Consider the following 125,307-nt stretch of genomic DNA (forward strand, 5'->3'; position numbering starts at 1 on the left):
TTGTTGGGTTTTGGGTATAATTGTCAGCTCTAGCTGATCCTGGAGGTTGGAAATTGGAACCGAGTATGCACTTGGTTGTTAAAGTAAAGGTACTAACTGGGACGAGGCTAAAGCATTGAAATCCAAAAAAAAAAACCACACACACACACACACTTTTTTTCCCTATGTTATATGTATCTCACTTTGCTAGTTATTAATCACAGGTACCAGCTTTTCATTGAGACTAAAAAAGAATGAATAAGAATAAATTAATTGATTCTCAATTGGTAAAATTCATAAAGTTGACTAGACCAAATAGGTTGAGTATAGCATTCGAACACTATTGGCACCCTACTTGACTCGAACTCGAGCTTGATCGAGTTCGGGAATAGAGGATCGAACTCAAGTCACCGAAATAGTAAAAATACTCGAACTCAACTCGATATGACTCGAATCAAGATCGAGCCATATCGAGCTTGATTACTCGATGCTGCTTTCAAGCATAGATGCTTCATCAGATCTCATTTTTGAGCATTTAAGCCCGAAACCTGGCGAATGAAATTGAATTTTGTCTACTTCAAATTCTATTACCTTTTTGCCATTAAAGAACTTAAATTAAGTATGCAAATCAGCTTGTAAATTATCTAAAAACATAAACCTTTAGTGGAAATTTTGTATTTAAAAAAATATATTATTTAAATTAATAAGTGCTCAATGAGTAGGTCGTTGAGTTTGAGTAGCATATATCTGGGCTTGAAACTCGAGTTGCTTTCTGGTTGAATAACTCGAACTCGGCCTCGGACTCGATCAACCTGAGCTTGAGCTGAGTGGTTGACCGAGTTGTTCGGCTCAGCACTCGGCTCACAATCAAACCTAGACGTGAGGCTGAATTTTCTTGTTTATTAATTTTTGTTTTGCTGAATCAGTATTCTTTTCCTTAACCAACTAAAAAATTTGACCCAATTAAGGAATCAGGCATGCATATATATAGTCCAGACATTATCTGAGAAACTCTTCTCCTGTGCATACTGCAAAATATAAATACTAATGGCTCTGACCAGAATCAAGGCAATATTCCCACATTCCCTCTACTTTTAGCTGCAATTGGTAACAATAACCAGAAAAAGACAATCTCAAAATGGATGCAGGGGTTATAAAAATGAACACCATAAGACAAGTGGGTAGTATGCTTGAAGTGTGTAGAATCTACTCTTTATCACATATCCACTATACTTTCTTTATGTGAATTATTCTTCCAGTTCTCAAGTCTGTGGATTAGGTGAGCTCATACAATCTATCTTTTTATAGCACATCCTACCATTTGCTTTAAACTTATCCTAATCATGCTAGGACAAATCATATTAAGGCTAAAAGCATGTATATTCCTTAACAAATCTAAGTAGTAAGTATCATGTGTATTATGATCTCCAAAGTGGGGGACATGAATCAATCAGTTCAAAATGGTGATCCAAACATGACAATTGACAAATTAGGCCCAAAATAGAAAAAATAAAATAAAATAAAAGTGATTTTTTGTGGAGTGTACATTTAAGTGGAGCTTGAACTTGATACGTCATTGACCTGGAGACGACTTCATCCTATTGAGCTAAAGCTGATTGGTAAGTGAAAACTCATATATCGATTTTGATGTTATTAGTGGTCATTTTTACCTAGAGGTGACGATTTCAATCAATTTCTTCCTTTACATGGAGGGAAAACTAGTATTGGATTCTCTAAATAATAAGTGTAGGGTGGAGAGACTTCAAGAATTAAACTTAGGATGCATTTGATAACATTAAAATTTAAAATCTAAAATCTAAAATTTGAATCTGAAATATGAATCAGTTAAGTGGTTAAATTGTTAATTATTGGAATCTTAACCTTTGAGCATATTTTGTATTAACTAATAAGTGAACGGTTTATTACTTATTTGTTGGAGTAAGTTTTGCTTAAACAATTAAGAGCCACTTGATTAATTAAAATGTTTTATATTTGTTATCAACCATTTCTGAACATTCTAAGATTTTGACCCATTAAATTTAAGTAAACAATTGGATTAGTAAATAAGACCTTAATTTGACATGCAATTTTATTCAAGTTTAAACTAATTCACCTTCATTTAAAAACAAAGTCAAGATTACTGGAAAATCCCGACTCAATTGCACGAAGGAAAGTCACCATCTCTGCCCATCATCGAGTTCGTAAGACAAGGACAAATCTGAAAAATCAGTCGATTAAGTTAGCTTTGAGAAACATTGGCTTCTGCTTTTTGGGCTTTTCAAGTGGGGATGGAATGGCCGAGATGAACGGTTTTGTGATTTTCCATTTTAAGCCCACGGAATAATAGCTGATTGATAAGTCTAACTACAGGATTTTGTTCAGTTCAACTGTCCATACAAATTAACGACAAAAGCCCATTTGTGCAATCTATTAAGCCCACAAAAATCGCCACTAAATACTAAATAGGCTGCTTCCCTTCTGTATTGAAAAGAAAAAAAACACTTGATTTCGGAGCTGTTTTATTTGCTTTGTGTTTTTCAAAATGTTTGATTAATCAAAATCAGCTAAATTTACTTTTGTGTTGATCTTTTTCTTTGTTATTGAAAAAATTTAAATCCTAAATACAAAATTCAACAAGAACATCTAAAAAATTATTTTTCAAAATCAAAATCTAAAATTAGCTCAAATAATCAAATGAAAAGAACCCCTTTTTCTTTATTGTACCTTTGTATCATTTGATCAGCGGTTGGAGTTCACAGCTTAAAACAACCCTTTTTCTTCCATTCATCTAGCTACTCATTTGATCTACTCTTCATTCATTTGACAACTTATTATTGTAGATTTTTTAATAAGAGATTTATGCATTAGCTCAAATTTTTTAAAGGACTATTTATCCAAAAGATCTCTCTATCCAAAATGTGCTACTTGGATTTAAACATGTGTTGTGTCACAACAACCCGAAAACCTTGATAACTCCCACTTGTCAACTTCTAAAACTCCTCTATTTGGACGTTTTCCTTCTCTTCAAATTATCAACCAACCTTGTCAAATGCCCCCTCATTGTAAGTTCACAATTTCTATACATAACCAGAGTACAAAAGGCGTACATGCTACAATTTAACAAAACTTAACTCTAAGAATATAGCATGATCAAAACTAGTTTTCAAGCCTTCTTAGATTTGATTCTTATCTGCTGGGGAGGAAATTAAGTGGAGTGAGCATCCACTTGCTCAGTAAGTAGCCAACAGTATCGCTATTGAATCAAGCATATTAATAATATATATAACATTATTAAAATTATTTCACAAAATTAAATCACAATTAGCACACTACATGTGTATTACATATATAATGCATAATTATACATGGATTCATATTTAATTATTCTTTAATTATAATTCGTGGATCTTTTCGTCTTTACACTTTGCCTTTCAATTAAAGAATATGTTACGGCTACGTTATACAGGTGACAGGCCATACCCACAATTCAATCACTCGAAACGCCTAAAAGTATCAAGAGTCCTTCGTGGCTTGGAAAAAAGACAACAGCCTTTCCGGGTAGATTGGGTCACCTTTGAACTAGAGCTGACAATTTGTCCCAAGTCCCAATGGGCTATCCATGCCCAAAGGAACTTTGGGCGGGATGGGTATTATAATTTTATATTGGGTTTAAGTTGGGACACATCCCAACTATACCCATTAATGAATGGGAAAGGGTGGGAAATACTTGGGTACCCATTGGGCTCAAATAGCAAGGGCTCCGTTTGGATTAGCTGTTTTTGGAGGGGTGTTTTTAAAATATTTTATTGTAACAGTATATATGAAAAATTTTTACTATAAAATTTTTTTGAAATATTTGATATACTAATATGGATGGGATGTTTCTTGAGTTATTGTATATTACTATAACATTGTATTTGAAAAACTTATTTTTTGGAAAAATAATCAATCCAAACGGAGTCTTAGATTCAAAAATTATCTTTAACAATTTTTATAGTCATACCAGCGAATATAATCTAGTAGTCTTCCTAGTCATTATCCACAAGAATTTCTAGCATTTCAGTCAGTTTAGACCTGTCATCCTTGGACAATGATGAGGATAAATATTCAACATCCTAAGGATCTTGGCCATCTTGATATATATTAGAATATGGCTGTATATCTATCTTTTCATTTATTTGTTAATCCAATTTTTGGTGGGAATCTTGAGTATAAAGCACTTGCACGTTTATTTAATAAAACTAAAAGAAATTTAATAAATCAAAAATATTAAAATTATATAAAAAATAAAAAATGAATTAAAGGAAAAAAATATGTAGGAAATGGATTTGGGTATTGGGCGGGATCAATCTAAACCCATCCCAAAGTGATCCCGTCCAAGTTAGTCCCAAAACACATAGGTTGTTATCCCACATCGGGGTTGGGGGTGATTTTGGGTAGGTTTATTAGTCTCCTCAGGAACCATAAGAGTTGCCGGCGGAAAAAAGAAACGCCTAAAAGTACAAGTGCTTACTTAAGAAATTCAACACCGGCAGTATTCAATTGAATAGACATAGCTAAAGCTATATGTGCCAAAAAATTGTAAAATTTGGGCTGCTGCAAAGTAGACTTGAAGTGCTAACAATCATTAGAAGACACATCTCAAAGATTTGGATCATACACTAGTTTAAATTCAATAAAAAAATTAGTACACTTTCCAGCTCCCATGCTGTGTAGGTTAGGAATTTCAGCAACTGCAGTACTTATTTAAACACACATAACTCAAGTTATATTAGAGGTGGCAAAATGGGCGGGATGAACTTGGGTTCAAAATGGAATCGAATCATATGGGTTTGGGTTTAATCTTACTCATATGTGTTTTGGGACTAACTTGGGCGGGATCACTTTGGAATGGATTTAGATTGATACCCAAATCTATTTTCTATATTTTTTCCTTTAATACTTTTTTATTTTTTTTATATAACTTTAATATTTTTATTTGTTAAATTTCTTTTGATCTTATTGTGAATTTATATTTTCCTGAATTCAATTACACTTTAAAACGATCAACAGTTACTTTAAAAGGACATAACATTTTTGGTAAGAATGAACATATCTTCTACTTGGATTAAACCAAAAATTGGATTAACAAATAAAGGAAAAGATAGATATACAGCCATATTCCAACCTTACCCATAATGTTGTCTAACACAAGGATTAGAAACAAGATTTTTTAACACCAAATTCAATCTTACTGACATTCTTAAAATTTTCAAAATTTGATACAAAAGAAATTCACATTAAATGCTGAATAAAGCTAGCACAGAAACGAAGAATTTGATTAAAAATTGATAACAGGGTTGCATATAGAAATCTATGTAGATAGTTCAACAATTAGTATAAAATCAACATAATGGGTGCCAACAGTTGTTAGTAAAGCATTGATTCTTGTAGACACCAAAATTTTATCAATTCATTTTATTTTTATTGTTATCATTATTTTTTTTAAGTTGTTTAAATGAAATCATTTTTACTTAATTGGTTTTCTTTTGTAGGAAAATGAAGAAAGGAAAAGAAAGAAAATGGAAGTGAAAAAAAAAATCAGATTTTTGGGAAAAAAAATCAGAGATGAATTTTTGGATAAATGAAATTTTTTGGGACGATATTTGGGCCCAATGGGTACCCAAGAATTTCCTAACATTTCCCATCAAATAATGGGTATAATTGGATGCATCGCATTTTAAACCCAATATCAAATTACAATTCCCATCCCGCCCAAAGTCCTTTTGAGCATGGGTAACCTATTAGAATTTGAGACAAATTGCCACCTCGAAGTTATATATACCGAATCACTACAAAATTGGTAGCATTAGAAACTAAACTCAGACTACTAAATATCTTCAGAGGAATCATTTAGCGATTCCATCAATAGGGGGCCTTAAGTTGGACCATAATTTAGTGCAGTTTTTAGTTCTTAACTATGCAGCTTCTGATTTTTTTTGCCAATTATCTGGTATTAATAGGCAACAAACCGAAGATGAAATTTTATACCATTAGAAAGGTTTTTGAATTTAGTTTTAAACGCAATTAATGGAACTCAATTTTGACTTTTCTATACCAAGTGATGCCTAATTTTCCAAAGGTGACTGTTAGTAGCAAAACTGATTTAGAACTCCCAGTGTTCTTGGTTATTAACACAAAATTCTTCCAATTTCTTGTATATATCCATATCAATTTGCACTTTGGCACTCAAATTTATATCAGACTTATAAAATAACCCCTTACTTATACATAATATTCAATTGGCTAGAAAACTTTTGGATAATTGGGGTTTGGGCATTACAGAGGCGGTGATGGTGTTGCTGCTGACTATTCTGAGCGCGGATCACCTTACATGGCCGTCTAACATCCATAACAAGGAGCCACCTAGAGTCATTTCTGACGATGGTCTCGTTTGTTTGTTCTTGCTGTTGGATATCTACTGAAAGTATGAAGCTCGTCCGTGTTGTAAATCGCTCGAGTCGTGCACCTCGGCCGAACTCATGTGGCACCAGAAATCCATTATAAAGAGGCAGCGCAGTGCATTGCTGATTGCCTCAGCGCTCATGTTATACTGGCTACTTTTTGCTGTAACATGCTGATTTTTTTTTTTTTTGTTATTTCCAATGTTAAAGGAATGTATGGAATGAGTTGTTCCCAAATCACCAAGAATCCAGTGCAGAGCTTCGTCAGAGGAATTTCTCAAAATTGAGATATTTAACAAATGTTCCCACCATTTTCTAGCTTGAGGAAATAGTACATAATTAATTTTAACAACCTCCAACTATCCTCAACAATAATTACAAATATAAGATTCAATTTTACCCTGAAACTGTGCTATTAATTTCTATTAAGTAGTAATTGTTGCACATAAAACTACTTTACCATCGCTGTTCTTTGCACCTTTAAAATGTGTAATTTGTAATAAAACAAATGCATGAATCTGCATGGCATATGTACAAATACATATGCTTATGCGTACCTCTACATGGTGATATATACTGATGATCAAAAGAGGAAGGTTGAAAAGAGGAAAGTCGTATCAGTAATTAAAAGTAGATTACCAACCTAATTGCCATATATATATATGTCAAACAAAAACACCAAGTAAAATGCTTGGCGTTTCATGACATATAAGCTGGGATCATGAACTTGAGGTCTTTATGTCTGTAAACAAATTATTGGTAATACATTAACATATCTGATAGGGTGCATTTTAGTGGGTATTTTGGGCATTATTGCACAATTAATTGACTAAATATTTTCATTTATTTGGGTGGATTCTACTGATATTTTGTTTTGATGCTAATTGCAGGAATGGATGCTGAAAAGTGCTTAAATTCAACTTTTAAAAGATTCATCGGACGTGAGGCCCGCTTGAGAAGCTGAAGAAATCTAATTGTAATAGATTTTATTTTAATATATTTTTTGGTGAGTCTGGCTGCAATTTTAAACAAGTAACAATTTTCGGCTATTGGGGATTACATTGAGTTTGTTTGGATAGAGAGAATTTAGTTTGCTTAATTTATTCTCACAAATCCCAATCACCTTTTTATTTTCCCAATCATCTTTTTATCTCACATACATCACATCACAAAAAGTGCTACAGTAAATATCTCAAATAAATCATTCAAATAAACTCTTATCCAAACAAACTCAATATCTCTCGCGCGGCTTAGGTAGCTTGCTTTTGAATTAGAGGGGAGAGCCGCATCTTTGTAGAGAGAAAGGCAGCAGACAATAGCCACTCTTGTTGACTTTGGGATGCCTGCTAGTTTTTCATTGGTTTTTGACCGAATTGAGAAATAAAACAATTTTCCAATCTCTCGTATGTTTCTTGTGTGGGAGAAGAAAGAAAGCTTAAAGGAGCCGCCATTGTTGACTTTGCTTTTGGCTGCCCGACCTTGTGTGAATTGAATTGGAAAACAAAAGCAATCTCTCGTATGTTTCCACTTAACAATTGGGAGAAGAAAACAAGAGCCACAACGGTTGACTTTGGTGATAGCTTTTCACTGGGCTTTGACCGGGATTGAAATAGGGCGTCAGACCCTCTCTTGCGTTTGCCTTGAGAGAGACAATCGGGTGCAGTACAGTCTCGTGTTTTTTTCCTCCTGTGGTGGACCGAAGCGGGAGAATCGAGTTGCAAACCTTTCCCAATTCTCCACGCGCGGCCTACTCTCCATTAATGGGGAACTAAACCCCTATTTCTAGTCAAGGGACGACTGACGAACTGGTTCACAATTACTGTGAGATCTAAATCATTATTAATTATTTTCTTCATTTATCGATATTTACATGTTCCTTGCTTTTAATCACTATAGCCTTGTGTATGATTGGTTAATGCGCAATAATTAATTATTCATATAGGCTATTTTACTAATTAGAGGTAATTGAATTTGTAATTGTTCGTTATCTCTGTCTTAGTAGCAACTGGCATAATTGGATTTGTGTCAGGGAAATATTTGATCTAACTTAAACAAACCCTCGTAGCGTGTTTGTTAGTTAGGATTGGGCCTTTCTAATTGTTAATGCAATCTAGAAATTAAATCCTACGGTCGTACCTAGGGTTGTTTTTGGGTTAGAGAAATAGCTAACGATTGTACCTTGGCTATCGAGAAATTAAGAAAAGGTTGGTTGTTTATCGCGTGTATGACAACTATAACTAATCTATTAATGAATGTTGGAATTACCTTTGAATCGACGATCAGTTGCATGAACCATTTCTGAAGTATACCCTTGGCTAGAGTTTCTCTTAGTTATTTCTTTTAATTAATTATTTTCTACATTTAATTTGTTTAGTTGGCACTTGATACCAAAACCCCCCCCCAATTAATCTTGATTTGAAAAGAAACAAAATATCTTGCTAATCCCTGAGGAGACGACCCTGCTTACCACTGTCTACTAGTTAGGGAATTCAGTTAAATAATTAATTCAGGTATATTGGATTAAGCAAACTCTTCGGGAACAGGGTGAATCAAGTAACCCATTGCACACCTAGAGTCCCTGCTCCAGTACTCGAATTGATTACTGACTGTTTTAGGTGGTAGTTAGGATTTATTTAGTATTATTATTGCACAGGTTCGGCACCTGTCAATATCTCATTCCTTCCTTGAACTTTAAGCATTTCGGTGGTGCACCAAGTCAGGACAAAGAATTCCCCAAATACATTTGCACCTCAGGGCTCTGCCATGTATTGAGTGGAATGGGGTTTGTTTGGATTGAGCATTATTTGTCAAATTATATCTGCTTACATCATCATTACAATTTCCAACGCACCTTTTTATCTTTCCAATTACCTTTTTATCTCACATACATCACATCACAAAAAGTGCTACAGTAAAAATATCCCCAATAACTTACAATCCAAACAAACCCATAAGTACTACTTGAATGAATAATAATCCTTGGAATAAGCTTTAGATATCCCATATGATTGAAGAAAAAAAAGTTGCTATTGGATTATTGGTTTTATACCTGCTTCAAGGTGTGATGTCTTTGATAAACTGGAGTTTGATCTTCTGTAGCGCTCTTAGAACTTCTTTCATGTATATTCTCTCCTTAGGGGCATCTGTTGTACAACTTAAACCAAGTTGCAAGACAGATGATATGCAGTTAATCTTCTTTTGCACCAGTCCGTCTTCAGGATGAAGTAAATCTACATCTATAACCTGAATCACAGAATCTGGTAAGCAATCTTGTACCCAACGCCTGAGGCTTAATTCTTCTGTGAACAGCTCATCCTTAGGCTTTCTTTTTGTAAATGTCTCCATCAATGTAATTCCAAAGCTGTAGACATCACAACTTGTTGAAACCAATCCTTCCAGTCCATACTCTAGCATCAAAATTTGAAACTCGTTGTTAAAGTCAAGTATTGGTATCGGTTCAGCAAATTTATGTTTTTTCTTAAAAGGTTCAGCAAATTTATGTTGAAAGTTGAAACATTAATTTGAATGATATAAAAATTTCGAAATTTGAGTCAAGAAAAGTCACCTGGGGCAATATATCCAAATGTAGCAAGAGTCTTTGTTTGTACCACAGATTCTCCATCTCCTAACAACTTTGCAATTCCAAAATCGCAAACATGCCCAACCATGTCTTGATCTAAGAGAATATTGCTAGGTTTCAAATCACAATGAACTATAGGAGTTGAATAACCATAGTGGAGATATTCCAAACCAGAAGCCACATCTATCATGATATCCAACCTTTGCATGATACTTAGGACATGATGGTTTACATGAAGCCATTTCTCAAGGCTTCCATTGGGCATGTATTCGAGCACCAAAGCCTTAAAGTCAAGGCTAGAGCAAGCACTAATTACTCTAGTTAAATTTCGATGACGAAGGCAGCTTAAGACTTCACATTCTCTATCAAAGCTTTTAAATGCACCTTCTAGCTGCAAATCGAATACCTTTATGGCCCAAACCATCCCATTTTCACGAATTCCCTTGTAAACTGAACCAAAGCTCCCCGAGCCAAGTAAGTTACTCTCGCTGAATCCATTTGTTATTTGTCTAAGTTCATGGCAGGACGCCCTTTCAAATGTCGCCATGGGAAGCAAGTTCTGAGTCGGAGCTAGAATTTTCTTTCTCAACTTTAACCTCATCAAAAAAATTGAAATCACCAAGGCTAATATGACAGATCCTGATGCCAACAGAACAATCATGACTATCCTTTTTGTCCTTGATTCATGCTCAAATGTACTTGTACAAGGTTGGAGCCAAGGAGCGCCGCACAATGCTTCATTTGAGAGAAAAGATAGGTTCGTGAAATTTGCGAATGGCCCTCCATGAGGAATCGGTCCTTTCAATCTGTTGTAAGACACATTAAAGTATTGGAGATCTGATAGTGTCTGTAATGAGTTGGGAATTTCACCTTCCAGATTGTTAAAAGATAGATCCAAATGCCGTAACTGCAACATATTCTTGATGGAATCCGGTATCAATCCTTGTAGCTTGTTACGTTCCAAGGACAGGTTTTGTAAACTCTGTAGTGCTCCAATGGTGCTAGGCATTTCACCCGAATATTGATTATTTGAAAGGTTCAAATAGACTAATACCTTCAAGTTTCCAATTTCAGCAGGCAAAGAACCTGTCAAATAATTTCCTGACATGTCTAGCTCCAAAATATCTCTGAGGCTCCAAAAGCTTGTTGGTATCATAGAACCTAAATTGTTAGAATTGAGATCAACATATCTGAGTGCTGTAACGTTTCCTAAACAAGAAGGCACCATACCAGAAAGCTTATTTTTTGCCAGATATAATCCTCCTAAGTTCAACAAATAACAAAGCTCACTTGGAATAGCTCCTTGCATCTGATTGTCGCTTAGATGTATCCTCTGAAGCTTCAAGAACCATTTGATTGTAGTTGGAATTAACCCTGTCAAACTATTGTTGTCAAAGTACAGTTCTATTAAGTTGCTCAAATTACCAATCGAACTTGGAATTTCACTTATGATTCCACAACCAGTGGCAGAAATGGATTCGAGTGAGCTAGAAAGATTTCCAATAGACTTTGGGAGGAAGCCATTGAGAGGATTCTCATGTATCCACAACCATGTTAAATGTTCGCAGTTTGACAGGGATATGATGAAGCTCAACTCTTTGGATAGCGAGTCCTCAGAAAAATTATTTTGCCATATACCCAAGTATTCCAATAATCTCATGTTTCCAAGAGAATGAGGAATTGCACCAGTAAAATGATTCATACCAATGCTTAGGATTCTGAGCCTAGAAGCATTTGAGATAGATGCTAGTATAGTTCCACTGAATTCATTTTCATCAAGGTAGAGTTCCTCAAGATTGGGTAAGAAAGCACCTATAGTTGATGGAAGCTCGCCTGATAAATCGTTGTCCGTGAGAGAAATAAATCGTACAGTTGAACTATTGAAAAGTTTCAGCGGGATAGGGCCTGTTAACCTATTCAAGTCCAACATGAGTGCTTCCAACTTGCTAAGATTACCAACCTCTTGAGGTATTATACCTGACAAATGAAATTGGTAAGAAAAAAATGAGTCATTTGACTTGAAACAATTTGGTGAGAAAGGGAAGTAATGAGAAGACAGACACATAGTGGATGCAAGTATTGATCATTATGATTTACAAGCCAGCAAGTTTTTGATACAGAATGATAAAGACGAGTTCAAGTAAATCCATGCTTTTTTTTTTTGGTAAAGTTAATCCATGTTACTAGTATTCATGAACTTAGCATATGATAATAAATATTTTCTTGTAATTTGAATTATGTGTTGGCTTGTTGTATTTATGTACTTTCTTTTTTCCTGTTTTTTGAACTTCAAGGATTGTAATATTCGATGCTAATGAAATAATTGGTGGGACGTACAAATATTTCCACTGGCACAAGTACTTTGAATATGATGATGTCTTCCATCTAAGGACGTAAGGTAAGATGAAATAATAAAATAAATAAATCTTAGAGAAAACTCTTCTGATAATGTAATAATAAAATAGATCTCATGGCAAAATGTATCAAGATTTTTACCTGTCACATTAGCACTCTGTATGGATAGTATCTCCAAATTATAGAGATTGTCAATGACTTTTGGAATTTCACCTGCCAATAAATCATGACATGACAAGAAAATTAATTAAAGGAAGTATTCCCCAATATTTCTAAAGTAATTAGCCTCTGCCAACAGCATTCTTTTATATGTAAATGTTTCATATGAAATATAAATTTAGTCTCAAAATCCTTCAAAACCTAATGAAAATTTATTATTGGGTTATGAGGATTTTGAACCACTTTCATAGGCTTAAGATGGAATTTCAGTCTAAATTCGTAATTCATGCAATAAACTTACATCAATTAGTCATGGATGACAATTGCCGATTATAGCTACAAAATTTAGAAATTTTTATTGAGTAAAGAAGATTATTTTTCCTTTTTGACAAAATAAGGAAGCAAGTTAAGAAATAAGAAAAATCAAACAATTCAGTTTGAAATGAATAAAGATGAATTTCAAGTATGCGGCCAAGTACAGGATGCGGCCAAAACTAAACATACTTTCAAGTATGAAATAAAACAAGAAAGAAGGATGAATTGACATTATGTGCGTTAGGGTAGAGTTGTCTTTTTGCAAAAAAAAATGATTAGTTTGAATGAATTTCATCCATATTACCTTTCCTACATCCTTGTTTTTTTTTTTTATTTTTTTCTAATTAATAGAAGGGTTAAGATTTAAGAAGCGGACAGGGAATTATTGCTTAAATCCAGTTCGGTTAAACATTAAGTGTTCCCCCAGGGAATTATGTGCATCTAAACTCATAACTATTCAAACAGTTAAATTATGATCAATTGATGGCTCGAAACATACACAAGAAGTTGGTAGCTTACCTGTCAGGTCACTTGAATCCAAATATATTTCTGTAAGCGTGGTAAGATTCCAAATTCCCTTTGGTATATACCCTCTGAATCTGTTGTATGACAAACCTAAAACTTGGAGTTTTGAACATTCTCCAATGCCTGATGGAATTTCACCTTCGAAGTGATTATATGATAAATAAAGCCCTTGGAGTTGTGGGAGATGATCGCAGATGCGTGCTGGAAGGTAACCCGATAAGCTATTATTCTCAAAACCAACAATTTGCAATGAGGAGAGGTTAAACAGAGCCTGTGGCAGAGGGCCTGCGAGTTGGTTAGATTGGATTTCCAAAGTAGAAAGAAGTTAAATGTAATATTTGAAGCCGCATGAGGGTCTTGAGTGATTTTCCCAAAAGTATCTCTACCAAAAATATTTCAAACATTCCTACATCCTTGTTTTTTTTTCAAAATTTTTTTTCTAATTAATAGAAGTGTTAAGATTTAAGAAGCGGACAGGGAATTATTGCTTAAATCCAGTTCGGTTAAACATTAAGCGTTTCTCCACACATACGCTACAAGCATTTAAATCTGTGATCTATTGGTGCTCGAATTTTTCAAAACAAAGTGAAATTGGCAGCTTACCTGTCAGGTCGTTCCCACCCAAAGCTATTCGTGTTAGCGTGGTTAGATTCCAAAATTCTCTTGGTATATATCCTCGGAATTTGTTGAGTGACAAGGATAAAACTTGGAGTTTTGAACATTCTCCGATGCCTGATGGAATTTCACCTTCAAAGTAATTCCATGATAAATAAAGTCCTTGGAGTTGTGGGAGATAATCGCAGATATGTGCTGGAAGGTAACCCGATAAGCTATTATTCGTAAAAGCAATAATTTGCAATGAGGAGAGGTTAAACAAATCCCATGGTAGAGGGCCAACAAGTTGGTTATGTTGAATGTCCAAAACTGTCAATTTCGGTAAAGCGCTCAATTCTTCTGAAAGATTTCCAGTAAAAAAGTTGAAACCCAACCTGATGGTCTCTAACTTTGTGAAATTAGAGAGCCTGCCTGATAATGAACCTGAAAATCCGTTATCTCGGAAGGATAAGTATTGGAGTGTAGTTAAACCTCCCAACCATGACGGTAGTTCTCCTTCAAAGGCATTATCTTCCAAGTTGATGTACTTCAATCGGCGTAGACGAGATAGCTCAGTTGGAAGATGTCCATGAAAGCTGTTATTCATAACATTCAACCTGACGAGAAATGAAAGATTACCCAATTGTGGAGGTATAGTTCCTGCAATTCCCATGTAAGAAAGGTCAATGGCTGCGACTCTGTGATGACGAGCATTACAAGTGATTCCAATCCAGTTGCAAACAGAGGTAGAAGTGGACCAGTTGGTTGGGATGATCCTTTGGGGATCGAAAATGGCGGCTTTGAAGGCAAGAAGAGCATTCAGATCACTAGCACTGTTGTTATGGTTATTGGCAATACTTATGCTGTCTGAGCTAGTTGCGATAAAGTGCAACAGTACCAAGGCTCCAGCGAAAAAAAAATAAGTTCTCTGCATTGCTTATAGAGGCAAATAAAACTTGAGGAATGCCAAACAAAAGGTAAATAAAACATTGTGACATTGGGCAGGACTTATATAGGCATATACTTGGGGTTGAGTTAAAATGTTTCCACGAGGAAGTGACAAGGTTTTGACAAATTGAAGATCCTCATTTGTTCAACTAGGCTCAATTTTGATATGTTTGTTAGTTTAAATTCTTTTCTTCTTTTAGATTTCTCTATATTACGCTGGCAAAACTGGAAGTAATTTATGGAAAATCTGTTTCTCAATTTGGTGAATTAATATATAGCTTGATTCTATCTCTGAGACTTGTGTTTTTAATTTGTCACAATTTGAAACTAGCTTTTTTTTTTTTTTTTTTTTTTTGTATTCTTCAACTTTTGAGCAATTGATATGACAAGCAATCCGGTGCTTTAGCATTCTATGTGGCAAAATTGAATTTTGAGTATAACAATTTTCCAGGAATGACGAAAGGGAAACTACTCCAAGCCAAGGTAAAATTATTGTGTGTTTGAAAATCTCTATACAAAAATAAATTGAAGGATAAAAGAAGAGAAGATGCAGAGCAAGTGTCCTAAGCCTCCATGTCCCTAGACTTGTACATGAAAGGAAGGCAGTTGACTGGAAACTCTTGTATGAACCAACAGTATCCAACCAAACACCATCCAATCAATTGGTAACTGAAAATACGGCTGAGAATCTTTCGATGTGGGATGGAAATCGTGTATGAATCTAGTCTACGGTATAAGTGGAAACTTTTGGTTAAATGACCAAATGAGCCCTGCGGTTGACCAATTATATTTACCCCTATATGTGATTGTGCTCAAAGGGAAAAATGCACTATTAATCATCAAGGTTCGGTTCGCGTACCAAATTGGTCCTAATATTTCAACTAAAACAAATTTGATTCTCAATGTTTCTGATTTTACCAATAGTAATAATCAAATTACCATTAGTCATCAGTTTTGACTTTTCAATTTTGGTCTATAATAATTCGAATTTGGATCATTATAGTACCTCAAGTTATAAATACTAAAACTAAGAGTTTTAAAATGAAATGATTTGCAAATTAGATTGAAATTGTGTAGTAGGAATTCTGTAATTGAAAACATACAAAAACTGATTAAACTTATTTTTCTTCTTTTTCTCTAGCTTTTTATTTCATTTATTCATCCCGTTAGTTTGTTACAGGCTTCTTATATTTTTTTATAGCTGTTCTCAAATTTCGCATAATATTCAAATTTATTGTTTTACACCATGAATAATTAATGGCTAAAATGTTCTATTTATTTATTTATTACTTGTATTAATAATTAAACACTTTAAAATAAAAGAAATATGTACCATAAATGACGAGTATTACAAGTGATTCCGGTCCAGTTGCAAACAGAGGCAGAAGTGCGGGACATCAATATATAGGATAGAAGAAGATGCATTTTTTTGTGACTAAACATGCAATATATAAATCCAATGTAGCACTCCATGCTTTAGGATGTAAAAAAAATCTAATCAAGCCGAATAATCTAATGTTTAAACTTACTTAGTGATTTAATGAGTCAAAATTATGTTCAACTTTGACTTACTTATACATTGAGTCGAATTGAAACAAACTTTTATCATGGTAAACTTGAGTCAAGATTGAATAGATTGAATTTTTTGCATATATTTCAAGATTCATACTAATCAAATCAAATTCAAGCTGAGTTGTAAACTTTATTGAATGCAAAATGCTATTCATATTTGTCTTGATTAATTGACGAACCAAAGTCAAATGATTTCTTATTGAGTTAAACTTGATTCGAATATTAAGTAATTTTGTTTATCTTTCAACAATACGTGCTATTGATAAACTTTTCTCAGTTTTAAAAATTTCCTCAAACAAACTTTTCTCAATTTTTAAAATTTCCTTTTACCCTGACTACTAAGGATAAAATACAATATATTTAGGGCGGGGAAAAACCAATCTCAATCAGATATGGTTAATTATTCTACAATTGGGAGTAAATATATATTTCTCCATGTTTACTAACTTTATGTGAAACATTTGACAACTTACTATCCTCGTATAAAAAATTTGAAAATAAATAAACAAATAAAAAAGAGCCCGGATGAAAAATTTTAATGATACTGCCCTACTTTCAATACTAGAGTAAATTTTACTTTGTCAAGATAAAAGGATCCTTTAGACTTCGAAGTCTAAAGCGTTATTCCTGCGGTTGTGCCGCACAGCCAACATGTCTTTTTCCCCTCGGATTGGAGCCCAAATGAGACTTGGCACCTTAGTACTTTCTTAGTACCTTCTGCCCATTTTGTCTTAAAAGGAATTTAACCCAAGTAACCAACTAATAAGAAAACTTGGTTTAACTCGTACAGGGTATTCGTCAGCTTAGATCACTATCAATTGAAATGCAACAATTCTTGGATTAAATAATTAATTATCTTTGTAAATGAATTACACTTTTCTTTAAACAAATTCTGCTGGTATTGTTTTTTTTTTTTTCTTTTTAGTCAATGCAGTCTTTTTACATGAAAGGAAGGCAGTTGACTGGAAACCCTTGTATGAATCTAGTCTATGGTATAAGTGGGCTAATGACGTTTGTACACGGATATATCATATTCCTTCTATTCACAAATCCTTTAAAGAAACCATCATTTTCACTTAATATATGAGGAAATTCTTTAAACAAATTCTGCTGGTATTGTTTTATATCTTTAATAGTCAATGTGAAAAAAAAATGTGCTGGCTATCAATCTGTAACTTATCTCTAATATAAGGGTTGCAATGTTTTTTTTTGACAAACCAATAATTTAGGTTAAAAAATTATATTTCAGATACCAAAATGGAATAGAAATATGTGGGAGCCTATGCAACAAAAAAAAAGAAAAGAAAAATCCAGAGTACTATTTTTATTTGACTAAAAAATATTTCACTTCATTAGGGACGATTAGCATTCATTGTTGGTTTCGAAAGTGGCGCGTAAAATAAATCAACATTTAAAATTTATTTAGATGATCTTTCCTAGATTATGTAAGTTTTATATTTTTTCCATTGAAAATTATATTATTTGATTAGTTTACACTGAAGAAAAAATGATGCTCTGAAAAATTTATGATTACACTTCAAGGCTTAAATGGAGAATAAAAGTTGATATTGGAGATAAGGTCCAATTCATATGACATCAAATTGACGATTTTGTAATGAGTCTTCACTTCAGAGCTCAAAATGAAATACTAGATAAATAGATAGACTGTCTATAATATTGGAACATCTCTAGTAATTCACTCACCATTGGAAGTTATGATGTCTCTTTTAAACTGGGGAAAGAATGATTAAATAAATCGAATAAGCAGATAAGACGTCAAGCAGCTTACCATCTTCTCTTTTACTTTTCTTCCATTGTTTGGAAGGAAAGCAGAGAAAGAGAAATGGATTTAACGCTTGAACCCTAAAGAATGGTGTATATCCATTCACTGTTCAAAGAATTTACAATTGGTCTTCTTCACGATATCATCCTTCAGTGCAGAACCAGTAGTCTTGCTTCAGACTCAAGATGGTTATTGTAACGTCAAATGACATTCACTCAAATGACTTGGGACAAATTGCTGTTTAGAATACTCCGTAACTTTATTATTACTTGGAAAAAGACCCCATTGGCGACCAAGTCCAAATGCAAGGCATAAATTTCCCCCTGCAAGTAAAAGAAAGGGACCGAAATACAATTAATTCAAGACCAGATATTAATTATTATATACGAAGACTCTTTTCTAATTTACTTTTTTTGTGTTAAATTAACTCTTCTATACTTTTTTTTTTAATCTTTTGTAGCTGATTGTTTTGTAAGGTAATCGGTATCACAAGCAAATCTATCTTTGGCCATAATCAATGTTTGAACATCCGAATCTTCCACCAATGATAGAATGGAATATGGACGTTACTCCATGCGAAGATAAATATCTTTATGATTTGGGCAACTTCCATATGAAAATAAAGCAGCTGTTTGGTAAATGGGTATGAGAGTGTGTGTGAGTCTATGTACACACACACACACACACACACACATATATATATATTGTTTGGTACACCACTATGGAAATGAAAGTGTTAGATTTTCTTCTTCATCATTTCTTACTTATAGCTTGAATTTCAAATAAATTAGCTCTTAAATAGAATGAATTTCATTCCACTCCTTAACAAGACGAGTAAGGGAAAATAACCAAGATGTATACTCGTAATGAGCTCTGCAATTCCATTCTCAATTTTGATTCCAGAATTTGAATCAAACACTTCCTAAATGGTAAAAGAAGAGAAGACTGAAGACTGAAGACTTGTTCAATTGTCTTAATCCTCTAACTATCTCGCCTCATGAGGGGCCCTAATTTGTCTAAACGTCTATTATGTGGAAAGAAAAAAGTTGCACCAAAAAACTTCTCACCCGGTCCCAAGTCAAGAATTGACGCGTTATTTTCTGCTATTCCCTTTCAAGAAGGACCACAAACTGAAAAGGGAAGCTATTAAAGTTTGCATTTTCCAATTGACTAAAAGGCGTTGGACCATAATACTCTCGTATGAATCCAGTCCACGCTTAACCTATTATCCCCATGGAGGGCCTGTATACTTCAAGCCTGACCCATTAACGTGGTCCAGCATAGAAGATGACAGATTCACCATGGACGGCCTGTATACTTCACGCTCGACCTATTAACGTGGTCCAGCATAGAAGATGACAGATTCACCATGGACGGCCTGTATCCTTCCGTTCATTGGTTAATGGTCAGAATCGTAAATGGCTCCATGCTACTAGAATTTCCCCAACTGGACTTTAAGTATCTTCCACCCCACAAATGCATAGAAAATCTAACATTCATCTAAAACAAAATTTGTGAGAACATCTTCTTGGTGTAACGGTAGATTCATGGGATCGTTTGCAATTTATACGGTTATGTGTAATGTCTTCAAAAACTTTAAGAACTCATAGATTTTTTTTTCGCACTATGTATAATTGTACTTCAATATTGAATTTTGTTTTTGTTAAAAACTAACTTGAAGTTTTGGATTTTATTTTCTGGGGTGAACCACTTAGGGAGCCCCTTAACCATTCCAGTGATCAAACTATTGGTCCTTTATCTATTTCAAATATTGAATTGGTCCCTCAACAATAAAAACGTTTCAAAATCTTATGATGCCATCATATTTATTTCTACCGTTATATCCATCATATTTCTACTTGGATGATGCCAAAATCTTTATTTTCGAGAAAAGACTTCAACAATAATGCCGAGGACTTAAATACGGGGAATTTAAAGTCTGTAACATGGCCTGAGTCAAGTGTGTGATAAGTGCATTTATGTTAATTAGACGGGATAATTTCAGAAACCTCCCTTGAGGTTTCTAATAACTTCACTTGGCTTCCCTAAAGTTTCAAAAATTACACCTACCTCTCTTGTCCATTTAAAATGACAATACTATGCTTAATATTGTTAATAAGACTCTTTTGTTGCCATGTTTATGCAAAGGATGGATTTTATTATTTTGTTTACCTTTTTCCTTACTATTCATTAGAAATATAAAAGAACTATCAATGTTGTCCCTAATATTTATCCAAGTTAAACTTTAAACTAGTAATATTTTTTTGATAACTTTTAATATCCTCCATTTTTTTTTTGTAGCTTAAAACAAAATGGCCCAAAATCACTACCAAATTATGATAGTTCCACCACTAAACTAGTCCATAAATTTTTATTAAAAAAATAGTCCATAAACTTTAAAAGAAACAAAATAGAGAAACAAAATAGCACTTTCTTCTCTATCATAAAAAGAATTTATATTCCTAGAAAAGCATTATGAAAAATACCATATTACAGCAAAAGATTTGTTGTTATAATTAATTATCAAATAACAAATATTGACATGAAAAACTTGGCACTCTTGTTGTTTAGAAAAATAAATTGAACTTTGTAAGATAAGAGTATTTTAAGGTATTTATTAAAATTTTTACTCTATTTTTTGCTCTGAGTCTACATGCATTTCAATCATTTACTTGCTAGATATTTCTAGCCTATCAAGGAAGACTTATACCTCACGTTGGACTTCTTGGCAAGCGGATTCTTCTTTCAAGATAGTGATACATAGTTATGGAGACTTTTAAACACCTTTTTCTTGTCATTTGAGTCTATTTTCCCCTAATCCAGGGTTGCTATTAAAGTCACCTAATATTGCCATCTTGACGAAGACCACAAGGTCGAAATCCATGTCTCTTCTTTTCATCCGACTTTTCTAAAGTGAAGTGTAGAGAAAGATAAGTAATTATCTGAGTTTTCTTGACTTAGACCTGCAGCAATTATTTTCTTTTTTCTTATATCCTTTCTGTTAATTGGATGGAAAGGAGCAAGAAATAGATTTGAGATTTTGACCCAAGACCTAGAGCTGCTAAATGTCTTCACCTTTCCCCCCCTGCCCGAAAAAAAAAAAAAATTCTTCCCCACTGTAGTTATTATCTTTTTTCTTACATGCCTCTACAATTTCAAGTTCGAATTGCACCGTGAACTCTATCATCACTTGTGTGTGTGTGTGTGTTTTTTTTCCTTTCCAATTGCACCATGCAGCACCCTTATTTCTTCCTCTTTGTAACCATAGTGGATATGTGGATGAAAAGCATACTTGGTTTTGATACCAATGCACACCTTAATTGTGTGTAGTGAATAACTATCATTTTCGTTGCATACGTTAATTGTGTTATTTCAGATTATTTGTAGCCTAAAATTTTTTCACATGTTTCAGTTTTGGCCAATAAGTTTACACAGTTGACAAGAATTTATTGTAAAACTATCAATTCCTTTGCCAAAATTAACAAAATAGAAGAATTACTAAACAACTCCAAAATCCACTGAGAGAATGCTTTACAAAATACTAAAGCACTGAATGGGCTCACTTGAATTCTATAGCCCAAACGGTTCTAAGCAACAAACAGGAAAACAACCATACATGGATCCATGGCCCATCCATCTATCACGCATCAAATATCAAGTGTCATGGCATCAAATATCAAGTGTCATGGACACTATACATTTAAGTCATGAGTCCCAAAACTGAAAATTAAACCTTTCAGAAATGCTAAGAATAAAAACTAATCCTATATTCCTCTGCATAAAATTTTTTTTTCTTTTTCTTTGATGGTCTGAAGAATATTTTACTGACTTGGCATGGAGAAATAAAGAGCATTTCAGAATCCAAATTTGATTCTATGAGCAATTAATCAGCCAATTTGGCGATTGGAAGCTTATACAAATGTCTGTGGAACTATAATTATTTTAAGTCATTTTTTAAATTTGGAGATTTATAATGTAATTTTTATTATTTTTCAGATCTGTTCTTTGGTATCCGTGTATATTTGATGACGTATTTTTTGTCATTAGTGCAGATTTTAAAGAAATTATGATATTTTTTCAAAAAAAAAACCCGGAGGGGATGGAAACGGCTGAATTCTTTTAATCTCCAATGTCAAAGGAATGCATGAATTAGATGGGGAATCTCCAACGTCAAAGAAAATGCATGAATGAAATGTTCCCAAATCACCTACAATCTAGTGAAGAGCTCCAACGAAAGCAATTTTTCAAAATAGAGCTATTTAACAAATGTTCCCACACAAGAAAAAATATATATTCCCACAGCTCATGGAAATGGTACATCGTTATTTTCACAATCTCCCACCATCGTCAACACCAATTACAAATTTGAGCTTCAGGTAACCCTTAAAAAGTGTTATTAATTTCTATTAGGTAGTAATTGTTGGACATGAAACTACTTTGCTCTCTCTGTTATGTGCACCTTTAAAAATGTAATTTGAAAAAAATAAGTTTTTTTTAACGCATGTCCAATCGACACTCGTTAACACATCCACATTCCACCCAATCTATCATGTATATATATATACTAACAATTACTACCATCCCTTACATTTATACATTTTTTCTAATTAATCCTTCTGCATTTTTGCACTTTTTTTAATTAATTTTATATTTCTATAAATCTAACATCTGAAAGACATCTTAACGAGAACACCCATTAGACAGACCGATAAAATAAATACATGAATCTATATGCCATATGCATGCTCTGTATTTACAAATACATATGCCTACGTGTATCTCTACATGGTGATATATATCGACGATCAATTTGTTTCTCATTTATTTGCAAAAATTGAAAAAGGGAAAGGTGGATCAATAACTGAAAGTAAATAATCAACTTAATTGCAATATATGTATGTCAAACAAAAACACAAAGTAAAATGCTTGGGCTTTCATAACATATAAAATGGGATTATGAACTTGAGGTCTCCATATCTGTAAACAAACTTATTGGTAAATACAACATATCCCATTCCTGTTTTGAACCATAAGCATTTCGGTGGTGCACAAAGTCAAGACTAAGAATTCCCCAAATACATTTGCACCTCAGAACTCTGCAACGTATTCAGGAGAAAAACGTAAGTACTACTTGAATGAATAGCAATCCTTGGAATAAGCTTTTGTTATACCATAAGATTGAAGAAAAAGTTGCTATTGGAATATCTCATAAATAATGGTTTATACCTGCTTCAAGGTGCTATATCTGTGATAAACTGAAGTTTGATCTTCTGGAGCGCTCTTAGAATTTCTTTCATGTTTATTCTCTCCTCAGGAGCATATGTTGTACAACTTAAACCAAGTTGCAAGATAGATGATATGCATTCAATCTTCCTTTGTACCAGTCCACCTTCATGATGAAGTAAATCTACATCTATAACCTGAATTATGGAATCCGGTAAGCAATCTTGCACCCAACGCCTGAGGCTTAACTCCTCCGTAAACATCTTGTCCTTCGGCTTTCTTTTCGTAAATGTTTCCATCATTGTAATCCCAAAGCTGTAAGCATCACTACTTGTTGAAACCAATCCTTCCAATCCATATTCTAGCATCAATGTTTGAAACTCATTGTTAAAGTCTTGTATTGAAAGTTGAAATATTAATTTGAATGGCAAAAAAAATTCGAAATTGTAATCAAGAAAAGTCACCTGGGGCAATATATCCAAATGTAGCAAGAGTCTTTGTTTGTACCACAGATTCTCCATCTCCCAACAACTTTGCAATTCCAAAATCACAAACATGCCCAACCATGTCTTGATCCAGTAGAATGTTGCTAGGCTTCAAATCACAGTGAACTATAGGAGTTGAATAACCATAATGGAGATATTCCAAACCACAAGCCACATCTATCATAATATCCAATCGTTGCTTGATATTTAAGAAATGATGGTTTGAATGAAGCCATTTCTCAAGGCATCCATTGGGCATATATTCAAGCACCAAAGCCTTAAAGTCAGGGCTCGAGCAAGCACTAATTACTCTAGTTAAATTTCGATGACGAAGGCACCTTAAGGCTTCACATTCTCTATCAAAGCTTTTAAATGCACCTTCTAGCTGCAAATTGAATACCTTTATGGCCCAAACCATCCCATTTTCGTGAATTCCCTTGTAAACTGAACCAAAGCTCCCCGAGCCAAGTAAGTTACCCTCGCTGAATCCATTTGTTATTTGTCTAAGTTCATGGAAGGATGCCCTTTCAAATGTCGCCATGGGAAGCAAGTTCTGAGTCGGAGCTAGAGTTTTCTTTCTCAAACTTAACCGCATCAAAAAAATTGAAATCAACAAGGCTAATATGACAGAACCTGATGCCAACAGAACAATCATGACTATCCTTTTTGACCTTGATTCATGCTCAAATGTACTTGTACAAGGTTGGAGCCAAGGAGCGCCACACAATGCTTCATTTGAGAGAAAAGATAGGTTCGTGAAATTTGCGAACGGCCCTCCATGAGGAATCGGTCCTCTTAATCTGTTGTAAGACACATTAAGGTATTGGAGATCTGATAGTACCTGTAATGAGTTGGGAATTTCACCTTCCAGATTGTTAAAAGATAGATCCAAATGCCGTAACTGCAACATATTCTTCATGGAGTCTGGTATCAATTCTTGTAGCTTGTTATGTTCCAAGGAGAGTTCTTGCAAATCCTGTAGTGCTCCAATAGTGCTAGGTATCCCACCCAAGTATTGATTATTTGAAAGGTTCAAATAGACTAATGACTTCAAGTTTCCAATTTCAGCAGGCAAAGAGCCTGTCAAATAATTTCCTGACATGTCCAGCTCCAAAATATCTCTAAGGTTCCAAAAGTTTGCTGGCATGATAGATCTTAAATTGTTGATATTAAGATAAACATACCTGAGCATGGTAACATTTCCTATGCAAGAAGGTACCACACCAGAAAGCTTATTTTTTGCCAGATGAAAACCTTCCAAGTTCAACAAATAACAAAGCTCACTTGGAATAGCTCCTTGTATCTGGTTGTCAGTTAGATCTATCATCTGAAGCTTCAACAACCATTTGATTGTTGTTGGAATTACTCCAGTCAAACTATTGATTGCAAAGTCCAGCCCTATCAAGTTGCTCAAATTACCAATCGAACTTGGAATTTCACTTATGATTCCACAACGAGCGGCATAAAGGGATTCGAGTGAGCTAGAAAGATTTCCAATAGTCTTTGGGAGGAAGCCATTCAGAGGATTCTCATCTACCCACAACCATGTTAAATGTTTGCAGTTTGACAGGGATATGATGAAGCTCAACTCTTTGGATAGCGAGTCCTCAGAAAAATTATTTTGCCATATACCCAAGTATTCCAATAATCTCAAGTTTCCAAGAGAATGAGGAATTGCACCAGTAAAATGGCTACCGCTAAGGTCTAGCATTCTAAGCCTAGAAGCATTTGAGATGGATGTTAGTATAGTTCCAGTGAATTCATTTCCCCCAAGGTAGAGTTCCTCAAGATTGGGTAAGAAAGCACCTATAGTTGATGGAAGCTCGCCTGATAAATCATTCTCCGTAAGAGAAATAACTCGTGCAGTTGTACTATTGAAAAGTTTCAGCGGGATGGGACCTCTCAACCTGTTCGACATCAAGTTTAGTAGTTCTAACTTGCTAAGATTACCAACCTCTACAGGTATTATACCTGACAAATCAAATTGGTAAGAAAAAAAATGAGTCATTTGACTTGAAACAATTTGTTGAGATAGGGAAGTAATGAGAAGATAGACACATAGTGGATGCAAGTATTGAGCATTATGATTTACAAGCCAGCAAGTTTTTGATACATATTGATAAAGACGAGTTCAAGTAAATCCACGTTACTAGTATTGATGAACTTAAGCATAAAGCCATAATGCATCTTTTCTCTTTTCATTTGAGTGCATGGATCACTGACCGAATGCATCTAGCTGTAGCAAGATTTGACATGGTCAGGCAATTGATGCTACGCTGGGTCTTGTAAATGGAAGTTTATCATACTAGGTAAGTAGTAACCAAAGCATGACAACATGGCAAAACTTTTGTATCTCACATCTCTGAAGTCAAGTAGCTAAATTTAATGAAAGAGGAAGCATCTCAACAAATTCAGGGGTAAAGATAGGAAGGCAAGTGGTATACTTCATTGACAATTTTGGAAATGACGAAACATTTTCAGACAATGTTTCAAACGAAATAACATGACATTGTCAAAAGTGGCATAGAATTATACACTTTCCCTTCTTCAAGCATTCAATCTTTCTATCTCTTTGTACCATCTCTCGAAGTGCTTCCTCATCTTCCTATTTCCCATTGTATCACCTATTAGCCCCCTATCAGTATCTCTATTTTTGAAGTGCAATCAATTGGAATTTGAAGTTGAGATGAAGCTGTAGCATATTGAGATCAAGCTGATCAAAATCGTTTTGGCTTATGCAGTGCACCAGTATGACTGACCAATTGACGTATGAGAAAGAGCATATTTGATTTGTATTTGAACTCGCTTGACTTAAAGCTCAAATTCAAGTTTGAGAAAAGTATTCTAATGATGGAATAATGAAATAGATCTCATGCCAAAATGTATCAAGATTTTTACCTGTCACATTAGCACGCTCCATGCCTAGTTTCTCCAAATTATAGAGATTGTCAATGAGTTTGTTTGGACAAAGAAAGTTTGCAAGATTTATTTCAGATTTTGTTTTGCTTACATCACACACACAATTCCCAATCACCTTTTTATCTCACATACATCACATCATAAAAAATGCTACAGTAACTGGATCAAATAAATCATCCAAATAAATTCTTATCCAAACAAACTCAATGACTTTTGGAATTTCACCTGTTCAAAAATCACGGCATGATGATAAATATAATTAATGGCATGGCATAATTATATGTATATAATATATATGCATTTAGAAATTCTAAGGATCTTCAGTTTAGTTTCAAACAATATCATCTAAATCTCTCATAAATATTGGCAAAATGACGGTTACATACACTCCCAAAAATTGGAGGTCATTTTGGTGGCAATCTATATGCGTATGTCAATGAATTTTTAAATGTATGCATAAATTAGAAATAAAATTAATATAAAATCTAAATATGCATATCGAAATTAATACATTTTACATTTTCTTTCATAGACGGCATGAAGTTTCAAATGTCCAAAAATTTTAATGGGAAATTACTCAAAACCACTCATGTGGCTTGAAAATATACTTTTAACATCCTTATGCTTTGGATTCAAAGGCAAGAGAGATGTAATCCATCAAAGCCAATGGTTTTGTACAAAAAGACAACTCTGCCCCATTAATATACATAGTGTTAATTCGTTCTTCTTTCACAAGTACATCAAACAAAAGTGTGTGTTTGGCATAGTCATTAATCCCGGCCTAGACATCAACCTGGCAAGGCCATTGGTGTAACAAGTTAGCGGCTTAACCATAGATTTACTGATCCAACTATTTCCTTCCTCATTCAGTCCAACTACTAATCCAAGATCACTAAGTTGACCAATTGAACCATTGGGTTAGGTTTAGTAACTCTGTGTTCGCCATGCTTTGAGTTTTTATTTCCTGACTTTTATCTTTATTTTGTTGAAAACAAAAACTTCTTTATTCACACGAAGTTTGCACCAATACTTAAGCAGTTAGCAATCATCAGAAATAGTGTATGTGATGTAAATTTTTCATGCAATTATGATTCTAGTCTCAAAATCCTTTAAACCCAATGAAAATTTCTCAATGGGTTAAAAAGGATTTTGAACAATTTTCATTGGGTTATGATGGATTTTCAGTCTTAATTTGTACTCCACACAATAAACTTACATAAATTAGTCTTGGATGACAATTGCCGGCTATAACTACTTTATAATGTACATTAATGAACATCCCCATATGATCATTGATAAACAAAGAATGCAAAAAGAAGGAATGATTGCTTATATCCAGTCTACTTAAACATTAAGTTTGAACTTAATCTACTCAAACATTAAGTGTTTCTGCACACATACTCATCTAAACTCACAACCCTACAAGCATTTCAATCTGCGATCAATTGGTGCTCGAAATACACAAGAATTTTGCAAAACAAAGTCAAGTTGGCAGCTTACCGGTCAAGTCGTTCCCACCCAAATATAAACCTGTAAGCGTGGTTAGATTCCAAATTTCTCTTGGTATATATCCTTGGAATTTGTTGTAAGACAAGGATAAAACTTGGAGTCCTGAGCATTCTCCGATGCCTGATGGAATTTCACCTTCAAAGTTATTAAGTGATAAGTAAAGCCCTTGAAGTTGTGGGAGATAATCGCAGATATGTGCTGGAAGGTAACCCGATAAGCTATTACTCGTAAAACCAAAAACTTGCAATGAGGAGAGGTTAAACAGAGCCTGTGGCAGAGGGCCTGCAAGTTGGTTATATTGAATTTCCAAAAGTTTCAATTTCGGTAGAGCGCTGAATTCTTCTGAAAGATTTCCAGTAAAAAAGTTGTAACCCAACCTGATGGTCTCTAACTTTGTGAAATTAGAGAGCCTGCCTGATAATGAACCTGAAAATCCGTTATCTCGGAAGGATAAGTATCGGAGTGCAGTTAAAGCTCCCAACCATGACGGAAGTTCTCCCTCAAAGTTATTACCTTCCAAATTGATGTACTTCAATCGGCGCAGACGAGATAGCTCGGTTGGAAGATGTCCATGAAAGCTGTTATTCATAACATTCAACCTGACGAGAAAAGAAAGATTTCCCAGTTCTGGAGGTATCGTTCCCGCAATTCCCATGTAAGAAAGGTCAATGGCTGCGACTCTGTGATGACGAGCATTACAAGTGATACCAATCCAGCTGCAAACAGAGGTAGAAGTGGACCAGTTGGTTGGGATGATCCTTTGGGGATCAAAAATGGCGGCTTTGAAGGCAAGAAGAGCATTCAGATCACTAGCACTGTTGTTATGGTTATTGGCAATACTTATGCTAGCTGAGCTAGTTGCGCTAAAGTGCAACAGTACCAAGGCTCCAACGAAGAGAAAATAAGTTCTCTGCATTGCTTATAGAGGTAAATAAGCTTGACGAATGCCAAATAAATATAGAACATGAGCATACATTGTGACTTTGGGCAGGTCTTATATAGGCATAATTGCGGTTGACTTGCTTTTTTTTCCACAACGTATTGTCGTTGTATTTCTTTTGTAAAACTGGATTATCAACTGAAGATGTAAATTGGTAAAAATGTTGAAAATTGGAGCTTTGGAATTGGTAAAGTCTTACACGTGTGAATTGGTAAATTGCTGTTATCATCGTCTATGACGAAGTGATGAGACTTCGTCAAATTGAAGTCCCTCGTCTGTTCACCAAGTTTCCATTTTGATATGTTCCCTACTTTATTGTTTTCTTCTTTCAGATTGCTACATATTACCCTGGCAAAACAGACACTAACTGATAGGAGATCTATTACTCAATTTGGTGAATTAATGGCAAACAGAAACTAACTGCATATTATCGCCTTGACTCTATCTTGAGACGTGCGGTTTTATTTTGTCACAGTTTGAAATTAGGCAAAAATGCCAACTATTGTACCCCAAAGCTGACAAGTGTGGAGCAGCTTTTTTTAAGTGTATTCTCTATCTCTTACATTTAGTATTGAAGGAATGTAACCCAACCCACCAATTAAGTAATAAACCTGGGATAAAAATGCTTTTATATATCTAAAGAGCTTATGACTACCATAAAACACAATGAATTTAGATTGAGCAAGGATTTTCCTCAGTCAATACTTGTCCTTAAACAGTAGTTTGTACTTGTATAGGAATTAGGATTTTGTTTTCTATCAATTTTGTTTCTGTGCTTATTGCACTGTAACTGTCAGGCAATAGGAAAGACCTTAAAACCTCTTTTCTGATCATTGGTCCAACTCCCATAGTTATATTTTTGTACTTGAATATGCTCTGATGCTTTATCAATTAATATATACACCAATTCACTTCTTTCAAATCTTTTTCACCCCCAACCTTAAGTATAAAATTCGAATCCTAATCCTGACAATGAAAATAATCCTAAAAAATCTTCTCTGATCACTAGGGCCAACTCCGATAGTTATATTTTTCTCCTTGAGCATGGTTTGATGCTTTATCAATTAAATCTGATTTTCACGTGTAAAAAAAAAAAAAAAAAAAAAAAAAAGCTACGCTTACCCCGGACATGCATTTCTATCCCTCAGTCGCCAGCAATCACCTGTCGACCCGGGGGAACTTTGTACCTCAACTTGGACTGGGTCGCAAGTGGGTTCTTTCCCAGTAGCTATGGACAATTTAAGCAGCTTGTCTTGATGAAGACCACTAGAGCTGGTAAAAAAGCCCAAAATCCAACAACCCGTCCAACTCGTTCATTAATTTTAAAAGATGGGTGGGGTCAAATGGGTTATGGATTTTGTTGGGTTGGGTAAGAACAACCCAACTTATTCATTGGACGGGTTGAATTTTTTATTTAGGTGCCCAATACCCAACTTGTTTAAAAGTAATTCAAAATAATAAATATAAAATTCAATACGCATATGCTCAACTATTTGTATTTGGACATGTGTTAATAATGCATTGATTAATTTTTATTCAAAATTCTCATATATATATTTTCAATCAATATTTTTAATTTTTCTTTAAAAAAAAGAAACTTGAAATAAAAACTCATGCTTATTTTACTTTTTTAACAGTAGTTAAACTTGCTCAACTTCTATAATAATTTATTATGCCTTTTAAAAGTATGTTGTTTTCCTCCCTTTTTTTCTTTTTTTTTTTTGTGGTTGTTCTCAAATAGCTACTTGCTTTTGTTTGTTAATATTTCATGTATGTATAATATTGTACAAATTTCTTTTTTAACCTTTTAGCATTATATAATTTCGGATTCTTCAAATTTACAAACAAAACTTACTTTGCATCAGCCTAATTTTTCACTAATTCAAAATAATGCGATCCCAATGTGGTAAAAATGTTAGAATAGTTCATGAATTCTCCTCTCATTTATTTCTTAAAAAGTTTGAGATTTTCTTTAATAATTTTTTGGGGACCAATACCTGTACATTTTACAAGCATATAATATTTTCTGCTTTATATCAAAGCTGTGGTAATTCTAAAAGATTAATATGACCATAGCATCAAGTATGATCCTAGATGATTCTAATTAATCAGGTGATGAATTATCTAACTCTATCAAATCAATAAAAAAATACCTTCTAATATATATTATATGTATATAGATCATGATATTAACTTCGAATCAATATAGTTGACTTGCAGATTCTAGTCCAATGATTTCATTTCGTTTGAAGCAAACACTTCCAATCGTCAACTTCATGAGAAGCTTACAATCAGCAAGACAATTAATTTTCCCTCTTAATTAGCGAGTCCAAGAACCAAAATGCCATAATGTCTCCAGTCATTTAATGGAAGAAAGCAATTTCCATATTATCCCCAGAGTGGAGTCCTGATGCATGGACCTTTCACAACAGTTTGCAAAATTTCTAAAGTCATGAATCATAAAATTTTTTAGAATATAAGGGCTAAAGTACAAACTTATTTTCTATAATTTCAATATTATTATACAACAAATTATATGTCTCTTACTTACATTTTCAAGTATAATATAATCTAGCATTCATTAATTTAAATACATAAAATACTACAATTTACAATAAAGCAGATATAAATAGTAAAAGTGTTAATAAGTTGTGACAAAAATAAGTTTCAATCAATTAGTAGTATTAAAAAGTATAAAGTAAACAATTTTTTTAGCTAATCTATTTAAATGTACAATTTATTATCTAAAATTCACATACAAGCAATATAAAATATTATTCTATTTATGATGTGTTTTCAAGTAATTTAAGAAGTGAGTGTGTGTTTTTTGCGTGAAAATACATTTATGTATGTGAAAATGTGTTTATATGTGTGAAACAAATCTTTTTTATGTGTTAAAATGTATGTGAAAAAGTTTATGTATTAAAATGTATTAATTAATATATTGGATCATGAGTTTGAGATAATCCAATATGATCCAATCCAAAATCAACCCAATCTAAATTGGACGAATTGAATTTTAAGTGAAAATCCAATATTAACCCACCCAAAACCCGTCCAACTTGCCCAATATAAAGACCACATTCATTGAAGGTGCTTTCTTGATGGAGACCGGCTGCCCAATTCTCTAACTTGATACTGTTGTTTTGTTGTCCTTTACTTCACTTGGTAGGAATAAATGCCAACAGGAGGAAGATTATTATCTCTCTTCGGACTTCATCGGAATAAATGCCACTGGGCCTTTAGTCCAGTGATCATCCCAAGCTTCCTTAAGCTTGGTAGTGCGGGAGATCAAGGGTTCGAACCTTGCTTTCCACAAAATTTGTCACAATATGTGACGGTCTTCATTGACCAATTTCGATGGAATCTTTACTCACATCGAGTCCCCTCCCCCTCCCCCTAGAATAGGCTAGTTTAGGTTATAAGAATTCTATCGTGTCGACAAAAAAAAAAAAGGATTAATTCAAAATAGTAGTAATAGTGTTTATGGAGAATTCTAAATTGCTTGTCTTGTCACTCTGACTTTAGCAGATACTTCCTAGTCTATTGGTGATAATCACATAACATTACAATCACTACCCTACCAAGACCTATTCAACCTTGAGGATGCTACCTTGACAAAGAACCATGGGGTCCCAGTCTCAAATCTACTAGGTGTGCGTATTAGAAAATATATTTGCTTATGGTTTATAAATGATCCACCTTGATGGGTTTAATACAATCTCGTTGGTAGGTTTTTAAGTCACTAATAACAATGAACTAGAAAAATAGAGGGGTAAAAAGTTGTGCGGTGTTGGCTAAATTCACCATTAGCAAAATACACAAGTATTTCAGATGGTTTACGTCTATACTCTCAAATTAAATTAATTACTTCTATACTCTCAAATTTCAGATGGTTAGAATTTACCATTTGATTGTAGATTATTACAGTATCCTTCTCCCAAGTATTAAAAACACACCTAATTACTTCCCAAAAATTACAAATCCTCATTTATCATCCTGTCCTATTTTTAGTTACATTCTCAAATTCAACCTTCTCGGGTCCCTGATTGGCCGTCGAGATTTCCTTAGACTAACTTTTTATGTATTTGCTTCAACTTTAGCTGTTGAGTGTTTTGCAGGGTAATTGACGTAACAAGCAATGTCAAGGTCATAATTATAAAATCTAGCCCGACCCAGCAGTTGAACCAATCAACCTAGTAAGTCCATCATAGTATCGGATCAGGTCACTAATTAGATTGTTTCAACAAAAAATCCATTGACTAGTTAATGACCTGGCAATTTAACCGGTGAATTGGAAAAAAATCAATGGTTGAACCGCCAATTGAACCACTAACTTAAAATTTTTATTATTTTTATAATTTAGGATATATTATTATATTATATAATATAATTAATCTGCAACCCACAATTGAACCATCAACCCGGTGACTCGGTCATTTCTCCGAGTCGAGTTTCAGGTCGGATTTATTAATTATGGTTCAAATTTCCTTAGACTAGCTTTTTATGTATTTGCTTTAGCTTTCGCTGTTGAGTGTTTTGTAGAGTAATTGACGTAACGAGCAATGTCAAGGTAATAGTTATAAAATCTAGCCCGATCCGAAACTCGATCCAAGGAGGTGGAACATGCTGAAATTTTTATAAAAAATATCTATCTACTGTTAAGAGAAGGTATAAAATGAGTTGCTCCCTGAATCACCAACAATCCAGTGAAGAACTCCATTAAGCGTAGTTTCTCAAAATTTAGCTATTTAACAAATGTTCCCACCATTTTCTAGCTTGAGGCAATGGTACAATATTAATTTTAACATTCTCCAACTATTGTCAACCACAATTACAAATATAACCTTCGATTTTGCCCTGAATAAGTGCTATTAATTTCTATAAATTAAGTAGTAATTGTAGCACAGAAAACTAATTTGCTAACTTTGTTCTTCGCACCTTTAAAATGTAATTTGTAATTAACTAAATGCATGAATCTACATGCCACATTCATGTTCTGTATGTATAAACACATATGCCTATGTGTTCCTCTATATGGTGATATATATTGATGATCAATTTATTTCTCATTTATATGCAAAAATTGAAAAGGGCAAAGATGTATGAATAACTAAATGTAAATTAACAGCTTAATTGCCATATATGTATGACAAGCATAAACACCAAGTCAACATATAAATTGGGATCATAAACTTAAGGTCTCCATGCCTGTAAACAAATTTTTGGCAATACAACATATCTCATTCCTGTCTTGAACTTTAAGCAAGACAAAGAATTCCCCCATATAAATTTGCACTCCAGGGCTCCGCCATATATTCAGTAGAAAAACATGAGTACTACTTGAATGAATGGTAAGCCTTGGAATGAGATTTTGATATACTATGCAATTGTAGAAAAAGTTGCTAATGGATTATCTCATATATAATGGTATTACGATCTACTTCAAGGCGTGATACCTTTGATAAACTGAAGTTTGATCTTCTGCAATGCTCCTAGAACTTCTTTCAAGTTTATTCTCTCCTCAGGAGCATCTGTCGTGCAACTGAAACTAAGTTGCAAGATAGACGATATGCATTCAATCTTCCTTTGTACCGTTTTATCTTCAAGCTGAAGCAAGTCTGCATCTATAACCTGAATCACAGAATCTGGTGAGCATTCTTGTATCCAACGCCTGAGGTTTAATTCTTATGTGAACATCTCATCCTTAGGCTTTCTTTTTGTAAATGTCTCCATCAATATAATCCCAAAGCTGTAAACATCACTACTTGTTGAAATCAATCCTTCCAAACCATACTCTAGCATCAAAAAATTTGAAACTAGTTGTTAAAGTCAAGTACCAGTACCAGTTCACCAATTTCAAATTTTTTAAATTTCACATACTGTACTAGTTGTTAAAAGTTGAAACATTAATTTGAATGACATAAAGAATTCGAAATTGTAATAAAAAAAAGTCACCTGGGACAATATATCAAAATGTACCAAGAGTCTTTGTTTGTACCACAGATTCTCAATCTCCCAACAACTTTGCAATTCCAAAATCACAAACATGCCCAACCATAGGAGTTGAATAACCATAATGGAGATATTCCAAACCACAAGCCACATCTATCATAACATCCAATCGTTGCTTGATGTTTAAGAAATGAGGGTTTGAATGAAGCCATTTCTCAAGGCTTCCATTGGACATGTATTCGAGCACCAAAGCCTTGAGGTCAAGGCTAGAGCAAGCAATAATTACTCTAGCTAAATTTCGATGACGAAGGCAGCTTAAGACTTCATATTCTCGATCAAAGCTTTTAAATGCACCTTCTAGCTGCAAATCGAATACCTTTATGGCCCAAACCATCCCATTTTCGCGAATTCCCTTGTAAACTGAACCAAAGCTCCCCGAGCCAAGCAAGTTACTCTTGCTGAATCCATTTGTTATTTGTCTAAGTTCATGGAAGGGTGCCCTTTCAAATGTCGCCATGTGAAGCAAGTTCTGAGTCGGAGCTGGAGTTTTCTTTCTCAACTTTAACCGTATCAAAAAAAATTGAAATCACCAAGGCTAATATGACAGATCCTGATGCCAACAGAACAATCATGACTATCCTTTTTTGATAGAGCGATTTTTAGGCATGTTTTACACCATTACTTTGTCCTAATTTTGGTCACTCATGGTGCTAAAAATTGGAATTTTACTCATATTTGATATTTGTTTGAATTGTAGAAGGTTGGTGCTAAAAGTGATCTCGTGAGGCGAATTTCCAAAATCCCTTTATTTCAGGGCGTGCCCACGCCAAACAAATGAGGAGACTCATCCAAAAGCAGGATCCGCAGGCTTGGTAGCATAAAAGCCAACTAGGAAGCCAGGTCCACGTGGACCAGATGCGTGGGATCGAAACCCTTGGACAAAAGCCTTGCTCCTAATGTGATTCCTACTGGCGGCGCTATAAAGAAGGGAAAAAACCGAGATTCACGAGGAGAAAATGACATTAGTTTTTAGTTTTTTTTTTTCGATCTGTCAGACGTCCTCTTCTTTTCTTTTTTCTTTTTGACTTTCCGCACTAGCCTTAGAGAATTGGGGGGGTGTAGCTTTCGTTTGCTTTCTCTGGAAGACGACTGGGGATTTTTCGCTTCTGTTTCCTTTGTTTCGTGTGCCCTTTGTGGGACCTGGGACCTGCGCTTTTACCTTTTGTTTTGGACAAAACAAAGTGAAGCGAGACTTTCCCCCCCTTTTGGTTTTCTTCGTTATTCCGTCTCTCCTGAATTCTTGGTAATTAATCGGATGGAATTAATCAAATCACGCGAAGTTGATACGATGAGGAGTGGCTAGTTTTCTCCTCTACCCAAAGGTCGATGCAAGGGCGCGGTCCATAATATCTGTGAGATCTAATCGAATTTTTACTATTTCGTCCAATTTGTTGCTATTCTTGCGTTCTCTGAATTAATTGTTCATGGTTATTTTATTAATTAAATATCAACGGCCGGGTATTTGATTTAATTTAATAGTCTACTGTCACATTAACTAAATTGAATCCGTAATTGTTCGTTTAGTTGATAGCTAGTGACAACCACCATAATTGACTTTGTGTTGGGGGAATGTAAGATCTAATTTAAACAAACCCTTTTAGCGTGTTTATTGGTTAGGGTTGGGTTCTTCTAGTTTTAATGCAACTGGATAATTAAATTCCTACGGGCGCACCTAGGGTTATTTTCTAGTTAGAGAAGCAGTCAACGGTCGTATCTTAACTGTCGAAAAGGTAAGGAAGAACTAGCTGTCAAAGCTTGTTGATAACTATAACCAACCTAGTAACGAACGAATGAAATATCTTTGCATCGATGATCATTTAATTATTATTTTTAGTAAATTGTATTTGTGGAGTTATCTTTTGAATTTTATTATTTTATTTTCATTTCCATCCCATTAATCATCCCCCAATTTTATTCTATTGATTTGGAAAGAAACAACTTCCTACCCGTTTCCTGTGGAATCGACCATACTTGTCATTGTACTCAAAATTAATATTTTTATAAACAAACCTCGTATATCGGATCAAGCAAACTTTTCAGGAACAGGGTGAATCAAGTAACCCATTGCACACCTAGGGTCCCTGCTCCAGTACTTGAATTTGTTCTATAATTAATTGTGGTGCCAATTAGGATTTTTTAGTAATTATTATTGCACAGGTTTGACACCTGTCAATTTTTTACGCCGTTGACGGGGAACGGTGTTTTGGTTAATTTTGTTTCTTTCTAAGTCATTTTCGTCGAATTTGTCTGGCACTTTTTTAGTTTATACATCGGTCTTCTCGTACAGATGAATTAATTTTCAATCCGGAGGTCGAGAAAACTGCGCGCCGAACTAGGAAAGAAACTAGACAACTCAGGGAGGAGCAATCTAGCATTGCTTCTCAGGAATTAGATCCAAAGATCGAATCAACAGATTCAAGTGGTGATAGTTCAAGTGACCAAGGCCAAGAGGACATCCCTATGGCGAATGCAAGAACACTAAGGGAGTTGACTGCTCCAAAATTGCCCCAGCAGCCTTTGTGCATCACATTTCCAACATTGGCTGAAAATACCTCATTCGAATTGAAGTCAGGGCTAATTCACCTATTACTCACGTTTCATGGCCTCTCAGGTGAGGAACTCCATAAACACATCCAAGAGTTCGATGTGGTATGCTCCAGTATGAAGCCTCTTGGAATTACTGAGGAGCAGATCAAACTCAGGGCCTTTCCTTTTTTCCTTAAAGATGCAGCAAAGGATTGGTTATACTATCTACCTGCAGGTAGTATTACAACATGGGCCCAACTTAAGAAGAAATTTTTGGAAACATTCTTCCCTGCATCCCGGGCTGCAAGTCTAAGAAAAGAGATATGCAGCATTAATCAGTATCTTGGAGAATCTCTATATGATTACTGGGAAAGGTTCAATAAGTTGTGCACTAGATGCCCACAGCATCAAATTAGTGAACAACTATTGATCTAATATTTTTATGAGGGACTCCAGTCGTCCGACAAGAGTATTATTGATGCTGCGAGTGGGGGAGTCCTGGCGAACAAGACACCACGAGAAGCATGGATACTCATTGAATCTATGGCGAAAAATTCTCAACAATTTGATTTCCGGGAGAGAAACCCTACCCGTAGGGTTAATGAGGTAGATGCGTCGTCCATTCAGCAGTCCATTCAGCAGCAGTTATCTAAGTTAACGTCTTTCGTGCGGCAATTAGCCGTGGGGAACATGCACCAAGTTAAGGCCTATTGAATCTGCACAAATGTAGGCCACCCCACTGACTCATGCCCTATGCTGCAAAAGGATGGGGCTGAACAAGTGAACATGGCTGGAGGCGTGCCCGCGCCTCGTAGACAGTATGATCCATACTCCAACACATACAATCCAGGTTGGCGAGACCACCCCAATTTTAGTTATGGTAATAAGCCACAGACTTCATTTTCTAATCGTCTACCAGGATTCCAACAACCGTGGCAACAAAAGTCTCAACCCTCGCCCCCCAATTCAGGAAGTTCTTTGGAGGAAATTGTCAAGAGTTTGGCCACGACCACCACTCAGCTCCAGCAAGAGCCTAGAACCTTAGTCGCGAGCACTGCTCAACTCCAGCAAGAGACCAGGTCCTTGGTCGCGAGCATTACTCAATTCCAGCAGAACACCAAAGCAGGCATGAAAGACATGAAGACTCGAATGAATCAAATGGCAACTGCCATTAATCGCCTGGAGTCCCACGTCTATGGAAAATTGCCTTCACAGCTTGAGGCAAACCCCAGAAATGTAAGTGCCAGGACATTAAGGAGTGGCAAATAGGTGGAGGGGTTTAAGGTCATGAACTTGAAAAGTAAGAATGAAAATGAGATCGAAAGGGAGATGGAAGAGGAAGGGCGCATCTGTGGCAACCCTGAGGTAACTCTTACTCCATCTGTGTCCATTAAATCAAATTTACCCCTTTTTCCATGCAGGTTAGAAAGGACGAAGAAGGCGGAAAAGGAGAAAGAGATCCTGGACGTATTCAAAAAGGTGAAGATCAACATCCCATTGTTGGAAGCGATTAAGCAAGTACCGAAGTACACGAAATTTTTCAAGAACTTGTGCACCCATAAGAGAAAGTTGAGAGGGGATGAAAGAGTAGCGGTAGGAGAAAACATATCAGCCATACTCTAACGAAAGCTCCCACCCAAATGTGGGGATCCAAGTATGTTCACGATCTCTTGTAAAATAGGAAATACACCGATCAGGAAGGCCATGTTGGATTTAGGGGCGTCAATTAATGTGATGCCAAAAACTATTTATATGTCTCTAAATGTAGGACCCTTAAAAGAAACGGCCATCATAATCCAACTAACTGACTGCATTAATGCCTACCCTGAGGGGCTAGTTGAGAATGTCTTGGTTCAGATAAATGAATTAGTCTTTCCCGCAGATTTTTATATTCTGGACATGGGAGATGAAAAGTCGTTAAATCCGTCGCATATCTTGTTAGGTATGCCGTTTCTTAGCACTACCAGGATTAAGATTGATGTGAATGAAAGTACTTTATCAATGGAATTTGATGGTGAAAGGGTGCATTTTAATATTTTTGAAGCGATGAAATATCGAGAGGGTTCTAACTCAGTCTTTGCTTTGAGTATTATTGAGCCTCTTGTACAGGAAACTTTCGAGTTGGATAGTAAAGACGCACAGGAAGTGGCCCTGGCAAAGCATCTCGAGTTGAGAGTGACCCCTGATGTGGACATGAGGGATGAGTTGCATCGAGCAATTGAAGCTTTACATTCACTTCTAACCATTCATCCAAGGTATGAGCTCGCCTCCCTTTTTTGTGCCAGAAACTCATACAAGACTACTGCCATCGGTGGTGCAGGCACTAGAGTTAGACCTTAAACCTCTCTCGAATCATCTGAAGTACGCGTTTCTGGGAGACTGAGAAGCATTACTGGTAATCATTTCTGCTCACCTGTCTCCAAGTCAAGAGGAGAGACTAGTGCAACTCCTTAGAGATCATAAAGAGGCAATCTGGTAGAGCATAACGGATATCAAAGGGATAAGCCCTTCGGTGTGCATGCACTGAATAAGATTCGAGAATGATGCAAAACTGGTGAGGCAGACACAACGGAGGTTGAACCTATTAACGATGGAGGTTGTGAAAAAAGAAATACTCAAACTCCTGGAGGTGGGGATCATCTCGCTATCTCGGACAGTTCTTGGGTGAGCCATGTCCAAGTAATCCCGAAAAAAGCGGGGGTGACTGTAGATGAAAACCAAGAGGGTGACATGGTCCTGGTTAGGAAAGCTACTGACTGGCATCAGTGCATTGACTACCGAAGGCTAAATTCTGTGACGAAGAAGGACCATTATTCTCTCCCTTTTATTGACCAAATGATAGAAAGATTGGCTAGTCGTGTTTACTATTGATTTTTGGATGATTTTTTAAGATATTTTCAGATTGCGATAGTACCAGAGGATCAGGAAAAAACCACGTTCACCTGCCCATTTGGTACGTTTGCTTACCATAGGATGCCTTTTGGTCTTTGCAATACCCCAACAACTTTTCAAAGGTGCATGATAAGTATTTTCTCAGAATACGTAGAAAGATAATCGAGATGTTCATGGATGATTTTAGCGTATACGGGGATAGTTTTGATGAATGTCTTGATAATCTAGTTTTAATTTTGAAAAGGTGCATAGAAACGAATTTGATTCTTAACTGGAGATGTGTCACTTTATGGTCGAGCATGGTATTGTCTTAGAGCACATTGTGTCAGCTAAGGGAATAGAGGTAGATAAAACTAAGATAGACCTTATTTCTGCTCTACCTTACCCCGTGTGTGTACGAGAAGTACGTTCCTTTTTTGGCCATGCAGGTTTTTACAGGAGGTTCATCAAAAATTTCTCGAAAATTGGAGCCCTCTGTTCAAGTTGCTACAAAAGGACGTGCCATTTAACTTCACTAGTAAATGCAAGGTAGCCTTCGATAAGTTAAAGGAGTCGTTAACGTCACCGCCCGTTATTCAATCCCCGGATTGGAGCTTGCCGTTTGAAATAATGTGTGACGCGAGCGATTATGCAGTAGGAGCCGTATTGAGACAGAGAATAGGCAAGATGGCGCACGCGATCTACTACGCATCGAGATCATTGAGTGGAGCCCAACTTAACTACTCCACGACGGAGAAAGAATTACTCGCTGTTGTTTTTGCACTAGAAAAATTTAGGTCATATTTATTGGATGTAAAAATAATTGTTTTCTCTGACCATGCAGCCTTGACGTACCTGTTGGCGAAGAAAGATGCAAAATCGAGGCTGATCAGGTGGATTTTACTCCTGCAGGAGTTCGACTTAGAGATCAAGGACAAGAACGGAGTCGAGAACTTGGTAGCTGATCATCTGAGCCGGTTGCTCACGAATAAGGAGGATCTGCCATTGAGAGAGTCATTTCCAGAGGAGCAATTGCTAACCATTGAGTCGTCCGTACCCATGGTATGCCGACATTATAAATTTTTTGGTAACGAATCAATTGCCTTCAGGTTGGCCGAAGGCGAGGAGCGATAAATTGAGAAATGACGCCAAACATTATATCTGGATGACCCTTACCTGTGGAAACAGTGCTCGGATCAAGTGATAAGAAAGTGTATAGGTGTCGGTGAGTTCCATTCTATTTTGACTTTTTGTCATTCATTTGCATGTGGGGGGCACTTTGGGCCAAAACGAACAGCTCGTAAGGTGTTAGATATCGGTTTTTATTGACCGACTCTTTTTACGGATGCATATTTGTTCTGCAAATCTTGTGATAAGTGTCAAAGGGTGGGGAATATTTCCCGTAGAGACTAAATGAATCAAACTCCCATATTGTTTGTTGAGATTTTCGATATTTGGGCCATAGATTTCATGGGTCCCTTTCCCTCGTCTTTTGATTTCTTATATATTCTCTTTGCTGTCGATTATGTTTCCAAATAGGTGGAGGCGAAGCCACCCGGACTAATGATTCAAGAGTGGTTGCAGATTTTATTAAATCTAATATTTTTGTTCGTTTTGGAATGCCGAGAGCTATAGTGAATGACAGGGGCACCCATTTCTGTAATAAGACAATCACTGCGTTGTTTCGTAAGTATGGTGTGCTCCACAAAGTATCCACCCTCTATCATTCGCAGATGAATGGTCAGGTCGAAGTGTCAAATAGGAAGGTCAAGTAAATCTTGGAGAAAATGGTGTGGTCTGATAGAAAGAACTGGAGTTTGAAGTTAGAAGATACTCTTTGGGCTTACCGCATTGCATATAAGACCCCGATTAAGATGTCCCCATACAAGTTAGTCTTTGGGAAGCCGTATCACCTCCCAGTGGAACTTGAACACTGAGCATTTTGGGCACTCAAGCGGTGTAACATGGACCTTATGAAGGCCGGAGGACATAGAAAGCTGTAATTACAAAAGTTGGAGGAGCTAAGGAATGAAGCCTATGAGAACGCCACAATTTATAAGGAGAAGAGCAAAATTTTTCATGACCAACAAGTCTCAAGGAAGTCATTTGTAGTAGGGCAAAAAGTCTTACTTTATCACTCGAGACTTAAGTTTTTTCTTGGTAAGTTGCGTTCGCGTTGGATTGGGCCATTTGTTATTTCTAATATTTTTCATTATGGTGCAGTGGAAATCCAAATCTTGAAAACGGAGAAGAAGTTCGTGGTCAATGGTCACCGTTTGAAACCCTATTATGAAGGGTTTAATAGTGAGCAAGTGAAGGTTATATTTCTTGATGATCTAAGTGGTGAGATCTAAACAACTGATGACCATGTCTAGCCAAAGACATTAAAGAAAGGCGCTTCTTGGGAGGCAACTCAAGGATTACAGTATTAGTTGTGATCATTTTTCATTATTTTGTGATTTTTCAGTTCTATTTTTCTATTCTGATTGTTTTTTTGGTGATGGACAGAAAACTGGCAGTTCCAAGGCGTGCCTACGCCTTGACAAAAACTCTCTTGAGCAGCATTAGGACGCGATGGTCAGAAGACCAAGTCCTCCAAAACGTGTCCACGCCTTTCAACCCTCCTGATAATGAAGTCGAAGAAAGAGTTTTTGACCAGGGCCCATCCAACCCCACTTTTCTACTTTCTCTTTTCTTCGTCTTTTCTAGTCTTGTCACTGTCCGTTGATTCAGCCTCTCCTTTTCCATTTCTTTTGCTCAGTCTTAGTTTCACTTTTCTCTTCTCCTTTTCTAGTTGCCGTCCGCCGCCATCTAACGCCGCCCATCGCTGCCCGCCGTAGTGCGCGACCGCCATAGTCCTCGCACGCCACCTTCCCTCCGTCGTGGCTGCCGACCACTCCCTCGCCAGATCTGACGAACGTCCATAAGCCTGCCGCCCTTCCGTCGCCAGTGAACGCCATCCGCCGCCGCCAGATCCACAGCGCGCAGCCGCGCGCGACCTCCAGGACAGCAGCAGGCGCGGCTCCAAGCCGCGCGTCTCGGTCCGTGCGCATTAGGTCAGCAAGCCGCGAGCCCAAGCTCGTGGCCTTTGCACGCAGCTCTGCGCGCCTTCAGTAGCTCATGCGCACCCCAGTAGGCGCAGCCGTTCTCCTGCGCGCCCAACAGGACACGATGCAGTAGAGCGCCTCAGTTCGCACCCGAGTGCGCGACTAGCCTCGAGCGCGCGACAGTGCGTGCGACTCCAGCGGGCGGCCCAGTGCACCTGCCCGACTCCAGTGTCAAACGCACGTCGCCTCGCGACCCTTTGTCTCGTCGTGCGTCACTGCCGCAGCCTCCTCCTGTGTGGACGACAACAAAACGAAAAAACAGTGGTACCCCTTCATTTCTCTCTTGTTGAACTAGTGCCTTCGATGTGGGATTTTTATTGCTGAATTCCTGCCTCCTGTCGGGATGACATAATTATTCATTTTATCGGGGGACCATTTGCCTATTGACTGGAAGTGTGAGATTTCATATCTGCCTTTACATGATTATCTATCTTGGGGACATCTATGGGCTCTAGTGGATCTGAAGTTCGATACACGTGGCTAGTGGTTCACCCTTTGTTGGACATAGTTGATTGATAATTTCTTTTGTGGGGGTGTGAATCAGTTTTCTTGATTGTTGTCGGGCACGTGACGCTAGGGGGGTATTTTTGGTGTTTGTTGGCTTGTAATTGCTTCGGTGGGGTACTTGTGTCTCTCTTTGCCTTTGGACTGTTGATTGTTGAAGCTTTATTTGTTGATTGCAGTCCCCTACCCCTTTGGTGGCTGCCTAACTGTTTTTGTGATCAATTACATTCATTTCTGTGGGTCCTAGATGCCTCCAAAGAAGACAACAACTGCTGGGCCATCCGGGTCCCAACCTCGTAAGAGGCGAGCCCCGGTTCAACCCTCCATTCGGTCCCGTTTGGGCCTGAATAAGAGTACTATGTCTCATGGGGAGTGGGGGGAACCAGTCACTAACCTTACAAGGGCACAACAAGACCGGTTCAATGGTTTGGTGCACCGTCCTTTAGCCCCATGCAAGTGCTTCCATGCCCCAACCCTGGATCATTTGCAGATTGCCCGAGAAGTTGAACAGCTGTTCTCGGCAATAGGTTGGGAAAAGTACCTAACCATTGATTATCCTAAGTTCGAGGAGCTATGTTGTGAATTCTACTCCACCTTCGAGTTTATCAAAAATGAATTCATCACTTTGAATGATGAGGGGAGTATTCAATTCAGATTAAGAGGCACCTAGTATAGTATGTCCATTAATGAGTTTAATCTGACTTTGGGGTTTGTTAGTGAGGATACCATTGCATCTGGAGCATATATAAACAGTGCGTGTGACTACACCAGACCGTTTTCTACTGATTACATTGACATTTGGAGGGAGTGGTCCACTGATCGTCAACTTTATAATCCGAGTCAGTCCAAGGCCTCTCATCTGAAGGATCCGGTCTTGAAGGTCATCCATCGGTTTTTGCTTCACAATTTCTCAGGCCGAAAGGATTTCTCCGGTACTCTCACCAAGGCAGAATTTTATTTTCTTTGGTGCATGCGCAACAAAGTTCAGGTTAACTTTGGATGTTGGGTGGCCACTCAAATGCAATCAGTCGTTCAAAAGCGCAATAAATCGGTGATTCTAGACTCACTCATTACTCACTTGGCCATTCGATTGGGGTTACTTGACCTCGACAAAGAGCACAGCTTCGCTATAGCTCGTGAGATAGAGCCACTAGATTTGCGCAGCTTAGAGCGAATGGGGGTTATTTTCAAAGTCAGAGATGTCTATCAGTTTACACCTCCTGGCGAGGGCGGGCCACAGCCCCGGGTTCCTCCGACTGCCCCTTCCACTGAGTCTCCACCCCATCTGGATCAGGCGGGCCCGTCCTCCTATCATGCTCCTCCTGCTTGGGAGTCCTAATATTGCTCCCTCCAGGATTCTATCCATGCGCTGGAGGAGCGCATTGAGGGGCTAGATGACCGCTTTCGGGTGTTACAACTTTCTATGCTCATATTGGATTCCAGCCCCCGTACCCTCCGTCTCCTTAGGATCTCGCTGCACCATCTCATAGTCAGGGAAGTTTCTCTCCATTTGTCCTTACACTTTATTTGTCTAGGTTACATTACGAACAATGTAGGTTTTAGGTGTGGGGGGTGATTCCGATTATTTCGTTGTGTTCCTTTTTGTTTCTATCATCTCTTTTTGCACATAAAAACAAAACAAAAAAAACAAAAAACAAAAAAAAACCCTGAAAAACAAAAAGGAAAAAGTATGTAGTTAGTTCACTTTTGCTGGAGCATTTTGTATGATGGATTATACAATTAGGGCAAGTGTATGTGGTCATATATGCTGGCTGTGCATCTGGTTTTTCCTTGGCAATATCGTTGAAAATTGAGTATGCTGGACTTGACCCACTTTTGCAACTTTTGGAAGCTTTTGAGCTTTGCCTGAGCATATTATTCTTGTTTGCTCTATTTTTGTTTGATTGAGTGGGTATCACACATGGTATTGACATTCTAGAACTTGCTATTTTGTATATGTCGAGGCCACATTTTGTTGAACTGGATGCATTTGAAATGATAAGGGCATTTAGGATTAAACCTCCTTTAACTTCCTAAAAATCATGCCTTCATCTTGTCTCCCAATAGTAAATCAATTTGAGCTGTTATCCGTCGAGTTTGTTTGATAGCCATGTTGATAACCCAGGACCTCTTTAGACTTTCTTATTCACCCCTGTGTTGTCAAGGGATGTCTGAATTCCATCATTTGTGCAAAACAAATAAATCTGGGGTCGCAAGTGTTGTTAGGGTAGAATTTGTATGGTGCTATCTTTGTGCATCTGGAACAAAAAGGGAAGAAATTGACAATAAACTGCTGATCAGAAGACTCTGTCTTACAGGACGTGCCCACGCCTTGCGAGACATTCTCCTTTAACAAAAAAAAAAAAAAGAGTGAAGGCCGTGATGTTGATTTGAGCATTCCTAATATTCATATATTTTCTTTGAATTATCACCTGTACGGTGTGTTCTAATTTTGGCAATATTGTCGGGAATGCGGGATGTTGTGCTAGTATAGATGACTAGGAAACCGTTGCTATCTTGATTGTACTTCTGAGCTCCGAAATGCTTGGGGGCAAGCATTGTCTAGATGTGGGGGGATTTAATATAGCGATTTTTAGGCATGTTTTGCACTATTACTCTGCCCTAATTTTGGTCACTCATGGTGCTAAGAATTGGAATTTTACTTATATTTGATATTTATGTGAATTGTAGAAGATTAGTGCTAAAAGTGATCTCGTGAGGTGAATTTCCAGAAGACCTTTTATTTCAGGGCGTGCCTACGCCAAAAAAATGAGGAGGCTCATCCAAAAGCCGAATCCGCGGGCTTGGTAGCATAAAAGCCAACTAGGAAGCCAGGTCCACGTGGACCAGATGCGTGGGATGGAACCCTTGGACAAAAGTCTTGCTCCTAATGTGATTCCTACTGGCGGCGCTATAAAGAGGGGAAAAAGCGAGATTCACGAGAAGAAAAAGACATTAGTTTTTAGTCTTTTTTTTAGGATCTGTCAGACGTCCTCTTCTTTTCTTTTTTCTTTTTGACTTTCCGCACTAGCCTTAGAGAATTGGGGGGGAGTAGCTTTCGTTTGCTCTCTCTGGAAGACGACTGGGGATTTTTCGCTTATGTTTCCTTTGTTTCGTGTGCCCTTTGTGGGACCTGGGACTTGCGCTTTTACCTTTTGTTTTGGACAAAACAAAGTGAAGTGAGACTTTCCTCCCCTTTTGGTTTTCTTCGTTATTCCGTCTCTCCTGAATTCTTGGTAATTAATGGGATGGAATCAATCAAATCACGCGAAGTTGATACGATGAGGAGTGGCTAATTTTCTCTTCTACCTAAAGGTCGACGCAAAGGCGCGGTCCATAATATCTGTGAGATCTAATCGATTTTTTACTATTTCGTCCAATTTGTTGCTATTCTTGCGTTTTCTGAATTAATTGTTCATGGTTATTTTATTAATTAAATATCAACGGCCGGGTATTTGATTTAATTTAATAGCCTACTGTCACATTAACTAAATTGAATCCGTAATTGTTCGTTTAGTTGATAGCTAGTGACAACCACCATAATTGGTTTTGTGTTGGGGGAATGCAAGATCTAATTTAAACAAACCCTTTTAGCGTGTTTATTGGTTAGGGTTGGGTTCTTCTAGTTTTAATGCAACTAGATAATTAAATTCCTACGGGCGCACTTAGGGTTGTTTTCTGGTTAGAGAAGCAGTTAACGGTCGTACCTTGACTGTCAAAAAGGTAAGGAAGAACTGGCTGTCAGAGCTTGTTGATAGCTATAACCAATCTAGTAACGAATGAATGAAATATCTTTGCATCGATGATCATTTAATTGGACCGCGCCTGAACAGTTGATCATTTGGGTAGAATTTTATTAATTGCTATTTTTAGTAAATTGTACTTGTGGAGTTATCTTTTGAATTTTATTTATTTTATTTTCATTTCCATCCCATTAATCATCCCCCAATTTTATTCTATTGATTTGGAAAGAAACAACTTCCTACCCGTTCCCTGTGGAATCGACCATACTTGTCATTGTACTCAAAATTAATATTTTTATAAACAAATCTGGTATATCGGATCAAGCAAACTTTTCAGGAACAGGGTGAATCAAATAACCCATTGCATACCTACAGCCCCTACTCCAGTACTTGGATTTGTTCTATAATTAATTGTGATGGTAATTAGGAGTTTTTAGTAATTATTATTGCACAGGTTCAGCCCCTGTCAATTTTGTCTTTGATTCATGCTCAATTGTACTTGTACAAGGTTGGAGCCAAGGAGCGCCACACAATGCTTCATTTCAGAGAAAAGATAGGTTGGTGAAATTTGCGAATGGCCCCCATGGGTCCTCTCAATCTATTGTAAGACACATTAAAGTATTGGAGATCTGATAGTACCTGTAATGAGTTGGGAATTTCACCTTCTAGATTGTTAAAAGATAGATCCAAATGCCGTAACTGCAACATATTCTTCATGGAATCTGGTATCAATCCTTGTAGCTTGTTATGTTCCAATGAGAGTTCTTGCAAATCCTGTAGTCCTCCAATAGTGCTAGGTATCCCACCCAAGTATTGATTATTTGAAAGGTTCAAATAGACTAATGTCTTCAAGTTTCCAATTTCAGCAGGCAAAGAACCTGTTTAATAATTTCCTGACATGTCCAGCTCCAAAATACCTCTAAGGCTCCAAAAGCTTGTTGGTATCACAGAACTTAAATAAAACTTGAGGAATGCTAAACAAATAATAAAACATGAGCATACATTGTGACATTGGGCAGTACTTAATAGGCATATACTTGGGGTTGAGTTAAAATATTTCCACAACGTATCGTATTTATGTTTCTATTGTAAAACTGGATTACCAGGTTGAAGAAATTTAGATATAAACGTTGAAAATAGGTTGCCGATTATGTGTTTACACATGTGAATTTGTAAATTGCTGTTACCCATTGTCCATGAGGAAGTGATATATTAGATGTGGTATACCGCACTGTGGTAAATCACATTGTAGACATAAGCGTGTGGCAAAAAAAAAATGAAAAAAGAAAAAACTCGTGAGATACCACAAATGTGGTATAGCACATGGTAGATGATTCCGTTAGACGCTGATAAATTGAAGTTCCTCAGCCGTTCACCAAGTTGCCATTCTGATATATGTTTGCTACTTTATTGTTTTTTTTTATCAGATTGCTACATATTACCCTAGCACCACAGAAAATAACTTCTAGGAAATCTATTGCTCAATTTGGTGAATTAATTTAGGCTTGACTCTATCGTTGAGACATATGTTTTTATTTGTCACAATTTAAAACTAGACAAAATACAAATGATTGACTCATAAGTCTGGAATTGTCATCTGAACCCATGGCCGACAAGTGTTGTAGTAGCTTTTTCAAGTGTATTATCGATCTCTTCATTAAGTAGTGAAGGAATGTAACCCAAGCAACCAATTAAATAATAGGGCAAATTACATTTTACCCCTTTGTGGTTTAGCATTTTTTACATAACCCTCTTATGGTTTCAAAAACTATACATAACCCCCTCATGGTTTGGATTAAAGTGTCAAAGTGACGAAAATAGTCATTCGTAACGAAACTTCTAGAAATATTGTAATTACCCTTATAAATACATGACACACTAATCTCGTATGATTTTTATATTTTACTATATAAATCCCTTATGATTTAATATTTTACCATATAACCCCCTTATAGTTTTCAAAATATACACATAACCACCCTTGGTTAATAAATAATTTTCAACTTTACATAAGGGTATTTTTTATATTTTAGGTGACTCCATTACGAATGATCATTTCCGTCACTTTGACACTTTAATCCAAACCATGAGGGGGTTATATATAGCTTTTGAAATCATAAGGGAGTTATGTAAAAAAATGCTAAACCACAGGGGGGTAAAGTGGAATTTGCCCTAAATAATAAATCTTGGACAAAGATGTTTTTATACATCTATAGAGCTTATGATTACCATAAAACACAATGAATTTAGATTGAGCAGGGATTTCCCTAAGTCAATACTTTTGCTTAAACAGTAGTTTGTACTTGTAGAGGAATTAGGATTTTGTTTTCTGCTTTATCAATTACATCTGATTTTTAAGGAGGAAAAACAAAAAACTACACTTCGATTCTTTAAAATAACATCTTCACATATTAATTGGTAACCTGTTACATGCATTTCTATCCTTTTAGTTGCCAGGAATCACCTGTCTGCGTGGGGAAGCTTTGTACCTCAACTCGGACCGGGGTTCTTTCCCAATAGTGTTATGGAGAATTTAAGCAGCTTGTCTTGATGAAGACCACATTTACTGGGGACGCTATCTTGATGATGACCTGCTGCTCAGTTCTCTAGCTGGATACTGATGCTTTGTTGTCCTTTACTTGCTAGAAATTAAATGCCTACGGGGGAATTCTAATTTGCTTGTCTTGTTGCTTTAGTGTTCTTCTAGTCTATTAGAGATAATCACAATTGGCAAGTAGGATAAATATAAACTCATTGTAAGGTTTTAAGTTGTTAATAACAATAGTTAGGTGTCTCAAAATTTTTTCTATTGTTAAGGTTTTATATGATAATGAGTCAAATCTGATGGGGTAAAGTTTGAGAATGTCTCTTTGTTGAATATTGAAAATTTTGTGACTTCTGAAATTTTTGGCTAGCTTTCTAGGAATTGTGAATATTTTTTTCGTTTCTCATGTTAATCGATTGACTATTAATCTTAATTCTCCATGTTTGGGAAATGAAGCGAGCTAATGTGGTCTTTAATTGTGTTTTGTGCTTAACTGTGAATCATGTTTGGCTATACTTCGCTCGCTATTGCTGCCTAGTAACAATGATTTTTTGTGGTGACTAACTGCCCAAAGTGCTATTGGTTAGAGCACATGATCTCTCTTGATGTTTGTCCAACTTACACAAGAAATCTTGAAGTTTAACAAAAATGTAACTTAAACATCTTAGCCCTTTTTTATTTTCATTTTTTGTGCTTATCTCTATTGCTATCTTATCTCCAAATGCACTTTATCCGCATAACAATTATTCATTACGCTTGAATTAAGGAAATCTAGCTAAAATATGTAGCATGGAAAGTTGGTATTTTTTTTTTCCAAACGGTAACATGAATGGAAAGTTGGTATTTCGATTCACATAATTTTTTTGTCAATAATTTTAAGTTGAATTTTTCTGTTTCTATTATATCAAAATATTAGGTAACAACTCAGTGGCAAAGGGAGAAATAAATGAGGTAGAGAAAGTGAATATTGAGGCATTAGTCAAGAATCTCTGACATCAGTTATTATAGTCCAGGATAGAAATGAAATAGAACAAAGACAGTGGCATCAAACAGAAATTCTATAGTAGCGTTTTGATTTTTTCTTGAGACATTAGAAAGGAGCCTCAAGAAACTCGCCACAAATGGTAAGAATTACAATTGTATAATACTAAACGCTAACCCACAAATAATAGGTAAAGAAACCTATGTGTAATGAGACTTGATATAGGATTCTTAATTCTTGAAATTTCAATCTTAATCACTAGACTATAACTTTTCAAAAGTTAATAAAAATTTGTTTTGCCTAAGGCACTTCCACCAAATTTTATTTCCTTTTACAGCAATACAATGTCACATTACAATAACAATCTTTTGGTATATTTACCAAGAAATGGGATTTGACGATCAAATCCAGATGTTGATTTGTACTTTTAGGCTTTAGCCATCAATCAACTTAGATTTGTGCAAGCTCTCAGAGGATCCAAGAAATGGACCACTGTGGCGACAAGGGAGGACTTCAGTTTACAGAATTCCAATGTCCAGAGGGCAGAGGACAGAATCATACCAACATAACAGCAGAATCACAAGCAGAGATAAACTGTGCTTCTATTTTTTCTTTTTCGGTGGGAAAGCAGAGGGTTGTATAAGGGTTTAAATGAGTCAGGTTGGACTTGATTAGGGCAGAGTACACAAAAAAAGTCATGCAAAACATCTAAACACATCCACTAATTTACGCAAGATAAAATAGTGACTGAGACAATAGAAAGGTAACTTAAAAATACACTTATAATACAAATAAAAAATCTTTTCCAAAGAATAACGTATTCAAATACACTCAGTGTGTATACCAAGTAGTAAGAAATAAAGTACACCCGTACCATCTATTATTATATTCTTAAAAAAACCAAAATAAATTTCTATTTATATATTGATTTGCTCAGAGTCTACATGCATTTCAATCATTTACTTGCTATATATTTCCTGCCTGCCAAGGAAGATTTATTCCTCATGTTGGACTTCGGGGTAAGCGGGCTATTCTTTCCGGAGAGTGATATAAAGTTATGGAGAAATTTACACACCTTTTCTTGTCATTTGAATCTATTTTCACCTAATCCGGAGTTGATACTAAGGTTACCTAATATTGCCACCTTGACGAAAATCACAAGGGTCGAAATCTATATGTCTCTTCTTTCCATCCGGCTTTTCTAAAGTGTCAACTGTGGAGAAAGATAAGTAATCGATACGTCTCTTCTTTCCATCCACCAGCCTGTAGGAGATAAATCCTTACACTACCATCACTATTTTGACTCAGGCCTGCAGCAATTATTTTCTTTTTCCTTATGTACTCCGTGTTAATTGGATGGAAAGAAGCGAGATATACTTTTGAGACTTTGACCCAACACCTGGACCTGCTGTAGTTGTTTTCTTCCCCACCTAACACCCGCTGCCCCAAGAGCCAATAAACTATTCTTCCTGCTGTAGTTAATTTCTTTTTTCTTACATGCCTCTACAATTTCAAGTTCCAATTCCACCATGAACTCCATCATCACTTGTGTGTGTGTGTGTGTTTTTTTTTTTTTCCTTTTCAGTTGCACCATAGTGGATATGTGGATGAACTCTATCTGCTGTAGTTAATATTTCTTTCTGTTTGTAACCATAGTGGATATGTGGATGAAAAGCATACTTGGTTTTGATACATGTTGAATCACCGATACACGAACATTAGGATAATCTTATGTGTAGTGAATAACTATCATTTTCATTGCACACCTTAATTGTGTTATTTCAGATAATTTGTAGCCTAAAATTTTTTTCTTAATTACGTTTCAGTTTTGGCCAATAAATTTACACAGTTGACAAGAATTTATTGTAAAACTATCAATACCTTTGCCAAAATTAACAAAATCCATCGAGAGATTGCCTTACGAAATGCTAAGGCACTGAATGGGCTCACTTGAATTCTATAACCCAAATGCTTCTACGTAACAAACAGGAACATTAAGATACATGGATCCATGGCCCATCCATCCAACCAGGCATCAAAATTCAAATATCAAGTGTGTCATGGGCTCTATAGATTTATTTCACGAGTCCCAAAACTGAAAATTGAAACCTACAGAAATGCTAACAATAAAAACTTATCCTAAATTGCCGCTTAAATTGACAAAAAGAAAAAAAAACTTATCCTACATACCTCTGCATAAAAATTTTTTTTTTGATTGTCTGAAGAATATTTTACGGACTTTTCATGGAGAAATAAATAGCATTGCAGAATCTATATTTGATTCTATGAGTAACCACAGGATCGAGTCGGAAATACCTTTCCTAAGAAATTCCAACTCTTATGCTTTCGGAAAAGTGAGAAATTAATGATCATCTGTTATCTTCAGGTTTAGGCTTTCTTAATTATTGTTTCTGAAGAAGACAGAATTGGAATTCTTTTCGAAGGATACAAATTAATTTGCAAATTGAAGAAAAGAAGGAACAAAAATTACTCTGGATAAAAATAGAAGCATTTTCTTTTGGTTGCATTTCACAAGTCCACAACTCTTAATTGTGGACACAGCTAATTTCCTTTTCAGCCTTGCTAGTGGTGCATTTTGCCACAATTGCTGGTTTTTGCCACTAAAAACAGCACTCAGTGATCTGGATGCTCTTCTTGCTCCGAAGACAACCATATTGGATCCCCAAAGGATCATCCCAACCTACTGGTCCACTTCTACCTCCTTTTGCAACTGGATTGGAATCGCTTGTAACACTCGCCACCGAAGGGTGGCACTGAAACATATACGAGCTGAAGTTTGCATTTCTCTTCGGCATTCAAAAAAAAAAGTTATTTGCAAGTGGAATAGTTCCATTGCAGTGCCAATTTTATGTTTCTATTTTGACTAGACCAAATTTTGCTTACACTCCTAACTAACTAAACCTCATGGATAGAGTATATGGAGAGTTTTTTTTTTTTTTTGTCCTAGATCTAAATAGCCTAAGTTCAACAAATAACAAACGTCACTTGGAATAGCACCTTGAATTTGATTGTTGCTTAGATCTCTCCTTTGAAGCTCCAAGAACCATTTGATTGTAGTTGGAAATTGGAATAGCTTTTATTTATTTTTTTATTTTTTTATTTTTTCAAGTAAATGAGGGATGGTATTTAAATGAGGGATAGAAATTATCACTTAAATAAGTTTAATTAAACATTAAGTTTAATTATCACTAAACATTAAGTTTAGTTAAACATTAAGTTAAGTTTAAATACAGTTTAATTAAATACATTAAGTGCATCTGGACTTTTAACCATACAAACAATTAATTGTGGTGAAATGATAGCTCGAATATGCAAAAGAATTTTTCAAAGTAAAGCCAAGTTGGTAGCTTACCTGTCAGGTCAGTATCACCCGAATGTACAAGTGTTAGCGTGGTTAGATTCCAAACTCCTTTTGGGATATATCCTCTGAATTTATTGTAAGACAAAGATAAAACTTGGAGTCTTGAACATTCTCCAATGCCTGATGGAGTGCGTTTGGTTCTACAGAATTGGAATTGAATTGGAATTGGAATTCTATAGAATTAAAATTCTAGAAATTGGAATTCCAAAATATTGAAATTCTTTTGTTTGGGAAATGCATAGAATTGATACATAATTCATTTAAAATTTCAAATTCTTTGTTTGCATGAGAGGAGAATTCATTAAGAACTAGAATTGTTTCCATCTAACATTTGCTTACATAAAATTTTTCTGTTTTTCTTTTTACTATGTAATAATTTTTTTAATATTTAACTAACTATTACTAAAGCTTCAAGGAAAAAACCAATTAATGCCTTTAATAATTTATTTTTTTCTTGCATTTAACTAATTGTTACTAAAGCTTTAAAGAAAAAGAAAACCAATTAGTTCCTTTTTTGCAAAAAAAAAAAATATTATTCTTATTTCTTTTATTCTTAATTAAATTATATTAAATAAAAAAACTAAGTATATATTCTAACTTAAAAAGTAGTTAATATTCATCAAGTTAAAACCTTCATATTTTTCTTACAGTTAAGAACTTTAAATTTAGAAAATTAAAAGCCTACTTTTTTATATGAATTGGAGAGGAAAGTCATAGCTTGTGCCTATTATAAATGTTTGAGTTTTGCATCTTACAAGATTATATAGACAATAAGGTCTGTAATAAGTGAAATCAATCCATGAATGTACATGACTTTTGCCTCTTTAATGCACAACCAACCATTCGGGTACTACAATGCTACAAAAGTAATGCTCACTATATCCATTCATTAAGACTACATTTTATGCTAAAGCCATTAATAGGACAAGGCACCTCTGCTACTTGATAACCATTACTATATGAGCAATTATCATTTGTTGCTCTTTACTTTCGTCCCTTCCTCCCTTTTGAGGTCTGAAGGTTCAAAGTGGGGATGCTCTGTTCATTCCTGAATTAATTTTGTGAATCCACGATAGCCTTCACTTTCACCAATCTGGCAGGTTGAAAATGATCCCCGCCCTATGAGGAAATGGTGTTTCATTCTCAGGAATTTCACTCATTCTTCCACCAGAAGGATTGAAAACAAGTCCTATTTTTCCAAGCTGAACCATTTTCTTGAATAGTGATACTAATCCATCTTTAGGAATGGGGTTCTGTACATAATCTGATTTTCTCTTCAAGAAGATCAATTGATCATAAGCCCTTCTCAATAGCAGTTCCTTTGCTGTCCCAATCTTGTAGTTATACCACCAGAGCATCGTATCAATCCAACTTGTTTCCAAATAATCACTTCTCTTCAATCCCAATTAAGGAAATCCAGTGTTCATAACAGAAATCAACCTGTTTGCATCTCCAAGGAAATGTCCCATGAATGTCAATCTAATGATTTTCTGACCCTTTACTTTTCTAGTAATTGGCTGCACAATAACGCTAATGAACAAATCGTTGTCAATTTTGTCTGCAATATTTTGCCATTTGTAAAGAACATCTGGTGCATTCTCTGCCTCAGTCTTCTGCACATTAAAAACTGTGTGAATTTCAGGCACTCTGACTAACCTGATTCTATATGCTAAAACAACACCAAAACTAGCACTACCACCACCTCTAATAGCCCCAAAAAGATCTTCTCCCATTGCTTTTCTATCCAAAACCTGGCTGTTAACATCAATAATCTGAGCATCAAGAACATTATCCACCATCAGGCAATATCTTTGCAGCAGTGAACCGTAGCCACCACCACTTATGTGTCCACCAACTCCAACGATTGGGCAAAGTCCAGCCGGAAATCCAAGTATATTGCTCTTTACATTCAGACAAAAACCACAACCAACAATGACAATATAAATAGAAAATATTGCAACACAAATTCGTGGTTCTTTACAAGAATGCATTCTCACTATAAGTCTAAAAAATGTATTCTCACTAAAAGAAATAGAAAAATGTATTCTCAAATATCTGGTCCCATGATAAATTCTAGCATTAATCAGTGCTAAAAAATGAAGTTTTCTATACCAGCTTAAGTCGTAAATTCTTTTTTAGTTTCTAATGTCATGCAAGAAGTCCTCGTTTAACATCTTGTTTACTTTATTCCTGTACCCTTTCTAGTTTCTACTATGCCTGGAGTCCTTTTAGCCACATTGAAAACCCACATCTACAGATCATAAACACCGTTTTTCAGAAAGTGAAAGAAGATATAATAGCAATTTGTCTTCTCTATCTTTTTTTTTTTCATATTTCCTTTTATGAAGAAATGTGATGATTCCTACAATTTCTTTTCCTTCTCTGTTACTTTTTACGTATGATTTTGACATCTACGACATGGTCATCAGCAATCATGTGGGCTGTATCTATAGCAGAATAACCTTAGTTTTGCAAATCTAGAGAAGAAGCGAATCACATAGAAAGAGAGAAGATGCAGTGGAACGAAACTTACCATGATATAGCAGAATAGATATAGCGATTTCACCCACACGATGCTGCGGAGGAGAGAAGAGGGAGGAAAGGCCTGGAGGGGTCATGGGAGAGGTGTTGGGAAGAGGAGGCGGCACCGGCGGTGGCGGTGGCGGTGGCAGAGAACGCTAGAGCGATTTGCTCACGAAGAGAGAGAAAGAAGCCGGCTTTGTATTTTTTTTTAATCCAGCTTTATAGTTGACCCGTTTTGGGGTTTTTATCCTTTTAAAGTCCGCGTTGACCCGAATGGAAGTCTGGCCGTGGAATTGGAATTCTTTGGTCCAGCCAAAGAATTGGAACCATGGAATTCGATCGATTTGGAATTGCAATTCGATTCTAATTCTACAGTAAAGATAGTATCCAAACACAAGAATTAAAATTGGGGCCCAAATTCCAATTCTACACTCCAATTCCATGGGTAACCAAACATACCCTCAAGTAATTAGATGATAAGTAAAGTCCTCGGAATTGATAGTAACCTGATAATCTATTATTCGTAAAAGCAATTATTTGCAATCAGGTGAGGTTAAAGAAAGCCTGTGGCAGAGGGTCTACAAGTTGGTCAAATTCCATTGCCAAATTTTTCAGTTTTGGCGGAGCACTAAATTCTTCCAGAATATTTCCTGTTAAGAAGTTGAAACCCAAGTTGATCCACTCCGGCTTTGTGAAATTACAGATCCTGCCTGATAATGAACCTGAAAATTTGTTGTATGGGAAGTTTTTGAGCCGAAGTGAAGTTACACCTCCCAAACATGACGGAAATTTTCCTTCAAGGTCATTGCGTGCAAGGTTAATGTATTTCAATGGACGTAGATGAGATAGCTCGGATGGAAGGTGTCCGTGAAAGCTGTTATTCATAACATTCAGCCAGGTGAGAAAAGAAAGATTTCCCAGTTGTGGAGGTATAGTTCCCACAATTCCCATGTAGGAAAGGTTGATGGCTGCGATTCTGTGATGACGGGCATTACAAGTGATTCCAATCCAATTTCAAACAGAGGTAGAAGTGGACCAGTTGGACGGGATGATCCTTTGGGGATCAAAAATGGTAGCTTTGAAGGCAAGAAGCGTGCTCAGAAACATTAATGTTGTTTTGGATATTGGTAACTCCTCCGCTAGCTGAGCTAAAGATGGTTTTGTACACCTAAAGAGCCTTGCAGATTATGATTACCATAAAACACAACGAGTTGAGCTTGAGCAGGGATTTTCCTCAATCTATAATTTTCCTTAAACAGTAGTTAATTTGTACTTGTATATGATTTTGTTTTCTACCAGCTTTGTATCTGTGCTTATTGTACTAATACAGCTTTTGCTGCTTGATTCGATGCTTTATGAATTAAAGCTGGTTTTTACCTTAAAAAATACACTTACCCGTTTATTGAGATTCTATAAAATAACATCTTCACTCATGTTAAGTGGTAACCTGTTACATACATTTCGTTAAAAATCACCTGTCTACGTGGGCAAGTTTTGTCCAAATAGTTGTGGAGAATTTCAACTCAAGCAGCTTGTCTTGTCGATTGAGTGTGTATTCACCTAAACCTACCCCGTGGGTAAGCAGAACACCACATTCATTGAGGACTCTATATTGATGAAGACCTGTTGCTCAATTCTCTGTATACTGATGCATTTCTGTCCTCTACTTGCCAGGAATTAAATGCCTACCGGTGGAAAATTAGTACCTCGTTCAGACGTCATCGAGTGAATTCAAAATAGCGGAAATAATTATGGGCAATTCTTAATCTGTTGTCTTATCATTTTAGTGCATATTCTCCTAATAACCAAGTAACATGGCAATCACTACATTTACCAAGACTTGTCCAACCTTGAGGATGCTATCTCGACGAAGACAACCGGGTCCAAGTCTCACATCTTGTTCTCTCTTCTTTCCATCCAAATCAGTGGGAATAATAGGACAAGAGAGAATAATTACAAGACTTGGTCAAGATAGTGATTGTAATGTTTCAGTAAATAGGGTAAGTGTAGATTATTATATGGGTAACATATCTATGTGTTTTGAAAAATATTTTTGTTTATATAGTTATAGTGTGATTTTTTAGTTGTGTATGCATTAGTAAGTTTAGGTGTAAGATTATAAATTTGAATTTATATTTTAAGTTTTCTAGGTTTAACATGTATCTAAATCTACTGATAGATAGATACACTGTTAATGTATAAAATATTTAATCTTATAATTATTAAGTTATAAGTCATAAAATACAATAAACATACAAAATAGTGGATAATTAATTACATGCTATTAGGTTGTATACCCATTTGCGAAACATGTATTCCGAATGGTTTACTTTTATACTTTTAACCTTCGTGGTTTTGTTCACAAACTAAGGTCTTGTTAGAATTTGTAATTCGATTGTAAATTATTATAGCATCCTTCTACAAGTATTCAAGGGGTCGGCCCCTTTAACAAACACACCTTAATTACTTCGAAATGTACAAATCCTCATCTATCATCATGTCCCATATTTTTAGATACATTTTCTATTTTAACCTTACTTTCTAGGAAGGATTAGTTTTTGGGGTCCCCAAGCGGCCATCAAGATTTCTTGAGACCAGCCTTAATGCCTTATCATGTACTCTTTCATGTTTTTAAACTCGGATCGGACCGGCTGATTTAATTGAGAACTAACCAAGCGTCTGGTCTGAGTTATTTTAAAAAACTTGGGTTGGTAGAAACTCGGTCAAACGTGACCAAAAATTAAGTTTAACCGGAAATCGGAAGAATCGGTAAAAATCGGGTTTTCTTATTTTCCTTTTTGTTGAATTTTTTTCCTTCCTTACCTCTAACTCCAAATCTTTGTGAGCTGTTCTCTCCTCTACAAATCCATTTTCACTCTTGCACTTCAATTCAAGCATAAAAACCAAGGAGGTGGAACATGCTGAATTTTTATTTTATTTCCAATGTTAAAGGAATATATGGAATGAGTTGTTCCCAAATCACCAACAATCCAGTGCAGAGCTTCGTCAGAGTAATTTCTCAAAATTGAGATATTTAACAAATGTTCCCACCATTTTCTAGCTTGAGGAAATAGTACATAATTAATTTTAACAACCTCCAACTATCCTCAACAATAATTACAAATATAAGCTTCAATTTTACCCTGAAAAGGTGCTATTAATTTCTATTAAGTAGTAATTGTTGCACATAAAACTACTTTACCATCGCTGTTTTTTGCACCTTTAAAATGTGTAATTTGTAATAAAATAAATGCAAGAATCTGCATGTCATATGCATGTTCTAGATGTACAAATACATATGCTTATGCGTACCTCTACACGGTGATATATACTGATGATCAATTTTTTTTCTCATTTATTTGCAAAAATTGAAAAGAGGAAAGTTGTATCAGTAATTAAAGTAAATTACCAACCTAATTGCCATATATATATATATATGTATGTCAAACATAAACACCAAGTAAAATGCTTGGCGTTTCATAACATATAAACTGGGATCATGAACTTGAGGTCTTTATATCTGTAAACAATTTATTGGTAATACATTAACATATCTCATTCCTTCCTTGAACTTTAAGCATTTCGGTGGTGCACCAAATCAGGACAAAAAATTCCTCAAATACATTTGCACCTCAGGGCTCTGCCATGTATTGAGTGGAAAAACATAAGTACTACTTGAATGAATAATAATCCTTGGAATAAGCTTTTGATATACCATATGATTGAAGAAAAAAGTTGCTATTGGATTATTGGTTTTATACCTGCTTCAAGGTGTGATGTCTTTGATAAACTGGAGTTTGATCTTCTGCAGCGCTCTTAGTACTTCTTTCATGTTTATTCTCTCCTCAGGAGCATCTGTTGTACAACTTAAACCAAGTTGCAAGATAGATGATATGCAGTTAATCTTCTTTTGTACCAGTTCATTTTCAGGATGAAGTAAGTCTCTGTCTATAACTTGAATCACAGAATCTGGTAAGCAATCTTGTACCCAACGCCTGAGGCTTAACTCTTCTGTGAACATCTCATCCTTAGGCTTTCTTTTTGTAAATGTCTCCATCAATGTAATTCCAAAGCTGTAGACATCACAACTTGTTGAAACCAATCCTTCCAGTCCATACTCTAGCACCAAAATGTGAAACTCGCGGTTAAAGTCAAATTTATGTTTTTTCTTAAAGGTTTTATATTTGACATACCGTACTAGTTGTTGAAAGTTGAAACATTAATTTGAATGATATAAAAATTTCGAAATTTGAGTCACCTGGGGCAATATATCCAAATGTAGCAAGAGTCTTTGTTTGTACCACCGATTCTCCATCTCCTAACAACTTTGCAATTCCAAAATCGCAAACATGTCCAACCATGTCTTGATCTAGGAGAATATTGCCAGGTTTCAAGTCACAATGAACTATAGGAGTTGAATAACCATAGTGGAGATATTCCAAACCAGAAGCCACATCTATCGTGATATCCAACCTTTGCATGATACTGAGGACATGATGGTTTACATGAAGCCATTTCTCAAGGCTTCCATTGGGCATGTATTCGAGCACCAAAGCCTTAAAGTCAAGGTTAGAGCAAGCAGTAATCACTCTAGTTAAATTTCGATGACGAAGGCAGGTTAAGATTTCACATTCTCTGTCAAAGCTTTTAAATGCACCTTCTGGCTGCAAATCGAATACCTTTATGGCCCAAACCATCCCATTTTCGCGAATTCCCTTGTAAACTGAACCAAAGCTCCCCGAGCCAAGTAAGTTACTCTCGCTGAATCCATTTGTTATTTGTCTAAGTTCATGGAAGGATGCCCTTTCAAATGTCGCCATGGGAAGCAAGTTCTGAGTTGGAGCTAGAATTTTCTTTCTCAGCTTTAACCGCATCAAAAAAATTGAAATTACCAAGGCTAATATGACAGATCCTGATGCCAATAGAACAATCATGACTATCCTTTTTTTCCTTGATTCATGCTCAAACGTACTTGTACAAGGTTGGAGCCAAGGAGCGCCACACAATGCTTCATTTGAGAGAAAAGATAGCTTCGTGAAATTTGCGAATGGCCCTCCATGAGGAATCGGTCCTCTCAATCTGTTGTAAGACACATTAAAGTATTTGAGATTTGACAGTACCTGTAATGAGTTGGGAATTTCACCTTCCAGATTGTTAAAAGATAGATCCAAATGCCATAACTGCAACATATTCTTCATGGAATCTGGTATCAATCCTTGCAGCTTGTTACGTTCAAAGGAGAGTTCTTGCAAATCCTGTAGTGCTCCAATAGTGCTAGGTATCCCACCCAAGTATTGATTATTTGAAAGGTTCAAATAGACTAATGCCTTGAAGTATCCAATATCTGCGGGCAAAGAACCTGTCAAATAATTTCCTGACATGTCTAGCTCCAAAATATCTCTAAGGCTCCAAAAGCTTGTTGGTATCACAGATCTTAAATTGTTAGAATAGAGATAAACATATCTCAGTGTTGTAACGTTTCCCAAACAAGAAGGCACCATACCAGAGAGCTTATTTTTTGCCAGATATAATCCTCCTAAGTTCAGCAAATAACAAAGCTCACTTGGAATAGCTCCTTGTATCTGATTGTCAGTTAGCTCTATGACCTGAAGCTTCAACAACCATTTGATTGTAGTTGGAATTACTCCAGTCAAACTATTGATTGAAAAGTCCAGCTCAATCAAGTTGCTCAAATTACCAATCGAACTTGGAATTTCACTTATGATTCCACAACGAGCGGCAGAAATGGATTTTTCGGGTGAGCTAGAAAGATTTCCAATAGACTTTGGGAGGAAGCCATTCAGAGGATTCTCATCTAACCACAACCTTCTTAAATGTTTGCAATTTGATAGGGATATGATGAAGCTCAACTCTTTGGATAGCGAGGCCTCAGAAAAACCATTTTGCGATATAACAAACTGTTCCAGTAATCTCAAGTTTCCAAGAGAACGAGGAATTGCACCAGAAAAATGGTTATCGCCAAGGTCTAGGATTCTGAGCCTAGAAGCATTTAAGATAGATGTTAGTATAGTTCCAGTGAATTCATTTACCCCAAGGTAGAGTTCCTCAAGATTGGGTAAGAAAGCACCTATAGTTGATGGAAGCTCGCCTGATAAATCGTTGTCCGTGACAGAAATAATTCGTGCAATTGAACTATTGAAAAGTTTCAGCGGAATGAGACCTCTCAACCTATTCGAGGCGAAGTCTAATAGTTCCAACTTGCTAAGATTACCAACCTCTTGAGGTATTATACCTGACAAATCAAATTGGTAAGAAAAAAATGAGTCATTTGACTTGAAACAATTTGTTGAGATAGGGAAGTATTTCCCATTGTATCATCAGTATCTCTATTTTTGAAGTGATCAATTGGAATTTGAAGTTGAGTTAGAGATGTAGGCTGTAGCATATTGAGATCAAGCTGATCGAAATCCTTTTAGCTTATGCAGTGCACTAGTATGACTGACCAATTGACGTATGAGAAAGAGCCATATTTGATTTGTATTTGAACTCGCTCGACTTCAAGCTCAAATTCAAGTTTGAGAAAAGTATTCTAATGATGGAATAATGAAATAGATCTAATGCCAAAATGTATCAAGATTTTTACCTGTCAGATTAGCACGCTGCATGCTTAGTTTCTCCAAATTATAGAGATTGTCAATGACTTTTGGAATTTCACCTGCTCAAAAATCACGGCATGATGATAAATATAATTCACGGCATGGCATAATTATATGTATATAATATATATGCATTTCAAAATTCTAAGGATCTTCAGTTTAGTTTCAAACAATATCATGTAAATCTCTCATAAATATTGGCAAAATGACGATTACATACACTCCCAAAATATTATTTCATCCTTCTTACACAATTTTGTTTGAAATTTTATTTCTTACACCAAACAAAATTGTGTGTTTGGCATAGTCATTAATCCCGGCCTAGATATCAACCTGGCAAGGCCATTGGTGCAACAACTTAGCGGCTTAACCATAGATTTACTGATCCAACTATTTCCTTCCTCGTTCAGTCCAACTACTGATCCAAGATCACTAAGTTGACCAATTGAACCATTGGGTTAGGTGAGGTTAGGTTTAGTAACTCTGTGTTCGCCATGCTTTGACTTTTTTTTTCCTAACTTTTATCTTTATTTTGTTGAAAACAAAAACTTCTTTATTCACACGAAGTTTGCACCAATACTTAAGCAGTTGGCAATCATCAGAAATAGTGTATGTGATGTAAATTTTTCATGCAATTATGATTCTAGTCTCAAAATCCTTTAAACCCAATGAAAATTTCTCAATGGGTTAAAAAGGATTTTGAACAATTTTCATTGGGTTATGATGGATTTTCAGTCTTAATTTGTACTCTACACAATAAACTTACATAAATTAGTCTTGGATGACAATTGCCGGCTATAACTAATAATTACTTTATAATGTTGTTGCAAATTTTGATTGATTAAGGAAGAATATTTTAAATTTTACTTTTTTTGACAAAATAAAGATGAAAAAGTTGACAAATAAAAACATCAAAACATTGCAAACTAACAATTCAGTTTGAAATAAATAAAGATAACGTACAGAATGCGGCCGAAAAGAAGGAATAATTGCTTATAGAAATCTGTGACTTTAAGATAAACGTTAAGTGTTTCTCCACACATTAAATCTGTGATCTATTGGTGCTTGAAATATACAAGAATTTTTCAAAACAAAGTGAAGTTGGCAGCTTACCTGTCAGGTCGTTCCCACCCAAATATAAAACTGTAAGCGTGGTTAGATTCCAAACTCCTTTTGGTATATATCCTCGGAATTTGTTGTCAAACAAGGATAAAACTTGGAGTCCTGAGCATTCTCCAATGCCTGATGGAATTTCACCTTCAAAGTAATTCCCTAATAAGTAAAGCCCTTTAAGTTGTGGGAGATAATCGCAGATATGTGCTGGAAGGTAACCCGATAAGCTATTATTCGTAAAACCAATAAATTGCAACGAGGAGAGGTTAAATAGAGCCTGTGGCAGAGGGCCTGCGAGTTGGTTATGTTGAATTTCCAAAAGTTTCAGTTTCGGTAGAGCACTGAATTCTTCTGAAAGATTTCCCGTAAAGAAGTTGTGACCCAACCAGATGGTCTCTAACTTTGTGAAATTAGAGAGTCTGCCTGATAATGAACCTGAAAATCCGTTATCTCGGAAGGATAAGTATCGGAGTGCAGTTAAAGCTCCCAACCATGACGGAAGTTCTCCCTCAAAGGCATTACCTTCCAAGCTGATGTACTTCAATCGGCGCAGACGAGAGAGCTCGGTTGGAAGATGTCCATGAAAGCTGTTATTCATGACATTGAACCTGACGAGAAAAGAAAGATTTCCCAGTTGTGGAGGTATAGTTCCCGCAATTCCCATGTAAGAAAGGTCAATGGCTGCGACTCTGTGATGACGAGCATTACAAGTGATTCCATTCCAGTTGCAAACAGAGGTAGATGTGGACCAGTTGGTTGGGATGATCCTTTGAGGATCGAAAATGGCGGCTTTGAAGGCAAGAAGAGCATTCAGATCAACAGTGTTGTTTTGGTTGTTGGCTACAATTATGCTAGCTGAGCTAGTTGCGATAAAGTGCAAGGCTAAGGCTCCAGCGACAAAAAAATAAATTGTCTGCATTGCTTATGGAGAGGTAAATAAAACTTGAGGAATGCCAAACAATTAATAAAACTTGGGCATACATTGTGACTTTGGGCAGGACTTATATAGGAATATACTTGGGGTTGAGTTAAAATGTTTCCACGAGGAAGTGACCAAATGAGCTTAACTCGTACAGGGTATTCGTCAGCTTAGAATTGAAATGCAAGAATTATAGGCCATCTAAGGACGAAATTATAGGGTATTCCACCGAGATGATGCCAAAGTCTTTATTTTGGACGAAAAACTTCAACAATAATACTAAGGACTTGAAAACGTGGAATTTATAGTACATTGCATGACCTCAGTCTATTGTATGATCAATGCGTTTAGGTTAATTAGACTACACTAGAGCCAGTTTCATTATATTTATTTTCTATTTCAGATTTAGAAGGTTATCAGTGGAGGATGAATCAAAGAAAAGAGAGGGGATAAAGACAATGAAATTCTACCTAAAACCATACAAGTAAGGGAAAATAACCAAGATGTATACTCATAATGAGCTCTGCAATTCCATTCTCAATTTTGATTCCAGAATTTGAATCAAACACGTCCTAAATGGAAAAAGAAGAGAAGACTGAAGACTCGTTCAAGTGTCTTAATCCTCAAACTATCTTGCCTCATGAGGGGCCCTAATTTGTCTAAGTGTCTATTATGTGGAAAGAAAACAGTCGCACCAAAAAACTTCTCACCCGGTCCCAAGTCAAGAATTGACGCGTTATTCATTTTATTTCTGCTATTTCCTTTCAAGAAAGACCACAAACTGAGAAGGGAAGCTATTAAAGTTTGCATTTTCCAATTGACCAAAAGGCATTGGACCATAATACTCTCGTATGAATCCAGTCCACGCTTAACCCAGCATAGAAGATTGCCTATATACTTCTGTTCATTGGTTAATGGTCAGAGTCGTAAATGGCTCCATGTTACTAGAACTTCCCCAACTGGACTTTAATTATCTTCTACCCCACAAATGCATGGAAAAGCTAACATTCACTTTTGTGGATTCATCTAAAACAAAATTTGTGAGAACGTCTTCTTAGAAGTGAGTAGTCCTACAGCATTGGTGTAACGGTAGATTCAAGACTTCAAATTGTACCCAACTAACTGTTGTACGTAAACATGTTCTTAAAAAAAAAAAAAAAAAAATCATGGAATCGTTTGCAATTTATACTAAAATGTTACGTGTAATGTCTTCAAAAAGTTTAAGAACTCATAGATTTTTTTTCGCACTATGTATAATTGTACTTCAATATTGAATTTTGTTTTTGTTAAAAACTAACTTGAAGTTTTGGATTTTATTTTCTTAGGGAGCCCCTTAACTATTCCAGTGATCAAACTATTGGTCTTTTATCTATTTCAAATATTGAATTGGTCCCTCAACAATAAAAAAGTGTCAAAATTTGAGATTTTAATTTATTTCTACCGTTATATCCATCATATTTCCACTTGGATGATGCCAAAATCTTTATTTTCGAAAAAAAACTTCAACAATAATGCCGAGGACTTAAATACGGGGAATTTAAAGTCTGTAACATGGCCTGAGTCAAGTGTGTGATAAATGCATTTATGTTAATTAGATGGTATAATTTCAGAAACCTCCCCTAAGATTTTTGATAATTTCACTTGGCTCCCCTAAGGTTTCAAAAAATTACACATACCTCTCTTGTCCATTTAAAATGGGAATAATTTCAGAAACCTCCCCTGAGATTTCTGACAGTCTCACTCACTTCCCCTGAACTTTGCAAAATATCATATACCTCCCCTGAACTTATAGTTGGTGTAACAAGATCAGCCCATGTCAGAAAAATGAGCATTAAAAAAATATTTTGAGGAGTGAGATGATATTTGTGTTACACATATGCCCTTTTTGCTTATCCACAACTTGAGCTAAAGCAAAAGCAAAAAAAGGAAGTAATAAGTTGAACCAGATAGAGACAAATGCAGATGGTTTCTTTAAGCAATATTACAATACTATTTATATTTTTTTGTTTTAGCTATTAGACATTTATTTAGCTAATATGATCATTCAATTAATTGAAACATACTTCTGGTGATATAAAAAATGTATAGTTTTACAATTTGAGTGATTAAAAGTATAAATTTTTATTAGTTAAGTCATAAAAAAATATTATTTGAGTGATTAAAAGTATAAATTTTTACTAGTTAAGTCACAAAAAAATTTTCACTATTTGATTAATTGAGTGAATGGCAATTGCAGTTAAATAAATAGTGTAACGATCAAATAACCAAATTCTCAATAGTTTAATAACTCTTTTTGCGATTTTCGCTGTGGAAAATGAAATGAAGTAGCAAGATGCTTCATTTCATTTAGTGCTAGATACTTTAGTTGAGATTTTTTTAAAAAAATAATAATTCACACTGTAGTTAGTCGAATTTATTCAACAAGCTTCGTTTGAATAGCAGAACTTAGGTAGATCCGATTTTCTAAAAATTCAATAATCCAAATTGTGTCACATCACTTTATGAGATGATGTAATAATATACAATTTACGTCATTGAATTTTTGAAAACCAAATTTACCCAAATATAAGTAATGTGTTACATTAGATAATTGTCTTACAAAAAAAAAACATGAAATACATGACTTAAGAGAAAGGTAACACTAGTGCTAAACTCTTCATTGGTGATTATACTACGAATAAAAAGTGTAAAGTGGAATAGAAGGTATATCAAAAGTTATATCTCTATTACTCATTTAACTAATTTTGTCAAAATAGCTTCAAAATATATTATAAGTTATGAGGGTATATCTGTCAATTCATCATCAATGATATCACAAATAGGGCCCAATAATCTGACAAGGGAGGTATCTGATATTTTGCAAAGTTCAGGGGAGGTGAGCGAGACTGTCAGTAACCTTAGGGGAGGTTTCTGAAATTATCCCTTTAAAATGACAACACTATCCTTAATAATTTTAATAAGACTCTTTTGTTGCCATGTTTATGCAAAGGATGGATTTAATTATTTTGTTTGCCTTTTTCCTTCCAATTCATTTCTCTTATATTTCATTAGAAGTATAGAAGAACTATCAATGTTGTCCCTAATATCTATTCAAATTAAACTTTAAACTAGTAATATTTTTTTGATAACTTTTAATATCCTCCAATATTTTTTGTAGCTTAAAACAAAATGGCCTAAAATCACTACCAAATTATGATAGTTCCACCACTAAACTAGTCCATAAATTTTTATTAAAAAAATAGTCCATAAACTTTAAAAGAAACAAAATAGCACTTTCTTCTCTATCATAAAAAGAATTTATATTCCTAGTAAAGCATTATGAAAAATACCATATTACAGCAAAAGATTTATTGTTATAATTAATTATCAAATAACAAATATTGACATGAAAAACTTGACACTCTTTTTGTTTAGAAAAATAAATTGAACTTTGTAAGATAGGAGCATTTTAAGGTATTTATTAAAATTTTTACTCTATTTTTTGCTCAGAATCTACGTGCATTTCAATCAGTCACTTGCAAGATATTTCCTGCCTACCAAGGAAGATTTATTCCTCATGTTGGACTTCGTGGTAAGCGGATTCTTCTTTCTAGATAGTGATACATAGTTATGGAGACTTTTAAACAACTTTTCTTGTCATTTGAGTCTATTTAACCCTAATTCGGGGTTGATACTAAAGTCACCTAATTTTACCATCTTGACGAAGACCACAAGAGTCGAAATCTATGTCTCTTCTTTCCATCTAACTTTTCTAAAGTGAAATGTAGAGAAAGATAAGTAATTATCTGAGTTTTCTGGCTCCAGTCTGTGGGAGATAAAGACCTTACACTACCATCACTGACTTGACTTAGGCCTGCAGCAGCTATTTTCTTTTTTCTTATATCCTTCCTGTTAATTGGATGGAAAGAAGCGAGAAATAGATTGGAGATTTTGACCCAAGACCTAGACCTGCTAAAGGTCTTCACCTTCCCCCTCCCCCCAAAAAAAAAAAAATTTCTTCCTGCTGTAGTTATTATCTTTTTTCTTACACACCTCTACAATTTCAAGTTCCACTTGCACCGTGAACTCTATCATCACTTGTGTGTGTGTGTGTGTGTGTCTGTGTGTGTTTTTTTATTTCTTTCCTTTCCAATTAATTGCACCATGCAGCACCCTTATTTCTATCTCTTTGTAACCATAGTGGATATGTGGATGAAAAGCATACTTGGTTTTGATACCAATGCACACCTTAATTGTGTGTAGTGAATAACTATCATTTTCATTGCATACCTTAATTGTGTTATTTCAGATTATTTGTAGCCTAAAATTTTTTCACATGTTTCAGTTTTGGCCAATAAGTTTACGCAGTTGACAAGAATTTATTGTAAAACTATCAATTCCTTTGCCAAAATTAACAAAATAGAAGAATTACTAAACAACAGCAAAATCCACTGAGAGAATGCTTTACAAAATACTAAAGCACTGAATGGGCTCACTTGAATTCTATAGCCCAAACGGTTCTAAGCAACAAACAGGAAAACAACCATACATGGATCCATGGCCCATCCATCCATCACGCATCAAATATCAAGTGTGTCATGGACACTATACATATAAGTCATGAGTCCCAAAACTGAAAATTAAACCTTTCAGAAATGCTAAGAATAAAAACTAATCCTATATTCCTCTGCATAAAATTTTTTTTTCTTTTTCTTTGATGGTCTGAAGAATATTTTACTGACTTGGCATGGAGAAATAAAGAGCATTTCAGAATCCAAATTTGATTCTATGAGCAATTAATCAGCCAATTTGGCGATTGGAAGCATATACAAATGTCTGTGGAATAAGTCATTTTTTAAATTTGGAAATTTATAATGTAATTTTAATTATTTTTCAGATCTGTTCTTTGATATCCATGTATATTTGATGACGTATTTTTTGTCATTAGTGCAGATTTTAAAGAAATTATGATATTTTTTCAAAAAAAAAAACCCGGAGGGGATGGAAACGGCTGAATTCTTTTAATCTCCAATGTCAAAGGAATGTATGAATTAGATGGGGAATCTCCAACGTCAAAGAAAATGCATGAATGAAATGTTCCCAAATCACCTACAGTCTAGTGATGAGCTCCAACGAAAGTAATTTTTCAAAATAGAGCTACTTAACAAATGTTCCCACACAAGAAAAAATATATATTCCCACAGCTCAAGGAAATGGTAACCCTTAAAAAGTGTTATTAATTTCTATTAGGTAGTAATTGTTGGACATGAAACTACTTTGCACTCTCTGTTATGTGCACCTTTAAAATGTAATTTGAAAAAAAATAAGTTTTTTTTAACGCATGTCCAATCGATACTCGGTAACACATCCACATTCCACCCAATCTATCATGTATATATATATACTAACAATTACTACCATCCCTTACATTTATACATTTTTTCTAATTAATCCTTCTGCATTTTTGCACTTTTTTTAATTAATTTTATATTTCTAAAAACCTAACATCTGAAATACATCTTAACGAGAGCACCCATTAGACAGACCGATAAAATAAATATATGAATCTATATGCCATATGCATGCTCTGTATTTACAAATACATATGCCTACGTGTATCTCTACATGGTGATATATATCGACGATCAATTTGTTTCTCATTTATTTGCAAAAATTGAAAAAGGGAAAGATGGATCAATAACTGAAAGTAAATAATCAACTTAATTGCAATCTATGTATGTCAAACAAAAACACAAAGTAAAATGCTTGGGCTTTCATAACATATAAAATGGGATTATGAACTTGAGGTCTCCATATCTGTAAACAAACTTATTGGTAAATACAACATATCTCATTCCTGTTTTGAACCATAAGCATTTCGGTGGTGCACAAAGTCAAGACTAAGAATTCCCCAAATACATTTGCGCCTCAGACCTCTGCAACGTATTCAGGAGAAAAACGTAAGTACTACTTGAATGAATAGTAATCCTTGGATTAAGCTTTTGTTATACCGTAAGATTGAAGAAAAAATTGCTATTGGAATATCACATAAATAATGGTTTATACCTGCTTCAAGGTACGATATCTTTGATAAACTGAAGTTTGATCTTCTGGAGCACTCTTAGAATCTCTTTCATGTTTATTCTCTCCTCAGGAACATATGTTGTACAACTTAAACCAACTTGCAAGATAGATGATATGCATTCAATCTTCCTTTGTACCAGTCCACCTTCATGATGAAGTAAATCTACATCTATAACCTGAATGATGGAATCCGGTAAGCAATCTTGTACCCAACGCCTGAGGCTTAACTCCTCCGTAAACATCTTATCCTTCGGCTTTCTTTTTGTAAATGTTTCCATCAATGTAATCCCAAAGCTGTAAGCATCACTACTTGTTGAAACCAATCCTTCCAATCCATATTCTAGCATCAGTGTTTGAAAATCATTGTCAAAGTCTTTTTTTCAAAGTTCTTATATTGCACATACCGTACTCGTTGTTAAAGTTGAAACATTAATTTGAATGACATAAAAAATTCGAAATTGTAATCAAGAAAAGTCACCTGGGGCAATATATCCAAATGTAGCAAGAGTCTTTGTTTGTACCATAGATTCTCCATCTCCCAACAACTTTGCAATTCCAAAATCACAAACATGCCCAACCATGTCTTGATCCAGTAGAATATTGCTAGGCTTCAAATTACGGTGAACTATAGGAGTTGAATAACCATAATGGAGATATTCCAAACCACAAGCCACATCTATCATAACATCCAATCGTTGCTTCATGTTTAAGAAATGATGGTTTGAATGAAGCCATTTCTCAAGGCATCCATTGGGCATATATTCAAGCACCAAAGCCTTAAAGTCAGGGCTAGAGCAAGCACCAATTACTTTAGTTAAATTTCGATGACGAAGGCAGCTTAAGACTTCACATTCTCTGTCAAAGCTTTTAAATGCACCTTCTAGCTGCAAATCAAATACCTTTATGGCCCAAACAATCCCATTTTCACGAATTCCCTTGTAAACTGAACCAAAGCTCCCCGAGCCAAGTAAGTTGCTCTCGCTGAATCCATTTGTTATTTTTCTAAGTTCATGGAAGGATGCCCTTTCAAATATCGCCATGAGAAGCAAGTTCTGAGTCGGAGCTAGAGTTTTCTTTCTCAACTTTGACCGCATCAAAAAAATTGAAATCACCAAGGCTAATATGACAGATCCTGATGCCAACAGAACAATCATGACTATCCTTTTTGTCCCTGATTCATGTTGAAATGTACTTGTACAAGGTTGGCGCCAAGGAGCACCACACAATGCTTCATTTGAGAGAAAAGATAGGTTCGTGAAATTTGTGAATGGTCCTCCATGAGGAATCGGTCCTCTCAATCTGTTGTAAGACACATTAAAGTATTGGAGATCTGATAGTACCTGTAATGAGTTGGGAATTTCACCTTCCAGATTGTTAAAAGATAGATCCAAATGCCGTAACTGCAGCATATTCTTCAAGGAATCTGGTATCAATCCTTGTAGCTTGTTATGTTCCAAGGCGAGTTCTTGCAAATCCTGTAGTGTTCCAACAGTGCTAGGTATCCCACCCAAGTATTGATTATTTGAAAGGTTCAAATAGACTAATGCCTTCAAGTTTCCAATTTCCGCAGGCAAAGAACCTGTCAAACAATTTTCAGACATGTCCAGCCCCAAAATATCTCTAAGGCTCCAAAAGCTTGTCGGTATCACAGAACTTAACTTGTTAGAATTGAGATAAGCATATCTGAGTGTTGTAACATTTCCTAAACCAGAAGGCACCACACCAGAAAGCTTATTTTTTGCCAGATATAATCCTTCTAAGTTCAACAAATAACAAAGCTCACTTGGAATAGCTCCTTGTATCTGGTTGTCAGTTAGATCTATCATCTGAAGCTTCAACAACCATTTGATTGTAGTTGGAATTACTCCTGTCAAGCTATTGGTTGCAAAGTTCAGCCCTATCAAGTTGCTCAAATTACCAATCGAACTTGGAATTTCACTTCTGATTCCACAACGAGTGGCATCAATGAATTCGAGTGAGCTAGAAAGATTTCCAATAGACTTTGGGAGGAAGCCATTAAGAGGATTCTCATTTATCCACAACCTTCTTAAATGTTTGCAGTTTGATAGGGATATGATGAAGCTCAACTCTTTGGATAGCGAGTCCTCAGAAAAATCATTTTGCGATATAACAAACTGTTCCAGTAATCTCAAGTTTCCAAGAGAACGAGGAATTGCACCAGTAAAATGGTTCACACCAAGGTCTAGCATTCTGAGCCTAGAAGCATTTGAGATAGATGTTAGTATAGTTCCAGTGAATTCATTTCCCCCAAGGTAGAGTCCCTCAAGATTGGGTAAGAAAGCACCTATAGTTGATGGAAGCTTGCCTGACAAATCATTCTCCGCGAGAGAAATAAGTCGTGTAGTTGAACTATTGAAAAGTTTCAATGGGATGGGACCTCTTAACCTATTCGACTCCAAGATTAGTAGTTCCAACTTGCTAAGATTACCAATCTCTTGAGGTATTATACCTGACAAATCAAATTGGTAAAAAAAAAAATTTGAAGATTGCTTGTTGTCCTACTTTTAGAATAGACAATGAGAAGTTATATTTTTGTATTTACACCTATTAAAAAATATTCTTTATTGTATCTCTGTATAGTCTAATCAATATGAATATTTGATTTCAAGCATGTATACATTAGTACAAATACCATTAGCATTACTAGTGATAAAGGGCACACTCAGCTTACGTGCAATTTAAAAAAAAAAATCACTTTTTATACAAAAGAAATTGGTATAAAATTTTAATAAGTGAAAAACTTTGATCTTTTAAAAGCTTTTTTAATATTATTATAATGTTTGTGGTTGGTTATTGGTGAAAGTTAGTTGTGCTATTGGTTGATAATACATAGGCAACATGTTAATCAGCTAATAAAAGTATAATTAAGTGATGTGATGATAATGTCGAAAATTTAGAAGTGACAAATATGGTCTAATTAAATTTCACCTATATGCACTCCGGTTATTATGTCATCAATTCATTCACATTAATTTGGTCTAATACCATTACAAATGCATTTTTTAAAATTTCTTTATGTTATATCCGCAAATATGATAAACAATCATGCAAAAACATATCATTTCTCCCACGAATATTCCATCTCAACTAATTAATTAACCATTCATTTACTCCTTTATAATTATTAATTTAATAATTAATAATCATTTCTCCTAGGATTGGTTTAATTAATTGTACATATTAATTTATGATCATTTTCCTCCTACCCGTGATTGGTTTAATTGTTCTCCTCAACTGCTTCAACCACTAACAAGTTGCTTATTTAATCCCTATATTTTCAGACTTGAATCAGGTATCGACTCGGTCAAACTTAAGAGTCAATGAGTTCGATCAGATTCGATTAGGGGTTGAACCAGATGATGTCATAAATAAAAATTATTTAAAAATTAAAATATTGTACGTAAAATATCTAAGAGCATGTTAATATTAATAAAAGTATATTCATATATATTTGATGTTTCAAATGTATTTAACAAGAAAATACAAGAAAATTAGAACAATCAAATAGCAATTTATATTATTCAATGAACATTAACAAATTTAGAATTAAAATTATAGACTTGATTGAAAAATAACACCAAACTTTAGGACAATATTTATAAAGTATAAAATATTTGAGGTATATTAATAGTTTTTAACAATCTAGAGGTCAAAACATAATATTAAAAATGCTTTGACCGCACATTACACTTTCCCATTTCATCCTCTACTCCTGACGCATTGCATAGAACACAGCTACCAGAGCTTCATCATGCTGTTTCTTTGCAATTCTGCAACTCCTTTCTTCTTCTTCTTCTTCTTTTAATTTTATTTTCATTCTTATTTTATTAATTTTTTATTCTCAATCTTATGAAATATCAAGCTTATATCTTTTCTTCAAACCTTTCTCTTCTTCACTCCCTTTTTTGCATTTTTGGATCTTTTTTTCTTTTGAATACAAATCTTAGATCTTGTTTAAAAAAAATGTTAAAACATTGATTTTTGATGCTTGAATTGAAGTGAAAGAGGAGAGAGCTCACAAGGATTTGGAGTTAAAGGTACAGAAGGAAAAAAATTCAACAAAAAGGAAAATAAAAAAAATCCAATTTTTACCGGTTCTTCTGGTTTTGACCAAGTCTCTAACAACTCGAGCTTTTGAGATAATTCAGATAGGATACTTAACTGATTTTTGATTCAATCAATTGGACCGATCGATCCGATCTAAGTTTAAAAACATGCCTTAATTCCCCAACTCTGCCCACCATAACAAAAGTTCCACATTTTCAGCTCTCAATCATTTTTATGTCCACTCAATCTGTGCCCCACAACCTTGTCACAACAATACCGCGTTATTCTCAACTTGTACTGAGCCTTACATCTTTCAGTAAAATTTACAGCGCATGTGTCTAATCCAAACCGCTTTGACGTCAGTTATTGTATTCGTGTCTTTCATATACTTGATCCGTACTCGTGGGTACTAACTGCTATCCCATTTTGTAGAATTTTTGCCTAGGAAAGTACTAACCAAAGCATGACAACATGGCAAAACTTTTGTATCTCACATATCTGAAGTCAAGTAGCTGAATTTAATGACGGAGGAAGCATCTCAACAATTTCAGGGGCAAAGACAGGAAAGCAAGTGGTATAATTCATTGACAATGTTGGAAGTGACAAAACATTTTGAGACTGTTTCAAACGAAATAACATGACATTGTCAACAGAGGCATAGAATTATACACTTTCCTCTCTCCAAGCATTCACTCTTTCTATCTCTTTGTACCCTCTCTCTAAGTGCTTCCTCGTCTTCCTATTTCCCATTGTATCATTTGTTAGGCCCCTATCAGTATCTCAAAAATGTGGCAAGCCACTTTTAAGTGGCTTCCAGACGAGCGCACTCGTCTAGGTCGGTAGGTGATTCAGTTCTCTTCGATTTTTGCTTAATCTTTTCAGGTCCCCCTTCCCTGTAGTATAGAATAGATATAGATCTATCGTAGCAAAAAAAAAAATCAGTATCTCTATTTTTGAAGTGCAATCAATTGAAATTTGAAATTGAGTTATAGATGTAGGCTGTAGCATATTGAGATCAAGCTGATCAAAATCGTTTTAGCTCATGCAGTGCACTGGTATGACTGGCCAATTGATGTATGAGAAAGAGTCCAATTTGATTTGTATTTGAACTCGCTTGACTTCAAGTTCAAATTCAAGTTTGAGAAAAGTATTCTAATGATGGAATAATGAAATAGATCTCATGTCAAAATGTATCTAGTTTTTTACCTGTAATATTAGCACGCTCCATGCTTAGTATCTCCAAATTATAGAGATTGCCAATGATTTTTGGAATTTCACCTGCCCAGAAATCACGGCATGATGATAAATATAATTAACAGTATGGCATAATTATATGTATAATATATTTAGGAATTCTAAGAATCTTTAGTCAAGTTTCAAATAGTATCACGTAAATCTCCCGTATATATTGGCAAAATGACGATTACATACACCCCCAAAAATTGGAGGTCATTTTGGTGGCAATCATTATGCATATGTCAATGGATTTTCAAATGTGTGCATAAATTAGAAATAAAATTGATATAAAATCTAAATATGCATATCGAAATTAATATTTTTTACATTTTCTTTCGTAGACGGTAAAGCCATGAAGTTTCAAATGTCTGAAAATGGTAAGGGGAAATTACACAAAACCCCCACGTGGCTTGAAAATATACTTTTAACATCCTTATGCTTTGGATTCAAAGGCAAGAGAGATGGAATCCATCAAAACCAATGGTTTTGTACAAAAAGACAACTCTACCCATTAATATACATAGTGTTAATTCGTTCTTCATTCAGTCCAACTACTAATCCAAGATCACTAAGTTGACCAATTGAACTATCGAGTTAGGTGAGGTTAGGTTTAGTAACTCTGTGTTCTTTTATTTTTCTAACTTTTATCTTTATTTTGTTGAAAACAAAAACTTCTTTATTCACTTGAAGTTTGCACCAATACTCAAGTAGTTAGCGATTATCAGCAATAGTGTATGTGATGTAAATTTTTCATGCTCTTATGAGTTTAGTCTCAAAATCCTCAAAACTCATTGGGTTACGAAGGATTTTGAACAATTTTCAATGGGTTATGATGGATTTTCAGTCTTAATCTGCACTCTACACAATAAAATTAAATCAGTTAGTCGTGGACGACAATTGCCGGCTATAATTAGTTACTTTAGTAATGTTGTTGCAAATTTTGATTGATTAAGGAAGAATATTTTTCATTTTACATCTTTTGACAAAATAAAGATGAAAAAGTTGAAAATAAAAACATCGAAACATTGCAAACTAACAATTCAGTTTGAAATAAATAAAGATAGCGCACAGAATGGGGCCAAAACTGGAAATACTTTCAAGTAAGAAACATAATTAAGAAAAAGGATGAATTTACGTTATGTATGTTAATAAATAAATAAAGATAACGCACAGACTGTTAGTTTGTATAGGCATATACTTGGGGTTGAGTTAAAATGTTTCCAGGAGGAAGTGACAAGGTTTTGACAAATTGAAGATCCTCATTTGTTCAACTAGGCTCAATTTTGATATGTTTGTTAGTTTAAATTCTTTTCTTCTTTTAGATTTCTCTATATTACGCTGGCAAAACTGGAAGTAATTTATGGAAAATCTGTTTCTCAATTTGGTGAATTAATATATAGCTTGATTCTATCTCTGAGACTTGTGTTTTTAATTTGTCACAATTTGAAACTAGCTTTTTTTTTTTTTTTTTTTTTGTATTCTTCAACTTTTGAGCAATTGATATGACAAGCAATCCGGTGCTTTAGCATTCTATGTGGCAAAATTGAATTTTGAGTATAACAATTTTCCAGGAATGACGAAAGGGAAACTACTCCAAGCCAAGGTAAAATTATTGTGTGTTTGAAAATCTCTATACAAAAATAAATTGAAGGATAAAAGAAGAGAAGATGCAGAGCAAGTGTCCTAAGCCTCCATGGGCCATTGTGACTTGTACATGAAAGAAAGGCAGTTGACTGGAAACTCTTGTATGAACCAATTGGTAATTGAAAGTACGGCTGAGAATCTTTCGATGTAGGATGGAACTCTTGTATGAATCTAGTCTACGGTATAAGTGGAAACTTTTGGTTAAATGACCAAATGAGCCCTGCGGTTGACCAAATTACACTTAGCCCTATATGTGATTGTGCTCAAGCCCAAGTCACGGAATCAAAAAAAGCGAAAAATGCACTATTAATCATCAATGTTTGGTTCGCGTACCTACTATTTCAACTAAAACAAATTTGATTCTCAATGTCTCTGATTTTACCAATAGTAATAATCAAATTGCCATTACTCATCAGTTTTGACTTTTCAATTTTGGTCTATAATAATTCGAATTTGGATCATTATAGTACCTCAAGTTATAAATACTAAAACTAAGAATTTTAAAATGAAATGATTTGCAAATTAGATTGAAATTGTGTTAGATGTGTAGTAGGAATTCTGTAATAGAAAACATACAAAAACTGATTAAACTTATTTTTCTTCTTTTTCTCTCACTTTTTATTTCATTTATTCATCCCGTTAGTTTGTTACAGGCTTCTTATATTTTTCATAGCTGTTCTCAAATTTCGCATAATATTCAAATTTATTATTTTGCACCATGAATAATTAATGGCTAAAATGTTCTATTTATTTATTTTTTACTTGTATTAATAATTAAACACTTTAAAATTTATTTTGCACCATGAATAATTAATGGCTAAAATGTTCTATTTATTTATTTTTTACTTGTATTAATAATTAAACACTTTAAAATAAAAGAAATATGTACCATATATGACGAGTATTACAAGTGATTCCGGTCCAGTTGCAAACAGAGGCAGAAGTGCGGGACCAGTTAATTATAGGCCATCTAAGGACGAAATTATAGGGTATTCCACCGAGATGATGCCAAAGTCTTTGTTTTGGACGAAAAACTTCAACAACAATACTAAGGACTTGAAAACGTGGAATTTATAGTACATTGCATGATCAGTGCGTTTAGGTTAATTAGACTACACTAGAGCCAGTTTCATTATATTTATTTTCTATTTCAGATTTAGAAGGTTATCAGTGGAGGATGAATCAAAGACAAGAGAGGGGACAAAGACAATGAAATTCTACCCAAAATCATACAAGTAAGGGAAAATAACCAAGATATATACTCATAATGAGCTCTGCAATTCCATTCTCAATTTTGATTCCAGAATTTGAATCAAACACGTCCTAAATGGAAAAAGAAGAGAAGACTGAAGACTCGTTCAAGTGTCTTAATCCTCAAACTATCTTGCCTCATGAGGGGCCCTAATTTGTCTAAGTGTCTATTATGTGAAAAGAAAAAAGTCGCACCAAAAAACTTCTCACCCGGTCCCAAGTCAAGAATCGACGCGTTATTCATTTTGTTTCTGCTATTTCCTTTCAAGAAAGACCACAAACTGAGAAGGGAAGCTATTAAAGTTTGCATTTTCCAATTGACCAAAAGGCATTGGACCATAATACTCTCGTATGAATCCAGTCCACGCTTAACCCAGCATAGAAGATGGCCTATATACTTCTGTTCATTGGTTAATGGTCAGAGTCGTAAATGGCTCCATGTTACTAGAACTTCCCCAACTGGACTTTAATTATCTTCTACCCCACAAAGGCATGGAAAATCTAACATTCACTTTTGTGGATTCATCTAAAACAAAATTTGTGAGAACGTCTTCTTGGTGTAACGGTAGATTCAAGACTTCAAATTGTACCCAACTAACTGTTGTACGTAAACATGTTCTTAAAAAAAAAAAAAAAAAAATCATGGGATCGTTTGCAATTTATACTAAAATGTTACGTGTAATGTCTTCAAAAAGTTTAAGAACTCATAGATTTTTTTTCGCACTATGTATAATTGTACTTCAATATTGAATTTTGTTTTTGTTAAAAACTAACTTGAAGTTTTGGATTTTATTTTCTTGGGTGAACCACTTAGGGAGCCCCTTAACTATTCTAGTGATCAAACTATTGGTCTTTTATCTATTTCAAATATTGAATTGGTCCCTCAACAATAAAAAAGTGTCAAAATTTGAGATTTTAATTTATTTCTACCGTTATATCCATCATATTTCCACTTGGATGATGCCAAAATCTTTATTTTCGAAAAAAAACTTCAACAATAATGCCGAGGACTTAAATACGGGGAATTTAAAGTCTGTAACATGGCCTGAGTCAAGTGTGTGATAAATGCATTTATGTTAATTAGATGGTATAATTTCAGAAACCTCCCCTAAGGTTTTTGATAATTTCACTTGGCTCCCCTAAGGTTTCAAAAAATTACACATACCTCTCTTGTCCATTTAAAATGGGAATAATTTCAGAAACCTCCCCTGAGATTTCTGACAATCTCACTCACTTCCCCTGAACTTTGCAAAATATCAGATACCTCGCCTGAACTTATAGTTGGAGTAACAATATCAGCCCATGTCAGAAAAATGAGCATTAAAAAAATATTTTGAGGAGTGAGATGATATTTGTGTTACACATATGCCCTTTTTGCTTATCCACAACTTGAGCTAAAGCAAAAGCAAAAAAAAGGAAGTAATAAGTTGAACCAGATAGAGACAAATGCAGATGGTTTCTTCAAGCAATATTACAATACTATTTATATTTTTTTGTTTTAGCTATTAGACATTTATTTAGCTAATATGATCATTCAATTAATTGAAACATACTTCTGGTGATATAAAAAATGTATAGTTTTACAATTTGAGTGATTAAAAGTATAAATTTTTATTAGTTAAGTCATAAAAAAATATTATTTGAGTGATTAAAAGTATAAATTTTTACTAGTTAAGTCACAAAAAAATTTTCACTATTTGATTAATTGAGTGAATGGCAATTGCAGTTAAATAAATAGTGTAACGATCAAATAACCAAATTCTCAATAGTTTAATAACTCTTTTTGCGATTTTCTCTGTGGAAAATGAAATGAAGTAGCAAGATGCTTCATTTCATTTAGTGCTAGATACTTTAGTTGAGATTTTTTTTTAAAAAAATAATAATTCACACTGTAGTTAGTCGAATTTATTCAACAAGCTTCGTTTGAATAGCAGAACTTAGGTAGATCCGATTTTCTAAAAATTCAATAATCCAAATTGTGTCAGATCACTTTATGAGATGATGTAATATACAATTTACGTCATTGAATTTTTGAAAACCAAATTTACCCAAATATAAGTAATGTGTTACATTAGATAATTGTCTTACAAAAAAAAAACATGAAATACATGACTTAAGAGAAAGGTAACACTAGTGCTAAACTCTTCATTGGTGATTATACTACGAATAAAAAGTGTAAAGTGGAATAGAAGGTATATCAAAAGTTATATCTCTATTACTCATTTAACTAATTTTGCCAAAATAGCTTCAAAATATATTATAAGTTATGAGGGTATATCCGTCAATTCATCATCAATGATATCACAAATAGGGCCCAATAATCTGACAAGGGAGGTATCTGATATTTTGCAAAGTTCAGGGGAGGTGAGCGAGACTGTCAGTAACCTTAGGGGAGGTTTCTGAAATTATCCCTTTAAAATGACAACACTATCCTTAATAATTTTAATAAGACTCTTTTGTTGCCATGTTTATGCAAAGGATGGATTTAATTATTTTGTTTGCCTTTTTCCTTCCAATTCATTTCTCTTATATTTCATTAGAAGTATAGAAGAACTATCAATGTTGTCCCTAATATCTATTCAAATTAAACTTTAAACTAGTAATATTTTTTTGATAACTTTTAATATCCTCCAATATTTTTTGTAGCTTAAAACAAAATGGCCTAAAATCACTACCAAATTATGATAGTTCCACCACTAAACTAGTCCATAAATTTTTATTAAAAAAATAGTCCATAAACTTTAAAAGAAACAAAATAGCACTTTCTTCTCTATCATAAAAAGAATTTATATTCCTAGTAAAGCATTATGAAAAATACCATATTACAGCAAAAGATTTATTGTTATAATTAATTATCAAATAACAAATATTGACATGAAAAACTTGACACTCTTTTTGTTTAGAAAAATAAATTGAACTTTGTAAGATAGGAGCATTTTAAGGTATTTATTAAAATTTTTACTCTATTTTTTGCTCAGAATCTACGTGCATTTCAATCAGTCACTTGCAAGATATTTCCTGCCTACCAAGGAAGATTTATTCCTCATGTTGGACTTCGTGGTAAGCGGATTCTTCTTTCTAGATAGTGATACATAGTTATGGAGACTTTTAAACAACTTTTCTTGTCATTTGAGTCTATTTAACCCTAATCCGGGGTTGATACTAAAGTCACCTAATTTTACCATCTTGACGAAGACCACAAGAGTCGAAATCTATGTCTCTTCTTTCCATCTAACTTTTCTAAAGTGAAATGTAGAGAAAGATAAGTAATTATCTGAGTTTTCTGGCTCCAGTCTGTGGGAGATAAAGACCTTACACTACCATCACTGACTTGACTTAGGCCTGCAGCAGCTATTTTCTTTTTTCTTATATCCTTCCTGTTAATTGGATGGAAAGAAGCGAGAAATAGATTGGAGATTTTGACCCAAGACCTAGACCTGCTAAAGGTCTTCACCTTCCCCCTCCCCCCAAAAAAAAAAAAATTTCTTCCTGCTGTAGTTATTATCTTTTTTCTTACACACCTCTACAATTTCAAGTTCCACTTGCACCGTGAACTCTATCATCACTTGTGTGTGTGTGTGTGTGTGTCTGTGTGTGTTTTTTTATTTCTTTCCTTTCCAATTAATTGCACCATGCAGCACCCTTATTTCTATCTCTTTGTAACCATAGTGGATATGTGGATGAAAAGCATACTTGGTTTTGATACCAATGCACACCTTAATTGTGTGTAGTGAATAACTATCATTTTCATTGCATACCTTAATTGTGTTATTTCAGATTATTTGTAGCCTAAAATTTTTTCACATGTTTCAGTTTTGGCCAATAAGTTTACGCAGTTGACAAGAATTTATTGTAAAACTATCAATTCCTTTGCCAAAATTAACAAAATAGAAGAATTACTAAACAACACCAAAATCCACTGAGAGAATGCTTTACAAAATACTAAAGCACTGAATGGGCTCACTTGAATTCTATAGCCCAAACGGTTCTAAGCAACAAACAGGAAAACAACCATACATGGATCCATGGCCCATCCATCCATCACGCATCAAATATCAAGTGTGTCATGGACACTATACATTTAAGTCATGAATCCCAAAACTGAAAATTAAACCTTTCAGAAATGCTAAGAATAAAAACTAATCCTATATTCCTCTGCATAAATTTTTTTTTTCTTTTTCTTTGATGGTCTGAAGAATATTTTACTGACTTGGCATGGAGAAATAAAGAGCATTTCAGAATCCAAATTTGATTCTATGAGCAATTAATCAGCCAATTTGGCGATTGGAAGCATATACAAATGTCTGTGGAACTATAATTATTTTAAGTCATTTTTTAAATTTGGAGATTTATAATGTAATTTTTCAGATCTGTTCTTTGATATCCGTGTATGTTTGACGACGTATTTTTTGTCATTAGTGCAGATTTTAAAGAAATTATGATATTTTTTCAAAAAAAAAAAACCCGGAGGGGATGGAAACGGCTGAATTCTTTTAATCTCCAATGTCAAAGGAATGTATGAATTAGATGGGGAATCTCCAACGTCAAAGAAAATGCATGAATGAAATGTTCCCAAATCACCTACAGTCTAGTGATGAGCTCCAACGAAAGTAATTTTTCAAAATAGAGCTACTTAACAAATGTTCCCACACAAGAAAAAATATATATTCCCACAGCTCAAGGAAATGGTACATCGTTATTATTCACAATCTCCCACCATCGTCAACACCAATTACAAATTTGAGCTTCAGGTAACGCTTAAAAAGTGTTATTAATTTCTATTAGGTAGTAATTGTTGGACATGAAACTACTTTGCTCTCTCTGTTATGTGCACCTTTAAAAATGTAATTTGAAAAAAAATAAGTTTTTTTTAACGCATGTCCAATCGACACTCGTTAACACATCCACATTCCACCCAATCTATCATGTATATATATATACTAACAATTACTACCATCCCTTACATTTATACATTTTTTCTAATTAATCCTTCTGCATTTTTGCACTTTTTTTAATTAATTTTATATTTCTATAAATCTAACATCTGAAAGACATCTTAACGAGAACACCCATTAGACAGACCGATAAAATAAATACATGAATCTATATGCCATATGCATGCTCTGTATTTACAAATACATATGCCTACGTGTATCTCTACATGGTGATATATATCGACGATCAATTTGTTTCTCATTTATTTGCAAAAATTGAAAAAGGGAAAGGTGGATCAATAACTGAAAGTAAATAATCAACTTAATTGCAATATATGTATGTCAAACAAAAACACAAAGTAAAATGCTTGGGCTTTCATAACATATAAAATGGGATTATGAACTTGAGGTCTCCATATCTGTAAACAAACTTATTGGTAAATACAACATATCTCATTCCTGTTTTGAACCATAAGCATTTCGGTGGTGCACAAAGTCAAGACTAAGAATTCCCCAAATACATTTGCGCCTCAGACCTCTGCAACGTATTCAGGAGAAAAACGTAAGTACTACTTGAATGAATAGTAATCCTTGGATTAAGCTTTTGTTATACCGTAAGATTGAAGAAAAAATTGCTATTGGAATATCACATAAATAATGGTTTATACCTGCTTCAAGGTACGATATCTTTGATAAACTGAAGTTTGATCTTCTGGAGCACTCTTAGAATCTCTTTCATGTTTATTCTCTCCTCAGGAACATATGTTGTACAACTTAAACCAACTTGCAAGATAGATGATATGCATTCAATCTTCCTTTGTACCAGTCCACCTTCATGATGAAGTAAATCTACATCTATAACCTGAATGATGGAATCCGGTAAGCAATCTTGTACCCAACGCCTGAGGCTTAACTCCTCCGTAAACATCTTATCCTTCGGCTTTCTTTTTGTAAATGTTTCCATCAATGTAATCCCAAAGCTGTAAGCATCACTACTTGTTGAAACCAATCCTTCCAATCCATATTCTAGCATCAGTGTTTGAAAATCATTGTCAAAGTCTTTTTTTCAAAGTTCTTATATTGCACATACCGTACTCGTTGTTAAAGTTGAAACATTAATTTGAATGACATAAAAAATTCGAAATTGTAATCAAGAAAAGTCACCTGGGGCAATATATCCAAATGTAGCAAGAGTCTTTGTTTGTACCATAGATTCTCCATCTCCCAACAACTTTGCAATTCCAAAATCACAAACATGCCCAACCATGTCTTGATCCAGTAGAATATTGCTAGGCTTCAAATTACGGTGAACTATAGGAGTTGAATAACCATAATGGAGATATTCCAAACCACAAGCCACATCTATCATAACATCCAATCGTTGCTTCATGTTTAAGAAATGATGGTTTGAATGAAGCCATTTCTCAAGGCATCCATTGGGCATATATTCAAGCACCAAAGCCTTAAAGTCAGGGCTAGAGCAAGCACCAATTACTTTAGTTAAATTTCGATGACGAAGGCAGCTTAAGACTTCACATTCTCTGTCAAAGCTTTTAAATGCACCTTCTAGCTGCAAATCAAATACCTTTATGGCCCAAACAATCCCATTTTCACGAATTCCCTTGTAAACTGAACCAAAGCTCCCCGAGCCAAGTAAGTTGCTCTCGCTGAATCCATTTGTTATTTTTCTAAGTTCATGGAAGGATGCCCTTTCAAATATCGCCATGAGAAGCAAGTTCTGAGTCGGAGCTAGAGTTTTCTTTCTCAACTTTGACCGCATCAAAAAAATTGAAATCACCAAGGCTAATATGACAGATCCTGATGCCAACAGAACAATCATGACTATCCTTTTTGTCCCTGATTCATGTTGAAATGTACTTGTACAAGGTTGGCGCCAAGGAGCACCACACAATGCTTCATTTGAGAGAAAAGATAGGTTCGTGAAATTTGTGAATGGTCCTCCATGAGGAATCGGTCCTCTCAATCTGTTGTAAGACACATTAAAGTATTGGAGATCTGATAGTACCTGTAATGAGTTGGGAATTTCACCTTCCAGATTGTTAAAAGATAGATCCAAATGCCGTAACTGCAGCATATTCTTCAAGGAATCTGGTATCAATCCTTGTAGCTTGTTATGTTCCAAGGCGAGTTCTTGCAAATCCTGTAGTGTTCCAACAGTGCTAGGTATCCCACCCAAGTATTGATTATTTGAAAGGTTCAAATAGACTAATGCCTTCAAGTTTCCAATTTCCGCAGGCAAAGAACCTGTCAAACAATTTTCAGACATGTCCAGCCCCAAAATATCTCTAAGGCTCCAAAAGCTTGTCGGTATCACAGAACTTAACTTGTTAGAATTGAGATAAGCATATCTGAGTGTTGTAACATTTCCTAAACCAGAAGGCACCACACCAGAAAGCTTATTTTTTGCCAGATATAATCCTTCTAAGTTCAACAAATAACAAAGCTCACTTGGAATAGCTCCTTGTATCTGGTTGTCAGTTAGATCTATCATCTGAAGCTTCAACAACCATTTGATTGTAGTTGGAATTACGCCTGTCAAGCTATTGGTTGCAAAGTTCAGCCCTATCAAGTTGCTCAAATTACCAATCGAACTTGGAATTTCACTTCTGATTCCACAACGAGTGGCATCAATGAATTCGAGTGAGCTAGAAAGATTTCCAATAGACTTTGGGAGGAAGCCATTAAGAGGATTCTCATTTATCCACAACCTTCTTAAATGTTTGCAGTTTGATAGGGATATGATGAAGCTCAACTCTTTGGATAGCGAGTCCTCAGAAAAATCATTTTGCGATATAACAAACTGTTCCAGTAATCTCAAGTTTCCAAGAGAACGAGGAATTGCACCAGTAAAATGGTTCACACCAAGGTCTAGCATTCTGAGCCTAGAAGCATTTGAGATAGATGTTAGTATAGTTCCAGTGAATTCATTTCCCCCAAGGTAGAGTCCCTCAAGATTGGGTAAGAAAGCACCTATAGTTGATGGAAGCTTGCCTGACAAATCATTCTCCGCGAGAGAAATAAGTCGTGTAGTTGAACTATTGAAAAGTTTCAATGGGATGGGACCTCTTAACCTATTCGACTCCAAGATTAGTAGTTCCAACTTGCTAAGATTACCAATCTCTTGAGGTATTATACCTGACAAATCAAATTGGTAAAAAAAAAAATTTGAAGATTGCTTGTTGTCCTACTTTTAGAATAGACAATGAGAAGTTATATTTTTGTATTTACACCTATTAAAAAATATTCTTTAGTGTATCTCTGTATAGTCTAATCAATATGAATATTTGATTTCAAGCATGTATACATTAGTACAAATACCATTAGCATTACTAGTGATAAAGGGCACACTCAGCTTACGTGCAATTTAAAAAAAAAAATCACTTTTTATACAAAAGAAATTGGTATAAAATTTTAATAAGTGAAAAACTTTGATCTTTTAAAAGCTTTTTTAATATTATTATAATGTTTGTGGTTGGTTATTGGTGAAAGTTAGTTGTGTTATTGGTTGATAATACATAGGCAACATGTTAATCAGCTAATAAAAGTATAATTAAGTGATGTGATGATAATGTCGAAAATTTAGAAGTGACAAATATGGTCTAATTAAATTTCACCTATATGCACTCCGGTTATTATGTCATCAATTCATTCACATTAATTTGGTCTAATACCATTACAAATGCATTTTTTAAAATTTCTTTATGTTATATCCGCAAATATGATAAACAATCATGCAAAAACATATCATTTCTCCCACGAATATTCCATCTCAACTAATTAATTAACCATTCATTTACTCCTTTATAATTATTAATTTAATAATTAATAATCATTTCTCCTAGGATTGGTTTAATTAATTGTACATATTAATTTATGATCATTTTCCTCCTACCCGTGATTGGTTTAATTGTTCTCCTCAACTACTTCAACCACTAACAAGTTGCTTATTTAATCCCTATATTTTCAGACTTGAATCAGGTATCGACTCGGTCAAACTTAAGAGTCAATGAGTTCGATCAAATTCGATTAGGGGTTGAACCAGATGATGTCATAAATAAAAATTATTTAAAAATTAAAATATTGTACGTAAAATATCTAAGAGCATGTTAATATTAATAAAAGTATATTCATATATATTTGATGTTTCAAATGTATTTAACAAGAAAATACAAGAAAATTAGAACAATCAAATAGCAATTTATATTATTCAATGAACATTAACAAATTTAGAATTAAAATTATAGACTTGATTGAAAAATAACACCAAACTTTAGGACAATATTTATAAAGTATAAAATATTTGAGGTATATTAATAGTTTTTAACAATCTGGAGGTCAAAACATAATATTAAAAATGCTTTGACCCCACATTACACTTTCCCATTTCATCCTCTACTCCTGACGCATTGCATAGAGCACAGCTACCAGAGTTTCATCATCCTCTTTCTTTGCAATTCTGCAACTCCTTTCTTCTTCTTCTTCTTCTTTTAATTTTATTTTCATTCTTATTTTATTAATTTTTTATTCTCAATCTTATGAAATATCAAGCTTATATCTTTTCTTCAAACCTTTCTCTTCTTCACTCCCTTTTTTGCATTTTTGGATCTTTTTTTCTTTTGAATACAAATCTTAGATCTTGTTTAAAAAAATGTTAAAACATTGATTTTTGATGCTTGAATTGAAGTGAAAGAGGAGAGAGCTCACAAGGATTTGGAGTTAAAGGTACGGAAGGAAAAAAATTCAACAAAAAGGAAAATTAAAAAAAACCCAATTTTTACCGGTTCTTCTAGTTTTGACCAAGTCTCTAACAACCCGAGCTTTTAAGATAATTCAGATCGGATACTTGGCTGATTTTCGATTCAATCAATTGGACCGATCGATCCGATCTAAGTTTAAAAACATGCCTTAATTCCCCAACTCTGCCCACCATAACAAAAGTTCCACATTTTCAGCTCTCAATCATTTTTATGTCCACTCAATCTGTGCCCCACAACCTTGTCACAACAATACCTCGTTATTCTCAACTTGTACTGAGCCTTACGTCTTTCAGTAAAATTTACAGCTCATGTGCCTAATCCAAACCGCTTTGACGTCAATTATTGTATTCGTGTCTTTCATATACTTGATCCGTACTCATGGGTACTAACTGCTATCCCATTTTGTAGAATTTTTGCCTAGGAAAGTAGTAACCAAAGCATGACAACATGGCAAAACTTTTGTATCTCACATATCTGAAGTCAAGTAGCTGAATTTAATGAAAGAGGAAGCATCTCAACAAATTCAGGGGCAAAGACAGGAAAGCAAGTGGTATAATTCATTGACAATGTTGGAAATGACAAAACATTTTGAGACTGTTTCAAACGAAATAACATGACATTGTCAACAGAGGCATAGAATTATACACTTTCCTCTCTCCAAGCATTCACTCTTTCTATCTCTTTGTACCCTCTCTCTAAGTGCTTCCTCGTCTTCCTATTTCCCATTGTATCATTTGTTAGGCCCCTATCAGTATCTCAAAAATGTGGCAAGCCACTTTTAAGTGGCTTCCAGACGAGCGCACTCGTCTGGGTCGGTAGGTGATTCAGTTCTCTTCGATTTTTGCTTAATCTTTTCAGGTCCCCTTTTCCTGTAGCATAGAATAGATATAGATTTATCGTAGCGAAAAAAAAATCAGTATCTCTATTTTTGAAGTGCAATCAATTGGAATTTGAAATTGAGTTATAGATGTAGGCTGTAGCATATTGAGATCAAGCTGATCAAAATCGTTTTAGCTCATGCAGTGCACTAGTATGACTGACCAATTGACGTATGAGAAAGAGTCCAATTTGATTTGTATTTGAACTCGTTTGACTTCAAGTTCAAATTCAAGTTTGAGAAAAGTATTCTAATGATGGAATAATGAAATAGATCTCATGTCAAAATGTATCTAGTTTTTTACCTGTAATATTAGCACGCTCCATGCTTAGTATCTCCAAATTATAGAGATTGCCAATGATTTTTGGAATTTCACCTGCCCAGAAATCACGGCATGATGATAAATATAATTAACAGTATGACATAATTATATGTATAATATATATATGTATGTATATATATTTAGGAATTCTAAGGATCTTCAGTCAAGTTTCAAACAGTATCACGTAAATCTCCCGTATATATTGGCAAAATGACGATTACATACACCCCCAAAAATTGGAGGTCATTTTGGTGGCAATCTTTATGCATATGTCAATGGATTTTTATATGTGTGCATAAATTAGAAATAAAATTGATATAAAATCTAAATATGCATATCGAAATTAATATTTTTTACATTTTCTTTCGTAGACGGTAAAGCCATGAAGTTTCAAATGTCTGAAAATGGTAAGGGGAAATTACACAAAAACCCCCACGTGGCTTGAAAATATACTTTTAACATCCTTATGCTTTGGATTCAAAGGCAAGAGAGATGGAATCCATCAAAACCAATGGTTTTGTACAAAAAGACAACTCTACCCATTAATATACATAGCGTTAATTCGTTCTTCGTTCACAAATTTATTTGTTACATCAAACAAAATTGTGTGTATGGCATAGTCATTAATCCCGGCCTAGACATCAACCTGACAAGGCCATTGGTATAACAGGTTAGCGACTTAACTATAGATTTACTGACCCAGTCGGTGTTTCTAAAATATTGTACAATAAAACATTTTAATTACTAAAAACATTATAATTATTAAATTACTAGTTGAACAGGTCAGTATTTTAGATTTTACCGATTGAATTGATGAATTATTGACTAGTTAACGATTTCCTTCCTCATTCAGTCCAACTACTAATCCAAGATCACTAAGTTGACCAATTGAACTATCGAGTTAGGTGAGGTTAGGTTTAGTAACTCTGTGTTCTTTTATTTTCTAACTTTTATCTTTATTTTGTTGAAAACAAAAACTTCTTTATTCACTTGAAGTTTGCACCAATACTCAAGTAGTTAGCGATTATCAGCAATAGTGTATGTGATGTAAATTTTTCATGCTCTTATGAGTTTAGTCTCAAAATCCTCTAAAAGCCAATGCGGTTTTCTCATTGGGTTACGAAGGATTTTGAACAATTTTCAATGGGTTATGATGGATTTTCAGTCTTAATCTGCACTCCACACAATAAAATTAAATCAGTTAGTCGTGGACGACAATTGCCGGCTATAATTAGTTACTTTAGTAATGTTGTTGCAAATTTTGATTGATTAAGGAAGAATATTTTTCATTTTACATCTTTTGACAAAATAAAGATGAAAAAGTTGACAAATAAAAACATTGAAACATTGCAAACTAACAATTCAGTTTGAAATAAATAAAGATAACGCACAGAATGGGGCCAAAACTGGAAATACTTTCAAGTGAGAAACATAATTAAGAAAAAGGATGAATTTACGTTATGTATGTTAATAGAGTTGTCTTCTTGCACAAGACTGTTAGTTTGTATGCATTTCATCATCTTAGCTAGAGGTGTCAAAGTGGGCGATTTGGGCGGGTTTGAAAGGGTTGAAATAGGTAATGGGTAATGCGTATATGTGAGTCAACCCATTTATACCTATTTAATTAGATGGGTATAAAGGCTAAGTTAAAAAATGAGTTGAGTAACCCAATTACCCATTTGTAACCTATTTATTTTACCTTTTTGTAAACTTATTTAAATTCATTTTTGCAAACTAAATTATCAATTTATTTCACCCTTTACACCTATCATTAGTTTTAAATATTTATTTGTAATGCTCAATATGCCTAATTACCAATTTTTTCCCATCCATGTTCTATATCGTAAAATTGCATACTATTTAATAATTGAACAATAAGAATATAAAATTTTGAACTAATTACTATGAAAGTTAACATAAAAACTTCATCAAAAAATTTTGAACCCCTAGCATTTTTTTGGTCTGTAAATTTAAATTTTCATTTTGGAAAGATAGGAAAGGAGGCTAAAACTTATCATACATTGGTAATGTTGAAAAATAAGCAAGTTAACAAACAACGAGAAAATAAAATGATAAGATAAACCAACAAATAATAATAATAAATTAAACAAACGTAGTTAACATCATGGCAAAATGAAAAATCTGGAAAAAAAATTAAGTAGGATATCTATCTGTGTAAAAGATGTATCAAATATTTGTTAAGGCTGAAAAATAAAACATTCCACTATAGACAAAGTTTCAGCAATATTAATGCATGAAAGTCTCCAACAATGAATTCATTAATCAAACACAGGTCTCAAATTTCTTCTAAATGGGTGGGAGAAGAATGGAGGTTTGGAGAAGACAATTTTAAATGGGTTAATTGGGTTTGATGGGTTGCCGAATTATACCGATTTTTAAAAACTTAATATACCCATATCCAATTATTCATGGGTGGATATGCATAAATTTAGTTAAATGGGTTTGATTGTCATCTATAATCGTAGCTTTCAATCTAAAGTGCAAAGGGTTTAGCTGTATATTTCTAAACCGCATGGCAGTTAGAGGTTAGAGTACCACACCCTATGGCGTTCTTGAGTAATGTCTCCAATTTTTAACTATTATTACCTATGTGAAAACATCCCCATATAATCCTTGATGAACAAATATGCAAAAAAGAAGGAATCATTGCTTATATACAGTCTACCTAAACATTAAGTTTCAACTTAATCTATTTAAACATTAAGTTTAAGTGTTTCTCCACACATACGCATCTAAACTCACAACCCTACAAGCATTTCAAAACAAAGTGAACTTGGCAGCTTACCTGTCAGGTCGTTCCCACCCAAATATAATTGTGTAAGCGTGGTTAGATTCCAAATTTCCTTTGGTATATATCCTCGGAATTTGTTGTGAGACAAGGATAAAACTTGAAGTCTTGAGCATTCTCCGATGCCTGATGGAATTTCACCTTCAAAGTTATTAAGTGATAAGTAAAGCCCTTTAAGTTGTGGGAGATAATTGCAGATATGTGCTTGGAGGGAACCCGATAAGCTATTATTGGTAAAACCAATAACTTGCAATGAGGAGAGGTTAGACAGAGCCAGTGGCAGAGGGCCTACAAGTTGGTTAAATTGAATTTCCAAAAATTTCAATTTCGGTAGAGCCCTGAATTCTTCTGAAAGATTTCCAGTAAAAAAGTTGAAACCCAAACTGATGGTCTCTAACTTTGTGAAATAGAGAGCCTGCCTGATAATGAACCTGAAAATCCGTTATCTCGGAAGGATAAGTATCGGAGTGCAGTTAAACCTCCCAACCATGACGGAAGTTCTCCCTCAAAGGCATTACCTTCCAAGTTGATGTACTTCACTCGGCGCAGACGAGATAGCTCGGTTGGAAGATGTCCATGAAAGCTGTTATTCATAACATTCAACCTGACGAGAAAAGAAAGATTTCCCAATTGTGGAGGCATCGTTCCCGCAATTCCCATGTAAGAAAGGTCGATGGCTGCGACTCTGCGATGACGAGCATTACAAGTGATTCCAATCCAGTTGCAAACAGAGGTAGAAGTGGACCAGTTGGTTGGGATGATCCTTCGGGGATCGAAAATGGCGGCTTTGAAGGCAAGAAGCGCATTCAGATCACTAGCACTGTTGTTTTGGCTGCTGGCAACTATTATGCTAGCTGAGCTAGTTGTGAGTCTTGTGACGAAGTGCAACACTAAGGCTCCAATAAAAAGAAAATAATTTGTCATCCCCATATATTTTAGAAAAAGACAGCCTAACAACTCGGATTAAACAATTTTATCAAGACTATGGTAAACCGTCTATCCCATTTGTTTTGCCTTATTTATAGCTAATCATCTACCTGGAGCCATGTTCGAAGTCAACGAAGCTGTGAAACATACACAAAAGTATTGTGCAATATATGGATTTTTATAAAAGAAACCTATGGTGCAATAGATGAATTATTTACAGAAACAGAAATTCTCAATAGCGTAGAAAATTTTCCTGCAAGAAATTTCTTGAAAAGCTTCCCATGTCAGGTCATCCATCCCTTCTGCGATCTACTTTGACAATAAATAGGTGGTGCAAAAGCTACTTATTCAGAAAAGGCAAATGGATCCTCAATTATACAAAGCAGCCCAATCGGGTGATTCAAATGTTATCAGACGGTGTGCAGATCAACTTGATTCTCAGCTTACTCCGAACCAAAATACAGTCCTTCACATATTAGCACAATTCTGTGACTCTTCATATGCTGTTGAGCAGATTCTCGGAATAAACCACTCCTTGCTGTGCAAACAAAATGCAAAAGGCAATACTGCCCTGCATGTAGCTGCTAGAAACCGGTACTCTGGTGTCGTGCGAGCTCTTATTGATTGCGCAAAAAATGGTGAAAAGCCTGATAAACATAACTCTGAAGGGTGGATAAAGATGCTTAGACTGACTAATGACAATAGAGACACAGCCCTTCATTTGGCTGTAAGGACAAACTGCTATGACATTGTGGAACTCTTGGTAAAAGAAGATGATGAGCTTCCACAGCCCCGGAACAACGCAGGGGAGAGCCCTCTTTATCTTGCTGTTGAGAGGGGATATCACGATATTGTGGATCTGATTTTAGGAACTTGTAAGTCACCATCTTATCATGGTCCTCATTTTACAACGGCTTTGCATCGTGCAGCAATGGGGAACTCCTTAGGTAATGCTTAGCTTAGAATAAATTGAAGAGCATATTATGTCTTAAACTCTCTCTAGTCTCTGTTCAGTAATCATCTTAGTTAAAACAAACAAAAATGGTGGTTTCATGAGTTAAATTTTTTTAGTCCAACTAATAGTTGTATGGATAGATGTGTAGGAATCCCTTGACAATTTTGAAATTCTTTATTGTTCTTCTCTTAGTCAACATGGAGTTCTTATAGAAGTGAATCTTGAATCAGTGAGAAAATATTTTCAATCTGGTGATTGCACAGAATGCGTGAAATTGCTATTAGGCAAGTTGCCAAATCTCACGAAGGAGGCAGATCATGATGGACAGACTGCATTACATATTGCTGCAAAACTTGGTCACCAGGAAGTTATAAAATTACTACTCTCAGCAGATAAGTCTGTGGCCTATATCAGGTCTTGCCAGGTTTACTCCATGACTAAATCCAAAACGTCCAAGACAGCCCTACATGTAGCAGTGAAGTATGGGCATTTAAATGTGGTAAAAGAAATTTTATCACACTGCCCTGATTGTTGGGAGATGTGCAATGGCGATAACCAGAACATTCTTCATCTTGCTGTGGCAAAAGAACAGAAACAATTGTTGGACTTCATCTTAGACAACGTTTGGGCTTCTGAACTCATCAATGAGGGGGACCTTGGTGGAAATACTCCTCTCCATCTTTATGCTGCTACTAAAAATTTGGATGGCTGTAATCTCATAAGTCACATCCATGCAGATAAGAACGCCTTCAATTTTGCTAATTTCACTCCGCTAGATGTGGTCGTACAAGCTCCTGATCAGACTGAAAGACTGGTAAGTATCTTCAGCTATTCAGTACTTGTTCAGACTTCTTATGAATTTCTGCAGTTGATTCTGTGCAAAAATTAATAACTGCTGCCATTTTTCAATCTCGTGTTCTTTCAGAATGTAATCAAGGGTGAGCTGGAGAGAAATGGTGCTACTCGAGGATTTCGCCGTAGTGGAACTAGATTGAAAGGAAAGCGTGAAGAAGCACTTTACAAAAGCAACCAATGTAATCAACTAGCAAAAGATTCGAAAAGAAAAGATGACACTTATTTGATAGTTGCTGCACTGATAGTAACAGTCACTTTTGCGGCTGGTTTTACTGTTCCAGGAGGGTATGAAAGTAGTGATGGTCCAAATAAAGGCATGGCAGTTCTAAGACACAAACCATCTTTTATTGTCTTTGTAATTGCGGATATGATTGCCTTGGCATACGCCTCAGCAGCAGTTTTTCTACAATTTAAGTTTTCACCCTCAGAAATTGACTGTGAACGCTGGTTATGGTACAGTAAGAGTAATACTCATTGGAACATTAGAGTCGCCCTGATGGCAATGGTGACAGCATTTGTTTCTGGCCTGTTTGCTGTGCTATCATCACCGTTAATCAAAGCCTTAGTATGTTATTCAGGAATCACTTCATTTCTTGTGTTTATGGGATTTTTTGTGATTTTTACAACGGAAGATTACTACTTTTGGCTCCGAAATGCTGGAAATCGGTGTAAGATCATTTTCTCATTGTGGTGTGGAAGACTTCGGATTGCAATTGTTAGGTTCCGGAGTTGGTGATTTGTACTGGTCTTTCATGTAGTAAAATGAAGTGAATGTTGTTAATGGGAACACTTACTCTTTAAAATGCTCGGGATACCGTCAACACCAGCTTTTTCCTTTACCTTCTACCAAGACACTACTGACACTACCCAAATTCTAATTTCCATGTTGCCATTGCGTTATACAGGCTTCTCAGTCCCCAAGGAAAGTAATTGGATTGACTACTTATTAGCCGTTTCTGTGATTCTTCATCTGCAGTTGAAAAAAATTGAATTAATTATTTCCCTGCTGCATGAATCCAGTGCAAAAGGTGAGACTGCACTCCGTATAGCTGCCAGAAACAGACATTCCAGTGTCTACAAGCAGTTATCAATAGCAAACAGGATTGTCAAATACATTGCCGAATCAAGCAAGCAGTTGCTTAGGCAGACTAAAAGGAGACTAAAAGCAGTTTTTTTGACCCCCGGAATGAGGACAGGGGAACTCTGCATAATTTTCATCCGGAGGAAATATCATTCCATAACTGATCTTATTTGGAAAATTTGAAGTCAAAACTGTCCAATTTATGCTGGCCTTTCTCGTAAAATTGCCTTGAATTCTGCAACAATAACCATTTCTAAGGTAAATTTATTCTTGGAATAGGACATGGGGTAAATTATTCTAGTTCTTTCATTTCTGACATATTTGCAGAGCCCTTCTCTTCTGTTTACAATATCAAACTGTCTTCTAAGATGGATCTGGGGCAACATAAGTAAATTTAGGAACAGTCTTAGTGCATGCATCGGTCGTCATCATTTAATAAGAAGATTAAATTTTGCCATACACAATTTATGCCTCAAAAGAGTGCACTCCTCTCACACGGGCATAAAATCGAAATTGTACTACACCCAATAGGAGGACTACACTGGTTCCTGTCAAATTGGACCTTCAAAGAACAACATAGGGTGTCATTGTATCAATTTTGCATCTTTCGAAAATCATCCTTTCGACATATCATGAATAAAAGTAGATTTCAAGGAATCGACGGAAAAAAACTTGACAATTTTTACCTTCTTCTAATTCTCAATCTTAAGCATTGAAGCAAGTAAGCTATGAAGTTCAAGCTTGAAGAATGGACCTTTATTGTGCTCCCCAAAGGACAGTAGCATACCAAATCTTAGATTGAACATACAAGTACGTGAACTAAGCATGGACAATAGCTTAAAGCGTATAGAGCAGGGGTGAACTAAGCATGGACATATGATGGTACATATACAAAATACTCTATGATGGTAAACATATAAGGTACAATCCACTGGGACTTTTGTCCCTGCCCCTTTTCCATGAGAGCAGTGGAGAGTTAAATTATTTGTTTCCAGGATTGTCACTTGGCTCTCTTTATTGAAATCAAACTTTCCTTGTAAGTTACAGATCTAAAACGAGTGTAATGCCCAAGAAAAACATCAAAGTTCTGGAGTTGCAGGCATGCACTGAGGGTACACAAATAAACTCTTTTGTGGACTTGCTAACCAGAAGAAGCTCGTCCTTCCAAAAAAACCAGCATGTTCCTGAAGGCAGTGAGCTCAGGTCCAGTCGAATACACCTTCATCCTAGACTCCTCAACACCGTACTCCTCCATCACCCATACGCCAACATGCTCCTCTGCTATACCACTCTCCGGTACTCCACCATGAAATTAAGGCAAGGGATTCTCTTAGCACATCGACACCACAGGAGACATAACATGTTTGTTGAGATATGCCAACTTTTCCTACTGATTTTTTTTAGATTATGTTTGGTATCAAAATAATTTAGTTAGTAGAAGAATAAATCTTGTAGTCAAGATATTTGTTAATCAAAGATCATGTTGGTTTGTTAACAAATATTTTAGCTAAGATTTACTAATAAAAGATTATGTTTTATTGAGATTTTTCTGGATAATTGTTAGGTAGATATTTGCTAGTTTGTTTCATGTAATCACTATAAATAATGAGTTGATTAATGAATAACATAAACTTATTTTTACCTTCAATACAAGTCTCTTATAAGTATTTTTTGCAACACTAAAGTGTTGTTTCTTAATTTATACCCCAAAAAATTAACAATGTGGTATTAGAGCCTATATCTTAAGGGCTTGAGTCTTTTTTTGAGAGTGAATGTATTCGGTGAGGATCTTTTATAAGTTCAAAACCATGATAGGAAAGAAATTTTTTGTCAAATATTTCAACTTTTAGTGGTGAAACTTGTCAAATTTGGACCATTAAATTTTGAACTTATTTGGTAGTCAATGATCTAAGGGATATGGTGGAGACAAATTTTGTCTTGCCAATAGAATCGATGGATACGCAGATTGGAAACATAGAGTTGTAGTTAGACAGAGATCCGAGACCAACATTCATGACAAGTGTCCATTTTACCTAATAGTTTGTGTTATTTTAGATCATTTGTAGTTAATTTTGAACTCCTAAGAAAATATGAAAGACCATTTTGACAATATTTGATGTCCATGAGTAACTTTGAGAAGACTTGTGAATTCGTCCCTTTTACTTGTTAAAATTTATCATTTTTGGTACGGATGAAAGAGCAACAAAAATACGGGACTATTTACAAAAAGTCATCACCAAATTGGATGAAAGCATACGAGACCGGACAATGAATTTCGAGTTAGATACCAAATTGGATACCAGTTAGAATGTTTTGCAAGAGAAAGGGTGATGAGTAGCATACGACGTCGGATAAAGGGAGTCAAACCAGATAATCGTGCCAGATACTCTTTAGAGGATTTTCTGAAGAAGAGTGTTTAGTAATATACAGTGTCAGATAGTGAAATTCGCTTCGGATACCGCTTGGTATACTTGATCAGGAAAAATCAATAAGTTGCGCAACTTACACAACTTGCAATCAGCTTTTCATCCTTCTTTTCTGTAATGGCTATGACGTTTTGACAGCTACATTTTGGGTCCAAAACATCAATTTTTGTCAACTTTATTTCACTCCATTGCACATTTTTAACTCTTCAAGACACAAAAGATATTTTGGTGGAAGATTGGAGAAGTTTTGAAAATTATAAATAGAGGAGCCTTTAGTCTTAGAAGGAAGCTTTTGAGCTTTAGTTTCTAGTTGGTTTTAGAGGGGGAGAAAGTTTTGAAGCAAAAGAGAGAAACAAAAGTTTATAGGCAAGACACAAATCCACAATACTTATAACTTTTTTCTTCATTTCTATTAGTTTATAGGACTAGTTTAGGACTTTTGTTGTGCATCCACTCTTGTATTGGCTCCACAAGGAGGCCGATGGAGATGAAGATGGAAAAGCTCAAGAAACTCTAGTGACAAGGGTTTTCTTTTCCTCACCTCTTAATATTTGTATTAGATTCTAAATTTTGTTAATGCAAGTTTTGGATATTATATTTGTGATGTTGTTTTAAAATTTATGCCTTGAGTATTTGGTTGAGTTATCTATAATTTCTAAGTATTGATTTCTTGATTATTTTAAGCTATTATCTTGATTAATTTATTCAGTACTTTTGATCTCAAAATTATGATTAACTGGCCATTAATTGTGATAATTTCAAGGTGTTAGATTTGCAATAAAAATTAAAATTGGACACTAGTTCATAGAAGTATTAAACCTAGAGAATACACTCACGAAAGTAGAAATACACTTTTGTAGCTTGTTTCGCAGTAATTTCATAGAAGTAAATGAATTTATAGTTAATCTCATAACCACAAAAGTAGATATAGATTAGTTATAGATATGGTTGATACACTAGCGAAAACAAATATCACGTATGATAAGTGACTAATTTGAGCTATATTTGAATGACATTTTATATTATTTTTAGTCACTTTGGCTATATTATAGGAAGAAAATTGATCATTTTGGCTATAATTTGTTTAAAATGTTCTTAAATAATTAAATGAGGTTTATGTCACTTTTTACTTGCATTTTGTCCATAATTTGTATAGGAGTTGAAAATAAACTTCATTTGGATGAAAAGGAAAGTTGACAATTTTGACACATTTTTGTATTTCGGCTATAACTTGAGTTACAGTGATCGAATTAAGATGATTCTTGAACTATTTTGAAGATAAGAGATAGATCTACAAATCTTGTGAAGATATCAAAATCCAGTTTGAAGGTTTTCCAGGTCAAAAAGTCGAATTACAGTAGCCAATTTCTATGGTCAAAACTGAAATGAGACATTGAGTAATGAAGGGTATTTCAGTCATTTCTCAGCCTACACATATCCAAATGAGATGATTCTTGATGCATTGGAAAGCTAACTCAAAGGGTTACAAATTTTATGTTTTGGTCAAGAGTTAATTCAGCTTCTATCATCGTGAAAAGTTCAGTTGAAATTGATGCAAAATCGGAATGCCTTGAAGACTGAACAGAAATTGCAAAGAAAGGCAGGGGAGCAATCCAGCCGTATTATGGCCGGATTTTGGTCAGAAATGGCTGCTCTCCACTTGTACAACTTGTTTCCTCCTCCAATAATTCACAAAAATTGATGGACGTGTGACAACCATTTAGCAGCTGTAAAAGGGATATTTGAAGCCTCATTTTTTGACTACATTCATCTATAAATGGCCATGGACTTATAAGGATCAAGAGAGCTTGGGGGAGAGAAAGGAAGCACCATAAAAATATAGTTCTTAGCTTGTTTCTTAGCTCTTTAGTTTAGTTAGTGTAGGATAGTTAGTTTCTAGCTAGTTTATCCTTTCTTGTATAGAAGCTAGAAGAAGATGAAGTTGGAGGATGAAGAAGGCAAGGAGAGAGCTCATGTGACAAGGGTTGCTCTACCTTCCAAATCTTTATCTTTTGTAATTGATTCTTAAATTTAGTTAATATGCAAGTTATGGATTCTATGTTTATTATGTGTTTCTAAAATTTATGCCTTGGGTTTGGTTGAACTTTCTATGATTGTTAGTGTTTATTATTTGGTTATTTGATGCTATTATTTTGAGTAAATTATTTAACATTTTAGCTCTTTAAATCATGATTAACCTGGTACCATTAATTGTGATTATCTAAAGGTGTTGTTTTTTCAATGAAAATTGAGATTTAACGCTAGTTCAAGAAGTGCTAAACTTAGGGAGTTCACTCACGAGAGTAAAGGAGTATTTTTGTGGTTTAAATGATTCATTTCATGTAATTTCATAGAAAAAATGAACTTGTAGTTAATTTCATAACCACGAGCGTAGGTATGGATTAGTTATAAGTATAGTTGATTTACTACGAAAGTAGGTTTCACATGTATAAGGAAATTACGCCATAACTAGCCAAGATAGTAGTACTCAATGATCCAAAAGTAGCACTTGCATGAGTAGTTAGGAATACCATAACCTAAGCAGCTTTCATTTGTTATTTTCTTGCATAAGTTTAGCATAGTTTTATTTCTTTAATTCATTGATCGTCTAAATAATAGAGAAACTTTAGTAGTGCTAGTAATTGTCCAATCTTTCTCGTGGGATCGATCCGATATATGCCCTAAATTACTAGTTGACCTGTATACTTGCAGTCAAAACGGATATAAATTGGATTTAAACTTATACTTATATTTAAAACCCGTCAACGTACATAAGGAAATTACACCATGGCTTAGCCAAGATTTTAATACTAATTTAATCAGAAAGTTGCACTAGCATAAGTAGACAGAGATTCCATTATCCGACGAGTTTTCATTTGTATTCTGTTCCCATTAATAGCTTAGATTTGTTAGTTATAGTTTGTTGAAAGTCTAAATAACAGAGAAACTTTAGTAGTGCCGATAGTTGTCCGTCTCCCTGTGGATTCGACCCTAATTATCCTTTACTCGCTTACGGCCCGTATACTTGCGAAAAATCACGTGTGAGGTAGTTTAGAAGATTATAAATTTAAAATTTGACTATAGATTGAACTTTATTGTTATATGCATACCCTATGCACGTCAAATTTTTGACGCCATTGTCGGGGAAGGTTTATAGCAATATCGACGTGAAGAGTGACTTTATTAGTTTAGACATTTTTATTTGACTTCTTGTGTTATTCTATCTCTTTTTTTCGTTTGTATGTTGGTGTGTTTGTTTGAATTTTGTTTTGTTGTGTTTTGTTTTTGTTTTTATCGAGTGTGCTACTAACATCTATTTTTCTTACCTAATCTTACTTTTGAGGTGTTTAGAAGTATTTTTAGGAAACGAGAAAGATAGATTCTTTTGAAAGACGAGGCTTGATAGGAGGAAGAAAGGAAATGAATCCTCCATACTTTCAAGACTATAATAATAGAGAAATTCATAATAATCATGCAAGTATGCCTTTTGATAATGGCATAGTAAGGTTAAATGCTAAATTGAACAATTTGATACACTTGGTTGAATAATATAGAAATGTTAATGTTTCAAATTTCAATTATATGGTTTGTGTTTTGTGTGGAGGTTATCACGTTGATTATCAATGTATGCAAGCACAATATCTAGATTACTTTGATGGATTCGGGTATTGCATTTCTTATGTTGATCACCATGACCTTAATTGGGGCAATATGCATGATTTTGGTTGGTATGATCATTGTGCTTCTAATGATTTTCAAATTTTTTATGATTTTCAACATATTGATATCCAACAAGATTATAAACCATCTTGAAAATTGACAATTGATAAGTTGGCTAATACACCTTTTCCTGGAGAGTTAGAAAGAGCAAAATTAACTAACAATTCTAAACTATTTTGGGAGCTAGTTATAGAAAAATTTATTCATGATATGAATTCAAAACTTGAAAAGCTAGCCAGTGAGATAGACAAACGTTTTGCTCGGTTGGAGGATAGAATGGAAGAATTGGCTTCACATTTTGGTAGAATATATGATTAATTGCATGTTTTGTGTGAAGTTGTGTTTTCAAATAAGCATAAATGGTAGAAATGTCATATGTGAAGGTGGACTACATTTTGATAATCATGATGAATCTAATTGTGGTATTGATGAAGAAATACCCACCTTGCATAATAATTCTTTTGGAACTAACCTTGAATCTCAAAGGATGAGTTTTAGTGGTTTATTTTTAACCCCTCTTGAGGAGTGCTTAGAAAGCAAGTTCCAAAGATAAAATTTCTCAAGTAATCCCTTCAAAAAGTCCATTGATGAGTTCTCAAGTGGTACACATTCAAGGTGATATCTACCAAACACTTGAGATCGGTATACCCTTTTCTACTCTCTTATCATTTGGATACATGGTTCATTCATTTGAGTTATCATTTGTAGATCCACCATGACCTAAATTGGTAGATTACTCTCTGACAAGTCTCCTTGATAATGAGGTAAAATAGTCAAACTAATGACTATAAACAAGCGTTTGTTGGGAGACAACCCAACAATTTGTTAAACAATCGTTTGTTAAATTTTTGGTGTGTTTTAAGTGTATTCATTTTCATTTTGTAAGTTTAAAGAATACAAGTAAAATGAGCACTTTCAATAGATATTTAAAAATTAATGACACAAAACCATGATAAATCACCTACTACATCAGGGGAGTATTTCTTTTCTTTCCCTTTACCTTTTCATATTAAGGATAATGTGTAATGTAAGTGTGTGGGTAAGATTGACTGGAATTGAAGGCATTCCTTAGTATTCATGTGAAAATTAATATGTTTGTTAAGAATTTTGATAGTTGGTGATATTGGTATGATTGAAATGTTAAATTTTGGGATTGTTGGAATGGAGAATGGCCCAAATACAAGGAAAAACTCTACCAAAATTTTTAAAAATTTAGTACCAATAGTATCGTTGGTTGTGTCATTCTTATTGATATGAGATTATGTGTAAGATGCTTTGAAATTGTTATTATGTAAGTGAAGGATTTTGATTTTTAGGAAACTTAATGTCTTATAAAGTGGAGTTTATCATGTTGAGATTTCCTTAAATTCATGAAATGTATTGCTCTTGATTTGTTTATGTAAATTGGGTGATTGGTATGATTGATGAATGTGAAATTTTTCTTGTGATTTTTCCCTTAAATTTAGTTTTTACAAGAATCAAATAATGTGTATTTGCTTTCACAAAAGAAGAAAAAAAAAGTTATATGATTGTTGATGACATAAGCATCTATTCCAATGATTCGAAACACTTAGTAACCAGAGGTCGGCATCTACAAATATTGACATTCGCGTAAAATGGTGTTAGAATTAAGAGTATGCAAAGCAACGAGAGTTTGTGATTTGATTGAGCAATCAGGGGTATGCATCTACCAATGTTTGTTTTCGCGTCAAAAGACATGTTCACTGCTCGAATAAAGTTTAATGAGAAAAAAAAAAGCAAGGAAAAGAAGAAAGTATGTGATCAAAGTGTGAAAGTTTTCTTAATTTCTTATTCTTGTTTATATAAGTTTTGAGGGGTAGTTACAAGTTTAGTTACTGTCGACCTCCATTTTTTGAAAAATAAATTTAGTTTTTATTTGAAAATTAGTTTTTTATTTTAGAAAATAAATAAAGAAAAAAGACCTAAAATGAGACATGTAAAGTGCAGCGGTTTGGGTCCAAAATAATAGTCTAAAAAGGATTTTTAGAAAAAAGTTGGAGTCGCCACTTAATATCAAGTTAAGGTGTACCAAATCATCCAAAATAAATAATAAATAAAATCCCTTTTAGACGATTCTAGATCTTTGAAAACAAGAAAAAAGAGTTCGGAAGTCACAGTTGAAAAAAAGGAAAGACAAAGATTTGATAAGTTCAAATCTAAGGCACCCTTTCAATCTAATCAAAATTAGTTGCGAGATTTAGTCAAAAATTTTCTAATCTAACCTATAAAACTTATCACATTTGGATATTCTTATGTGGTACAAATCTAGACCTAAAGGATATCGGGAGGGTTGAAATATCTTTTTAAAGTTTAATTGGTGCAAATCACATTAATTGTGATGCCTAAGAATGATTCTTAAAAGAGGTCATGAATATGTAAAAGATGCGACTCGAACAAGAACTTATAAAATATATAGATAAATATACATGACCTGGGAAAAGGAAATGCAACATAACGGGTACGGGATGTTAAGATTCATGATTCAATTTTCCTTTTTATAAAGGAAATACGAACGTGCTAAGGTTAAAAAGATATACTCATTTATTTTCCATATTTGAAGAGTGATTCTTCTAATCTAGTCAAGCAAAATGGACTAGCCTATTTCTAATTTTCTAAAATGAAATACAAGCCTAAATGATATGGTCCAAACATATAACGGGTAAGAGAATAATAATAGGAAAAATATCATTCAAATGAAAATAACATAAAAATACAAAAAAATGCATGAGATGCAATAAATGTCATGCGAAGGCATGAATCTAGCCGAAAATGACTTAAGAGGTCTGTATAATATTTGCGATGAATGAATTTTGTATAATTTTTTTTATTGTCAATGCAAACTTTAGTCTTTAAAATTGGTCTGTCAAAATGATTGTCATGTTGGTAATTACTGTTTAAGCGTAATTATATTGAAAAATACATTTAAATAGTATAAATGACAAAATGCTTGTAAGAAGTTTTGCTGACAACGTGTTTGATAGTTGATGTAATTAAAAATAGTTTATATGAGGGTAAATATACAAGTACATAAAATGACAACAAAATATTTATACTAAATTCCCTCCTCGCCCTTTATATATATAGTAGAGATAATTTGAAATATTAAACTATTGTTTTTATTGAGAGATACAATGCTATCACAGACAGTAAAAATTTTTCCAAATTTATATTGGTTGAGACTTCCATTTGTATTTAAAAAAATCCCATTATAGATTGCTGGTTGCTACAATAAGAAGAATGAGTCATTTAAATCGAATATATTAGTAGCAAAACAAAAAGTATTTTAATTTATTATTTTTTCAAAAAAGGTAAGTACTAAGTAGTTGGCTAATGGGATAACAAACAGCCAAAATCAGCTCCGTATTAGGTCAGCATTTTGCCCCTCAAAAGGCGCCAAATTCACAAATTGAAACTCCCCAATTTGGTAAATAGGGTAGCTTTGCTGCCTTCATACTGACCAGTGCAAAGAATGGAGAATTGGAGGTGAAAGAACGAGGAAAAATCAGAATGATGGATTGGAAAAGAAGAAAAATCACACAGTCCTCTGCTTCACCAGCAAAAGAAAGGATCTGTAACGGTATTTCAATCTCTATTTTAGACCTTCCCATTTGCATTTTAGTTGAGATTTTTCTAAGACTTTCAATTTCTACCATTGTTGATTGCAAAAGGGTTTGCAAGGCTTGGTACAAATTTATTTCAGACACTGAATTTGCTAGTGTTTATTTGAGGAAACCACCATTTACCAGTGTTATTTTACCCGTGGAAAAAAATGGGCTTTGTTTGCTTGAACTCAAAGGAGGCTATGATTATACAAGAAAACGAATTTGCCCAAAAATTTGTCGAACCCCAGATGGGTTTTCCAGAGGATCAGTAACAATATTGGGCTCTTGTAATGGATTGCTTTGTTTAGCTCATTATATCTATGGGGAGGAGCAGAACTATAGATTGTATGTGTGCAATCCATTGCTTGGGGAATATGTGATGCTTCCACAACCAAAAGTAGATAAAAGAATTCGTGAAGAGGTGTATGGATTTGGGTTTACTCCAAAAACTAGACAATATAAGTTGTTTAGGATTATTACAAGGAAATGGCGTGTTGGTAAAACTGAAGCTCAGGTTTGCACGGTAGGGATTGGAAATGATTGGAGGGTTTTACGGGAAAATGCTCCATTTCCACTTGCTAGAAAATGCTTGGGTGAAATTCTTTCTACGGTCCAAATTTGTGAGGTTACTCTTAATGGAGCTCTACATTGGATATCAGCTGATTTGAGTAAGCCTGACTTTATATATTCGTTTGACATTGGTGAGGAAAAGGTACAGCTTGTTCCTCATCCCCATGGCATGGTAGAGAGAAATCGTTGGACAAGTTTGGGAGTTTTGCGTGATTGTCTTTGTGTCTTTCAAGTTACCAGATCTTCTCCTGGTATGGACATCTGGTGGATGATGAAGTATGGAGAAGTGGAGTCTTGGACTAGGGAGACTATCATGGACAGTTGCCTTCCACAAGATTTGGAGTATAGAAGACCATATCATCCAACTTTGATTTGGAAGACAAGTGAAATGTTGATGTGTCCTGATTATGGGCCTTTGATCTGTTACAACATAGAAGAAAAAACTGCCATGGAAGTGGCGACTAAAGTTGATCGCCGTTTCCGTTCCTTACCAGTTCCTTTCCACCCGTGCTTTCTCTCCCTTATAGATGTTCTAGAGGCCGGACATGTGGAGGTACTGAAATTTAAATTACCTATTTTTTCCTTTTTGTCTCTATCATTGTGTTTTAATTGTACCTAGTTTAGTTGCTTACTCTTCGTATATAGAGTGCACAACGGATTTATTGGATACTGATTTGATTTGGCCATAATGATTAAAGAACTCTAGGCAAAATTTTATTGATTTAATATCTACAACCAACTAGAAAGCCTCTATCTTTTAAATGTGTTGGAAATGCTACGGGCACACTTAAGGTTGCTGTCATTAAGAATGTGCAAGGAATTTTCTTACAATTAAATTTTGAATGGAGGTTGGCTATGTTTTAAGTTACCCATCGTTATTGTCTGAATGAGTTGCTTGTGGGTACTTAAAGGTTTCCATTTTGCTATCTTTCCTTGGTGGTTTTACCGACTAGAATGCAACCAACATGGCAAAATAACATTATCCAGACTCTTTTAAAGCTGTGATGATTGAATTTCTTCAAAATATTTAATTGATGAAGCTGGTGTGGGATTAACCCTTGGTATTGCTGTTATTCAGCCCATTAACTGATGATACCCAGGGAATATGTCCATTGTTACTTCAGCATATTGTACTCTAGGTATATGGCTGTTTAGTAATTTGGTTGTCTGCAATTTGTCTTTCTTGGTCATATTTCATTCTGTAAGTCATTGTTGGATGGAAATGGAACTCTTTCCAATTTTTAATTTTTGGTGGTAATCTTGAGGGTTTATCTGGTATTAACTTAGACATCAGCAATGTAGGACCTTAGGGATTGAGTTGGTGGACGGGGTCGTTAACTTTCAAAAATATGGAAGAGCAATAAGACAACAATGACATTGTTGTAGAAAATTGTATTAAAAATGTAATTTTAGCAGTCAAGATTGTAGACCACATGATAACACTGCATGAAGCTTGAATGGTGGATGATTGCAAGATCCTACATGTTTCACATTAGATTTCTGGTTCAAGCTCGAATGGTTCACAGGGCTTTAGCTGAACTGCTATGTTATATGTTACATATTGGGCGTTTGCTCTGTTCTTAACAATTTTTGTGTTTGTTGCTCACCATGCTCATTGGTATATTGGCCTTATCATCATAATACGCTTTGGACATTTTATGACCTCACATGGCTTAGTTATTTTAAATTTGTTGTACAGCAGCATTAAAATCAGAAATGTGGTTATGCTCTTATTACCAATTGAAATATCAAAAAGTGCTTTTATTTCAGGAAATAAGGGAAGCACTAATTCTCATGCTCATCTTTGTTGTCAGCGGGCTGCTTTGTTTGAGAATCTACATCAAAATTAGGTTGTCAACTTAGGTCTGCAGTGTGGCATTGAACTTGGATTGTTTTTTCAGTGGATCTTTTAAACTGCCACGCTTTTCTTTTTTTTCTTTTTTTTTTTCTGAATTCGGTGAGCCGGGTAAAGAAGAAACTTGAGTTTCATTAATGTTCTGTTATATTTGCTTAAAGTTGTTTTCACTTTGACTGGTAGGTCTGTTTGATCTCGGTCATTTAACTGTAAAGTTCTTTTTTAGGGTGTTGGTGGGGAGCTAAACTTTGTAATGGGTTGCAAGAGAGATGAAATTACTTCACCAAATAATAAGAGGAATGCTGGTACTAGCATTATGGATCTACCCACCTTCATTTTGGTAAACATTTTATCAAGGGTACCAAGTATCACCATTTTATGCATCAAAAGCGTTTGCAAGACCTGGTATAGGTTCATCTCAGATCCTCATTTTGCTGACACTTATTTCACAGCTCGACAATCTGTTAATCTTGTGCTTTCGACCAGAGATTCTGCTTGCTCTTTTCTTGAGCTTAAAGCAGGTGACAATAATGACAATCAACTTAACTATAAGAGTGGTTTACCTGCTCGGCTCTCTGATGATAGAGTGGCTTTCTTAGGCTCTTGTAATGGGTTGATTTGTTTCTCTGTATCCTCCAACTCAATGCCGAATTACAGTGTTCTTTTTATCTGTAATCTACTCCTCAGAAAATTTTCTCCAATTCCCATACCGAAGGTGGAAAAAAATATTCGAGAAGATGTGTATGGGTTTGGATATAGTCCATTGACAGGCCACTACAAAATCTTGAGAATTTTCACTAAAAAGTGGCATCCAGGAAAATCTGAAGCTCATGTTTGTACTATAGGATCTGATAAAGATTGGAGAGTTATAGAGAATCATACTCCATTTCCAATGGGTAGGAAGTGGTCAGAATTCAGTAATGTAGCCCAGTTGAGTGGGGCTACTGTTAATGGTGCTCTTCATTGGATAGTTGAAAATTCTCAAAATCCTGATTTTATATACTCATTTGACTTGTGTGATGAAGAAGTTCATCGAGTTCCACCTCCCCCATATTTGGGAAAGAGAAGCTGTTGGACCAGTCTAGGAGTATTGCGAGATTGCCTTTGTGTATATCATACTATTTGCCCTGCAAATCTAGACATATGGTCGATGAAGGATTATGGAGTTGGCAGTTCGTGGACTAAAGAAAGCTTTTCTGCGGATCACATTCCAGTTGGTTTGGCAAATCATGCCGTTCTCCCAATTCTTACATGGAGAAGTGGTGAGCTGCTGATGCAAGTGGATTCTGGCCCTCTGATTTCTTATTGTCCAAAATCAAAGAAATGTAACGTTCTTCAGATTGAGTCTGATTTTGGTGGGTGCTTCATAGCAGCTCCGCATTTCCCCAGTTTTCTTTCACCAAAGACTGCTCTGAAGGAATGCCATTTAGTATCGTCGAAATGACTGCTCTCTTTTGGCTCTTCCAACATGATTATGTGACCTTTTTTTTCACATTGTTGTCGCACTCAATCAAAAAAATTCATTGCCAGGAACTATTGTTGCAAGGCTCTCCATGCTTCTTTTATTTGACCTATTGTGCCTCATTAATATGTTCTTTTTTTTATTTGTTTATTTTGAATTTTTGGTACTTACAACCGTGATGTTTATCACTGGCAAAATATCTTGGTATCATCAAAATACCTTTGATGCACTGACCTTACCCTTACAACAAAATTGATGGGAGAGAGCAAGGCAAACATTTCAATGTTTGGAAGGGTATATATACGAAAAGATAGAAATTCCAAACAAGAAGTGAAAAATGTAAAACAAATGTGACAATTAACATTAAACAGTTGCAAGCTACCTCTGCCTGGCAATGACCTTGGCTTTCCTCCTGTGCAGAGATTCTTCTTTTCTACATCATCCCCTCAAAGAAATCATACGCATTTCCACTTTTGTGATTAAATTTGACGGATGAAAAACTAGCAGGAAAGAAGACAGATTTCAGCGTTTGTATCCGCCAAAACATCTGTGCCTTCTCTGAAATGAATTCAAGGCACTGATAAGATCTGCCTCTTCAAAGTCTGGAAGCAACTTGTCCACAAAAGGAATTCAGTGTATGCCAATTGCCACAGCATGAAGTTGCTCACTCTTTGTTCACCACTGGTTCTTGTCAGCAAATCTGGATTAGGGAATTCAACGCATTTCGTTTCTAGCTCTTCTTCAAACAATTTCCATTTATGTCTTCTAGCAGCGCCTCACCATCCCTAATTCTTTTTATAGCCTGCAATATTTCGTTTCTTCCATTATAGTTCATTGTTATTAGCATTTGTGGTCTCCTCCACCAAAGTCACGGTCTCCTGCGGGGACTTGGAAGCTTTGTTGCGTCCCCAATAATGGATACTTTTATGCCTTCCCTGTGACGAGGGACAATTGTTTTAGATGGAGAAATGGACCAAGCATGTTCCAAGATAGACTCGACTCCGATGAAGCACAATCCCTTGGATTATGTCGAAAAATTTAGCCAAGTATGACTTATATAGTCGTATTAGTGTTAAAAAAAAATGATTTGTAGGACTTAACAGTCTTGACCAACGAACAAAGAATTCACAATTAATTCTAAAAAGCAAAAGAATCAAAATTATGATAGTTTAGTGAGCCCAAATTCGACTCAAAGATCTGTCAATCGAGCTTGAACCATGATATGCAGACGGGGGCCTGTGCGGAGCTAAGTACAATTGAGGTTGAGCAATTGCCCCTCCTCAACTGTGGAAAGCTGCTAAAGTTGCCTTAAGAATGTTTAAAATTTTTTATTTCAGTTTTTGTTTTGTACCCCTTATAATTTTCAAATTTCCTTTCTTTCCCTAAATTTATAGGATAATTGCATTTGTAGCTTGCTTTAAACACGAATACATCCAAAATAAAAGTATTATTCTCTTGTTTTCAAATGATAATTTATTTTCTTTTTCTATCTTAAGAAAAGAAAATAAAGTATTAATTGAAAACAAAAGAATAATCTTTAAATTTTTGGGACATACAAATGTATAAATGATCTTCATGTGTTGACTTGGAAAATCATCCCAAAATCTCCAAGGATTCAAGTGCCAATTAGTCAACATAAATCCAGGTACGCTTTCGCAATTTTGCTGTTAATTTATTTTTTAATAATCACCATTCAGATTTTGGGTTTAATAGGTAATGGTTTTCAACAAAGTTAATATAAACATCCACCTAACAATATCTCCACTAAAATGCATGTAGGAAGGTCCATAATGCTCCTAACTGTTCTCGCCGTTAAATTTCTTGTTGCTCTCAACCTTTTGCAGCTTCCCATGCTGGTTGCTTCTGGTGAGTTTATGGCAGAACTAAAATCATAAGGTTGTCTATTAGGCATATGGGGGCGAACGGTCACATATATATGGGAGTCTGACAGTTTTAGGATTTAGGATTTCCTATTCCTTTTCTGATTTTTTTTAAGGTGGCATTATTATCAAAGCACCCTTTTTTTTTTATTTAACGTCGGCACATTCTATTTATACTCCCTCCCTCCCAATGCATCCCTCTTATATTATTACTGTTAAATTTATGACATGCATGTAAAAATTGAATTTCAAATTTAAAGATGAGGTTTACGGGTTTGGATTTAGTCGAGCAGCAGGCCAATACTAGATCTTGAGGGTTCTGACTGTAAAGTGGGTACGACAGTTAGAAGCTCATGTTTGCACAGTAGGATCAGATGACGGTTGGAGAAACTCGGGGGAGACTTTCTGTGGATCCAATCCCAGTTAAGTGGTCAGAGAAGACCAATAAAGCTCGGCTATGTGAGGCTACTCTTAATGGTGATCTTCATTGGACAGCTGAATATGAAAAGTACAACGTGGATTCTGAATGCATTTAATTGACGTGAATTACTGCAGCATGATACAGTGTTCAATGTTCCCCAGCTCATATAGTCTTCTGATAGTTGAGGATGCATTGGGGTGCTGTGGAAAAGATTTTTACGAGTTGGAACAAATTTATGTACACTTCATTTTCTGGAAGCATTGGGTTGCTATGGAGAAAGATTTTTACTAGTCGGAACAAATTTATGTACACTTCATTTTCTCTTCAGAAGTTGTTATCTTGGTTGTAAATGTGATACAAATCGTATTCAGAGTAAGAATGGAAAATTTTCCTGGCAACGTTGTCATTGATGGGCAATTTGTTATGTGCAATTTTGCAAATCATTGTATGCCTAAAGACTAACTAGACAACTTGGGCGCTTTTATATTTTTCCAATTTGAGAAAGTTATTATACACTAGATAAACAGGCCATACACTAAATTGGTGACTCCAGTGCAGGATGCTGCGTTTTAAAGAACAAAACAGTATTTAGGTGAATGCTTTGTTGTGATTAATTGACTTTATATTGTTGAAAAATTTCATGAATGCTTGAATTCCTTCCCAAGGTGCTGGTTAGTGATAAAGGCTACTTTGAACGGACACTAGAAACCAAGTGACTGAAACAGAGAAATTAGCAACAGGGATCTTTGAACTAGTTTCGTAAAGAATCTGCAATAGTGATAGATGGAACTGCGCCTGATGTGTTGAAGGGATTCGCTCTTGTTTCTTGTGACATGCTTGGAAATACAGCACCAAGAACAGGTACATGCTTAGGCTCGTCCTGTGAAGAGATTTCTTAGCGGCACTAAGCTAGGAAGGAAAGTGCATTCTACCTCTAATTGCTTTATGTTGGCAATTTCGAGTTTGGTGTGCTTTCTTTGGTCTAGATTGCAACAAACAAGTTCAGACGTACTAATTGATACTAGAACTGAATCATCTCCCCATCCCCAAATTTTGATTGATGAAATTTTGTCTAATAAAACCATGCAGCATCTTGAAACCCAATTTTCTCGTATGGAGTACTCTTTAGACCACGACTCCACAACCCCGTATTCCTTCATTCTCCATATATCGAGCTCATGAGAATCATGGTAAGCAAAAGATGATATGCAAAGACAATTTCTTAATACCAAGAGAGATCTTGCCTTATTGGTTTCCCTGTCAAGGGGTGGTGCCATTATTGACCTAAATCTTTCTTCACCAATATCAAATGCATATATGAACACAGCTATCCTCGTGTTAGAAGTACGCTCCCGAGCCATCCAGTGCATGGCTCCTCGAAAAAGCAGGCCTTGAGGATCCAAAACATAAGGGCAATTTACCATCTCTAAGATTCTCCAATTGACATCAACTCCAACTGTAAAAATCTCACTATAACGTTTACCTCCAATATCTGAATGGACAAGTAAGACCTTGTAAAGATTAGTGGACGGATCAACGCCAAAACCACCTGTAATCATATCATCATCCACACTCCTTCCTTCCGGCAGAATCTGGCGTTCTCCTAGAATAGGATTGCATATAAGGACATTGCTCCTAAATTCAGGGCAAGAGCCAAAATAATGTTCAATACAAACAAGGCCGTTGCAAGATTCCTTACATACACATGTTAAGGTTTCCTTGCGAATGATCTAATAGATAAATAACACACACAACCCCGTGCAGATTAGATGAAGCATGGCGGCATACAAAGTTTGTACAGATTATCCTATATATATGGAGAATCACTGAAAATAGTAAAGTTTTAGTTTCCTTTGTCAATGGCATGGAAATAGGATATTAAAGCTCATGCATGATTAAATTAACCAAACAAAGTAGAATTAAAATCCTCGTACGCCAATTTAAAAAATTTCCCACATAGATCACATGTAAAAACTCATCAAACAAATGGATCGAGCCCGCAGGAATTGTTATCTTTAAAAAAATTTTATACATGATTAAAAAATATATTTACGAAAAACGTAAAACTACAGTCCAGACAAGGTTAGGATTATTATATACCAAGATCACGTGCTTTTCGGTTTATTTCTTACGTGCAAACTTCATGAGGGGGTTTTCATTCATTTTTGTTTTTGTGCTAGTTATATGTACCTCACGTTTAATAAAGCTTGGAGAAGACCCCTCAATCTCAAAAGTTCATAAAGATACGCCCCTGTTGTTAGTCAACTAAGGATGACCAACACAACCTTTGATTTGTCTCGGGGTCAAATTATAACTAAAAGCCCGCAAGATGCCGACTTAGTCTTTCATCTTCCAATCCCACTAAAACCACAGGGTGGAGGAGTTATTGATTGCAAGCTCCGACGAAATTATACTTTTAATGTTGAGAATTATATTTTTTGCCTTATTTTCTGTTTAAGGTAAATGATCTTGTTGCCTCATGTAGTTTGGTTTTTCACTACATTACTCTCTTTGGTTTAAAATTCTATATATCTAATCCCTTCATAATTTGGATTAAAGTGTCATGTTAGTTCTACTGTTAAAATTGATGGTCAATGTTAACAAGTCAAAATTAAACTAATAAATTTAAAAAAAAAATCACCCTTTCACTACTTTCTTTTTCCCAAACACAAAAGAAATAGATAAAAAAATAGAAAATATGAATTCTTTAATGGCTACGAATATCTTTATAGATTTTATAAACCAAATCTTTAATGACTCCAAATCTTCAATGGTATTTTATATTTCTTATTTATCTATTGTTTATTTTTCTATCTTTTTTGTTTTAACATTTGAAGAAAATTAAGATTTAATAGGTCATAGTTCAGCTTCGTTAGGCCAAAAAGAGAAAGAAAAGGAAAAGAGAAAAACATTAAAAGGGTGAATTGATCAATTTATTAATTTCATTTTAACATTTTAATATTGACCATCAGAAGCAGAAAAAACTAACTATGACATTATAGGTCAAATCATATGAGAGCTATATATAAGTTTTTAAACTATTGCTTGAGATTATATGATAAAACACTAAACTACTAAGAGGTATCTCAGGCTTTGGGGACAATTCTTATGACTATATATATACTGATTAGTGATGGATCAAATCCGAAACCATGCGATGCTGGAACGTCTCTATCCACAGGAATCGATATGCATTTATCAAGTATAGGATTCCATACGTGATCCGTCAATGAATTTAAACCAGCGCCATCCTCGACCACCTACCCCAATGCAGCCCAACCCATTGCAAGAAATTTGCTTGATACTATCAATTAATACTAGTAATTGATTGAGAACCATGTCTTCTTTTTAGCAGCTCGTAAAAGAGACTATTGAGTGAAATTAAACTTGGAAGATATGCGTGCTTCCAGCAAAACTTGTTGATATCATCCATTCTAGGGGTAGACTTCCTTTCATTTATAGTGTGGACTATCAAGTTGATATCCCAAGAGAACGTTGAGTTCTCCCTATCTCCCATATTAAGGTTTTAGCACGTAGAATATCACCAAAACCATATCCTAAGAACCAACTTTGTCTGGTGGTGTACTCTTTGGACCAGTTCTCCAGGATTCTTTCATTTTCCACGTACTAAGTTTTTTATCATTAGCGTGACCAAGTATACTTGGCAATTTCGAAATACTAGCAAGCTGCAAGAGACTCCTCTAGTTCTCATCATGTCTGAGGGCGTGCGGACTGACCTGAACTTTTCCTGAATTATATGGAATGCACATATAAAATCAAAACTTGTTGGATCAATCGTTCCCTGAAACAAGAGCCCCTGAATTCCAAAAAGCTGATTCACTTCCTTAGGTGCTATTATACTTGGACTAGTTTCATGCTCTAGTTTTCACCATTTAGCATCAAGTCCTACAGTAAAGACCTCAGCATATGTTTTAACTTCTGAAATATCGTTAACTGGATTTCTTCTGCCAAAACTCTTACAACCTACCTTGTAATCATCAGATGAGGGATAGAACCCAAAACCATACGACACCAGAATATCTTTAATTTTGCCAAGGGGAAGTTCTGAATATTCTCCCAAAATAGGATTGCATATGTAGATGAACCTCGGCATCATATGCGCTGGATATGTCTCTGCTAAACAAAGTAAGCCTTTGCTAGATACTAATATATAAAGCTTTCCTTCATTTGGTGGAGCCCTTGCCCGGACAGGCTTCACTGTGAATCTTGATTCGCATCGATATTCACCCACTTCAAGTACTTTGGAAAATGTTTTACAGACGCAGCTACACCACAGAACAGTCTTTATTGGGAGTCTTCGAAATATTTCTACCCAAATACTGATAGGAAGGTCGAGAATGACTCTTGCCTGAGGAGATGAACCACCTTCTATTGTTTCTTGAATGCCTGATTCTCCTTCATCTTCTTTCTTGATAGTCATGTTGTTTCTGAACAGTTTTACGTACTCAGATCTTCATGATGTTTTTGAACCTTTCCATCTTGAGGATTCTACCAATATCACCTGATTTTGATCAGTTCGCTTTTCGTGATGTTTTAGAGACTTCCCATCTTGAGGAATTGATCAATACAGCCTGATTTTGATCCACTTGTCATTAGATGAAGTTAGTTTTCCTTAAATAAACAGTTTCCGAGTTTGAACATTATTTGTTGAGACTTGAGAGTGGGTGCTAATGGTATTCAGTTTCTCAGTGTTTGTATTACGAAAGATTACCGTTCATACTAAAATTCCATTGGAACACTCCCCCTTAGTCAGAACACAAAATTCTGCATATCCTTTGGACCACAAAATGGATAACTATGAGTGCATCCCTTTAGATGGAGATACGAAAAATTCTTTGAAGAAAACTCTTTCTTTTCTGTAGAATTTGTGAAGTATAAATTCTTTATTGTATTTGCATTTGTGAATGACCAAGCATGCAGAAAAATCATCTCCCACAAAAGTTCTGCTACACATAATAAACCATTGCAAGATCCCAACAAAAGAGGAAACCTTTATTCGGCAGCATATTAGCGATAATGGATCTCCAAATCAACTCAATCTTGATCCCCTAACACAAGCAGATAAGAACGGTTTGCATTATCAATTCGAGCATGTAATGCAAAGACTGACGTTGCTTCATCTGATAGGCATTATGAAAATAAGGTCCCTTAAGAGTTTGAAAAAATTCTTACAAACGCAGCCACAAGAAATTATAGAATTTACAGGGAGTGTTGTAAGTAGTTCTACAGTATACAATTGGGATGGTCCACGTTATTGACCCAAGCATTCTAAGTAGATAATGAAACTCCTTTTTCTTGTTTGCTTCCTTCTGATTCATCTTCTTCTTTGATGTTCTTGCAGTAAAGCGGTGCCTGCTTTGCTACATAATTTTTGCATCTTGGCATACAGTGATTGATCATAAACGACTACTACGTGCAAGACGACAGGGGGAAAAAATAAACAAATAGGGAAGATCTCACTTGGATATTCATATGGTGATTGTTTCATCTACTCCTTGAAAGACTCTTTAGATGATCCTTGTTAAGAGATGTAGATAACTACAAATCCTCAATAGAACCACTTAAATCGAATCGAATGGCAAAAAAAAAGGAACTGCTAATGACTGCTATGTAGAACCACTTAAATCGAATCGAATCTGCACCAAATCCTTCTGACTGCTATGTAGAACCGCTTAAATCGAATCGAATCTGCACCAAATCCTTCTGGATGATTAGCCCACTCAGTTTCTTTACCTTATAGTTTGTCATTTTCCTTATTCTTACTAACTAGACCCAAAATGAATTTTTTTTAAAAAAAGACCCTAAAAATGAATCGAATTTGCTATGGCTGGTGGCTTGGGTTTTGAATTGTCGTTAACAACTTTTCAAGGTTGTGATGCTGGCTGGGATTGTTTGCCGTGCCAATGGAAGATGTATTAACTGATTTTGGGATCTAAAATTAGTCAATTTCAACGGCCACAGGCCAATTAGCTTTTGATGCTTGAAGGGCCATTTTTCCAAAATTTTTGAAGTATTGATAGTTGGTATTTGATTTATGAAGTTGAGGCTGGATCACTGGGATTGATTACAGGGTGGAGGTAGGAAGGAGGGTGGTGATAGAAACTCAAATACTTAATTGGACAATTAAATGCATGTGTTGCAATATCTATGACAACTAATGGAGGAAAACAAACAAAGACTTGATGTCAAAATATTGCTCCAGAAATCATCTAAGAATGTACATTGATTCAGGAAAATAGAGTTGCTGAATGTAAGAGAGGCATTATCCAAAGAATCTTGAATAAATAGCTCAATAGAAGTAAATAATACAAAAAGTCTCCTGTCATTTGAACTTCAAAAAAGCTTATCAAGTGGTCAGAGAGGTCAAGACATCTCAATCCTGTGGAACAAACTCATCAAAGTTACATCATCAAACAAGAAAAGATAACAATATGGCAAATCCTTACCTTGGCATAGCTATGAATCTTCAAGTGTAATCTTATAAGGCAAAGTCCTTGACATTCACCATCACTTCCAAGTGGTTAAGAACCATCCTTTCTTCTGCCTGACCGGCAAAACACTAGCTTGTCCCACTGAGAATAGTTTCTTTAGTGAAATTAAGCTAGGAGTGTAAGTGTCACCATACACAAAATTGGTCACTCCTTTACAATCACGATAAATTTCAAGAAGTTCGCGATTAAGTTCGTGATGTTCAGCATACTTCTCTTCTTCTAGGTTATAGGAGATCAAACCTATCGTCCAAGAGAAAATAAACACCTCTCCATCTCCCCATTCATTGGCTGGAATGGGTAAAACCATAAAAACTTCATTATGTACTTTTTTTCGTGGAATTAGACTTACGCTGATTGAGTACTCACTAGCCCACGACTCCACAACCCCATACTTCTTCATTGCCCATACGTTCAACTTCTCATCATGATGAGTAAAGGACAATATGGAGAGACAATTTCTCAGTATCAACAACCTGCTAGTGCTGCAGCTATACTTATAATACACTCTGATTTTGACGATAATGTATTGTGGAATAGCAATCGACCTAAACTTTTCTTCGTCTAGATCGAATGCAATCAAAACATTGTAGGTTGCCATATCAGGCCAATAGCAACTCCGTTTAAGCATCCAATGAATTGCTCCCTGAAACTCAGGCCCCTGACATCGTAGTTGGTGATTGCAATTATCCTTTAAGATTCTCCATTTACAATCAACTCCAACGGTAAATACCTCAGTACATAATTGAACATTATCTCCATTTCCATAATATTTATCCACGATTCTAATGACCTTGTACTGATTCTTGGATGGATTTAATCCAAAACTAAACCACTCGTTGAAGAATTTGTCTTGTATTCTAGGAAGTGTAACATATTCTCCAAGACAGGATTGCAAACGTGAATCATTTTCCGTTTCAGAAAATTAAAATGACCTTGGTTGTAATTTTCTGACAGACAGACTAAACCGTTGCTAGATCCGAGTAATCTAATCACCCCTTTAGTTTTTGGCATGTTTTTATTAACAGGCAACGCATTTAGTTTGTGCTGATCTCCAAACTCAAACAGATAAAAAGAATTTGTAATTTTGTCACGCGTCCAGTTTAAATTGACCGAATTGAATATGATGCCAAAAGGTTGCTTGATCTTACTATACTCATTGTGAAAGCAAGAGTCCTTAAGGAGTTCGGAAAAGGTCTTGCAAACGCAGTGACAAATAAGTATGGACTTTACTGGAAGTCTAATAAATATTTCTACCAAAATACAGGTGGGAAAGTCAAGATTCAAGAATAGTAAATCTTGCCTCTTGAGTAGATGATGAAACCTTTGTTTCTTGGTTGCTTCCATCCATTTCATCTTCTTGTCCAGTACTGATGCAGCAAGGTAAAGAGTGTTTGGCTTTCAGACTATTGAACCACCCCATATTGAATTGTGAAAGAATTCCCCCGGAGAGGGCCAAAGAAAATTATTTAAACATGCGAAGCCTATATGGCAGGTAGGGGTGAGCAAATTCGGTACGCAAACTCGGTACGTATCGAATTTATACCCGAATTCAAATTCAATTTGGTAATTTGGTACAAAACCGATATTTTCCGAATTCTAATATGGTATGAATAGGTAATGAGATTATGAATTTGGTAATAATCGATTTCGAATTCATTTATAAAGAATTGGTTTAGTATTAGTATATACTACTAATATATTATTATATTTTATAGGTAAATGCTATTAATAATAGTTAGTATATGGTATTATCATGTACTTATGATAATAATAATATACAATGATGTACAATATACTATTTTAGTATTTTTTTAATTGTTATATGACTATAATAATACAAATATACAGCAATACATAACATAATTATAATACTTATTATTTTATACATGACTAGAATTAGATAATAATTAATAAGTATAGGTATAATACATAATTATATTTAAGTATAATTATAATACTTATTATTTTAATTAGGCCGGAAACTGCAATTAAAGGAGTCATCAAATTTTCTTTAAATGAATTCGGTTAACTCGAATTCATAACCATTTCCGAATTCAAATTTGAAAACGAATGAATTTGGGCATCTCCAATTTGAATTTGAAAACGGTTTAGATTTTTGTAAGTTCAATAATCGAATTTACCGAATTAATATAACCGAATTACCGAATATGCACAGTTTGCTCACCCCTAATGGCAGGAATGCAATGATGTATTACTAGAAAATAACGTACAAGAAAAAAAAAGTCAAAAAAGATGTCTCCTAGCCTACGGAGTGCAGAAGATTATTTGCAATATAATTCCTTCTCAACAGCGTACAAGAAAAAGACTCTAAAATGTCAATCATATATTTCTTTGCATAATTGGTTTAAATCCCCAAAAAATCAGGACAAGAATGTGCATAAGAAAATTTTTCGCAGTGAATAACTCCTCTATCAAGGAGTTATGATATGGTGATTGTTTCATCAGCTCCTTGAAAAACTCTTTAATTGATATTGCCGAGAGATGTAGGTAACAAGTCCTTCTCAATTACAAATGCTTAAAAATGGGGATAATGTATACGATATGATAACAGCTTTAATCATAAGGCCGTTTCTTTCACTTTATTATATTTTCCTTTGGTTGGCGTGCCTGTTAGGGTAAAACAAAGCCTCTAAGATCAAGAAACACATATAAGATAAACACTTTGAACATTTGTCATCACAAGAAAGAACAGTCAATTGGAAGTAAAGATTCTTCTGACAAGTATTGGAGCAGCTAAAAAAAACAAAAAACAAATGGAAGAGAGAAGAAAAAGAGCTCGTAAAAACAAAATTTGAAACAGTAGCAAAAGCTTGTAATTTGACTATGATTAATGGTGAAACTTCACAAATTTGAGATGTTAGTTTCAAGCCTTACAAATGTCGAATTATTTCTGGTTGAGCTATGATTCGTCTGTATTGGTTCGACCAATGCGGATTAATTGTAATCATATCTAGTAAGGGTGAGCAAATGGTATAAATTCGGTAATTTGGTTAACTGAATTCGGTGAATTCGGTTGTTTGACTTATAGAAATCTAAACCGTTTTCAATTTCGAATTGGCTATAACCAAATTCATTTTGCAACCGATTTTGCATTTGGAAATGGTAATGAATTCGGTTAAATCTGAAAAATCTGATAAAAAAATCTGATTTTTTAAAAATTATTACTGATTTGATCCCCAAATTTATTCATAATTTAACACATTACTTATGTTCTAATCATTTTGTGGTTTAATTTAATTGGCATTTATTTGATCACTTATGTTCTAATTGGCATTTACTTAGTCTATGATTTAAGGAACACATAAAAAGTGATTAATTTAAACTAGAATAAACCTTAGACTATACAATGATTAGTGATAATTTATGAATTTATAATTTACAATGATTAATAATAAGTAATATTAGTTACAAACTTACAAATTACAATGATTAGTGATAAGTTATATTAGTTACAAACTTATAATTTATTTCAAATCAATATAAAACCTATTTACTTACATATGTTATTGTGAAAGTCAATACACTAATACATTGATTTGCAATTTATATGCATTCACTTACATTGCTTAGTTGTCTATATTTAAAGCCTTAAGATTGGTGAATAGAGAATATGAATTTTTATGTTAAATATGTAATGTAAATTTAGAGCACATTAATACTTGCAAGTTACAGGTTGCACATTCAAATATTCAATAATTCAAACATGAACGATGTATCAAATTACCAATATCCAAATTCTAATTAATAATTATGTTTATTGTTTAATATTTAGTATTATACATATATGTATTAATTATTATCTAATTCTAGTCATGTTACTCATGTATAAAATAATAAGTATTATAGTTATGTTATATTGTTATGTATTACTATATATTTGTATTATTATAGTCATATAACAATTAACAAATACTAAAATAATATATTATTATTATTATAAGTACATGATAATACCACATGCTAACTATTATTAATAGCATTTCCCTATATAATATAATAATATATTAGTAGTATATACTAATACTAAATAGCATTTATCTATATATTATATAATTTTATAAACTAATTTGGTATTCGAATGCGGTAATGCGGTACCCTATTTCATTTTACCGAATTTGAATGCGAAATCGGTTATTACCAAATTCATAATCTCACTACCTATTTCATACCATATTAGAATTCGAAGAATTTGGTACGTACCAAATTTGTACCAAATTATCAAATACCCGATTTCAAATTACCAAATTGAATTTGAATTCAGTTATGAATTCGGTATTTATCGAATTTGCTCACCCCTATCTACAAAACAAAAAATAAAAGATCATGAAGGCAAATATATAATAAAGGGATAATTTCAGAAACCTCCCTTGAGCTAATATAAAAATTACACATACCTCCCTTGTCATTTAAATGGACAATACTACCTTTAAATATTTTAATGAAATTCCCTTGTTTGGTATGATTTTATTTAGAATGACTTAAAATTATTTTTCCATTATTTTTCCTTCTTATTCTTTAATTTTTTGCCAATAAACTATAGAACTACCACTATAACCTCTAGTTTATATTGTAACCAAATGTCGAACTAGTGAATTTTTTTATAAGTTAACTTATATGTAATCCATTTTTTATGAGTTAACTTATATGTAATCCAATGTTTTTGCTGATCTTTGTTTTCTATTTTTTTGGTATTAAAATTAAGGACAAATTACATTTTACCTTATGATTTAGTGTTTTTGTATATAATACCCTACGGTTTCAAAAGCTATACATAACTCCTTCATAGTTTGGATTAAAGTGTTAAAGTGACAAAAATAATTATTCGTAATGGAACCTTTGAA

General features: G+C 34.8%; 8 protein-coding genes, 2 long non-coding RNA genes and 1 other non-coding gene across 13 annotated transcripts; 2 read left to right on the forward strand and 9 right to left on the reverse strand.

Annotated features, from left to right (window-relative positions):
• Positions 1 to 9,190: 9,190 nt before the first annotated feature.
• LOC113716646 (uncharacterized) lies at positions 9,191 to 14,932 on the reverse strand. 2 transcript variants are annotated; one of them, XM_027241039.2, is made up of 6 exons: positions 13,960 to 14,932; positions 13,351 to 13,641; positions 12,499 to 12,570; positions 11,293 to 11,979; positions 9,988 to 11,163; positions 9,191 to 9,829 (listed from the first exon to the last, which is right to left on the reverse strand). In XM_027241039.2, exons 1-6 carry the CDS (start codon positions 14,882 to 14,884, stop codon positions 9,477 to 9,479), a joined length of 3,504 nt encoding a protein of 1,167 aa, XP_027096840.2. In that variant the 5' UTR covers positions 14,885 to 14,932; the 3' UTR covers positions 9,191 to 9,476. The 2 variants fall into 2 exon arrangements, with proteins under 2 accessions (XP_027096840.2, XP_027096839.2); XM_027241038.2 differs by having other exon boundaries at positions 9,988 to 11,979.
• Positions 14,933 to 23,168: 8,236 nt separating this feature from the next.
• Positions 23,169 to 26,117, reverse strand: LOC113716164 (uncharacterized). The gene is made up of 3 exons (XM_027240457.2): positions 23,941 to 26,117; positions 23,480 to 23,837; positions 23,169 to 23,349 (listed from the first exon to the last, which is right to left on the reverse strand). Exons 1-2 carry the CDS (start codon positions 25,967 to 25,969, stop codon positions 23,485 to 23,487), a joined length of 2,382 nt encoding a protein of 793 aa, XP_027096258.2. The 5' UTR covers positions 25,970 to 26,117; the 3' UTR covers positions 23,169 to 23,349; positions 23,480 to 23,484.
• Positions 26,118 to 38,176: 12,059 nt separating this feature from the next.
• LOC113719816 (small nucleolar RNA R71) lies at positions 38,177 to 38,283 on the reverse strand. Its single transcript, XR_003455056.1, has one exon. It is a non-coding gene; the product is annotated as a small nucleolar RNA R71 (small nucleolar RNA).
• A 17,419-nt stretch (positions 38,284 to 55,702) lies between these two features.
• On the reverse strand, positions 55,703 to 58,660 carry LOC113718862 (uncharacterized). Its single transcript, XR_011823197.1, has 2 exons — positions 57,538 to 58,660; positions 55,703 to 56,905 (listed from the first exon to the last, which is right to left on the reverse strand). It is a non-coding gene; the product is annotated as an uncharacterized lncRNA (long non-coding RNA).
• Positions 58,661 to 61,019: 2,359 nt separating this feature from the next.
• LOC113716165 (uncharacterized) lies at positions 61,020 to 66,176 on the reverse strand. Its single transcript, XM_072070137.1, has 6 exons — positions 65,780 to 66,176; positions 65,258 to 65,692; positions 64,132 to 64,203; positions 61,786 to 63,780; positions 61,289 to 61,646; positions 61,020 to 61,167 (listed from the first exon to the last, which is right to left on the reverse strand). Exons 1-5 carry the CDS (start codon positions 66,174 to 66,176, stop codon positions 61,294 to 61,296), a joined length of 3,252 nt encoding a protein of 1,083 aa, XP_071926238.1. The 3' UTR covers positions 61,020 to 61,167; positions 61,289 to 61,293.
• Positions 66,177 to 71,910: 5,734 nt separating this feature from the next.
• On the reverse strand, positions 71,911 to 74,789 carry LOC113716166 (probable LRR receptor-like serine/threonine-protein kinase At3g47570). Its single transcript, XM_072071326.1, has 3 exons — positions 72,718 to 74,789; positions 72,222 to 72,579; positions 71,911 to 72,091 (listed from the first exon to the last, which is right to left on the reverse strand). The coding sequence occupies exons 1-2, from the start codon at positions 74,447 to 74,449 to the stop codon at positions 72,227 to 72,229; spliced, it is 2,085 nt and encodes a 694-aa protein (XP_071927427.1). The 5' UTR covers positions 74,450 to 74,789; the 3' UTR covers positions 71,911 to 72,091; positions 72,222 to 72,226.
• A 10,940-nt stretch (positions 74,790 to 85,729) lies between these two features.
• On the reverse strand, positions 85,730 to 86,394 carry LOC140017022 (uncharacterized). Its single transcript, XR_011823311.1, has 2 exons — positions 86,041 to 86,394; positions 85,730 to 85,910 (listed from the first exon to the last, which is right to left on the reverse strand). It is a non-coding gene; the product is annotated as an uncharacterized lncRNA (long non-coding RNA).
• Positions 86,395 to 86,522: 128 nt separating this feature from the next.
• LOC113718538 (uncharacterized) lies at positions 86,523 to 88,268 on the reverse strand. The gene has a single exon (XM_027243438.2). The coding sequence runs from the start codon at positions 88,266 to 88,268 to the stop codon at positions 86,523 to 86,525; it is 1,746 nt and encodes a 581-aa protein (XP_027099239.2).
• Positions 88,269 to 95,362: 7,094 nt separating this feature from the next.
• Positions 95,363 to 97,698, forward strand: LOC113716492 (protein ACCELERATED CELL DEATH 6-like). Of its 2 annotated transcripts, none has more exons than XM_027240840.2 (3): positions 95,363 to 96,032; positions 96,271 to 96,854; positions 96,966 to 97,698. In XM_027240840.2, exons 1-3 carry the CDS (start codon positions 95,447 to 95,449, stop codon positions 97,629 to 97,631), a joined length of 1,836 nt encoding a protein of 611 aa, XP_027096641.1. In that variant the 5' UTR covers positions 95,363 to 95,446; the 3' UTR covers positions 97,632 to 97,698. The 2 variants fall into 2 exon arrangements, with proteins under 2 accessions (XP_027096641.1, XP_027096642.1); XM_027240841.2 differs by having other exon boundaries at positions 96,304 to 96,854.
• A 9,775-nt stretch (positions 97,699 to 107,473) lies between these two features.
• On the forward strand, positions 107,474 to 111,754 carry LOC113716418 (uncharacterized). Its single transcript, XM_027240746.2, has 2 exons — positions 107,474 to 108,868; positions 110,397 to 111,754. The coding sequence occupies exons 1-2, from the start codon at positions 107,651 to 107,653 to the stop codon at positions 111,612 to 111,614; spliced, it is 2,436 nt and encodes an 811-aa protein (XP_027096547.1). The 5' UTR covers positions 107,474 to 107,650; the 3' UTR covers positions 111,615 to 111,754.
• Positions 111,755 to 114,684: 2,930 nt separating this feature from the next.
• On the reverse strand, positions 114,685 to 118,374 carry LOC113716175 (F-box protein DOR-like). The gene is made up of 3 exons (XM_027240468.1): positions 117,824 to 118,374; positions 115,178 to 115,568; positions 114,685 to 114,813 (listed from the first exon to the last, which is right to left on the reverse strand). Exons 1-3 carry the CDS (start codon positions 118,372 to 118,374, stop codon positions 114,685 to 114,687), a joined length of 1,071 nt encoding a protein of 356 aa, XP_027096269.1.
• Positions 118,375 to 125,307: the final 6,933 nt, after the last annotated feature.

Source organism: Coffea arabica, chromosome 11c, assembly GCF_036785885.1.
Source record: "Coffea arabica cultivar ET-39 chromosome 11c, Coffea Arabica ET-39 HiFi, whole genome shotgun sequence".
Taxonomy (NCBI): Eukaryota; Viridiplantae; Streptophyta; class Magnoliopsida; order Gentianales; family Rubiaceae; genus Coffea; species Coffea arabica.

Coding starts and splice junctions, on each gene's coding strand:
- LOC113718538 (XM_027243438.2), bottom strand. CDS start 88,268: ATGCTAGACCTTGGTGTGAACCATTTTACTGGTGCAATTCCTCGTTCT.
- LOC113716166 (XM_072071326.1), bottom strand. CDS start 74,449: ATGCTAGACCTTGGTGTGAACCATTTTACTGGTGCAATTCCTCGTTCT. Junction 72,580..72,717: donor ATTTGGATATATTGCCCCAG/GTGACTTTTCTT, acceptor CACTGATGCTAG/AATATGGATTGGAAGGATTG.
- LOC113716164 (XM_027240457.2), bottom strand. CDS start 25,969: ATGACTCATTTTTTTTCTTACCAATTTGATTTGTCAGGTATAATACCT. Junction 23,838..23,940: donor ATTTGGATATATTGCCCCAG/GTGACTTTTCTT, acceptor CATTGATGCTAG/AATATGGATTGGAAGGATTG.
- LOC113716175 (XM_027240468.1), bottom strand. CDS start 118,374: ATGACTATCAAGAAAGAAGATGAAGGAGAATCAGGCATTCAAGAAACA. Junction 115,569..117,823: donor GTAGGACTTGATGCTAAATG/GTGAAAACTAGA, acceptor CCCTGAATTTAG/GAGCAATGTCCTTATATGCA. Junction 114,814..115,177: donor TTGACAGGGAAACCAATAAG/GCAAGATCTCTC, acceptor ATCTCTTCACAG/GACGAGCCTAAGCATGTACC.
- LOC113716165 (XM_072070137.1), bottom strand. CDS start 66,176: ATGCAGACAATTTATTTTTTTGTCGCTGGAGCCTTAGCCTTGCACTTT. Junction 64,204..65,257: donor GGGTGGGAACGACCTGACAG/GTAAGCTGCCAA, acceptor ATTTTTGAGCAG/GTGAAATTCCAAAAGTCATT. Junction 61,647..61,785: donor ATTTGGATATATTGCCCCAG/GTGACTCAAATT, acceptor TTTTGGTGCTAG/AGTATGGACTGGAAGGATTG.
- LOC113716492 (XM_027240840.2), top strand. CDS start 95,447: ATGGATCCTCAATTATACAAAGCAGCCCAATCGGGTGATTCAAATGTT. Junction 96,033..96,270: donor AGCAATGGGGAACTCCTTAG/GTAATGCTTAGC, acceptor ATCTTGAATCAG/TGAGAAAATATTTTCAATCT. Junction 96,855..96,965: donor CTGATCAGACTGAAAGACTG/GTAAGTATCTTC, acceptor GTGTTCTTTCAG/AATGTAATCAAGGGTGAGCT.
- LOC113716646 (XM_027241038.2), bottom strand. CDS start 14,884: ATGCAGAGAACTTATTTTTTTTTCGCTGGAGCCTTGGTACTGTTGCAC. Junction 11,980..12,498: donor ACAGAGTGCTAATGTGACAG/GTAAAAATCTTG, acceptor TTCATTTGTCAG/GTATAATACCTCAAGAGGTT. Junction 9,830..9,987: donor ATTTGGATATATTGCCCCAG/GTGACTTTTCTT, acceptor TTTTGATGCTAG/AGTATGGACTGGAAGGATTG.
- LOC113716418 (XM_027240746.2), top strand. CDS start 107,651: ATGATGGATTGGAAAAGAAGAAAAATCACACAGTCCTCTGCTTCACCA. Junction 108,869..110,396: donor TAGAGGCCGGACATGTGGAG/GTACTGAAATTT, acceptor GTTCTTTTTTAG/GGTGTTGGTGGGGAGCTAAA.